The sequence below is a fragment of the Schistocerca piceifrons genome, chromosome 2, assembly GCF_021461385.2.
Source record: "Schistocerca piceifrons isolate TAMUIC-IGC-003096 chromosome 2, iqSchPice1.1, whole genome shotgun sequence".
In the NCBI taxonomy this organism is placed as follows: Eukaryota; Metazoa; Arthropoda; class Insecta; order Orthoptera; family Acrididae; genus Schistocerca; species Schistocerca piceifrons.
This window is the reverse complement of record NC_060139.1, coordinates 1,092,372,381-1,092,516,559: the sequence shown is the minus strand read 5'-3', so window position 1 is coordinate 1,092,516,559 and position 144,179 is coordinate 1,092,372,381. Positions and strand designations below refer to the sequence as shown.

The following is a 144,179-nucleotide window of genomic DNA, read 5'->3' as shown; positions in this document are numbered from 1 at the left end:
GCCGTACACCACTGGTGATCGTCGAGGGGACACTGAATAGTGCACGGTACATCCAAACCGTCATCGAACCCATCGTTCTACCATTCCTAGACCGGCAAGGGAACTTGCTGTTCCAACAGGACAATGCACGTCCGCATGTATCCCGTGCCACCCAACGTGCTCTAGAAGGTGTAAGTCAACTACCCTGGCCAGCAAGATCTCCGGATCTGTCCCCCATTGAGCATGTTTGGGACTGGATGAAGCGTCGTCTCACGCGGTCTGCACGTCCAGCACGAACGCTGGTCCAACTGAGGCGCCAGGTGGAAATGGCATGGCAAGCCGTTCCACAGGACTACATCCAGCATCTCTGCGATCGTCTCCATGGGAGAATAGCAGCCTGCATTGCTGCGAAAGGTGGATATACACTGTACTAGTGCCGACATTGTGCATGCTCTGTTGCCTGTGTCTATGTGCCTGTGGTTCTGTCAGTGTGACCATGTGATGTATCTGACCCCAGGAATGTGTCAATAAAGTTTCCCCTTCTGGGACAATGAATTCACGGTGTTCTTATTTCAATTTCCAGGAGTGTATATATATATCTCTTTCAACCTCATAGAGGATTCAATGGTTACATTTTTGTAACTTGTACATTAGCTAATGTGTTGTATCACGTAGGTATGCGGAGCGAGGTTTGCGTGAATAAGGTGCACAATATCACCTTGATACGTTTATTAAAGCCAAGATATCTGAAATGCACATTACGTGACTGACCACAAGCAACATTACACTCTGTTTCTCTTGATCAAAGCTTGTTAATCTACAAAGGCAACTCATTGCAAATGATGAAAACGTTTTATGCATTTTCTCAGCATACAGTAGCCGCAGTACAGTCACATCTATACGGACCGATCTAAATATGAAGCGGGTGTGTGATACGTCTTCTTTTGCCCTTGTAGCGGCTCCTACCAAATATTTGCGCTTCCACCTGAATATCCTATCTACACGGCGAAGCTACTGGCAGTCAGGGAAGCTATTCATTATGGTATCCGGACATTCAACTTCGTCCTGATACTTAGAGACTCTCAAAGTGTGCTTCAGAAATTGTAACATCCCGCGTTTGATAAACAGACCAACAGGTATGTTCTGGACGTCTTGGCCGCCTAAGAGACGCGCAGACCTTGGGCACTGCCGTTCAACTACTCTGGATTAAAGGACATCAGGGCCGTTTTCCTAAAGAAACTTTCGATCGCCTTGCCAAGAGGAGTATGACACCCAACGCCTGTCCCTTATACGGATCTCAAAATGACGATACGGAAGGCTGCTTATCACGCTTGGAACTGTGGATGGCATGTCTCTCAGCACTGCAAGGGCGGCCACCTGGCGGCCAAACAACCGAACGTCTCCTCCCGACCGTGGTTCGCCTCGGAGCAGCTTCATAGATGTTACGGGACTTCTGTCATTCGCAAGATGCTGGGACACGGGTGTTACCGCGCACGTATATCGGTTGAAGATGATCACGTTTGGATGCTGCAAAAGAACGGCAGTGCCCGATGTTAACCACATCATATTGGTATGTTCCAAGTACACGACTGCACAGTCAGATTAGTGTAAAAAATTGGTTGTGAGAAGTTACCCCCTACTCACCAATCTCACCAATTTTGTGTTTTAATTTTACAGACCTCTATTTGTACATTACCTTTTCACTGTCGCTCTCTTGTGCATTTTATGTCACCATTCTAACGCCACTATAGTGCATACCGGAGATTGTATTGTGTTTGTCATTTGGGGTTTTTCTTTTATTGTAAGTATGTCTATCTGTATGCTATAATTCTCGCATTGTCAGATGATTTTGTTTGCAGTTTTGTTCTTCTGCTATTGTTGTATTTCATGTGTGTGTACGGTGTTTGCCCTTTCATGTCTTGTCTTTTCTATAAGAGCATACGCACGTTTGTGGTGGTAAGTTCCTATGGGACTAAACTGATGAGGTAATCGGTCCCTAGGCTTACACACTAAATCTAACTTAAACTAACTTACGCTAAGGACAACGCTGACGCACATGCCAGAGGGAGGACTCGAACCTCCGACCGGAGGAGCCACGCGGACCAACGAAGGCGCCCTAGACCGCGCGGCTGCCCTGTGCGGCAAGAATGGGAGATCAAGAACCAAATGCTGGGAATAAAAAGGGCCTGATGCAGAGATATAGTGTTACGCCACTATTGTTCAGACTATACATCGAAGAAAGAGTGGAGAAAATTGAAAAAAGTGCGATTAAAAAAGAGTGCTATTAAAATTCCGTATGAAAGAATACTAGTCATAAGATTGTTAACTTACGTTAAGGACAACACTCACACATGGATGCCCGAGGGAGTACTCGAACGTCCGACGGGGTGAGCCGCGCGAACCGTGGCAAGACGCCCAAGACCGCTCGGCTACCCCGCGCGGCTTGTATGTTTGTCGTAATGTTGCTTTATCATACTGTTTGTAATTCTGCTGCAATATTATTGTCGTCACTTCCGTCAGCTCTCTGGTGCTTGTCTAATTGTGCGTTTATTTGATTTTAACAGTTTGTTTATATGCCAAACTTCTCCACTTTGTGCTATTCTGAGTTTTTTGGGATTAAGTTTCCTTGACACTTTATAACCGTTGTTGCCTGTTTGGTCTTTTGTAACACAAAGCCAAAATAAAGAAATCAAAAAAGAAACCTTTTATCACTAAATCTTAACAGCCCCGCAAAAGAACTGATTTAAATGGAGGGGCAGTGCAGCTGAAGGCTTTACTGAATTTTAAGAAAAGGTGAACAAATTTACAACAGATTAATAATAATAAACCATAAATGATGGAAGTTAGTTCAAGATTTGGCCACTTAACGGCCACCGAATTTAATGAGCTGTAATTTAGCTGGTACTTCACTGAATACCCAAAACAAATCGTTAACAATTGCACATCGCGAGACTGTGGTTAGATGAGGATGTGAGTATAGATTCAGGGCCAAAAAAAGCGTCGCGTCTGCCGCAGTTCAGTCACAGGTCTCTTAAGGTTAGCAGTTGTAAGCTCATCTCGCATTTCCAGCATACCTCGCGGCGGCCTCTTCCAACATTGCTCCGCGTTACGAGTTAACAGCATTTGTGAAGTGACCCACCGAGTTTCTGTGTCGCCCATAACATAGCGGTAGCCGGCAGCAGATTTGGCAACATTATAGCATCAAGTGACAGACTTCGACTATAAAGTAATTCTAGTCAGACTATAGTGGCCGTTACTGGACGGCGCAATATGCAACTGAACTACGTCACTGTTAGACCATTTACAATCCAAATAGGCACAGACACTTTAATGTACACAACAAGGCCTCAGACAGTCTGTAAAGAAATTATTTTAGCTCTGGAAATTGTTGCACAGTAACCTTCCTATTGTGAATGGGTCTAACTGACCAAGTTCGTTTATTAAAATTAGCATAAATCCGCGATTAATATTTATTTTGTGTCAGGACATTATGTAATTCTAAAGTACTTAATAATTTATGTTATCCTTAGTTTTTGCTTCAAAACGTCAAATAATTTTCGAGAGAGCTTTGACACACTTTTTGTGAATGGGTCTTATAGACCCAAGCGGATATTCATTTGAATTTTTCCAACAAATTGTTCGTAATACGCGCGATTGTTGTCGTATGGCCTACAAAGGCTCAGAGGTACTTCATATTGTTGTAAGAATCGGTATAACAACTGCACCGTCAGTCTGATTTAGTGTGCCAGCGTGGCTAGTCATTTTATAAGCGATGAACAATTAGAAAGGCTTCTGAATGAATCATATGACAAAACAATATATAATCCTTTCAATGATTCAGATTTTCAAGATTCTGTTGATAGTTCAAGTGCTGTCGATAAAGTATCAGCTGGAGATGAGGAGAGTGATGTTATTGAAGTAGATGAAGAGGCAGCTATGTTGTCTAACGAAACTAATGTAGTTGGAAATGTTTATAAATCGCGTAATGGTACAGAGTGGTCTAAGAATCCTCCAGCCGCGTGAAAGGCAAGGTGAGCATAATAAATACAGAGTTATTACAAATAATTGAAGCGATTTCACAGCTCTACAATAACTTTATTATTTGACATATTTTCACAATGCTTTGCACACACATGCAAAAACTCAAAAAGTTTTTTTAGGCATTCACAAATGTTCGATATGTGACCCTTTAGTGATTCGGCAGACATCAAGCCGATAATCAAGTTCCTCCCACACTCGGCGCAGCATGTCCCCATCAATGAGTTCGAAAGCATTGTTGATGCGAGCTCGCAGTTCTGGCACGTTTCTTGGTAGAGGAGGTTTAAACACTTCACCATAAAGAAAAGATGTAGCTTCATCACTGAAAACAAGTTTCGCACTGAACGCATCCTCTTCCATGAGCTGTTGCAACCGCGCCGAAATTTCAAAGCGTTTGACTTTGTCATCGGGTGTTAGGGCTTGTAGCAATTGTAAACGGTAAGGCTTCTGCTTTAGCCTTTTCCGTAATATTTTCCAAACCGTCGACTGTGGTACGTTTAGCTCCCTGCTTGCTTTATTCGTCGACTTCGCGGGCTACGCGTGAAACTTGCCCGCACGCGTTCAACCGTTTCTTCGCTCACTGCAGGCCGACCCGTTGATTTCGCCTTACAGAGGCATCCAGAAACTTTAAACTGCGCATACCATCGCCGAATGGAGTTAGCAGTTGGTGGATCTTTGTTGAACTTCGTCCTGAAGTGTCGTTGCACTGTTATGACTGACTGATGTGAGTGCATTCAAGCACGACATACGCTTTCTCGGCTCCTGTCGCCATTTTGTCTCACTGCACTCTCGAGCGCTCTGGCAGCAGAAACCTGAAGTGCGGCTTTATGAGTTTTTCTACGCATCTGTAGTGTGTCGTGACCATATGACAATGAATGGAGCTACAGTGAATTTATGAAATCGCTTCAATCATTTGTAATAGCCCTGTATATTATATGCAACTGAATTTTACGAGTATATCATTATTATTATAGGTCTGCATCGTAAGGGAGTGTCTAACACGGTAGGTTGTCACCGCTGTGGTCCTGGATTCGAAACTCGGTTCGGCAAAATCTGATTTTTGTGGTAGGAAAGGCAACGTACTGATTGTCTAGAAAGATGAAAAACTTTATGTTCCATAATCTTTTAGGCCTCGTGTGCAATATATCTTTACTTTTTACCTAATGCCACATTGACTTTTCTTGTGTTTCTTTGCAGTTTATCTTATTGATTTGTGGTTAATTTTCGGCTAGTTTATTTTTTTTACGTTTCTTTAGGGCTGGAAACATTTTTCGTTCTGCTCCAGGCCCTACCTGGTTTGCTCTTCAGTGAATTAACGAAACGAAAGTATCCTCATTTTCACTGTTTATAAGTGAAGAAATGTTTGCTTTGATTTTGAATGAAATCAACAGAGAAATGACTCGAGTATCACAAGCCAAAGAAGCGACATTCACATCTATTACAAATCAAGAACTGAAGGCTTATTTGGGACTTCTTATATTGGCTGGTGTGTACAAATTTGCTGGAGAATCTCTGGAAGGGCTATGGGACAACATGAATGGTCGACCAGTTTTTCGTGCAGCGATGTCACTTCAGCGTTTCCATACAATCAGCAGATTTCTCAGATTTGACAACAAAGAAGATCGACCAGCTAGGTGACGCCATGATAAACTGGCTGCTAGCAGGACTGTCTCTGAAACGTTTGTGGAACAATTTCCTAAAATGTTCGTTCCTTACGAAAATGTTACAGTGGACGAGCAATTGGTTCCTTTTAGAAGGTGTCCCTTCCATCAGTACATGCCTTCAAAACCGAGAGAAAAATATGTGAAAACAGCACATGTTTGTGCTGCAGAAATGTATACAGGAAAGCCGGATAACGGTCCACGAGAAACAAATCAAGGCAGAAATGTTGTATTGAGGCTTGTGGAAAGTATTGAGAAAACCGGACGAAACATTACCATCGATAAGTCCTTTACGGATTACACCCTTCTAAAGAAAAATCTAGCATTAATTGGAACTCTCAGAAAGAACAAAGCTGAGATTAAGAAGGAAATGCTGGCAAACAAAAGCAGACCAGTGTTTTCAACCATCTTTGGATTTCAGAGGGCTGTAACGCTGGTTTCGTACGTGCCAAAATAGAATAAAGTAGTAGTATTACTCTCTACGATGTCGCATGACTGTAGCTTGTCTTCAGAAGAGCATATGAAGCCTTAAGTAATACTGCATTACACAAAACCAAGTGATAAGTTAACATAACAGATAAACTTGTAAACTTGCCAGCACCTATTTCTGTAAGAGGTGTACTAAGAGATGGCCTGTTTGTTTGTTCTATGACATGCTAGACATTTATGCAATAAATGCTTATGTGTTGTATGTACACACTAATCCTGGCTACAATCAATTCTACAAAAGACGGTTATTTCTAAGAGAACTTGGATATGAGCTAACAAAACCAATGCGAGAGGAAAGAACGACAAAATATATTCCTAACAAAATCAATGTTGGTTTGGAAAATATTGGTGCATTGAGTTCAGGAGCAAGAGAACAGAGGAGGGGCCGGTGCAAAAAGTGTGGACCGAAGAAAGATCGAAAGAGTAACAAAAAGTGTGACAGTTGTCAGTCATCCCTCTGCCAAGAGCATGCAAATATTTACTGCAATAACTTCGTACGCTAATACCATACCCATAGAAACTTATTTAAATATAGTTCCTCAAAATCAAATATCGTAATTAAATTTAAATTTTAAGATAATTATTGCGTATAGCAAAAGTTAAAATTTAAGCTATAACATGCGCGTACATGCAAAAATCCTGATACAAACACTATTTTGAAGTACCAAGTGTGAATATTTGTTTGTCAAACTAAAATTTTATAAAACATTTTTTTACATTAAATATGTTCAATAAATGTTGAAAAGTTCAAACTTCAGTTTTTCTACATAAAAAGTAAATAAGAAATATATTTTGAAGAATCATCTAAGAATATATAACCTTTTTTAAGTTGCGGGTATAACAGATCCATCCACAATATGTGTGTTTCTGTTTGAAACAGAATAGGAAAGTTAATGAATCCCACTGTGATGTTATTTCGCAGTTACAAGAGCCTCAGACAATGTAAGATTAATTAGTCGTAGGCCCTTGCATAAAATGCCGGCAAAATACAAGTGGCAAACAGCTATTGTCTAATGACTATTTACACACGCAACGGAGGCGTCGCCCGCGAGCACCGTTACTAAGTTATTTGAAATAACGGTCGGGTATCCACAATAAACACCGACGCTTTCGACGGAAACACAACGAGCGAATAACATCTAGCTTAATTTAACCATTCAACACTTCAACACTGCAGAACGTACAGTAAAACTCAGTTGCAGATCCAGACGTAACGAGAGAGAAATACCGCCCCCCTTGCAGGAGTTCCAGCTGCGGAATTCCTGCCCTACCGCCTGGCAGTCGTTTCCTATTCCGCCCACATTAATGGGGCCAAGCCGACGCCCTTCGAGCAGGGTTTTGCCTCCAGACAGCAGTGCTGTAGCTCGCGCCGAACACGCCGCCTTCCGTTACCACGCGGGCGACAGATGTATCGCGCGGCAACCGAACCTTGCTGGCTCTCCCGAATCCTGCGTATCCCGCCCGCCAACTCGGTGGTGCCGCTGCCGCAAGCAAAGGATCTAGGGCATCTGGCATCCGGCACAGCTTTATAATTTGTGAACTCCTACAGAACGTAGTCCACTCTCTCCTCAAGATCTGAGTGCTTAATATTTGTTTTTTGTTGTTTTGTAAATATTGAATGCAGAATATATCGCATTGAAGAAGTCTGTCTTCCCATTGTTATGATCGTTGTGCTGCCCTCCTGTTCACAAAAATCTCTACAATGAGCTTCGATTAATCAGTGTCCAAAGTGATTGCTTGAATCACGCCTGCAAGTAGGATCGCGTCAGATGCTTCGAAAGCTACGCGGTATGTTGCTACTTTCACTGAGTTCCATTTGTTAGCTAAACCGATTGGAAAATGCGGTATAACACCGAAAAGTAAAATATTAACAAAAGCAAGTCAATATAAGACGCGAAATTTCACAAGTTGTTAAGAGTCCATCCTTTTTATCAGACTCATACAGCCACAAAATATTCAAAATGGAAAATTGTACTGGTACAAGAAATAGGAAACGAAATTTTACCAACTATAATGTGTCTCTATTTTTTTCTTTTATTTTGAGACATCGGTCTTCTGACTGCCGACCGCCACGAACTCCTCTCCTGCCCCAAACTTTTCATCTCAGAGCAGCACTTGCAACTTGTGTCCCAAGCTATCTGCTGGATGTACTCCAATCTCAGTCTTCCCCTGCAATTTGTACGCTCCACAGCCCCCTCTGGTACTACGCACGTTATTCCCTGATGTCATAACACACGTCCTGTCATCCTGCCTTTTTTCTTGTCAGTTTTTTTCTACATATTTCTTTCCTCGCCTATCCTGCAGAAATTCTTCTCATTCCTTATCAGTATACCTAATTGTCAACATTCTTCTGTAGCACCCCATCTCAAACGTTTTGATTCTCTTCCTCTCCGGTTTTGTGACAGGTCCTGTTTCACTTCCACACGTTTCTGTGCTTCGGTCGTACATTCTCAGAAACTTCCTCCTCAAATTAAGTCATATGTTTGATACTAGTAGACTTCTCTCGCCTACGAATACCTTTTTCGCCAGTGCTACTATGCTTCTTGTGTCCTCCTTGTCCCGCCCATCATGAGTTATTTTGCTGCCTAGGTAGCAGAGTTCCTGAACTTCTTCTGCTACATGATCACCAATTCTCGCTATACTCATTTCTACCGCTTCTCATTACTTACGTCTTTCTTTGGTGTACTCTCAGTCCGTCATCTGTACTCATTAAACTATCTATTTCTCTGAATTGTTCCTGAAGTTCTCCTTTACTTGCACTGAGGATAATAATGTCATCAACGAATTTTGTAATTGATGTCTTTTTACCTCGAGTTTTAATCCCACTCTTGAAACTTTCTTTTATTTTCAGCATAGATTGAACAATAGGGGCGAAAGACTACATCCCTGTCTTACAAGCCGCGCGGGGTGGCCGCGCTGCCTGGGGCTCCTTGCCACAGTTCGCGCGGCTCATCCGTCGGATGTTTGAGTCCTTTCTCGGGCACAGGTGTGTGTGTGTGTGTGTGTGTGTGTGTGTGTGTGTGTTGTCCTTAGAGTAAGTTTAAGTTAGATTTAGCTGTGTGTAAGCCTAGGGACATATGACCTCAGTCGTTTGGTCCGATAGGAAATTACCACAAATTTCCCCCTCTTACACACTTCTTAATCCGAACACGTCGTTCTTGGTCTTCCACACTTACTGGCTCCTCTTGGTCGTTGTACATATTGCATGTTAACCGTCTTTCCCAATAGCTAGCCCTGTGTTTCTCAGAATTTCGAACATCTTGCACCATTTCACATTGTAGAAAGCTTCCTCCAGGTCAACAAATCCTACTAACGTCTCTCGATTTATCTTTAGCCTTGCTTGCATTATGAACCGCAACGTCAGAACAGCGTCTCTGGTATTTTCACATTTCCTAAAGTCAAACCGTTCGACATCTAACAGATACTCAACTTCCTTTACCATTCTTCGGTGTATTATTCCTGTCAGCAACTTGGAAGCATGAGCTGTTTAGATGATTGTGTGACAAATCTACCAAATCTCGGCTCTTACGAAATTCACAATCTTTTCAAGACACCAAGCTTCGTATCAGATTCGTTTCCCCACACAATTCCAAGCAGAGGGGGTTAATCAGCCACGAATCGGGGTCGGTTGTGCCCCGGCTATTGTTGGCTACATGTATCTTGTATGTTGAAAATGTTCAAATGTATGTGAAATCTTATGGGACTTGACTGCTAAGGTCATCAGTCCCTAAGCTTACACACTATTTAACCTAAATTATCCTAAGAACAAACACACACACACACACACACACACACACACACACACACACACACACCTATGACCGAGGGAGGACTGGAACCTCCGCCGGGACCAGCCGCACTGCAGCGCCTCAGACCGCTCGGCTAATACCTTGTATGCGTGTCGAGAGTGAGAGTGTACTGGGCCTGGTCGAACAGCACAAAGATACTGCCTAGTAGAAGGAGCCCTTCGGAAACAGAGCAGCAGAAACCACGAAGCCTGGTTAGAGTATCCTTTTCGTGATAGTTCGTAACCGAGTCACGTATCGGCACTCGCTTGCTTTCCGCAGTGAGAGATACCGTTTTATTGTTAACAGGTGAATCGAGTGGAATTCCAAATGAGACCTGGTGCGCGGGTTGCCAGCTGCCGTGATTTTCCCGGGATGTCCCGACTTTTAGGGGTGTCATGAGACGTACAGCGTAAGCCTCAGACTTAGCGAGAAATGTTTCGGCCGTAAGACACAGATGTCATTTCGAAATATAATGCGTACTCGCTTAGAACATAGTCGAGCACGTTAGAATTCGAAAGCTAGTTTCTGAACGGGTCGATGGCGAAACCTGGAAAGAACACGGTGCAGCAGGAGGTCGCGATCAGGTTGCGAACTGGAAGGACGCCTCAGGGTCAGCTCAGGCAGGAGCTGTACGTTTCGAAAACAGTCAGCCGCGCCACTTCCACCGTTGTGTTACTGCCGCCACTCCAACGTTTTCTGAACACTGTGTCAAGTCTTCCCGTCACACGCTCACGGGCCTGCCACGACTTATCTCGGCGCACTAATCGCTACCTTGCTCCCGATCGCTGATGGTGACCGCCCTTCGTGCCTGCACACTTGCTCGTTCCGCGATTTAGTGTTTGGTGAGGAACAACACACCGGAGGTACGTGACCTTCAGGTGTGTGCACAACGTCCAGCGACATTGTTAATTAACTCCGTCACTGCAAATTTATGGAATATATTTATATTTCGAAACACAATAAACACAAAATTTACATGAAGCTTCATGCTAGATGGGTGTATTAAGTATACTAACAAGCCTCAACATTTGCCTACCTTATGAGAAAATTCTTGAGACGCAAAGCATACATTTCCTAAATATGTTATCTTTCTTCATCTTTAATCCACTTAATACGTTTTTTTGTACTACTGACTTTTTTCAGTCGAATTTATGAGTGTGAGCCAATTTCATTTTTCACAATTTTTTTCCAGCCTAAGGTGCTACTTTTGATGAACACAATAGAACTTTTAAGTACAGTTGAACCAGTGTACCTGATTTGTTTATAATATAAGAAAAGAGACGAGAACGTAACAGGAGATCCATACTGCATTTGTAGATTATGAAAAAGCTTTCGGTATAGTGCACAGGTATATGCTATGGAATACAATGGAAAGACGAGATTATCTGAAATATTTAAACAAGAAAATTTTAGTTAATTCCGGAAATGTGAGAACAGGTCCAACAGCATTTAACAGAGGATTACGGCACGGTAGCAGTCTGTCACCCACTTAATTTAATATTTATAGTAGCTTCATTGTTAGACGGTTGGAACAAGACCTTAATCCAGGGATAAAATTAATTCCTAGAAACACATTTAAATACTGTACTCTTTGGTGATGACGAAAAACTTTTGCAAGAAACGGAGGATGATTTTCCTCTACATCACTTTGATGAAAGAGACTAAATCTATGACTTGAAAATATCAGAAAAAATCAACAGAGTTATGGATTGTAAGGGAATATACCGAGTACATTCTAAAATAATGCTAAATGGAAAATCAGTTGAACAGATGTTTTACTTTCAGTTATTAGTATGTGACATACATTACGATAATGACATCTGCATTAATTCAAGTTTCAAATGACATGTGACACTATGCTTAGAACGTTAGAAAATACACAAAGACAAAATTCTACGAAGTATTCGCAACACCTATGTTCACAGGCGGAAGTGAGAACCGGTCAATAGCGTAGAAAGACTAAAACATGATACAATCAGCTGAAATGAATGTCTTAAGGAAAGTAAAAGGATGTACTCTGAGATATCAAATAAAGAATTCTGAAATATGGAAAGGATTAAATATATTTTTCATTAATGAAAGAGTAGAGCACGGAATAACAAAATGGAAGAAGAGTATTTAAAAAGTGGGGGCAGATAGAATAGTCAGACATGTGATAGACTACAGACCTAAAGTAAAGAGAGATACAAGAAGACCACAGAAAACGAAAATGTGGCTTATGTGAAGACGAAACAGGTTATAAGCTTACCCCTTAAAGTGAGTAATTGGTAATGGCCTTGCTGCAGTGGTTACACCGGTTCCCGTGAAATCACCGAAGTTAAGCGCTGTCGGGCGGGGTCGGCACTTGGATGGGTGACCATCCAGGCCGCCATGCGCTGTTGCCATTTTTCGAGGTGCACTCAGCCCCGTGATGCCAATTGAGGAGCTACTCGACCGAACAGTAGCGGCTTCGGTCAAGAATACCATCTTACGACTGGGAGAGCGGTGTGTTGACCCCACGCCCCTCCTATCCGCATCCTTCATGAGGATGACACGGCGGTCGGATGGTCCCGGTAGGCCACTTGTGGCCTGAAGACGGAGTGCTTTTTAAAGTGAGTAATACAACATAATACTTCACAAGATGGTTGACAACTGTCTTTTTTTTATGTCTCAACTTTTATGTCGTTGTCGCTCCGATTTTTTAAATCATCAACTTCTGTGTCCCTATGTTCTGCACATTGCATCTGACGCTCCCAGGACGAATGTAAAGATGACTCACCGTTGCAGCTACTGCCAGCTTCGCGAGTGTCATGATTATTCTCATTGCTTTCTTAGCTCATCCAGCTACTAATTATTGGAAACCTTCATAAGGATTCAATTACTTATTACATTAACTTAAAAACTGAACCAAAAATTCAGTGACTAACCAGAACACAAGACACAGAACATTATGAGCGCGTTTTGTGGATTTAACAACAGATAGGCGACTACCAGCGCAGCAAATCGAGCGTAATTTCAGTTCTTTACAGGAACAATCATTGAGCGGACAAACCGTCAACAGCCACCTTTTCTCTAGGACACAAAAGAAACTTCTCCAGTCACATATATTTACTCACGGCGCATCAGTAGGTACGCTATCATCTCATCTAACAAGTCTATGTGAGCTCAGGAATATTTCTTCATGCTTGATATTGGATGGATGGACTGCCTCATGCTCATACTATATATCTGTGGTTACACTTCATATCGATTCTGGAATTTTGTGACAAAGCGAGGATGTTAGACTCGCAGTGGGGAAGTCGGCGGTTCAAACCTCGTCCAGTCAAACGGATTTTAACTTTTGCGTGATTTCTCTAAATTACTCTAGTATAATGCTGGGATGGTTCCTTGAAAGGAGCACAACCGATTTCCTTCGCCGTCCTTCTCCAAACTCTAGGTTGTCCTGTGTCTCTAATGACCTTTTATACACGTGAAGGTAAACTTTGATATTCTTTGCTTCCTTTCTGCTTTGTATAGCTGAATGTGGAACCTTGTGCCTTCGAAATCAATCGCATTTAAAGTGAGACAGTAACTACAGTTAACAAAAATGAAGTTAATAATATTTAATAGATGGTGCCAAACTGATAGCTGATCACGTCCCACCTCTTTCACCGCAACAGAAGTTACAAAACCACAAGCACTTGTGAAACATACCGACATGGTACTCTTACTTTACCTCTGTGGAATGAAAGTGATTCACGATGTACTCTAGATGAAACAGAACTTCTGGTTATATTGTCGAACGCCCAGTATCATCCAGTCTGTTACGCAGCCATTAGTTCCGAATACGAACGTTTTCTTATAGATCTCCGGATTTACAGAGGGCAAATTTTAGCTTCCTCCCTGAGACTGTGTAGCGCTTCTAGAGAATACAGTAGAAGAAGCGAAGTTTTACAGGACAAGTAAAGGAAATAATCCGAAAATTATTAACTTGTAATTATTTCACACGAAAATAATTTTTTGTCATTTGTTATACGTCTGTCCGTCTCTCTGTGGAACAGTTTGGCGTATGAAGTTGAAATTTATGTAACATACTAAGGCCTATAGTCTGCTGGCGATGTACAAGAGTTAGGCTTCCAAGTAAATGCAATCAAAAGATGCGGCCTTTTATGTCACATATTTTGATACTTGCAAACTCACCTGTCAGTAGCTATAGGGTTCTTCCCGTTGATCTAGAGTCATGAGGTTTGGCAAGAAGCGACGTTTTATAGCACAAGTGAAAGGAAAAATCATAAAATTGCTAATCTGTTATTGAATTACAAGAAAAAAAAAGACGCATGATGTTGAAATGTCACATAATAAAGTCTATGGTGCAGTACAAAATTTAACCTTCTACATAAATTCACTCGAAAGATACGAAGATCTGGTTCACAGATTTTGACATTTTTCCATTATCTTATTGATAATAGGAAAAAAATTGTCGAAATAATTCTTGATTCCCCGGCGAGATGAACTGCCTATGTACACGGTTAAGCTTTTGTGGAATCCTCGGTGCGTGAGTCCTTCTCGCACTTAAGTGGACTTTTAAAGAGCTCTCGGCAGGATATTCCGTTGAGGTTCTCGGAAAAGTGATTGGCGAGAGAAAAAATGCAGAATAAAGTAATTGCTTTTGAAATTACCTACAGCTGTAGGGCAGGTGCACATAATTATGGACATATGTGTTGTGCAATTGTGGAATATGTTTTATCCTCACTTATTATCACATTTCTGGAGAACAGCAATATCCGTATGATAATCAACATGCATTCCGGAAACAGAGATCTCACGAAACTCAGCATGCTCTGTTCCTCTATGAGATTCACAGCGGCCGTCCGGTGTGGCCGTGCGGTTCTAGGCGCTTCAGTCTGGAACCGCGTGACCGCTACGGTCGCAGGTTCGAATCCTGCCTCGGGCATGGATGTGTGTGATGTCCTTAGGTTAGTTAGGTTTAAGTAGTTCTAAGTTCTAGGGGACTGATGACCACAGATGTTAAGTCCCATAGTGCTCAGAGCCATTTGAACCATTTTTTTAGATTCACAGCGCCTGTACACCGGTGTCCAGGTGACTCCAGGAAGGCGTTTCATACAGTTCCACAGTGTCGGTCAGTGAAAAAATAAAATTCGAGCATACCGCGTATCGCACCAGATTTGCCACTGGATTCAAGACTGTCTCGTAGAGAGAACTCAACAGCGCTCTATTAATGGAACAAAATCAACAAACGTGAAGGTAATTTCCAGAGCACCCGAGGAAGTGTAATAGGACTGTTGCCGTGTACAGTAAATAGAAATAAAGTAGTGGGCAACGTCGGAAGCTTCCTCCGGGTAACCTCCTTCAAAGGTTTGATGATTAGTACAGGGTCTGGCAGTTCATCCTGAACGTACAAAACGTGCACTAATAACCACCGGGACCGACTTTGAGTCGAGTGACCACCTAAAATGAACTGTAGGAAAAGTAAATACCAGGTTGAGAATCATACGGATAATCTTAATGTCGCGAAAGAAGTGGCTTACAAATCATTTCCTCTGTTGTCTCCTGAATATTGCTCCTCAGTCTGGGATCCTTACCAGGTTGGATTAGTAGAAGAGACAGACAAAACCCAACGAAGAGCAACGCATTTCGTCGTGGGATCGTTTACAACAGAAGCGTCGTGCATCGCGGGCAGGTTTACTGCCAAACTTTGTAGGCTGTACGTACCGCGAAGAGTCGGACAACATATTACCTCCGTCTACATACGTACTGCGAAATGACCACAGCGAGAATATTCGAGAAATAAGAGGCAATACAGTTTACCGACACTCATTCATCCCAAGCTCAATTCGTGAATGGAACAGGGAATGGGGGAATAGACAGTGGTAACAGAAGTACCCTCTACCATACACTGAAAGGTGGACTCCACACTATAGATGAAGGCGTAGATTTTTGAGACTTCCTTATTAAAACTCGTGCGGCCCATACTGCAATATTGCGCAAGTGTAGAAGTGCTTGGGACGCATACCAAGTAGAGGTAACAGGGATATCGAAACCATACAGAGAAGAGCAGCACGAATGTTCACGGGTTTGTTTGACTTACGGAATTATAGAAATTCTGAAAAACCTAAACTGTGCACATCCTTGTAGACAGACCTCAACTAACTACTTACAAAATTTCAGGAACTAGTATCAAACGTGAGCTCCAGCGATATAATTTACAAATGGACTGCGAAGGCAAGATTAGATCCATTATAGCGCGCATGAAGGCTTTTGAGTAGTCAGTCGTTCTTCTTGCACGCCATATGCTGATGGAACTGTAAGAAACCCCAATTAAAACGCGATAAAATGAGAACTGATCTCTGCTATACACTTCAAAGCGATTTGCAGTGTCGACGTAGCTGAAGAGAATCTTTCGTCGCACTACAAAATATGAAGAAGGGTTGTACGTTTCTTCACTGTGGGATTTTTTCAGTGGAAGAAAGAACTATTCCATTGTTTGCAGCAAAACGCGAAATATGGTGTATCAAGTACAGACACTTTTTTTTTTTTTAATTCAGTGAGTCAAATTTTTAAGACAAGAAAATTTTTGTTTCCACTCAACTACTTGTCGAGTAATGACTAACAGGATAAAATGAGAGACAATAGTTTTTGTCAGAAGGCGTAGGGACGGCCAAGCAAAGGATTGTAATGGCATCAGGTTTGATAAAAGATTACATGCGTAAACAGAATAAAGCAGCTAAGTTGGTTGCAATACTTTGAAGATTTTACTACAATACTGATTAAAAGGCTGCCGCACTTCAAATATGGAGAAGTTGTTTGAATAGACAGTCATTTCTATCTTTCACCGTGCGGGTGTCGGGTAAGAAACGGTACAGTAGTGTTGTTTCCCCGTTTATTCTCTACCACACGGGCTGCAGCGACCATCGGGACGCAGATGTCGGAAATCGTGATGCGTTTTGACGGGAAGTTCTGAGAACCAAGCGGAAATATGTTCTTCGAATTCGCTGAACGATGCCTTCTCTCAAGATAAGACGCATCGTCTGAAATCATATTGGATACATTTATTCTGGGCCTTCTCCCATTCAGGTTCTCAGGACATCTCTATATTGCTCAGGCAATGGGCAGAAGAGCCTCATACGAATCTTTCGTTCTTTCTACAAATTGTTTCAGCTTCTTCGGTGTCCTTGTGCGATTCGGATGCGATGATTGGCATATAATCTAAGGCTGCGCGAGGGTATCATAACCTAATGCGTTTATAAACTAAAAATGTTCGAATTCTCCACCGAGAACTATATATTCTATGATAACAATTTTATTTACAGAAAACTTATATCACATTTCTCATTTTGGTATCAATTTGTGAGTGTACATTGGGTTTTCTTTCTCATCTATACATCTGAAGGTGGTCGTATAGTGCTGAATTTGTCAATACTAAGAATATTTGTATTTTATTATCATTGGCTGCAAATAAAGTGTTGACTAATAATATGTTTGAGAACACGGCTCGTTTCACGGGCATAACGTCCCATTCTTTCTGTTTTAGTTCATCGGCAGACTATCGGCGTGATACTTAACTCGTATGTCACTTTAACAATTCACCCCAAAGTATGTATCTGATATTAGTAAGTCGAGGGGTATGTATGTGATACTCTGTTCACATGGTACAGAGAATTTTGCTCAGACTCTTTCGTTTACCTTTGTGACTATAATGGATCCAGCAGCGAACACCCCCCCCCTTCCTCCCCCCCTCCCCCCACTCCCCATACACACACACGCAACAGCCAATTTCCCTAAATTTATTCCATCATAGAAGTACTGCATAGCTCTGTTCCCAACTGATGCTAGATATAGTCGTTGCGTACATCCTATGTGATTGAATACTGAGGTATCTATACGTATGGCTGCAATGCTCAGATCTGGTGGTTCTTTCATATCGTTCTCAATTGCTGTCTAGATGGTACTTGCATACCTACACATATATTCAGTTTTGTACCCGCAGCTTTTCAAACTATTCTTACAGGATACACAAAATAACATTTTATTGCTTATGGAGATACATAGTCATTTATATGGACTGAACTGGGATTATCCCAAATGTTTACAAATGGCGATTTGTCCTGTCTAATTGTGTTACCAGCAGAATTTTTATAGCATACTACCTCTGTGTATCCTGCGTTACATTTCCTTTTGTTATTCGTTTCACTGTACTGTGGATCTAAAATTTGTTTTATGTTGAAACCTTTCCTTCGTTAAGGAAACGACTTAAACTAGTATATACCTTGAATTGTTGAAACAAACTATATTACAACAAGTCCGGTGTTGAAATGGCTCTATGAGTACATTTCGAAAGCCAATAAATTAAAAAAACAAAACAGCAGCTAGATTTATGGCTATGCGGTATTCCACAATTCACATAAAAAAACGAGGCAGAAATGCACATACAATTTTGGTGGTTTTAGCATCGGGTGTAAACCAAAATCGTGCACGTAGATTGCTTACAGTTATGTATTGTAGCAATCAGAAATCTCAGAGGGAAAGTGGAAAACTACTTAATGTCAGTCGACTGTATTGTAACATCAGACTCCGACGACACGCATCTCGGAAGCGTTTTGCCTATGAACGTTGTGCCCAGTGACGTTAGGACGAACAGTTCGGTGATTAAGCTACCTGACTGAAAATTATGAGCACGGGAGTGTGTTCACTATGAGAATAGAGTACCTAGGAACATGTGGGGTTTCCTTGTCGGTGTGGCCATCTGACCACCAGTTTTAAAATTACATGAGTGAATGCTTGTTACACAGCACCACAAGCAGTTTCTGCCGTTTTCTGTTTATGTTATTGTGGAAGACGTGGTTGTGTTTTCTGTAGAGATTGTAAATACTTTCCAATGTACACATTTAAGTGCTGTATAATATATGTAAAAGGTATCTGGAAGATATTGCTAAGTCTTCAGCTACAGTATTTTACGGTATGTACAATTTTCCACTTACGGAAAAAGGAATCACAACATCAAGAAGAGTTGTGTGACATAAAAGGAAGTTAGTAGGCCTGTTCCTACGTCTACTCAAATTTCGCGCTAGTCGTGTAAGAGTGACGTTAGTATCGCCTTTACGAGGATGCAAATGATTTAAATACACGCTGTAATAATCGTAAGCGTTATTTAACTTTGAGACTGGACGCGGTGAGATGACGTCAGTGAAGAATGCTTTTAAGGCGACATAGAGGTTATTATCAGCACCTAACTGAGTTTAAACGAGGTCGTGTATCAGGGCTACGATATTACAGGAAGATATGGCAGGAATAGCCACTGAACGTGATTGCTAGCAGCGACGGTCACGAGAAGGCACGGTTCCAAGAAGACCGGCCTCCGGACGGTCACGTGGCTAGGGAAGGCTGTGTTCGGCGTATGGCTCTGGCGTGGCGTACAGCACCTGCAGCAGCAATCTGAGCAGCAAAAAATTGGTTCAAATGGCTCTGAGCACTATGGGACTTCAGATCTGAGGTCACCAGTCCCCTAGAACTTAGAACTACTTAAACCTAACTAACCTAAGGACATCGCACAGATCCGTGCCCGAGGCAGGATTCGAACCTGCGATCGTAGCGGTCGCGTGATTCCAGACTGAAGGGCCTAGAACCGCTCGGCCACCCCGGCCGGCTTTGAGCAGCAGTTGGCACCACAGTGACACAAACAACTTTACAAATTGGTTACTTCAAGGAGAGCTCTGAGCCAGGTACTCTGTAACTTGCATTCCACTGATCCCAGACCGCCGCAATCTGCGACTTCAGTTGTGTCAAGTGAGAGCTGATTCGAGAATCGGGTGGAGGCCTGCCACGTTTTCTGATGAAAGCTGGTTCCAGCTCTGTGCCAACGGTGGCCGTGTCCGTGTGTCGGTTAGAAGGAGGCCAGCAGAGAACGTGCAACCAACCTGTGTTCGTGCTAGACACTCTCGACCTACACTTGGAGTTGTGGTCTGGAGTGGAATTTCGTACGATAACAGTAGCACTCTCGTGGTTTTCCCACGCACCCTGACTCCAAATCTGTACATTGGTCTGGTGATTCTACCAGTTGTACTGCCATTCATGAATAACATTCCAGGGGGTTTTTCCCAAAAGGATAACGCACTTCCACATATCGCTGTAGTAAGTCAACATGCTCTACGGAGTTCGACATGTTGCCTTGGCCATCTCTGTTTCCAGTCGAAGACATATGAAACATCATCTGACGTTAACTCCAGCGTCATAGACAAACAGCATTTAGGGTCCCTGTATTGTCTGACCAATGACAACAGGCATGGAACTCGATCCCACAGTATAACATACTGCAACTGTACAAAACACTGCACACAATTTGCGTGCTTGCATTCAACATTCAACAACGACAACAACTAGCACTTCACGTTTGCAACGTCTTATCTCGCGCTTACATTATATATGTTACCCAGAAAAATGTATTCCAAAATTTCATTACCCTGAGTTTCTTTAATGTCATAACAATTCTTCATGTTTTTAAAGTAGAAGCACGTGTTTGTTATCAATAGCTTCTGTTTGAAAGTGTCTGTAAGTTGTAAACAGTTTTTGGTCTTACGTCTGCTTAATTTAAGTTGCCTTACTTATTATTGGTGTTTAGTAGACTCATAATGTAACAGATAGAATGTTAGATACACTAATGACAAGATTTTCTCGGAGTAGAATAGAGGAACAGATTAATACAGTAGAACAGAGGAACAGATTCATAAACAAAATGTTTTAGAATTCTATGATACATATGTATGAATTACTTTAGTATCTCCAAAAACATCGATAGCGAAAGCAAATACGTTACAACAAGACATGTGCATGGAAGCGAAAACTGTATTAAGTAATTTAATAATCCATGGTTACAAAATGATGACACGAATTATTTGCAGCAGACTAGAAACACCAGTAGAATTTGACCTAAGGGAGTATTATTTTCGGTTCCGGAGAGCTGCAAGAACATGCGAGACAACACTTGTCTTAGAACATAGATGCAAAAGAGACACACGTAACTTTGTAGCATTTCTTGATTTAAAGACAGCTTTCAGCAGTGTTCTCCTTCAGATTTTGAGGGCAGTGAGGACAAGGAAGGAGGAGGAGAAGATTAGTATTTAACGTCCACTCGACGAGGTCATTAGAGACTGAGCACAAGCTCGTAATAGGGAAGGATGTGGAAGGAAAGCGGCGTGCCCTTTCAAAGTAACCATCGCGGCATTTGACTTAAGACATTTAGGGAAATCACAGAAACCATAAATCAGGATGGCCGTACGCGGGTTTCAACCGTCGAAGACAAGTCCAGCGTACTAACAACTGCGCTGCCTCATTCGGTAGAAAAAATAAAATAACTTGTAGAATAAATATACTCCATTTATAAAAGTGGAAGGACACGAGACGCAAGCAGTGGTCGAGAGAGGAGTGAGATGGGCTTGTAGGCTATCCTCGGCGTTGTTTTAATACGTAGAGTGAACCGACGGTAAACGAATACAAACAAATTTGGAAGAGAACTTAAGTTCAGCTTGAGGTAATAAAAGTTTGAGGTTTGCCAGATTCCTAGATAGCAATCCTGCCAGAATAGGGCAGGACTTGGGAGAACAGTTGAATGAATAGTGTCTTGAAAAGAGATTGCAAGGTGAAAAGAAAAGCAAGGGCAATGAATGAAGTCGCATTAAATCAGGAGATGCTGAAGGAATCAGATTAGGAAATTAGACATTAAAAGCAGTAGATGAGTTTTGCTGTTTGGGCAACAGAATAATTGATAATGACCAAATCAGAGAGGATATGAAATGCAGACTGTTAACAGCAAGAGAAACAAGTATGAAAAACATGAAGTTGTTAACATCAAATATAATTTTAACTTTTTATAAGTTTAAATTTGTGGATATATTCGTCTGGAGTGTAGCTTCGTGCGGAAGTGAAACTTGTACGGTAAGCAGTTCAGAAGAAGAGAATAAAAACTTCATAAATGTGGTTCTACAGAATAATGCTGAAGATAAAAGGCTTAGACCGAATAACTAATGAGAAGGGAATTGGGTTAATGTGTGGCACAACTGCACTAGAGAAAGGGTTCGGTTGATGGGACACATCTCAAGGCCTCAAGGACTTGTCACTGTCGTAATTTAAGGGAGACAGGAAGTAAAAATTGTAGTTGAAGACTAAGGCTTGAGAACAGTAAGCAGCCTCAAATGGATATAGGCTGAAGAAGTTGTACAAAAATGAGGGTGTGCGCATAGGATCGAGTAGCGTGGAGAGCTGCATCGAACCATTTTTGGAATAGAAGACTAGAACAACAATAGCAATGACAACAACAACGTATGGAAGCCAATAATTTGTCCTCCACAGCGAGTGTTTGTGAGAAATAAGGGTATCCTCAGGATTTCCCCTGGGAACTGTGATAGGACCGCTGTTTTCCATATACATAAATGGCTCTAGATGTAGAGAAATGTAAGTTAGTGCAAATGTGTGGGAAAAAAAACCATAATGTCTGAATACAGTATCAGTAGTGTGCGCTGCATGTTACATTCGTGTCGATTAAATATCTGGGCGTAACATGGCAAAGTAATATGAAACGGAATGAGCATGTAACGACTGTAGTACGGAGACCGAACAGTCGACTTCGCTTTATTGGAAGAATTTTCGGAAAGTGTTGTTCGTCTGTAAAGAAGACCGCATACAGTGACCCATTGTTGACTAATGTTCGACGGAGTGCTAGATTTGTTACCGGCAGGTTCGATCAACACGCGAGTATTGCGGAGATGCTTCGGGTACTCAGTTGGGAATCATTGGAGTGAAGGGGACTTTTCTTTCGACGAGCACTATCGAGAAAATTTAGAGAACCGGCGTTTGAGGCTGACTGCTAAACGATTCTCCTGCTGTCAAAGTACATTTCGCGTGCAGATCATGAAGATAAGATAAGAGAGATAATGGCTCGAATGGAGCCGTATAGATGTTTTCCCTCGTTAGTTTGCGAGTGGAACAGAAAAGGAGATGTCCAGGAGCTGTACAAGGTACCCTCCGCCACGCACCGTGCTGTGGACTTGCGGAGTATGTTTATAGATGTATAGCAACAGCAGATACCATAATATTCAGAAAATATCCCTGAATAACCTCCGAAATTTTGTCGGTACGGTTCGGCTTCACACTGCGAGTAGATACAGAAGAATGTTGTATCGAGCTTTGGAGCGAAGGCCGAGACACTTTCCGGATGAAACACACAAAGCAGTGTGCTCTTCCGAGTTTGTAAATTCCTGGCGCGAGGAAGAGGATTAAACGGAGACGGGACAATAGGGCGGTACTCCGTTAGCGATGCGGACGTGAGACAATGTAGACGCCTGCCGATGTGTAATCCGTGGGACGCGACGCGCCGCGCCGGCAAGTCGACAAAAGTTCTCGCCGTCGCCGGCCCTTGTTTCGGGGAATTCCCTGGCGGGGTGGCGGCTCGGCTCGGCGCGTGGCTTTCTTTAATAACGCAGCGAGAGATAGCCGTGAGTGCGGCATGGGGGTGGGGGTGGGGGCTGAGAAGGGGCGCCGGTAACGGCCGCGCGCTCGCAGCTGCTCCCTTTATGGCGGCCGCGGCCCCCGGCAGCCACCGTCGCAGGCGCTTCTTCTGGCCGCCCCGCCTACAATTCCGCATTCATGTTCCGCCCAAGAATACGGCTATTTCCTCCGAAAGCGCTTCCGCGCCTGACGTACTGCACCTCCTCCTTCCGCTGCAGTGTTCTGCACTGTCGTCTCAACCGGTGACTTTTACTGCCGTGGCTTCTCATTAGGGACGGCTGTTGTTGTTGAAACAACCGGTTTTCCGTTATACCGGCTTTTCCAACGCCAGTTTTACGCCCACAAGAAACCTGTTTCTGAAATAACCGATTTTAAATCTTTTTATTACCAGTATTTCCGGTAATAAATATAGAAATCGAACAAAGACTGATAAATTTTGCTCCCTTGGATTCACGTCACACACAATCAGAATACTTGCTAAACAGAAAGAAAACTTTTTCCATCCACTTTTCACTGCTTTTCTCGAAATGTGATAGGTGTTTGAATAAAACAAAAAATCATCAGTAGTCTTCCATTGATTCTTTTATTGAGACTCTTCTAAAAAAATATGTAGCAATGAGGGATTATACCACTATTTGGGCATTTGAAATAGTCACTGCTAAATGGTGAAAACTGATGTTGAGGATCTCTATAATCCGTGTTAATTTGTCCCTTTTCAAGGGCTAGAAGCAGAAAAAGGCATACTTCATAGACACAGGCAACAGATCAGGCACTTTCAGTTTTTATAGTAAAATATGAATGAGTTGTTAAGTTACAAGCTTTCTCCTTGTATAGTGTCGCAATTTTTGCGGCTCCTTCCATTGCTGATGTTTTGAAGGAAACTGAGCATTGTACCTCACTGGTACTGCGGTCTGTTAAAGACTTCCGCACAAGGGATGTTATTTTGTAACACAACTAACGTCCGACGACGACATCGTAAAACGATCACACAGACCAGATGGGGCAAGTTTCACACACTGCATGCACACGCCGCATGGTAACACGTACATTATTGTCTAAGCAATGCTGTACCAGTAGTTGCCAACATCATTGTCTAAGCAATGCTGTACCAGTAGTTGCCAACATCATTGTCTAAGCAATGCTGTACCAGTAGTTGCCCATACGTTTGTTGTTCGTTTCTGTTGGCATTGTTCTTAAAATATTACCTATCGCTTTTCCCTTTTCGTGTAGTAACGTAATATTTCGAAGCAATAGAAACTTCGTGCGAGTAAACATTACTCGTTTTTTAAAAAGGGTTCTTCAAAAACCAATAAAATTAGCACTGCAGCTACCGCTGATTGATATTTAGATTTTTAGTAAAAAATAGGAAGCACGTGCTATAAAAAAATGTGTGAGAAATCTTATGGGACTTAACTGCTAAGGTCATCAGTCGCTAAGCTTACACACTACCTAACCTAAATTATCCTAAGGACAAACACAAACACACACACACATGTCCAAGGGAGGACTCGAACCTCCGCCGGGACCAGCTGCACAGTCCATGACTGCAGCGCCCAGACCGCTCGGCTAATCCCTTGCGGCGCACGTGCTACAACTGAAATCAAAACAAATACCTAAAAATGCCGGTTTTTCAGAACTAAAATACCGAAATCAGTTTTGGCTCTGGCTCTGAGCACTATGGGACTTAACATCTATGGTCATCAGTCCCCTAGAACTTAGAACTACTTAAACCTAACTAACCTAAGGACATCACACAACACCCAGTCATCACGAGGCAGCGAAAATCCCTGACCCTGCCGGGAATCGAACCCGGAGACCCGATATCAGTTTTAATCGGTCGGTTTTTCCCATCTCTACTTCTCACTGACGTAGCCTGTAAATAATACTACTATACGTCATTAGTCAAAACATTATATACGTGTAGCATGTCCGGTGCTTAGCTGAGTGGTAAAGTGCTTACCTACCACGTAGGGACCCCGCGTTCGATTCCCGGCCGGGTTGGAGATTCTCTCCGCTCGTGATTGCCGACACCCCAAGTCGCCCAGTGTGGCGTCACCTGAAATAAGACTTGCAACCTGGCCGCCGAACTCTCCACAGAAAGGGCCTCCTGGCTAACAATGCCACACCAACAGGTATTACATGCACTGACCAAAAATGATAGTGGTATGTAATATACAAACCATATGAGTTAAGCCATTATTGCAACAACTTTTTTATGATATCATCTAACTATGTACCTATTGTATTCTTAGCATTGAGAATGGCTAGTTTCTAGCTGAAATCTAGATCTGCCAATATAATTTGAAAAGGACGACTGAAAGCTGAAATATATTATTTACAATTCAATGTAACAGTCGCTGCGTGCAATAGCCTTCTGAATGGAAGGTAACCTGAATAGCTGTGTGTATTTTGTCGCTATTTTTAGCCTCGCCTCGTAGCAACAAGGGGAAGTGGAAGCCGTAGGGAGGAGCCGAGCATGTTTAATTTAAGCGTGTTATGTTTTCCTTGCACGCCGTGTGGTTCTTTAGTGGATACAGGAGAACGGAACAGATGCCGTTCATGAACACAGAATTCAGATATTAATTTATTCTAGATTTAATATCAAACTGTAAAAATAATGCATAACTTTGTTGGTGTAGGTTCCAGCGTCAGTTGCTAACATTAGATCTGAATTTAGAAATATATACAGATACACAAGATTCATAAATATGTCACTCTTCAATTCTTCAATACAGTGTATATTCAGAAAAATCGAACCATGGCCACTATGAAAGTCTTAAGTGTTATTCAACTGGCAAAAGGTGACGCTTGCATCTCTTTGGCAGTGGCGTAATCGTTCGTGGCAGCGCCCTCGGCTGCATAACAGTCTGCGAGCGTATCTGCTAGTGCGGAAACCTGGCTAGTGGACGATACCGCAAAGCGCAGTTTCAGTCGTTACGAGATGTCTTCCGTTCGTATACTGGAAGAACTTGTTACTCAAGTGCAGTTAGTCCATGTGGTCATTCTAGTTCCTGTGATTCAGTGTGCCTCGCAAATGTGTAAGGTCCTGACAATTTTTGCTACATATGCGGACAGGTTTCCATCGCCAAGATGGGCAATAAAGTCATCTTTTTGGTCATTAGTCTTCTGACTGGTTTGATGCAGCCCACCACGAATTCCTTTCCACTACTAACCTCTTCATCTCAGAGTAGCACTTGCAACTTACGTCCTCAATTATTTGCTGGATGTGTTCCAATCTCTGTCTTCCTCTACAGTTTTTGCCCTCTACAGCTCCCTGCAGTACCATGGAAGTCATTCCCTCATTTCTTAACAGATGTCCTATCATCCTGTCCCTTATGTTAGGAAGGCGTATAGTTTGTAGTTCGGTTGCGAAACTGGGGCCTTCATTCGCGGCTGAATCGTAAAACATCTTCCACGGGCTTTGTTATACCCATGATCCAGCCAGAAGCATCAAACCATGTCAATGATTTTTACTCTATTCGCACAAGGTGTTTCCAGGAGAAAAAGTCTTCCTTGATATACCCCAACATTCCGTCGGCCGTGCTGTAACTTCATTAACACGCGGTATTTCCAAGAAGAAAAAGTCTCCCTTGGCATATCCTAACGTACCATCGGCCGTGCGACCCTTGCCTCGCGGAGACGGCCTGGCAGTTCGTGTCCCACCTCACTGTGATAGTGACGAGGGCGGTAGTGAAACTTGTGCTGCACCATCACCTTCAACCTCCAGTTCTTCGAAAGATCCTAGTTTTCTGTGTAACGATGAGTGTACAGAGATTTACAAAATAAGACGGGGTAAACTTAATGACCTAGCGAGAGATCTGGAATTGCCGAAAGCTAAGTTGTTGGCGTCAAGTCTACAACAAAGTAATTGTCTTGACAGGACGGTAAATATGACCGTTTCGTAACCGCCATATTTTGCAGTAATGTACAGGGACTAAAGACAGCTATACATTGACTATAAAAGTGATCAGTGGTAGTTGTTCGTCGACTCTTCCAAATTAAGTTCAAGTGTGTGCCACTGCATAATGGCGATGTGTTACTATCGATTTCGACTGGATATGCGCCTTACATGAAATAAACATAACATGAAACCGTTGTTATTGCTATTGAACTACGGCAAGTTTAAACGGCAGATTTCCGGGGACCTGAAAGTCATAGACGTATCACTTGGGCTACAACAGTGCTACACCAAATTGTGTTGCTTCTTGTGCCGCTAGGACAACCGCAACAAAGCACTTCATTATAAAAAAAAAGATTGGCCTAAACGTCAATCACTAGAACTAGGACCACACAATGTTATGCAAGAAGCACTTGTCGAATCCAAGAACATAATTTACCCTGCTCCTCATATAAAGTTGGTGAACAGTGAATTTAGTTTCAAAATCTTTTCTTAAACAATTTATTTTATTTACTAGCAATTCATCAAGAACATAAACACATTTAATCACACTAGGTGAGCGTGGAAGTAGTTGCCTGGGAGTAACTGATGAAAATGAAATTACTGTTAACAAATGGGAATTTTATTCACAAAAGCCTTTTCATAACAGATTTTAAAATTTATAAGCAGAAAAGCACCCTCGAAATATCAAGTTACAATTTTAATTAGAGACAGAAAAAACAGTACTGACATTATGAGCCTTCGGGCTGAGAAGCTTGCCGCTCCCTTTCAACACGGCCGTAGTCACGACCGCTCACAACCTCTGAAAGACTACACTGGTGCAATCTGGAACACTCCAGATTACTTTAAACTAAAAATTTTAACAACTCACACAAACACATTAACTATGCACCCTGTAAGAGGGATGGAAATGGTACAAACACCGACACTAAGAAATTACTTGCTACCGAAAGTGCAATTTGTTTTTAAAAGGACTCTTATGGTGGAAGGGTGCCAACTTTATAAAAATGACTATTTAAATAAAACCCATGAAATTCAGACTTACATAAAATGTATAACATGCTCTACATTACACATATACCACCTCGCAAGATAATAGGCAAAATAAAAACATATTTCAGGAATTCGGCCTTTACACCTTAATTCTATAAATTCGTTAACACCGAATACGACAAACATGACAGAGGCAGCTATTAACGTATGGAAGATTGACAGGGGGATTACTGAACAACCCGAACCACAGATTGCTGTAACCCTCCCCAACTCCACAAGGGAAAAACGGACTACCCACTTCACAAATAACCACCTTCCCGCGGGTGGGCAAACGGAGAAGAATGGTGGGACGACCCCAAAACAAAGCGGCTGGTGACCTCACCAAGAAAACAAGTAGAATTTAACAAGTAAACGAAACAACATACCTCCAGTCACTTAACTTCTAATAACCTGCGATTTCTGGCGAAGACCTGGCGCAGCACCCCCAACGCTCTCCCGAACCGTCCGCTGCCAGCCGCTTCAACGGACGCAGGAAGGCGCGCCGGCCTCCCGTCTCAAGGCGTCGCAGCTCGCCCCGGCCAGCCCGATGTCGTGGGTCGACTCCCGTTGCTCTCGTGTCAATACCCCTTTCCATACGGCGCGGCCCACTGGCCTCATGTGGGGACCTAACATGCGCCGACGCTCAAGGCGGGCCAGTCATCCCGTGTCTCATGCGCGACCGACCAACCGACCGACCCAACCGCCAATGCCCATTGCCTGAGAAACTCGAGCAGACTGGCGGTCTAACGCGCAGACTCAGATGCAGGAACTCATCCCCGACCGGGCGACCACTAGCTGAGTTCTATTACTGGCGGAGTGGCAAGACACTCAATTTCTGGCTTAAACTTTTATCCAAACGACGGACATACTAGCACTCTGGCGACAGACAGACACTAACTGTCGCACAAATGCGAACGAGGGACAGACCAGTAACTGGAGACGCGAGACTGACCTAACCTCACTCCGACTGACCCACTGCCGAGATTTTTTTTTTCTTTATTGTCATTTTGAAACCTGTGTACAGGTATGCCTGCAGCAGCATACTACGCCGCTCTTGGGCCGCAGAGAAACACAAAGATACAATGAAGACAATTAGAGAAAAAAGATGGTGGACATATAAACGGAGACAAACACTTTTTAAAATACAAGGCGCCGTTCACGGTCGTAGAGTCCAAGATAAAATTGTTCAGACAATTGGACACAGACAGAAACGAAAATTGTCACATGTGAACGTAGGTGCACAAAACGAATAACACTGAACCACTTACGCACAAAACGGCGTTACACACAGAACACGAGGCGTTGATCTCCGGCGCGCCAATGTTCACTAACCGTGTACGAGGAAGGGAGGGAGGGCGTCTAAAGGAAAGGACACAGGAAGTGGGGGGGGGGAGGATCAAAGTTGATAGGAGGGGTAGATGGAGGGGAGGAGGACATCATCAGGGAGGGTGAGCAGGCGGGAGCCACCTTGGGAGAGGGTAAGGAGGGTGGAGAGATTGGGTGGGATGCGGGAATACAGGCGCAGCAGTGGGCGAGGGTGGGAGAGGATGGGTGAGACAAGCGGATGAGGAGTATCGAGTTTGCAGGAGGTGTACAGGATCCGTATCCTTTCAAGGAAAAGGAGGAGGTGGGGGAAGGGGATGAGATCGTACAGGATCCACTTGGGGGAGGGGAGACACATGCAATAGGTGAGGCAGAGAGCATGGCGTCCAAGGATTTGGAGGGATTTATAAAATGTAGGGGGGGGGCGGAGATCCAGGCCGGTTGGGCGTAACAAAGGATAGGGCGGATGAGGGATTTATAGGTGTGGAGGATGGTGGAGGGGTCCAGACCCCATGTACGGCCGGAAAGGAGCTTGAGGAGATGGAGTTGGGAGCGTGCCTTGGATTGTCCGGAGATGGGGAGTCCAGGAGAGGCGACGGTCGAGGATGACGCCAAGGTACTTAAGGGTGGGAGTGAGGCCAATAGGACGGCCATAGATGGTGAGATAGAAATCAAGGAGGCGGAAGGAAGGGGTGGTTTTGCCTACAATGATCGCCTGGGTTTTGGAGGGATTGACCTTGAGCAACCACTGGTTGCACCAAGCAGTGAACCGGTCAATATGGGATTGGAGAAGGTGTTGGGAGCGCTGCAGGGTGGGGGCAAGGGCAAGGTAGGCGGTGTCATCGGCAAACTGGAGAAGGTGGACGGGGGGGTGACGGCGGCGGCATGTCCGCCATGTATAAAAGGTACAGAAGGGGAGAAACGGCCGGAGCCTTGTGGCACACCGGCTGAGGGGAAAAAGGTGTAGGAATCTGTGTTATGGATGGTAACATAGGAAGGACGGCGGGAGAGAAAGGAGCCGATCAGACGGACGTAGTTAATGGGAGGGAGAAGGTTTGGAGCTTGAAGGGGTAACACCAAGGTAGAAACAGGCATAAGCTCTTAGAGGCAATAACGTAAACTTATAGCTTGTAACTTCAAAACGAAAGCTAAACTTGCATTTTCGTTAACATTTTCGCTATCGGCACACTCGAGAACATAAAGTTAGCTATTATCATGCCAATTACGGAAAAAGTAAAATTTTGTTGGTTAGTATTTTTCAACACTTGCAACCGTTATATGTCAATTGCTTCTCACTGCAGTACCGATTAAGAAATAATCACATTAATCAAAGGTCAGGCAGAGTAAAACATTACCGACCACATGCTGCCCGAATGAAATCTCATAAACCAAAAAAGGAGATAACAATGTAGCGTAGCAGGCAAAGTTGCTTAATACGATGCAGAAAATCGTAGGCATGTGCAAAGGGTGTGAGAAACAAGACGAGACATTTGCCTCCTCTTGGAATGTGAAACACATGCTTTTTATACAGTACAGAGCTATTCTGAACTTCTGGAAACGTCTGTCTGTGATTCTACTTAACTGCAGACTTCCATTGCTGAGCAGAAAGGGAAATAATGTGGCCTGATCACCGTTACGTAACATGGGTATATTTGTCTGTCTGGGCGTTCACGAAAGATTGTACCATTTCGTTGGCACACGTTCATTTGCGGTACTGTGCTCAGGCCCAGGTGGATCCAACTCTTTGCACAGCATTGCCGAAACGCACTCCACGAAGTTTTGTCTATCGGTATGTCGTATAGCTTACTGGTCTACAGAAAAAGACATCTAAAACGCAGGCACAAGGTTTTCATCCCTAGTTCGTGATACTAAATAAACATGTTTACAATACGTTGCCAGAAATCCATCCCCCTCCTCCTGTTGCATGACGTACTCATTACAGTATCTCACCTTTTGTTTAGGAGAGACGGGAAAAAAATTTTATAATTTATAGCCTGAAGGCAATTTCCTCAATGTTGTAGATAATATCACAACTGAATAAACCTTTTTCTTAATTTATTTTCTGTTTTCCAATTTGAAGAATATTACGACAGCATTTTTATTGATATATTTGTTGTTTGTCCAATAGAATTTTCTCAATCGGCCTGAATTTTTTTGGGATTCTTAGTGTTCAGAGTGAAGCCAACGTTTTTGGTGTATAAAAAACTCCTTAGATTGCCTAGCTTTGCGAGGTGCCAGGGCAAGCAGTGTATTTAACACTAAATTCTTTTAGAATCTACATATGTAAACGATGCTCTAAGCCCCCCCTATTCTAAGTCCGACTTTTGCTGTTGCACATGGATTAAAAAATATATGCGAACTGACTGTAATCAACCCTGCAAGTGGAGTAGAAAAGAGTTTGGCACCTGCAATAATTTAATTTGATAAATAAGTTAAATAAAGGAAGGTTTCATTAACATAGTGAGAAATGATAGGTTGCTCTACCGATTAACAGAATGAAAGTTCTGTCCAAAATAACAATATGATTTATTAAGACTAAACACAAAATAATAAACAAAAACACATGAACATCAAATTGGCTCAAATTGGATACTCAAACAAACGCTGTGAAGGTGAAGTTGTCCCTAAACTAGATTGTGAGGTTTATGACGAAGTGGTATGTGGAGCCAATTCCTTGCCACTCAAATCTTAAGAGGGACACACAGCTAACCCAACATTAATTGCTGCTACTCAGGACAGAACAAAGTTAGAAAAAGACAAACAGGTGCGCCCTGCTGAGCTCTGATTATCACCTAGGAAAATCCCTATCTGCCGGTGCTGCGGACACACATTACCAAACTGTCTTCTTAACTGCCAGAACACGATCTGGCGTACTGGAGGCGATGGCTGGTTGCTTCGACGTCCTCGACCGAAAGGCGAGTGCTGACTACCTAGAGCACCCGTACAGGCCGAACACACAACATTCCCGCCTCCATGACAGTGGCCGTGGTTAAACGTTCCAATCAGCAACTTGAAAACCGGCGGAAAATTCCACTCCATTGCCGGAGCACTACCATTCCATCAATGGAGATTCTTGGCGCCAATTTCTGCGCTGATTTTGCTACGTGACGGAGCTATGCCCTGACCAAGCTAATCACAGTTACTATTTTGCAGAAATCGCGGGAATTTTCCCGCCACAACTGCCTGGGTACACAAGTCATTCCCACGCCTCGCTGGTAGCCCGCCAGAAAGTGTTTTCGCTAAGATTCTGCGAAGTAACGGAACCTCTAGCCCAGCCAATACTTCAGACCCCTCCGGGCGTGTCTTTTGACAATGTCGGCGTCTGCAAAGCATTCACTTGACTTCCTCACACCCGACGGCTTAACCCTTTCCAGATCAGGGTAGCCCGCCTGTCACCGGACCACCCGGGTGACGAGAGACGCTGCGTGGGAAGTCCGCATGTGAAGGAATAGCGACTTTTCACTGCATGCAATTAGAGAGGAAAATTGTAAGATAGAAATATGAGAGGGGGCTCATGCCACCTCTCAGCTTTATTTCGCTATTCGTTCCAGAAGCTGAATTTAATAACATGAAGAGGTCATTTCAGATTGTTAAGTCAAAAAGGTGGAAATAATCTAATAGTATGAAGCTATTCTTTGCTTGTAATGATGAAATACTTTATCAGTTGATAACTAGAAACCGTTTCATACACAATGAAATTTCTGTATACGCTATCAAACTTTTATTCTTGCGGCATTAAATATTCTAAAATTGACAGAATGAGTTTATAAAACAATGGCTGCATTCTAACTTTGACCCTTCCTGGATATACAGAGTGTTACAAAAAGGTACGGCCAAACTTTCAGGAAACATTCCTCACACACAAAGAAAGAAAATATGTTATGTGGACATGTGTCCGGAAACGCTTACTTTCCATGTCAGAGCTCATTTTATTACTTCTCTTCAAATCACATTAATCATGGAATGGAAACACACAGCAACAGAACGTACCAGCGTGACTTCAAACACTTTGTTACAGGAAATGTTCAAAATGTCTTCCGTTAGCGAAGATACATGCATCCACCCTCCGTCGCATGGAATCCCTGATGCGCTGATGCAGCCCTGGAGAATGGCGTATTGTATCACAGCCGCCCACAATACGAGCACGAAGAGTCTCTACATTTGGTACCGGGGTTGCGTAGACAAGAGCTTTCAAATGCCCCCATAAATGAAAGTCAATAGGGTTGAGGTCAGGAGAGCGTGGAGGCCATGGAATTGGTCCGCCTCTACCAAACCATCGGTCACCGAATCTGTTGTTGAGAAGCGTACGAACACGTCGACTGAAACGTGCAGGATCCATCGGTCACCGAATCTGTTGTTGAGAACCGTACGAACACTTCGACTGAAATGTGCAAGAGCTCCATCGCGCATGAACCATATGTTGTGTCGTACTTGTAGAGGCACATGTTCTAGCTGCACAGGTAGAGTATCCCGTATGAAATCATGATAACGTGCTCCATTGAGCGTAGGTGGAAGAACACATCACCAACAATGCCTGCCCAAACGTTCACAGAAAATCTTTGTTGATGACGTGATTGCACAGTTGCGTCAGCCCATATATGTTGATTGTAAATATTTACAATTTGATCACGTTGGAATGAAGCCTCATCCGTAAAGAGAACATTTGCACTGAAATGAGGATTGACACATTATTGGATGAACCATTCGCAGACGTGTACCCGTGTAGGCCAATCAGCTGCTGATAGTGCCTGCACACGCTGTACATGGTACGGAAACAACTGGTTCTCCCGTAGCACTCTCCCTACAGTGACGTGGTCAACGTTAGCTTGTACAGCATCAACTTCTCTGACGCTGACATTAGGGTTATCGTCAACTACACGAAGAATTGCCTCATCCATTGCAGGTGACCTCGTCGTTCTAGGTCTTCCCCAGTCGCGAGTCATAGGCTGCAATGTTCCGTGCTCCCTAAGACACCGATAAATTGCTTCGAACGTCTTCCTGTCGGGACACCTTCGTTCTGGAAATCTGTTTCGATACAAACGTACCGCGCCACGGCTATTGCCCCTTGCTAATCCATACATCAAATGGACATCTGCCAACTCCGCATTTGTAAACATTGCACTGACTGCAAAACCACGTCCGTGATGAACACTATCCTATTGATGCTACGTACTGATGTGTTTGATGCTAGTACTGTAGAGCAATGAGTCGCATGTCAACACAAGCACCGAAGTCAACATTACCTTCCTTCAATTGGGCCAACTGGCGGTGAATCGAGGAAGTACAGTACATACTGACGAAACTAAAATGAGCTCTAACATGGAAATTAAGCGTTTCCGGACACATGTCCACATAACATCTTTTCTTTATTTGTGTGTGAGGAATGTTTCCTGAAAGTTTGGCCGTACCTTTTTGTAACACCCTCTATATATGTCAACAATGAAAATTATCGACTTGTAGTATGTGTAAAAATTATGACCAGTAATCGTAAGGTTTTTTGAGTAGTTATCACCTTAGAGGCTCAGATTGCCTTGGCCCACACCTGTGCATCTGGCGCTGTAGGGGAAGGGACAGCAGTAGTGGTGGGGGGGCTCCGTTGCTGAAGGCCACTGCACGGTAGTGGAGCTGTTTGACAGCTGAAGCATGCAGACAAATGTGTATCTTGCGTAACTTGTAAATTGCAGCTACGGACTCGTTGGAGTACGGAAGTTTAATCAACCAATTAAATGCAGTAACAGAAAATTTTTGGAACAGGTGTCACCTCACAATACTGCTCACCGCACCTCCCAACACCAACCCTTCACTTTTCTCCCATTAAGTGCGACATCGATAACACACTTATTTAATTCAGCATGATTGTTGCGAAAGTTAGCCTTAACGCTGCTAAGAGATTGTTGGTGAGAGCAGAAGAGCGCCAGGTATGACCGTTTTGCTTAGGGACATTCCCTACAGCCCGGCTCCAAGAGCACAGCACAAAATGTGCGTCGGCTGTTTTCGGCGCTGTGTGGCCGCGTCTTACCCGCTGTGGGAGGCGCTCTTTCCCTAGGCCCACTGTTTCCGATGTGATAGTGAAGTGGAAACGTCAAGGGACACATACAGCACAAAACCGTACAGACCGAACTCGTCTGTTGACTGACAGAGACCGCTGACAGTTGAACAGGGTCGTAATGTGAGATACGCAGACATCGATCCAGACTATCACACAGTAATTCCAAACTGCATCAGGATCAACTGCAAGCACTATGAAAGTTAGGCGAAAGGTGAGAAAACTTGGATTTCAGGGTCGAGCGGCTGCTCATAAGCCACACATCATGCCGGTAAATGCCAAACTACGCCTCGCTTGGTGTAATGATCGTAAACATTGGACGATTGAACAGTGAAAAAACGTTGTGTGGAGTGACGAATCACGGTACACAATGTGGCGATCCGATGGCAGGGTGTGGGTATGGCGAATGCCCGGTGTATGTCATCTGCCAGCGTGTATAGTGCCAACAGTAAAATTCGGAGGCGGTGGTGTTATGTTGTGGTCGAGTTTTTCATGGAGGGATCTTGCACCCATCGTTTTTCTGCGTGGCACTATCACAGCACAGGCCTACATTGATGTTTTAAGCAGCTTTTTGCATCCCACTGTTGAAGAGCGATTCGAGGATGGTGATTGCATTTTTCAACACTATCGAGCACTTGTTCATAATGCACAGCCTGTGGCGGAGTGGTTACACGACAATAACATCCCTGTAATCGACTGACCTGCACAGACTCGTTACCTACACCCTACAGACCACCGGGATGTTTTGGAACGCCGACTTCGTGCGTGGCCTCACTGACCGACATCGATACCTCTCCTCATTGCAGCACTCCGTGAAGAATGGGCTGCCATTCCCCAAGAAACGTTCCAGCACCTGATTCAACGTATGCCTGAGAGAGTGGAAGCTGTTATCACGGCTGTGGGTGTGCCAACACCATATTGAATTCCAGCGTTACCTATGGAGGGCGCCAACAACTTGTAAGTCATTTTCAGCCGGGTGTTCGGATACTTTTCATCAATTAGTCTATGCGGTTGGAGAACCATACAATGGACCGATTTGAAAACAGAAGCTATAAGGCCGCCATTGTCTTGTAACTAGTGAATTATTTACGCCGACACTCTCAGTTTGTTTCGATGAACACTGCCATGTCATCGTGTCTTTTCCCATCAGATGAACCCATCTGTCCTTGCTGCATACTCCAACCTTCTAACACTGGTTACGCTCTTGATAAAATGCATCTTGAGGTCAGTAGCTGGAGAAGAACAATGTTTTCTTCCCAGGTTTCATGCAAAATGTATGAGGGTGCCTCAGAAAGTATTATTCCAGTTAATTTCATGGCATCCTTTACCCACAGCTAGGTTTCAGCTATAATGTAATGATCACGGTTCATTTTCAGATATGCTGTCGCTTCTGAAGGCGCCCACAAACTCCTATTATGTGGTTTACTCTTATAACTATCAGTTTTTATTCTGATGAATAACGGCGGCAGGAAGGAGTTAGCGGTAGGAAGAAGTTACCTTATCGCTCATAAGTCACGATAAACAAGAAACCTATTATTACCAGAATTACAGAAAACAAACAAATAAGTGCGCAAGACTTGTGCAATGGATAAATTGTATAATAATTCTCGTTGCGTAAGAAATAATTTCCCACTCACAGCATCCCCAGAAGACTATTCCATCCCCTCATCTTTCATCATCTGCTCACTTTCACACTCCCGTGCTACCGTAGTATGTTACAAGCTGGTCCGGAACAAAGTTTAGATGATAAACAGACGTGTGGTGAAGAAAGGATGTCCAGCAAGAGAATAATGCTAATATCAAAAGCGTGGATGTGCGAATGTGTATCCTTAACGTCATTGCCACAATCAGATTACAAAGGACCATACAAAAATAAAGTTTTGCGTCTGTAGTGGTGGAATACTGTGGACATCAGCATTCAAACCTCTTATCATGGAGAATAAAAGCTATTTATTCTCTTTTGTTAATACTATCCTCAGGCCTGTAGCCTGATAATTAGTATATTACACATCTTAAGTGTGTCAGGTACCATTTTGAGGTGGACTTGTCGGTTCTGGTGATGTCATACTTGGAGAGGTTATCTGATAAACTTTCTGATGTATGATTTGATTATGAGTAATGCTAGGAGGAACCTGTTGGGCTTTTCATTGACTGCAGTTAGTGGAATACGGTGAAATGTACAGGGTGTCCCGCCTAACTCTGCAACCTCATCTATTCCCGAAACAAAAAATATTTGACAAATGTCATTGGCCATGGGTGCACATATGTCAGGGGCTCGCAAAACTGACAGGAATGCACAATCCATAAATTTAAAGAAACATCATTTCCAGTCTTGCATGTCCGGAGATACAGGCACTGCTGCGACTGCATGCATGTCCGAAGATCATTGCAGTGCATTTCTCAACAAAGCAGGCAGTGCAATGACGTATTTATCCGCCGACACCGGGCAAGCAACTTTCAAGTAAAATTGTAAGAAAATCATACACCCACAGCCGTCCTTATGATGTCACTTATTGTCAAGCTACCAGTTTCGGCTCTTCTGTGCACCATTTTCAGGCCTTAGTTGATGCTGAAGGGGTTAACACCATCGGTATAACGATGCATCAGTGGCCAATATAACTAATTTACGCAAGCTACCTGTAACTGTGATGTCGTCTCTCCGACCATCGACTTTCTCAACAGTTGACAGCTGATAGTTGGAGAGACGGCAGCACAGTTATAGTAAGGCTGCGTAAACCAGTTACTTTGGCGACTGGTGCATCACGTATACGGATGTTATTAACCCCTTCGGCATCAACTAAGGTCTGAAGATGGGGCACTGAAGCGCCAAAACTGGTAGCTACACAATAAGTGATACCATAAGGAACGCTGTTGGCATTTTATTTTCTTACAGTAGTGAACGACTTTAGTCCTCCAGACCTCCAGTCACAAGGATGGACATACAAAAACTTCAAGTAAAATGTCTCCCCTGTACGGGAATGTACGTAACGAATGTACGAGTACAGGTTGTTGACACATGGTTAACGACATATGAAAGTTTGAATCTGGCCGTGAGTTGTGTTGGGGTAGCCAAATGTTAAGGCGACCGCTCCGAATAATCGGGAAATCCGGGTTGTAGCCACGGTCCGGAAAAAATTTTCGGTATCGTCACTCCATTATACAGCTGATGGTGGTCCACATTCACGACTGCGACTACATTTCATGCTGTTGTAACTCGTCCTTGAAACCCTGTGTACTGGCCCTGCGGCGGAGTTGACGTCCACGCTGGCCCCGCACGTGTTCTATCGCGGACAGATTTGGGAAGCCTCCTAGCCAACATCACGCAGACAGTTCGTAGACACACGTGCTCTGTGTGTACAAGCACTGTCCTTGTTGAAAAGTCGACTACGCTAGTCGCATGAGAGGTAACAAGCAGGATTTCCGTGACGCACCACTTTGCCGTCAGAGTTCCCGCAGTTGCTGCGATCCGTGACCTGAAGTCATAGCCTACGGTTTCTCACACCGTGACACAAAGAGTATAACCACTCTGTCCGTGCAATACATCTGTGGGATATGAACTCTCCACAGATCGTCATCGTACTTACCGACCGTGGTCATCCAGGGTAGTGCAGAACCGCTGTTCAACACCCAGGGCCGGCCGGACTGGCCTTGCGGTTCTAGGCGCTACAGTCTGGAGCCGCGTGACCGCTACGGTCGCAGGTTCGAATCCTGCCTCCGGCATGGATGTGTGTGATGTCCTTAGGTTAGTTAGGTTTAAGTAGTTCTAAGTTCTAGGGGACTTATGACCACAGCAGTTAAGTCCCATAGTGCTCAGAGCCATTTGAACCGTCAACACCCAGCATAATGGGTCGCCATTCATGAACAGTCAATGCTTGCCGGTCGCGACAGCACTCCAGATTCTGCTGTTTGTGTTGTGGTTTTAACGGCAGCCTGTACAAGGGATGGTAACTGCCTAGTGCAGTTGCTGCTAGTCCCAGACCAAAGATGCTGGATGACAGAGGGTGTTTCATGAAGTCAGTAAATTGTTTTCAGATGGCAGGAGCAATGTGAAAGAGTGACAATGTGATTGGTGTGCCATGTGGCGATCATCCCTCGTGGTGGTCGGATGTGGTCAACCAGAGCCTTGACGACGAATATATCTATCCTCACGTTCCAGTGTAACGTCGTTGCATTAATTTCATCTGCAAGTGGTGCTGCTATTCAAGACCATAAAAGTGGGTTAAAAGCTGTGAGCTGTCTGGGGAAGTTAACCTTGCATTACTGAGCAACAGTTTCACCAAGCATCCAGTCTAGCTTACCAAATTCCCAACCAGACTAACATTAATTATAAATCTTTTAATAGTCATACGACAACCGGTGATATAAGAGAATTTAAATAAAAAGAAATAAATCAGTTTACATTTGGAAATTTATTTTAACATTGATCATTGAAATTTTAGCATATTAAACTTGAATCATAACTAAGTTGGTGCCTTATTTAGGACTGTGAAAATGTGAGTTTGTAATCTTACGGAACACATTAAATATGGAGTCAAGATTGGGAGACTGCATACAACACTGTATTCATAAAATAACACACGAAGAACGTTGAAACATATGCAAGAGGAAATTAACCACAACCAATCGATTCAATTTTCACCCAAAGAAGTTATGTTCGTAGCGGAATCCTGTCCGTCATGTAATTACCACACACTGGTATACTAAATTCATACTAACTCTCTGTGGAATCTTCCCGAAAAGAATAGCTGAGGGCAACTTTGATGATTACACCACATGCTTCAAGTGGTCAACTTGGTTTACACAAAGAGTGTAACTCCACAATAATTTTGGTAATTAAAATAAATTAGATCGAAAAGCAATTTACAAAAGAGAAACCTCGAACTGGTTACTATCGTCTTACTATTAACCTGATGGGTCAAACAATTGTATAAGCACGTGGTACTGGTCTCACAAAGGACACCCCACGTGAGTTGAACATAAAGAAAAGTTGCTATATTGAAAAATATTGTCAAGACGAGACGTTATAATCTCACGCACATTCGCCTTTAAGATTGATGATCTTAGTTAGAGTTACTGATCAACACGTGGTTCCACTTTACTCACAAAGTAGTGACAAAGTAACTACTGGAAGATATTCTGAACTTCACACTCGAAATACACTGCGTTGCAATTTAAGATAACGTTAGATATTTTAGAGCTAAACCTGAAATTTTCAGTTAGGCTGAACTTAAGAAATCCAGTGTCCTACGGACTTAGCAGACATGCGCTTAGCCGGAGATCTTACCACTTCAGATGCTCGCCGCAGACAAACTGCCGTGGTCCCTTCCTGAGGGTGGCTCACAAATACAAACGGAAGTGGCCAGAGGGGCAGCTTCCTATTCCAACATGAAAAGGGACGGACAGGACCATACTAAGAGTAGAAACCTCTCTGCTTTTAGAAAGCGTAGCTACCTGTTCCGACAGGCTTGTCTGCTACCCTCAAGCATGTAACTAGAAATACATTTGCTCATTCATTCTTTCACACAGAAGGGAAGGGGGATGACAGTATCTTATCATATACAGTATATAAAAGAAAGCGGATGTAGGTTCCGTATGAGACTGTGTGACATGAATTACATATACACTGTGTTTTAAAGTGTAGTAGTGTGACAGATCGTTCTTGTTTATGTGTAAAAGTAACACGTTTCATTGCTCAGTCTCCTCCCAGATAGAAGCACCACAGTAAATTTAGAAGAGTACTTTATGCCGTAAATGACAACAGAGTTCAGAAATTAACATGAAAGGAGTCCAACAGAGACCTTTCACCAGTACAGTCCAAAATCGGACAAGTGTCACGTCCAACGCTCTACGAATCTGGATTTTGTAGAATTTGACCCACAACGGGGGTCCTTTGAAACTCCGCCAGGTGCTGGCACCACTGTCTGACACAAGTACGCGGCGCTTAACATCTGACGCTGTTCACACCCGATCCACTGAGGATAGCGGTATTCTCATATGCAGACGGCGGTAGTATCGTCTGGGCAAGGAACAGAAGTGCAGCGCGTTACGTAGTTGTAATTCGTGCTACGGTGATCCATGTGGAAAGGTTTCCGACGTGACTGTGGCCACACGATGGGAATTAAGAGACTTTGACCGCGGAACGGCAGTTGCAGCTAGACGCGTGGGACATTCCATGTCGGAAATCGTTAGGGAATTCAATATTGCGACATCCACAGTGTCAAGAATGTGTGTATCGAGAAAACCAGATTTCAGAGATTACCTCTCACCGTGTCGCCGCAGTGGCCGACGGCCTTCGCTGAGAGCAGCGGTGTCTGTGTAGAGTTGTCAGTGCTAATAGACAAGCAACACTACGTAAAACAACAGCAAAATTCACTGTGGGACGTACGACGACCGTACCCGTTAGCATAGTGCGGTGAAATTTGGCGATACTGGGTTGTAGCAGTAGACGACCCACGCTTTTGCGCGACATCGCCTGCACCGCCTCTTCTGGGCTCATGAGGAAACTGGTTGGACCCTAGACGACTGGAAAATCGCTCGCCTTTCAGATGAGTCCCGATTTCAGTTGGTAAGAGCTGATAGTAGGGTTCGAGTGTGGTGCTGACACCACGAATCAATGGACCCAAGTTGTCATCAAGTCACTGTGCGAGTTCGTGGCGGCTCCATTATGGTGTATGGTGTCTGTACATGCTGTAGGTTGGGTCCTCTGATCCAACTGAACCAATCATTGAATGGAAATGTTTTGGCTACTTTGAGATCATTTGCAGCGATTCATGAACTTTATGTTCCCAAACAACGAGGCACCTTGTCACCAGGCCACAACTGTCCCCGATTGGTTTGAACACCCTGGACAATTCGAGCGATTGATTTGGCCACCCAGATCGCCCTACATGTAGCTCAGCGAACATTATCGGACATAAGCGAGAGGTTAGTTTGTGCTAAATCGGGCACTGGCAACGCTTTCGCAATTACGGGCGGTTGTAGAGTCAGCTTGGCTCAATATTTCTGCAGGGAACCTGCAACGACATGTTGAGTCTACGTCTCGTGTAGCTGCTGCACTATGTCGTGCAAAAGGAGATCCGACACCATGTTAGGCGATATCCGATTACCTTTGTCACTTCAGTGCCATTTTATCTGTTAGTGCCAATAAACACGAACTACACTAATGCTCTCTGCTGGCCATTCTGCCAGTCACAGAAAGCTGCAAATGCAATCTTTTACACTACGGCCATTAAAATTGGTACACCAAGAAGAAATGCAGATGATAAACGGGTGTTCATTGGACAAATATATTAAACTAGAACTGACATGTGATTACATTTTCACGCATTTGGGTGCATAGATCTTCAGAAAGCAGTACCCAGAACAACCACCTCTGGCCGTAATAACGGCCTCGAAACACCTGGACATTGAGTCAAGCAGAGCTTTGATGGCGTGTACAGGTGTAGCTGCCCATGCAGCTTCAACTCGATACCACAGTTCATCAAGAGTAGTGACTGACGTATTGTGACGAGCCAGTTGCTCGGCCACCATTGACCAGACGTTTTCAATTGGTGAAAGATCTGGAGAATGTGCTGGACAGGGCAGCAGTCGAACATTTTCTGTATCCGAAAAGGTCTGTACAGGATCTGCAACATGCGGTTGTGCATTATCCTGCTGAAATGTAGGGTTTCGCAGGGATCGAATGAAGGGTAGAGCCACTGGTCGTAACACATCTGAAATGTAACGTCCACTGTTCAAAGTGCCGTCAATGCGAACAAGAGGTGACCGAGACGAGTAACCAATTGCACCCCATACCATCCCGCCGGGTGATACGCCAGTATGGCGATGACGAATACACGCTTCCAATGTGCGTTCACCGCGACGTCGCCAAACACGGATGCGACCATCATGATGCTGTAAACAGAACCTGGATTCATCCGAAAAAATGACGTTTTGCCATTCGAGCACCCAGCTTCGTCGTTGAGTACACCATCACAGGCGCTCCTGTCTGTGATGCAGCGTCAAGGGTAACCGCAGCCACGGTATCCGAGCTGATAGTCCATGCTGGTGGTGACGTCGTCGAACTGTTCGTGCAGATGGTTGTTGTCTTGAAAACGTCCCCATATGTTTACTCAGGGATCGAGACGCGGCTGCACGATCCGTTACAGCCATGCGGATAAGATGCCTGTCATCTCGACTGCTAGTGATACGAGGCCTTGGGATTCACCACGGCGTTCCGTATTACCCTCCTGAACCCACCGATTCCATATTCTGCTAACAGTCATTGGATCTCGAACAACGCGAGCAGCAATGTCGCGATACGGTAAACCGCAATCGCGATAGGCTACAATCCGACCTTTATCAAAGTCGGAAACGTGATGGTACGCATTTCTCCTCCTTACACGAGGCATCACAACAACGTTTCACCACGCAACGCCGGTCAACTGCTGTTTTTGTATGAGAAATCGGTTGGAAACTTTCCTCATGTCAGCACGTTGTAGGTGTTGCCACCGGCGCCAACAGTGTATGAATTCTCTGGAAAGCTAATCATTTGCATATCACAGCATCTTCTTCCTGTCGGTTAAATTTCGCGTCCGTAGCACGTCATCTTCGAGGTGTAGCAATTTTAATGTCCAGTAGTGTATATTCTCACCGGAGTTACACGCAGTTACATTGACAGCTGTCCGCGTCTTCAGGATGGTTCGCTTTCTGGTCAGGCAGTGCGGCAGCGCCACCGGCCGGCACCAGCCCGTATGTGGGGCGACCCCGGGTTCCACCGCCAGTGGGAGGGGAGAAGTATGCGGCGATTCATCAGCGGGCCTCGCCCTGACACTGTAGCCGCGTCGGCCGATCCGGGCACTGGTCCAGCCGGCGCTGCTCGCTGCTGCCCACCACCCCCTCTCACCCCCTCCCCTACAGCCCCCTTTAATTAAATGCACGAACTTGGCGCCATAATTCAGATCGCGCCTTTCCCTCGGTGCTCTGGTCCCCGAAAAGTGAATGTTCGCACCGAAGATGCGAACTGTAATGGAGTGCTGAAGTATGCAGTGCACGTTACGTATGGGATCTCACTATTTCACTGCTGATTGGGGAGAGGCTGGATGTACGATCTCCATAATCAGATTGGATAATAGTTGGTCTACCATGTAAGTGTACTGCGTGTGATAATTCATGAACAACTATTGTAACATTTCTGACTCTTAATTTATTATAGTCGTTCAGAGCATCTGCATTTCTAAACGACTCAAACAGTCACCAATTTCAGTGACGTGCGGTCCAATGGCCAACGAGTATAGTATGTAAAGAACGTTATTTTATTCGATCTGGAGGCTTACTTGATCGATTGTTTTGAAAATAATTTCTTGTCCGACACAACCCTACTAACTTCAGAGGAAATTACTAGTTTCGTCTGCCACCAGACATCTTTCCGCGCTCTATACGAGACTGAAATAAGAGAATTGTGAAGGTGGTACAGTGACCCCTCTGTCAGCCACTTAAATGTGGTTTGGAGAGTATCCATGTAGAAGTAGATCCTCAGATCTAAAAGATAAATAATTCTAATTTGTCATGTTCATCTGACAATGCTTGACACTGGCGAAACAGGGCACTCCGATTGAAATTAGTGTGACTGAGTCAAGCTGTAATTTATTGTCGGACAGCTTTTGAAGGAGAACTGACGTACTGAAAACGAAATAGCCACTATGTTGGATGTAGTGTTCATTTAGCACACCATAACGTACACGTTGAGCTTCGATTCAATAAAGTGCGCACAAGACGGGTGCACTGCCAATTTACTGTTGGATTTATTCTTAGCGGCGTCGCATCGACGCCTGCGAGGAACCGCTGAGTTGCTTCAAGGTCGAAGGTAACGGATTTATGGACAGAATTCTCACAGGAGATGGAAACTACGTCGCCTATCGCCAACCCGAAACGAAAAGGTCGAGAACCGAATGCCATCATATCTTTTCATCAAAATTTTAACGTTCGCTTTCAAACGTAGGTTGGAAAGTCATCCTCATTCTGTTTTGGGACCAAACGGATAATTTCGCAGATCTGCATGGAACTGATGAATAATGATCACTAAGTCATCCAATATGGTAGAAATCATTTTCGCCCTGAAATCAGTAAAGACTAGGACTTCTGACTAGAGGTGACTTGTTCTGCATGACAATATTCGTCCGCATGCTGTCTGTACAATCGTAGCAGCAACGAAGGATATAAAATTTGAATGTCTCGAACACCTGCGTTACTGGCTAGGCTTCACCCCGGATTACGCTGGAGTGTTCTGACGGTTCAAAGAAGCGCTGGGAGACAAGCACTTCAGGAGCGATGGAGAGGTAGGAAACAGCGGGTCACGGTTGGCTGCAGTCGCAACCAAAAGAATTCTTCGTAAGAAGTCCGCCTGCACTTCCGAAGAGGTGGAGTACGTGCCTTCCTTACATATCGTGTGGATCACATGTAAAAATGATGTATCTCTCGCCTTTCTGTATTTTTTCATTCACATAATAGTAAAGAATTGAGATTTTGATTCGAATCATCCTCATAAATAATCAGTGGTTAGGTAAGGCAGTCTGAATGCTCAAACCAGACAATAAATTAATATGCATTAAATTTATTCGTAATTGAAAATATGGACAATCATCAGCTGTGGAATGGAATGACGACAATGAAAGTTCGTGCCGGGCCGGGACCGAACCAGGGTTTCCCTCTCATCGCGAGCGGTCGCCTTACCGTTCGGCTATCCGTGCACGACTCACCGTCAGAACCAAACCTCTGTATGTCGTCAACCATGCCTCCACGACATGTACTCGTACATCCATTCCATAGATGATGGTTGTGCTTATCCGAAATTGCTCATTCCTTTAATGTATTTCATAATAGTTGCAGTCGCGGCAGTGGCAGTTCCTTGGGACACACATGCAATTTTAAAAATTGGATTCCAATTTTTATCTAGCTGAAAGTCATTATCACGATTCATCAAGATGTATTTCCACAAATTCCTTAATAACAGAGTCCCAGAAGCTGGAAACCGCTGGTAAAATTTTGGTATTATTGCATTTCATTGAATGCCCCATGGAAATGCAATGTTCTGCTGCTGCTGATTTAAGCGTTGCCGCAGACGATTGTGTCTTTGGTGTTCTACACAGCGTTCTTGAACTCCTCGTGTCGTCTGATCTATATATGCAGACACACAGTCACAGTGGATTTTATAAACACCCGACTTCCCCAATTGTAAATCGTCTTTAACGGATCCGACTAAAGCCCTGCTCTTCGCTGGCGCAACCTCCTCATTCCTTACCTTCTCAGTCCACCTAATTTTCAACATTAGTCTGTAGCATCACATCTTAAACGCTTCGATTCTCCTCTGTTCCGGTTTTCCCACAGTCCATGTATCACTATCATGCTGTATTCAAGACGTACATTCTCAGAAATTTCTTTCTCAAATTGAGGCCGATATTTGATATTAGTAGACTTCTCTTGGCCAGGATTTCCCTTTTTTGCCATTGCTGGTCTGCTCCTGATGTCCTCCTTGCTCCGTCCGTCATTGGTCATTTTATTGCCTAGGGAGCAAAATTCCTTAACTTCATCTACTTCGTGATCATCAATCCAGATGTTAACATTCTCACTGTTCTCGTTTACCTTCGTCTTTCTTCGATTTACTCTCAATTCATACTCTGTACGGATTAGCCTGTGCATTCTATTCAGCAGATCATGTAATTCTTCTTCACTTTCACTCAGCAATGCCATCAGCGAATCGTATCATTGATATCCTTTCACCTTGAATTTTAATTCCACTTCTGAACCTTTCTTTTATTTCCATCGTTGCTTCCTCGATGTACAGATTGAACAGTAGGGGCGAAAGGCTACATCCTTGTCTTACACCCTTTTTAATTCGAGCACTTCGTTCTTGGTCGTCCACTTTTATTATTCCCTTTTGCCTCTTGTACATATTGTATAAGACCCATCTCTCCCTATAGCTTACCTCTACATTTTCAGATTTTCGAACATCTTGCACCATTTTCCATTGCCGAACGCTTTTTCCAGGTCGATAAATCCTATGAACGTCCCTTGATTTTTCTTTATCCTTCTTCTATCATTAACCGCAACGTCAGAATTGCCTCTCTCGTGCCTTTACGTTTCCTAAAGCCAAAATGATCGTCATCCAGCACATTCACAATTTTCTTTTTCTTTCTTCTGTATATTATTCTTGTAAGGAACTTGGATGCATGAGCTGTTAAGCTGACTGAGCCATAATTCTCGCACTTGTTAGCTCTTGCCGTCCTCGGAACTGTGTAGATGATGCTTTTCCGAAATTCAGATGGTATGTCGCCAGACTCATACATTCTACAAACCAACGTGAATAGCCGTTTTGTTGACACTTCCACCCAATGGCTTTGGAAATTGTGATGGAATGTTATCTATCCCGTCTGCATTATTTGATCTTAAGTCCTCCAAAGCTCTTTTAAATTCTGGTTCTAATACTGGATCCCCTATCTCTTCTAACTCCTGTTTCTTCTTGTATCACATCAGACAAATCTTCCCAATCATAGAGGCTTTCAATGTATTCTTTCCACCTGTCCGCTCTCTCCTCTGCATTTAACAGTGGAATTACCAACGCACCCTTGCTTTTATTGTCACCGGAGTTTGTTTTGACTTTCCTGTATGCTGAGTCTGTTCTTCCGACAATCATTTCTTTTTCGATGTCTTCACATTTTTCCTGGGGCCATTTCGTCTTAGCTTCCCTGCACTTCCTATTTATTTCATTCCTCAACGGCTTGTATTTCTGTATTACTGAGTTTTCCGGAACATTTTTGTACTTCCTCCTTTCATCTATCAGCTGTATTTCTTCTGTTATCCATGATTTCTTCGCAGTTACCTTCTTTGTGCATATGTTTTCCTTCCTAACTTCTGTGATGGCCCTTTGTAGAGATATCCATTCCTCTTTAACTGTACCGCGTACTGAGCTATTCCTTATTGCTGTAGCTATAGCCTTAGAGAACTTCAACCGTATCTCGTTATTCCTCAACACTTCCGTATCCCACCTCTTTGCGGATTGATTCTTCCTGACTAATGTTCAGCCTACTCTTCATCACTGCTATATTGTGATCTGAGTCTATATCTGCTCCTGGTCATTCCTTAGTACTTCCGTATCCCACTTCTTTGCGTATTGATTCTTCCTGACTAATGTTCAGCCTACTCTTCATCACTACTATATTGTGATCTGAGTCTATATCTGCTCCTGGTCATTCCTTAGTACTTCCGTATCCCACTTCTTTGCGTATTGATTCTTCCTGACTAATGTTCAGCCTACTCTTCATCACTACTATATTGTGATCTGAGTCTATATCTGCTCCTGGGTACACCTAGGAAGAAGTATTCGGAAGACATCGAGAAGAGGATAGGACGTGACAGTTACATGGAAATGAAAGGAATAGCTAATGACAGGAGAGTGGTTGCATCGATACGACACTAGCCTCTAGAATATATATCTGAGTGAGTCCACCGATATTCCGTGTAACGCACATTTTCTCAGCGTGTCCTCGCCGTGGTAGATGTGATGGTCGGCATTGATATTAATAAACTGAGGCGCCGACGGAAACCTTTGTTTAAATTGAAACCTCCATCCCTGTTTATTAGATTTCCCGACACCTTCATTTCGCTAGACTACTTAATTACGCTGCCCTGAAACTTGGTGTGTGCATCACGATCCTAGTTTCATTATATTTCACTTGGTTATTAAATTCGATGCACTGCTCGGTGAATGGACTTTATCTTCCACTTTGCAGTGAGAGTGCACTGCTTTGCAACTTTTTAGCGGGTTAAAATTGCTTACCCGACCTGCACTCACACCTGGAACTTTCGCCCTCCTGCGAGAGAGGTACTGGCCAGAGTAAAGCTGTGAGCGCGAGCCCTGACTATGCACGAATTGGCTTAGGAAGTCATTCCGCACGCACTTTATTCATCTGATCTTGCGCCCACATACTTTCACGTTTTCCCCTCTCTATCGAATAACCTCCAAGGAGCTCCCGTTCCGGATAAAAATGTGCTCCGAACGTGGCTCAATGAGTTCTTGGCCTCAAGCCACGTGATTTCTACAGCCTGGAATCCAAACGTCACCCCAGCGTTGGCTCACTGTTGTAAAAAGTGGAGGAGGATACATTATTGATGAATGAAATCACAGTTATGCGTATTGTTTGTTTTATTAAACTTACGGAATAACGCTACGAACTAACGGATCAACCTTATATCTTGTCACCACTTTAACGTAAAGTTATACCCCTTAATCAGTCATTTCTGACAGCATTTTTAATTTTTAAACTCTGTCAGTAATTTTATGGACTTTTCGTTGCCCTGGTAAGCCGTTGGATAGGCAACATGCGACTGGGGTCGGTGACCAGGTGAACATTTTAACTCTTTAGTAATGTGGCTTTATCGGGACTGGAAAACAAAACGCCGTTACACAAAATCTTGGAGATGCAGAATAAGCAGAAACAGGGCGCAACGAACCAAAAATATTTTTTTACTGACTGAAAGCGTTTTAAATCCAACTGCGTTGGTAACACAAAGCAGGGCAGACAACTGTCTCCAAAACAAGGATCACCCGTTCCGGTTTGTGTGCCCAGCTTCATTACCTGCACATTAGTCCAGGCGAACCCGATGTGGCTTCTTCCGGCTGTACTGCCGTTACTTCCCTGCCTCGCGCTTAAACTGACTCAGCGCAGCGAACGGCTTCTAAGGACTCGAGTACAACTGAAACACATCCGCGTCCAGTTATAAGTGCGCTCAAAAAATCGGTTTAGCGACGACGACGGCAAAAATAGAAAGGGAATTATTATCTGATAAGAAAGTAAATAGCACTGGCAGGACTACAAAAGAAACACTAAAAAAACAAAAATACAACACAACAAAAACGAACTCTGTCTCTTAACCTGTTCACATTCTGGTGTGACTATCGGTTCATCAAGATCAACCCATGCAAAAAAGTCAGACAACTGTTATAGGACGAACTAACCGTAGCTTCGGTCGTCACGATTTCCACCAAATCGTTTACGATCGTCTCATTCTACTAACCAACGCACCAAAGTACTTCGGAGTGGGACTCATCGGCAACTAACTTCGAAATTGCACCACCTAACCATCCAACAAAAATGCACAATAAACTAAAGCCACTAAAACAACTAAGCGGCTGAACAGGGAATCTGCATTCGTCCATTACCCTCCGCCCCTTTAAAATCATGATTTGTCCTATCATCCCATACGCCAGTGTTCATTGTATATCCGCTGTAATGTTCTGTCAAATCCTTGAACTCCACGCTCTCCGCACTGCTTGCCGCTTTTTGTGTGTGTGTGTGTGTGTGTGTGTGTGTGTGTGTGTGTGTGTGTGTTCATCTCATAATCTTTTCGTTCCGTTCATATGCTCTTCCAGGTTCATTCCCGACTTGGAAACCTCAAAGTTTCTATTTCTTCAAAATTTCGCCTTCTTTTCTTTACTTGCTCAATGTGTAGATTGAATAACAAAACCTCGTTTCATCGTTTCTCAACCTCAACTTTTGTTCGCGTCCTTTGGCTATTATAACTGCAGTCTGTGTCCTGTAGTAATTGTAAATAACCTTTCACTCCCTGTATTTTATCTCTGCTGCCTTAAGAATTTCAAAGATTGTACTCTTGTCAACATTGTCAAAAAGTTTCGCTAAATATGCAAATACTATAAAAGTATGTTTCACTTCCTTCAGTGTATGCCGGCCGTGGTGGCCGTGCGGTTCTAGGCGTTCAGTCCGGAACCGCGTGACTGCTACGGTCGCAGGTTCGAATCCTGCCTCGGGCATGGATGTATGTGATGTCCTTAGGTTAGTTAGGTTTAAGTAGTTCCAAGTTCTAGGGGACTTATGACCACAGCTGTTGGGTCCCATAGTGCTCAGAGCCATTTGAACCATTTTGAACCTTCAGTGTATGCTCTAAGATAAGTCGGAGGGTCAGTATCGTCTCACATGTTCCTAAATTTCAACGGACTCCAAACTGATGTTCTCCATCGTCGGCTCCCACCACTTTTTCTATGCTTATGTAATAACTCGTGTCAGTATTTTTCAACGATGACTTATTAAACATGGCTCTGTAATATTCATACCTGTCAGCCCCTTCCTTCTTTAGAATTTGAGTTATTACAATCTTCTTGAAATCTGGGGGTATTTCGCCTGTGTCACATATCTTGCACAGCAGCTGGAGGAATTTTTTCAGCCGCGTGGGTTTAGCCGAGTGGTTTAAGGCGCTGCAGTCATGGACTGTGCTGCTGGTCCCGGTGGAGGTTCGAGTCCTCCCTCGGGCATGGGTGTGTGTGTTTGTCCTTAGGATAATTTAGGTTAAGTAGTGTGTAAGCTTAGGGACTGATGACCTTAGCAGTCCCATAAGATTTCACACACTTCTTTTTTTTTAATTTTTTCAGGACGTGCTCTCTCAAGGATCTCAGTAAATTTGAGGGAATAAAGCCTACAGCATATGCAGTGTTTCATCTTAGGTCTTTCAGTGCTCTGTCAAATTCTTCTCGCAGTATCATCAGTATAATACCGAAAGACCGCAAATGGCACTCGATTTGGTCTATGGAGTAAATCACATCCTTCTGTGACATAAAATTTGTTTTTGATTAATGTGACTCATGCTAGTGGCTTTTGGTACGCTGAATGCTAATACGCTAAAAAATCCATATAAAATTGTTTTTGATCATTAGTCTATATTAAAAGAAAAACATTTTATACAAACTTTAATGCCGTGCTTCTCATATTCTGTTTCAGTTACTCATATGAAGTTCAAATTTCGAAAGCAGTAGTTGCTCTGGCTGATATGCATCGTAACTGGATTGGGAACTTCTTTTCTGTAGTTTTTTGTTTTATAATAACGTCATCTCATTTTTGTACCTGCTAGTGCATCTATTAATAAGAGTGGTTGTTACATTGGTAACGAGCTCACGATCAAGAAACGTCAGAGGAATGTTACACATTACCCAAGAAAGTATAGTTCTTATTTCGAAAATAAAGTCGATGATCGAAGTAAAGCATGAGTGCCCCATAACGTATGCCCTGTACGTGTTTACTTTGTCAAAAAAATCCTCAGAAAAGAAAATCAGTCATTCATGTGTACTATTTCAGCGATATGGAGAGGGCCTATAAACCATTCTAGTTATTGTTACGTACGCAACATTGATGCTGTTAGTTGCATGTGATACCCAGACCTCCCGTGCATCATCTAGACAATGGACGTTGATTGTTTTATGGGCATAACGTTATAAAATGATAGCTGCTAGTTTCCAGAAAAAAGAACTTAATGGCATCAGAAACAAACATTTTCCCGGTGTTTTAAAAAAGAACGCGATTTAGTGAATTGTCCGGATTTTGCCATTTTTATTTATTTGGAACTGAATATAAGAAAGAGGAATGGAAATCGCTTAGAGATTCTAAAAGTAGTTTAAAGGCTGCTTGTTAACACGGTGGTAACAACCTACGGATTAATGGATGTTGTCCTTTCTGCACAAATGATGGAAGTTACGAAAACCTTGATACTGTTTTAAATGTAATGAAATTTTTCTGCACGTGGTTAAAACCACGTGGCGATTTAAAAGTGTCATGTATACTATTTCGCAAGAAGTATGAGTTTTCTATATACCCTTCTTTCACATGTAAGTAGGATAGTAGGGCAAGGGAATAACAGAGAGCAAAAATGACGTGACCGGTAATAAAATTTTGGCTCCAGGACAGGAGGACGTTTTGCGCAAGAAACTGGAAAATTGGAAAACAAGAGTTCTGTTACCACCTCTACACACAGATTTGGCCCCAGTGAAACAGTCTGTCAAAGTCTTAGCCAAATATGGAGACTGCCTCAAGTATCTTTTCGCGAAGTAATCAGATCTATCAGAAGACAAATTGGAAGATGTCGTGCCCGACCTGTAGACCGCGAAATGATGTCCGATTGCAACTATGGATTAAAACTGATTGTGGAAAGGAGGCTTAGGTATAATTCAAGGAGGATTTTACCAGGTGCTTAGGCAACAAAAGGACTCACATTGTTTTTCTGTTGAAGGACTCACATTATGTTTCTGTTGTAGCCAACATCCCGGAAACGCTCAAGAACTTAGGCTGTTTTGCGAGCGTCAAGATTCAATTTTTGAACAGTCACCTTCATCGTTTCGCTTAGAATTTGGGCTATCACTTTCATCACGACACGTGGGTAGTGAAAAGACTGTGACAGTGCGGCTGCAATACTAGTATGATAAGAGACTACGGTCGAATTTTTCACCAAAACGCAAAACTGGCACGTCATCGGAGAAAAAGCAAAATGAGGTAGTTTAAAGAGAAGAGAGAAAGTTAACCTAATTCCCATGTAAGAAAAATGGGTTTTCATTTTCATACCCCAATAAAAGATTTATTCATACTGACAAATCAAATTACTTTTCTCTTCAATTACACGTGTTTCGATTATTACCTAGTTTATAACGAAATCGCAGTGTGACGAACTGAACACGATGGCAAAAGAAACAGAGCCCATGTATGGATTTACTGCCCAGTACATCATGTTTAAGTCATTACAATAACAAAAAGTAATCAAAATTTATTTTTTCGTTGGCCTGGAAAGGAAAGAAAAAAAATTACAGAAGACCAGTGACTACATGGAGGAGAATAATCAAGAACAAAAGCATTAGCAAAGCAAACAATTGGTCAGAAGTAAGGTCTTTGCACAAGATCAGCCTGACTGGAAAATACTTTTAATAGGCTAATGTTCCACTGTGGAATAAGAGGAAACGTTAATTCTTAAGTGTGTGTGTGTGAAATCTTATGGGACTTAACTACTAAGGGCATCAGTCCCTAAGTTTACACACTACTTAACCTAAATTATCCTAAGGACAAAGACACACACACCCATGCCCGAGGGAGGACTCTAACCTTCACCGGGACCAGCCACACAGTTAATTCCTAAGTGTCTAGCGCATTCACTAGGGATCGACTTCAGGATCATTCGGTATTACGGGAACCTTACGAAATCGTCTTGGCGATGGATTGGCATATTTCATTTCTTTTATTTCCTTAAACGTTTTATTTTTATAAGTTTTTAATGACTTCTGTTTCAGCTCTTTACATGGTGAACGTGGCCTGTTTTAAGATTTATTGTTTAGCCTTTATGGTAGACTGTCCTTCCTGTGTTAACAATAACTTTTTATAAGTTTGTTAACAATATTGTTGACAAAAATAGGTCAGTACATTTAACATGTATTTATTACATACTCAAGGAGTTGCGAAATTACATGCTGCAGAGGATCAAAGGTAGACCCACAGATTATCGAGGCAAGTACAGGAAGATGAGCAATACAAAATGAAATTAAGTAAGCTTGTGACCATCACCACAATGATCTATTATTCACGCGACTTCTCTGAATGGAACCTTAGACATCACGCCTTCATCACGGACGCTGATCACGAACTTCGAGTTTCCAGACTCCATTCCAGATCTAATCGCCAGCACGCCATCCTCATGCTCCCAGTGACAATATCTACCTCGGAATGGAATTTTAAGAACTGAGCCTCTCAAATGGTTAGCCTTCGGTTAATTTACGCCACTGAAACCGGCGTCTTCTTAGCCCCCTTCATGCATCAGCGAGGTACCGGCGATGACATTGTCTCCACGTAATAGAGCTCGCAGGTAATAAGGCCTGCGCTCGTTGTAAGTGATCTCGACCATGACAGTCGTCGTGATGAATGTTTCAGGCGGTAGACTGGCTTACGCTACAGTAGCGGCACATCTGCCTGTTCCTGATTACAGAGGTCACTGTCAATGGTGTTACATCCACAGCTTCAAATGTGTGTACCTCCCGTGGGAAGCATTGGTGGCCATGTCCACATGATCTTCTTTGCTCTTTTTGGGACCAGGCGAAACTTCTTTCATCCGGCCACAGTTTTTGGTTCTTTGATCACATTCGGGGGAAGGCTGATGCTAATAGAATGCATGAAATGTTAGTTCACTTCGTCACATAATTGAATAAAAGATTTACTTTGACTCCCTTGTTTGCCACAGGAGTACTGCATAATTTACTACTCTCATGGACTGGGTAAGCATCACTTGATGCTCTAGTCAACAAACTCTTCTCATGAAGTACAAATGCAACATTTATGAAGTACATTCATCAGAAACTAACAGTCACTGTCCCACAAGGTGATGCTGATTACTGCAGCTGAGGTCTGGAACTGGGGCTGACCTCTCGCTAGCTTGACACTATATTGACCTCAGCGTGAGGGCGCAGTCAAGTCTAGAGGGGAGGTTTGGTCTTCGGGAGCGGCTCCCACAAGTCGTTGCCGACTGCAGAGAGTCCTCGCTAATATCTTTGGTATCGATTCGTGTTGCCAACTGTGGTGTGGCAACGCCATATCTGTATGGTACCACAACTCATTATTCTCTCAGGGATCATTCCCTGCAGTTTGTCGCCATTTAGAGGAATAATCCTGTATAACGAGAAATACATGCTGGAACATAAGTGCAGGTGCTAGCCAAGTGTGCAACTGTCCCTGCTGTATTTGACCATGTACAGCATCTATACAATGACCTCAATATGTTGCGAGTGTCAGCCATGGTCAGAAGAGTGTTGTGCGTAGTTTTCTGTGCTTTATGTCAGAACCACGTGAAACTGAACGTAGGAAAATTGTTGGTGCTCGTATGGTGGGTACTTACGTAACGGAGGGTGCAGGGACGTTAGGCGTTTCAAGAGCCATCCTATCGATGATGTATGCCTCATACAGGGCAAGTGGTAAAACGTCATCCTACAAGTCACGACGCGGAAGAAATTATGTGTTGAGTGATCGTGTCAGGCAGATTGTGACGAGAAATGAGAGGACGACAGCTGCTAAAGTCATTGCAGAACAATACGAAGGGAGTTTCATCAGCAGGAAATAACAACACAAGCTGGGATTCCAAAACCACTCATCGGTGGTGCCAATGACCGTAAATGGAAAACGTGGACTATAAAGCAATGGAAGAAAGCCACTTGGCCGAATGAGTCTTGTTTCACAGTGTTTCCAACTTCTGACAGAGTTCGCTTCCCAAGAATGAAACACGACGGGGCACCGGTGATGATTTGGGCAGCCATATCCGTGGTTACTGTCCAAGATCACGCTACTAACAACGATTATGTGACAATTTTGGGTGATTCTGGTACAGTTTTCGATACCCAACGGTGATGCTGTGTTCCGAAACCGCAGGGACCACGTCTACGCGGCTCGCGTCGTTCAGGCCTGGATTCTGAGCACTTTGAGCAATTGTCGTACTTCCCCTGGCCGCCACAGTCAACAGATTTCAACATTATTGAGCCTTTTTTGTCTATTTTGCAAACGAGGATTCGTGTTAGCTGTGCGCCTCCATCATCTTTACCTCAGCTTTCTTTACAGGAAGAATGGTATAACATTCTCTAGAGAACCGTGAACGACAAGTATTTATCCATTCAGAGAGGACTCGAAGCTGTTTTGAACGCCAGCCTACAACGTGTTCTCTGTAAGGTACCAACCCTTTATATAATATAACAGAATGAATATATATATATATATATATATATATATATATATATATATACGAACGCTACCCAGAAAGTAATGCATCGCATTTTTTTTCTCAGCCGAAACCAATGCTATGAGTGCGGAAAGCAACGTATGTATTATCCCAAGTCTCCTGAGTGATAGTGCCAAGTTTCCGTCACTGCCGACAGATAGCGCAGCTGCAGGACAGTTTCAGAATGGCGTCTGTAGGTGATATACGCTACAAGAAACGTGCCGTCATTGAATTTCTCAGTGCAGAGAAAGAAACTGTGGGGAATATCCACAAGCGCTTCTGCAAAGTCTATGGAGCATCTGCTGTCGACGGAAGTACAGTTAGGCGCTGGGCACAGAGAGTGAGGTCAACAGAAGGCGGTTCGGCGGAGCTCCACGATTTGCACCTGAGATGTTGCAGCGAGCTGATGACGTCATTCGCGAGGACGTACGCATTACGACTCGGCAGTTGGCGCTGCATCTGTCAATCAGCAAAGGAAGTGTGGATGCAATTAGTCGTACTCTTGGATATTCAATAGTGTGTGCAAGATGGGTCCCGCCGTGTCTAACGGTGGATCACAAATGGCACAGAAAAAAAACATTTGTCTTGATTTGTTGCAACGTCTTCATGTCCTGGTTTGCGACAGGTGATGAAACCTAGGTTCACAATTTTCAGCCATAAACAAAACGACAGTCGGTGGAATGGCACCATTCCCACTCCACACAGAAGAAAAAATTCAAAGCAACTGCTTCCGCCGTAAGGTCATGATCACCTTGTTCTGGGACTGTGAAGGTGTGATTCTCATTGATTTGATGTCAAGAAGCGGTACCAATAATTCAGAACCATATGTCAAAACATTAACAAAACTTAAGACGCACTTCCGGTGACTTCGGCGCCACAGTAACACGATAACGTTCGGCCCCACACAAGTCTGAGGACTGCTGAACACATCGCAAAACAACTTTGGACGGTGTTACCGCATCAACCCTACAACCTTGACCTAGAGTCCTCAGACCTGTAATTGTTTGGGCCATTAAAGGATGCTATTCGTAGAAGACATTTTGAGGGTCATGGGAAGGTGATTTACACAGTGAAGCACTGGCTCCGCCACCAGTATAAGGATTGATACCGACAGGGCACACGCCTTTTTTCGCGCTGTAGGAATTCTATAGAACGGGATGAAGATTACGTGGAAAAATAGTATGTGTAGAGAAAACACCATTCTTTCGCGTGTGTAGTTGTCATTATGTTCAATAAAGAATAACTGAAGCAAAAAAATTCGGTGCATTACTTTCTGGGCAACCCTCGTATAATCGTGTATAGGAGCCGTTCGGAGCAGCAGGTGAATCGTAGCAACCAATGCCCCCGCAGTTTACTACATCTACGTTGTCTGATCATTATTGAGTGGCTACAGCTCGATATGACGCACCTGAAGAACTTGTGTGCCCTTTTCCTCGCCATATGGAGCTAGCTATCAAGCCTGGAGACGTTGTCACGTGGTATCAGCACGATGACTGTGGCAGCCGAGTGCGCTTAAGCCTTGTGCAATTTTCGAGTTTCGAAAATAGCCTCCAGCCAGTGGGCGATCGCAAAAATATACATAAATTCTTGCTTAGGCGACGACGCCTCGGGCAGAGGTCCGCCGGCGAAGAAAACTGCCTCGTCCGGCCTCCGCCTACAGCTTTCTTTAATTAATGCGAAAACTTTGCCCCATTACTCAGAGCAAACAGCTCACCTGGCGTGGGAGGCGGGGAAACTGAACGGTCCGGGCAGGGGATTAGGGGCGCGCGCTAAACGCGGCGATGCGTCTTGTCGGCGTGGCGCGGCAGCCGATCCATTTTGCAAGTTGTGCCCGCCACACCGGCGCACCGGCCGCTGCAGGCAACAAGAGGTCCGCCCAAACGGGTAAACAAGCGGAGCCGAAAGGATCCTGTCCCCAATCTCTCCAACACCTCACCCGGCTACTTGCAATATCAAAACTCCATTCTATTCCCTCAGTAAAAGATTCCTATCCTGACAGGTGACGCCAAATGAACTGCTCGTAAGAGAACACAGCATTACATGCTCAGTCAACGGAAACGAAAACGCCCGCATCTCGTGGTCGTGTGGTAGCGTTCTCGCTTCCCACGCCCGGGTTCCCGGGTTCGATTCCCGACGGGGTTAGGGATTTTCTCTGCCTCGTGATGGCTGGGTGTTGTGTGCTGTCCTTAGGTTAGTTAGGTTTAAGTAGTTCTAAGTTCTAGGGGACTGATGACCATAGATGTTAAGTCCCATAGTGCTCAGAGCCATTTGAACCATTTTTTTGAAACGAAAACAACACGTTTGCACCTCAAGTAGACCCAATAGAACGACGTTCTAATTTCCGTGATGATGAGGCAAGTAATAAAATATCGCCAGTCGGCAATTTTCGTGGTCTCTCAAAAGTATCTGAATAGGTCATATAACTCTCTCGGGAAAACTTTGGTATTGTGAAATTAATCCCTTACAAACAACCTATTTGAATCATAGTTAACAAGCACAATGCAAACTATTGTGTTAAATAATTATGTGCTTGAAGGAGATAACATTTTTGTGATAGGATAGATATCACGAATAGAGTGCCACAGGGTTCATTTATAGTTCCACTCCTACTCATGGTATAAGTGAATGACCATCCACTTAACATTAGTCACAATAATTCCTCCTTTTTGCAGAAGATACTAGTATTATAACAAATCTTATTACAGAGAAGGTAACAGAAGACATTTTAATGATGTCTTTCAAAGAGTGAAGTAGTTTTTATGGAATATTCCGTCGACTGTTGGAGGAAAATAGACATATTAATAACTTGAAAACACATTATTGTGAAACATTAAGACTGTGTCCTCAACTTATTAATTAAGTAGTTCTCTGAAACTGTACTGTCCCTTAACTCTGAGAAAACACGATATATTCTGCTCTGCACATCAGAATCATATCAAAACTGTAACACATTGTTAGGAGTCAAGAAAGGTCCAAGTATTTTGGTGTGCATACCGATGAAGACTTGAACTGGAAGAAGTATATTACCGCAGTACGGAAGCAGTGAAGTAAAGTTACGTTAAGGTGCAACGTGAAATTGCGCAGGAGACCTATGACAATGACGTAAACTTGAGAGGATTTATGCCACTGCTGAATAGGTCACTATAATTGCTAGACAGTTGAATCTTTAACAGCAAGTGACCAGCTATACAGGGGACCTATTCACCAGTGGCAAAAATCTCCTAAAGTTACTTTTGCTCTTCATTTAACTGTTAGTCTTGGAAACAAATAAATCAACCTCGTAACATATTTTGCATATTTTCACTCAATAATATCTTATATAATAACGTTCTGGGGTAATTCATCACAAAGAAGGAAAATATTGATCGCACAGAAGCGAGCATTTCATTACAATTTGAGAAGAATAATGAGGTCTCTACCTACAACATCTGAAGGAAACGACCCACATTCTTAATGCTGTCACGAGCTCAGGAGGGATTCATTATGCACCACTAAAATTTTTTTGATCATTTACCGAATAACATAAAATTTGTGACAGGTAACAAATCAAGTGTTAGATCCAACCTAAAATAACTTCTTTTGGACAACTACTCAATTTCCATGGTAAATTTTGAATTTAAAAACTGGTAGTCTGAAAAATAAATACGCGTTTGTTTTAAGTGTTTTTGCATGGGTAGGGAAAATATGTTCATTAATGTTAAAACTAACCAGACATACATGCTGTGTAAACTGCACTGTTCCACATCTTTTCGATAAAAAAAGGTCGTTCATATGGGCAGTGGAACATTTAGCTAATGAACCGCAAAGGAGACGTAAAAGGGTAAATCTGTCAATTGCACACAAGTGATCTGCATATCACGTGACAAACTAGGTGTGAAGACCTCCTACAGTGGAATAAGAAAAACCTACGAATCATTGTTCGTACCATGCGATAAATTAATTTTTTATGTATATTTTTACTAATACTGTAAGGTTGCCTAAACTGTAGGGCAACTCCATGAGACATGGAGAAGTGGAAGGGAAACTGTAATACTCTACAAATGCGTCCATTCTACATTTATACTCCGCAATAGCCAGCGTTGGGCACAGCGGAGAGGATTTTGTATCAAAATTATCGATTTCTTTTGCCTAGCTCGTTCCAGTGAGGGCAAATTGGCAGCTTAGCTATACACTGAGCTATACACACACACACACACACACACACACACACACGCACGCACACACACACAACTAGCGGTAGTATCTCGTTTTTTTTTTTTTTTTTTTTTTTTTTTTTTTTTTTTTTTTTTTTTTTTTTTTTGTCATCAGCCCACTGACTGGTTTGATGCGGCCCGCCACGAATTCCTTTCCTGTGCTAACCTCTTCACCTCAGAGTAGGACTTGCAACCTACGTCCTCAATTATTTGCTTGACGTATTCCAATCTCTGTCTTCCTCTACAGTTTTTGCCCTCTACAGCTTCCTCTAGTACCATGGAAGTCATTCCCTCATGTCTTAGCAGATGTCCTATCATCCTATCCCTTCTCCTTATCAGTGTTTTCCACATATTCCCTTCCTTTCCGATTCTGCGTAGAACCTCCTCATTCCTTACCTTATCAGTCCACCTAATTTTCAACATTCGTCTATAGCACCACATCTCAAATGCTTCGATTCTCTTCTGTTCCGGTTTCCCCACAGTCCATGTTTCACTACCATACAATGCTGTACTCCAGACGTACATCCTCAGAAATTTCTTCCTCAAATTAAGGCCGGTATTTGATATTAGTAGACTTCTCTTGGCCAGAAATGCCTTTTTTGCCATAGCGAATCTGCTTTTGATGTCCTCCTTGCTCCGTCCGTCATTGGTTATTTTACTGCCTAGGCAGCAGAATTCCTTAACTTCAATGACTTCGTGACCATCAATCCTGATGTTAAGTTTCTCGCTGTTCTCATTTCTACTACTTCTCATTACCTTCGTCTTTCTCCGATTTACTCTCAAACCATCGTACTGAAGGTACAAAAGGGCAGTGCACTGGCAGAGCTGTCATTTGTACTCAGGTGACTCAGGCGAAAAGGTTTCCGACGTGATTGTGGCTTCACGACGAGAATTAACAGACTTCGAGCGCGTGATGGTAGCTGGACCTAGACCCATGGAACATTCCATTTCGGAAATCGTTAGAGAATTCAATATTTCGATCCGCAGTGTCAAGAGTGTGCTGAGAATACCACCATTCAGGCACTACCTCTCACCACAGAAAACGCAGTGGCCAACGACCGTGGCTTAACGAGCGAGAGCAGCAGCTTTTGCGTAGAGATGTAAGTGCTAGTAGACAAGCAACACTGCATTAAATAGCCGCAAATATCAATGTGGCACGTACGACGGAGGTACCGGTTAGGACAGTGCGGCGAAATTTGGGCTTAAGAGAGTATGGCAGCAAACGACGGACGGGAGTGCCTCTGCTAAGAGTGCGCCATCGACTGCAGCGCCCCTCCTGGGCTAATGACCCTATCAGTTGGACCCTAGGCTGCTGGAAAAACGTGCCTGGTCAGACGAGTCTCGCTTTCTGGTGGTAAGGGCTGATGGTAGGTTTCGAATGTGGCTCAGGCCCGACGAAACGACGGACGCAAGTTGCCAGCATGGCGCAGTGCAAGCTGGTGGTGACTCCATAATGGTGTGGTCTGTGTTTAAACGGGCTGGACTGTGTCCTCTGATCCGACTGAACCGATCGTTGACTGGAAATGCTTATGTTCGGATATTTGAGACTATTTGTAGCCATTCATGGACGTCATGTTCCCAAACAATGATGGAATTGTTATGGATAACAATGCGCCAAATCGAAACACGCTGGAAAAGTCAAGCGATTAATTTGGGCACCCAGCTCGACCGACATGCATCCCATAAACCATTTATGGGGTGTAACTGAATGGTTACTTTGTGCCCAAAATCCTGTACTGGCAATTGTTTCGCAGTTATGGACGGCTATAGAGGCAGCTTGTCTCAATATTTCTACAGGGGACTTCCAGCGATTTGTTTCTCCATTGCGCTGGAAATGTTACTGTATCTAACTTGCAACGGTTTGTTGAGTCCACGCCACGTCGAGTTACTGCACTACAAGCAGCAAATGGAGGTTCGACACGGCATAAGAACGTCTCTCACAACGTTTGTCACTTTATTCTGTTGTAACTCGTTCTCTCTGGCATCCACAGGGCTCATCCACTGACTTCAATGCATAACTTCCCCTCTATTTGGATATCAGCATCACTTTCTTTGGTTTTATATGTATATCCTTCCCAAAAGCTTTCCACGTTACTGGATGTTTGTGGACAGTAAACATTCGTAATGAGCTTCAATACTCGATACTAGCAAATTGAGGTGGAATGTGAAATGGTTCAAATGGCACTGAGCACTATGGGACTTAACATTTGAGGTCATCAGTCCCCTATAACTTAGAACTACTTAAACCTAACTAACCTAACGACATCACACACATCCATGCCCGAGGCAGAATTCGAACCTGCGACCGTAGTGGTCGTGCGATTCCACACTGAAGTGCCTAGAACCTCTCGGCCACACCAGCTGGTGAAATAGAATAAGAAGTTGGGCTCTATTTGTGCAAATTTATGCTATTGCCAAATGGTCCAATAATGACAAGCTCTGCTTTGATGGTTTCGCTGTGTGTTGCAGTTCTGCTATTAGAGCTTCCTGTGCCATTCGTCGGCCATTTAGGCATTGTCCCAGAGGTAGCAGTGCAGGACCTAACTGCTCATGTACCGCATGTTGAATTGCCTCCTGTAATACCGTTACATCCACTCTGTAACAGCTGTATTCCTATTTTGCACTTGTTCACTCACCCCAACATGGAATTCCATTCCAAAATATCATATCTGCTTTCCCACAGATAGACTTTAAAAATTTCCCACTTGCATCCAGTCATCACCTTTCCTGACGCAGTAATGTGTGTGGCATCAGATCTGCTACTTGGCTTATCTGTTCCCATAGCCTTTCACAAGAGGGACACAAGCTTTGTTACCTTCCTCTCAGCAACATCATGCGAGTTGGGGAATGTCTCCACAAGCCTTCGTACCTCATTTTTTCCTTCCCACACAATGTAAGCTAATCTCAGTGTCCAGTGGTGACTGGCTGGTACGATGTCCTCTGGGAAACTGCACCCCACCTTCGAGCTGCTGATCCCGCTGCTGATCACTCTCCCTCCTCCTATTGAAACGTGGGGTCCACTTAAAACGAAACAATTCATTCTATTACGTTGGCATGTCTTCACTCTTACTAGAAATGTACCAAGTCGAAACACAAATCTCTCCATTCCAACAAAAGATAACAGCCCTAATAAAATAAGAAAACAATGTGAACACAACATAACTTAGAGCAATGCTTCGCCAAATATTAAGCGTCCATTACATAATCAATCACGTACAATAAATGTTCTCGAACTATACACATAATCCTTGACACTTATTTGTTCAAGCTGAGTGTGCGAGTTATCTCACATGCAGCCTGTGTGTGAGCTACCAGTTGCTCTCTTCCACTCTGCCCCTATCTTCTCTAGAGGCAGTGGCGCTAACACGTGTGGTATGGGGTCAAAGACCACCATTAAAATGTGTAATGCACCCCATGTCAACAATGGTTATCCACAATGGCAATTGTAGCTTAATGTTTACTGGTGATATCAGTTTTACAACTTGATGTCTCTTAATGAATTCTTCATTTTACTCTTGCCATACAGGGGATAGTCAACATTACACATTGACAACTGTGTATTCTAGCAACAGTATATTGTCTCATTTTTTTTCTTGTCAGTTCCTATCAAACGTCTTTCAAAGCTTCAACTAAATTCTGTATCTATTCCCCATTTTCTCTTGTCCTAGATTTAATAACCGCAAAAGATGATGGCATCTTCCTTGTATACACCACCTCATATAGCGAGATGCCAATGTTGTCATGTACTTTGAATTATTTGAAAATATAACATCGTGCAGGAAACCTTTCACTTAAGTGAACACATTCAGTTCTACCATTAGCTTGCACAGTCAAGGGATAGTTATTTTCCACATTGGTAATAACTGACACAGCTCTTTTATTATGTTTGACATGAAATTAGGGCCCTGATCAGTAACTACCATGTTGGGGATGCCAAACTTCAATAACCACTTATTTACCGTTGCTTCTACTACTGTGCCTTCTTATTGATTTGAAATGGCAATCATCACAATGTAATACGAAACATTGGTCTATGATAGTTGACATGGAATGGTTGTCCACCTTCTTTTGCTTAAATGGACCCAAGATATCCATCCCATCCTTTACAAATGGCTTGACTGACTCTGGTAATCTTTGAAGCATAATTTTTTGTGGGCTTAAATCAGCATACTGTGCACATAATAAGAAATTTCTCAGGTACTAATCAATATGTTGTCTTTTCTTTATCCACTAATCTCATTCTGTTGCCCTGCAATATGGTTCTCTGTCTCCTTTTAAATTTTTGGTAATTTTTTTCCAATAATAAGTGATCATGAGCATCCTCTAATACTTACTGCCGTACTACTGCAGACGCACTGTGCATGTCTTAACTTCAGTGTCCTACAGAGCAGTCCATATAAATGGTCTGCACCTTCTGTCATTTCATCAGGCTTCGTCCAAGTACTCGTATGACACCATACGTTCTGCTTAGTGTATATGCATCACCATGTCTTCTGCCTGATTTGTGAATCGCCTCAAAGTCGAATTTCCTCTATATTTGTGCCCACTGACTCAGCCCACTCAGTTAAATCCAGTTACCGTTTTAACAGTTTATGGTCAGTTAAGACTTAGAGTTTCCTGCCATGTGGGTAACACCTGAGGTATGTGAAGTCATATATAAAACTCAATATTTCCTTTTCTATGGTTGAGTAATTTTTTTGGGTTAATTTGTTTTGATTTGTACACTACTGGGTGCTCTTTTCCATCCATTTCCTGGGTTTGAAGGCTACCTATCTCCTGGTTTCTTGCATCCCATGACAGTGCACATTCTTTTCATAATTTTGAATTATTAGTACAGGGCTTGTTGTTAGTGCCTCCTTTAATTTCTAGATGGCATGATGGTTTTTTTTATTTTTTAGTGACATGGTGTGTATGTCTTTTAAAGGTACTTCAATGTATGGGTAATTGTTGGAACTGCTCATTTATCTGTTTTTATATAATGAAAGGTCTATGATAGAAAGTATAAATTTATGTGCCATACAAGCACTGAAATGTTTTGATATTTATCTCTAATAATTAAATGTTTCTTAAATGACAAGGTGCGGATTCCTGTACTGAATCTCTACAAAACTGCAAATCTAAGCTTGTTTTTGCATACTTCCTCCTTTGTCTTGCTTGCATCTCCATATTCTTCTCACAGTTCTCCTCTTCCTCTCATTGTCGTTGATAACATCTGTCTGATATGAAGTTTTCTAAGAAGTGTATTCTCACTGTACACAATCAGAATGAAACTTATAACAATGAAATTTGAATCATGATACTATTCCTCTAGCCTTCTTTGTACTGCATGTCTGAATTGATGTCTCCTCACACGTTTGTGTATCGTCCAGGTTCATTAAGATGCCCTGCCCTCCATAGCTCTCAACCATACATGAGGACCTTTCCTCAAATTGGTAACATGGTCCAAGAAATGCACAATAATCCTTACCGAGCACTGAACTTGCGGTACAAGAAAAAAAGAAAGTATTCACGTAGTTCCTTTGTCCGTCCTTACTTGATTTTACAGATCAAAATCTATAATCGTCTCCAAAGCCACCCATACATGTTTGCTGACTTTTGAAAGATCTATTTAATCATTTAACTAACGTTGTTTTGCAGTGAGGGAACTAGATTAGAAAATCGGTCCGCAAATTTAATAGATGAGTTTTGTTATTTGAATTTTGAAATGACTGTAGCATTGGAGAGGATGTAAAATATAGTTTGATATAGTCTGAGAAAAAAGTGACTGGGAAATTGGTCAGGAAGGCTTTTCTGAAAATATTTGATGTGTGGCGTGACGGCAGTGAAACAGAGACGGTAAGCAGTACCAAATAAGCAGTACAGGACACAAGCCTTTGTAGCATGCTGTGCCAGAAGAATGCTGAAGATTCGATGGGTGTATCGATTAACTAATGAAGTCATACGGAGACGACACATCCTCGGTCTTTGAGTGATAGTCGGCAATGAGGCAATGATAGGAAATGTGGGGAGCAAAAACAATAAGAAAGACTAACTACAGCAAGCATGTTCAAATGGATGTGGGTCGTTGTATTTAATCGGAGACGGAGAAACTTACGTCGGATAGGCTACGCTCCCTAATTGCATGAAAGCAATCTTCACTCTGAAGACTAAAACAATGACAGCATATTTGCTTGCTGTCCATTCGAAGTCGATAAGCTCATATTTTCCTTGAATAACTGTTCCTTGTAAAGCAAATGACTATTTGTGATATAACAAGTGATACGTATACCCGTTCACTTAAAAAAAATCAACAGTTAGGATATATTCTAAACGTATCTCCTACTGAATTACTAATCTTCATAAAATAACTCGAACGGAGGTAAACATTTCCCGATTAAAATCCTACAAAGGCTTTGAGAATAGCAGAGAAAACTGTTGTATATCCGCATCCATACTCCGCAAGCTAACTTATGGTCTAGGGCGCCTTACTTACCACTGTCCTGGCCTGTTTCAGTGGCAAGTGGCTGCCTCCACTCGAATCCCTGTGATCCTGCCTTCATGATATCTTCGTGAGACATTCACAGGAGGAAGCAACATATTAGAGAGGAACATTCACTCTTCGAATTTTAACGGCAAAGCACTCCGAGACAAACGATGCCTCGCTTGTACCTCGGTCAGCATCTCCGTGATATTTTGAAGTTGACTTAACGAAATAGTGACGAAATGGGCTATTCTCCATTGGATCTTTTCTATATCTCTATCAGTCAGGATGTAATTAAAACGTTCCTCCTCTTTCATCCCGTAAGATAACACCCTTACAACGATTTTTTCAACTATAGAATATTATTCGAAACTTGCATGTAAGAAATACATAATCGGCTTCATTACACAAGATTAATATACCTGGAGTGCATCTAAAGAGCCATGAATCCGTTGCTTGTCGTTATGTTATAAATGTCACAAAAATTCATTACAAATTTCACTAGTGCAACTAGACTGTTCTGTTCGGAAGGAACAGGAATTTACTGGCGCCGTGACACTGTTGTAGTATTGCATTTCCCGATCTCGTAGGCAATTTATTGGCTACATTCTCGATCTGGAAATATCTTTTCTCCGGAGGCATCGCGTCTTTGTACCGTTCCCGGAAATGCCGATTCCTTGCGTTCCACGAGCAGGATGCGTCTGCTACGAAGAAAGAGGGCGTCTTGTTCTGCTTGCTACACGAGGAACCTATCAGGAAATAACCTTCGAGGTCTTTGAGATGTGCTGCCTAGGAGCTGTAATAGAAAATAAAACCATTGCTGTTCCAGTGATGGAGTTTACAGAGAACGCAGAGTTATCACTGAAGTGGCGTCTCCACTAGTGCTCCTGTATGGAAAATTTCAATTCTAAAATAAAGCTAACCAACAGATTCTCCTTTAGATTCTCCATCTCTGAAGGCACACTCCTTAGTGCGTGCATTAAGTAATGAAAAGCTAATAAGAAGCTAAAATCGACTAAAATTCCTTCCTCCGATACAGCTGCCACCACGAAAAATCGTTGAGTGAGGAAAACTAGTAGTGATATATGGATGGAAAAACCGGAACAAAAGAGAACAGAAGCGTTTGAGATGTGGTGCTACAGAAGAATGTTGAAAATTAGGTGAGCTGAAAAAATGAGGAAATTCTCCATAGGATTGGCGAGATATATGGAAAACACTGACAAGAAGAAGGGACAGGACATGTGTGGAGGAAAAAAAAGAAAGAAAATGACTGATCAATACGTGTCGTAATATTTCATCTATTTGTCTTCATATTCTTTCTCTCTTTACGTATCAGTAATAGATCAGTAACACGGCTTTCTTAAGTTTCCATGAAGGTATACGTGAAGCATTCCACCAGTATGTGTAGCAGTAATACGTGAGATGGTAAAATAGTGCTTCTCTGCCATAAATAATGTCGAACATTTAGTTAAAATAGCTGTTACTCATTTCTAGGCCTTTATGGAAATTAAATAAACCATAAAGTTGCACCTAAGAATTTCTCAGTCTGACAGATCCTAGTGTGTGACACGACGGATTTGTGAGCCTAGAATCATATCGCTTCGACCAATAGTATTCTTGTTCCTTTTGTAAAATTTTGAAACCTAGATAATTGGTAACATAAAACTAGAAAAAATAATGGACAGTATAGGTCTTTCTTCATGTACAATTTTTCTGCCTTCTAACTCACTTGATTTCATGATCTACTCAAAGCGCAGCCATTCATTCCAGAAATATATACATTAAGAAACGAAGGAATAGAAGCAAATAAGAGCATTTTATAGGCTATCCATTTTTTTATAATTACCCTGCGGCCGTTGACGACGTACAATAACACAGTCTGAAAGGATACGGAATGAGAAATTTGTTTGGCTGCATCTAGCTGGAATAGTATTCCCCCGCTTGAATTCCGTGTAATATCATATGAGCTTTCCGACGTATGCCCTTTAACCGAAACGGTAATGGAGATATCTTCTCCATAGGTCCCGTGAGCGTAAAAATCTCGTTTCCCGGCACAAATGGAAATTCAAGATGGCCTTTAGATACTTCACATGGGAAACCGATATTTCTGTAATACTCACTGTCTGTCCTTCGCCTTGTTTTTCCTATTCCCGACCGTACAAGAGATATGTCCTTAAAGGCATAACACTACCTTCAGTATAGTAATTTTATCGTGTCCTAGATGCTAATTTTCCTCTATTATGGTTTACGAAATGCTGCTTCAATATTCCTTGCGTGGGCAGTTACTTTTGTTCTATGTCCTAGTTAATTCGGTTAGCACAGCACATAAAAGTTTTGTTCTCATTTTGTCTGTCGCACTCAGATCTCATCACTTTGAAATAACTGTCCCTCGTTTCCCTTTGCTGCAAGACGTGTGCGATACCCACTGATGCTAGTGGCATCTGTGGTCTTCTATTCAACAAAAATCGAGTCACGTAGTATTTTACACAGTATTATACCTCAAATTACATGTGCTTTCCAAGAAATCTGCTTTCCGAAGCGACTCTTTTTACTCTCTGTAGCTCTCTCTAGTACTATGGACGTTATTCGATGAAGTCTTAAGAGATGTAGTATGATCCCGTCCTTTCCTGTCCTCGGTGTTTCTCTCTTCGCCGATTCCGAGGAGAAACATTTATTACCTATCGGTCCACCTGAATTTCAACATTTTTATGTAGCATTACATCTCAAATGCTTCGATTCTATTTTGCTCTGTAGTTTTCCCACAGTCCATGTTTCACTACCATACAGTGCTGTGCTCCAAACTTACAGTCACAGATATTTCGTCCTCACAGCCCTTCTTTGCCAGTGTTGGTCTGCTTTTATGTCCTCCTTGTCCTACTTGATCCGTTCGTCATGGGTTATTTTACTGCCGAGAAAATAGAAATTCTTGACATTCTCTACTTCGTAATTCCCAATTCTGATAAGTTTCTAGCTGTTCTCATTTCTGCTGCTCCTTCGACTTCTTCTAAATCCATATTCTGTACTCATTAGACTGTTTACTCCATTCAACAGATACTATAATTCTTCTTCGATTTCTCTGAGGAAAGCAATGTCATCAGCGTGTCTCATCGCTGATATCCTTTCACTCTGAATTTTAACCGCGCTCTTGAACATTTTTTCTTTATTTCCGTCATTACTTCTTCAGTTTATAGACTGAACAGTAGCGGCGTGAAAGGCTACTACATCCCTGTCTTACAACCTTTTTAATCTGTGCAATTCGTTCTTGGTCTTGTGCCCTCTTGTTTATTGTACATATTGTATATTACCCGTCTTTCCCTATAGTTTTCCTATTATTCTCAGAATTTCGAACAATTTAGACCATTTTACATTGTCAAATGCTTTTTCCAGGTGGACAAAACTGTCTCTCTGGTGGATTTACCCATCCTAAAGCCAAATTGATAGTCATCTAGCAGATACGCAATTTCCTTTCATTCTCCTGTATATTATTCTTGTCTGCAACGTTAAGTACAGCATTTCTTGCTGATGATTTTGTCTTATCTCAGTGCCGCTTAGTAAAGCAAATAGCCGGTAAACCTGAATGTGACTCAGATGTTTGTCGACGAGGATATTTGACGGGAAACTCCCATAAATAACAGAGGGTCTAAGGTAAATGACACGTGGAATTTAGTAAAAAATGCCGGCGATCACTTTTCTTTGCACAACTTACTTAGCTCGCGTCTTGTGAAAGTGTCTCGTAGCTGATTTCCCAATCACTTTCTTCCTCGCTGGTTGCAGGCTTCGACGTGCAAGCAGTAAACAGTGCTTAACGATATGGCAAAAGGGAAAGACTTCAGTGCTATTTAAATTGCGAAGTAGAGGGAAGTCACTTGATTTTACTCCTGTTCAGGAAACTGAAAATCAAGAAATCGTTCTGAGAGCCAGGTCACCATCGTTAACGCAGGAAAGTTTGCGAATGCTAATTAAATTTAGAGCACCTTAAAACTATTACAAATCCCACTATTCAGAAGAGATCACACACAAATGATTTCCGGAGCAACTTTTTAACGATTTGATTAGTTTCACTTTAAATCGCACTCGGCACATTGAAGCTATTTGTTTCCTCCGCGGAAACAGATCAGTTGCGTGACCCAATGTGTTCACTACTCGCTACCGTACACTGAGATGAATCTTCCCGGACTGAGCGTTAAAACGTAGCAATAAAAATGCAATAAAATGTAGGCGGAGATGTGACATAAAATCCACAGTTCCTGTGACTGGTTAGATTATACACGAAAAGGTCATCGATTTCACTGCGTTAGTCACTCTTATTTTAAACGTCACTATGCATTTCGATAGTCATGTCAACACAATGAGATGAAGGAAGACGCTTTTACAATGTGCTGTTTATTCTGAGTGCAAAACTTAAGGACGAAAGTAACTTTTGCATGGTGTGTCGCTGCGAAGTAACATAGCTAGATGCGAATTGGACCGTCCATAGAAAGTTCTACTACATTACAGAAGGTAAATGAGAGAAATAGCCAATCAGACGAACAGGAATGGTACTTTCATTCAAAGACAAAAAACTCAAGATGATCCCCTCGATATTAAAAAGAAGTGGGACATGGCTCTCGATAGGGTGTGTGGTCGCATTGTCATTCTCAAAACTGAGGTCAGGACAGACGGCAATCCTGAGAATACGCTGTTGGGGAATGAGTACAGTGTCGCTGTTCAAACGTTTGGAGATTAATATGGTCACGCAACACTATAACGTACCATACCATAACACCTTCACCCCCCACCCCCCACCCCCCGCTACATTTGATGTATTTTTACACTATCACATTTCGTCATTTAAAGTTAATATTTCCTGGGCATCTACCAGACCGCATCTTCTTACTTATTTGATTCTCTGCTGATACTCTGCCATCTGTCAAAGCTACACATTATTCTTATATTGCGTTTATTTGCCCTGTTTCAGTCAAATGTTTCCTAACTCTCTGTCTGAAATTCTCAACAGCCTCTTGCTTCTTCAGTTTATCCAGGTCCCATCGCCTTCATTTCCTACTTTTTTGTAATTGTGTTTTAGTCTGTTGTTCATAATTAATAAATTGTGGACAGAGTCCACACCTGCGCCTGGAAATGTGTTATAATTTAAAGCTTGGCTTCGAAACCTCTATTATTTCAATATATAATTAAAGTGAAGCCTTGAAGGGAATCCAGGCTTACATGTTAATTGAATCAAGTGTTAACGTTGATTAAATTATGCTCTGTGCAAAATTGTACCAGATGGTTTCCTCTTTCATTCCTTTTCCTTAGTCGGTGGTTTCCTACTATTTTTGCTTCTCTTCCATTTTCTTATATTAATTCCAGTCCCACAACACAATTAAATTATCGTCTTCCTTAAGTATGTGATTAATTTCATCTCCTCATACCTTTTTCAACTTCTCCGTCTGCAGAGCTAGACGTCATACAAACTTTTACAATTGTAATGGTTGTTGGCTTCTTGTCGATCTTGGCTACAGTAATGAGTTCGCTATGTTATTCGTAGTAGCTTATTTCCGCACACATATTTTCTTAATCATTATTAGACCTGGTCCGGTATTACACATATTTGAGTTTCTATTTATAACCCGATACTTATCTGACCGAAAGTCCTATACTTCCTGCAGCTGAGCTTCACTAATTCCCACAAAGTGTAACTTCATTCTAACGTACCTACCAGATTAAGAGGTCGATGCGTAGAACACGTTTAGGTTTTCGTTATGACGACGTCTTCTGAGTAGTCCCCGCCCGGAGAACCGCATACCTCCGTAATATTTTATGCAAGAGGACCCCATAACAATTAACCCATGCGGTAGAGCTGCATGCGCGCGGGAAAAATTAGAGCTGTACTTTTCCACTTCACTTGTTTTCACCAGCACAGCAGTGCCGTATTGGCTGATGTTGCACGGCCGCATCAGTCAGGCATTCAGCCTGTTGCCTGTGCAACTACTGAAAAGGCTGCAGCGGCTCTTCGGGAACCGTGCTTTTTCTAGCCTCTCAGTAAATCAATAAAAATCCTCTGTATTGCGTTTTCAGATTTTTTTATTTGTTGGCAATCGGTTTCGGCCCTTTCCTCAGACCATCTACAGGCTCATACCGCCATTAGGGCTCCTGGCGGCAGCACACGGAACGAGATCCGTGGAAGTACGGTTGAGTGACAACCGTTCAATAAAACATGCCTGTAACTTGGTAAGATGCCGTTATTCTAGCCGATGTTTGATTATTCCTGTTGACAAATGGGGAATGACGTTGGGGACGATTAATTGGATATTCAGAAACGTTAGAGAAATGCGATAGAAATTCTTTTAGATACGTCACGTGAGATTAACAAAAGTTCAGGTAAATTTCTTTATCTTCTACCTCAATACATTCGTAACCTGATCTTACAGGTACGACCGCCAGCCTACTTGCAGTATCGGATTCTACAACTATTTCCAGCAGAGCAATTTTTAAAAAAAAATTTGATTTGGGATTTTTCTCTCGTAGCTCTACTCATAGCTAGATCGAAACATTCTTTTTATTTTGCGTGTAATATGTATCAGTGTACTGATCAAAGATTGTGAAAGCAAGTATTGTTATTGTAGAAATGTACCGTAATTATTTATCCGATGTTATTGATCCTTTTAGAACTAGGAGCCTGCAGTCGTATGAGGAAGAACTCTGTGTAGCTGAAAGAAAAAACCTAAGTAGACGCTCAAAGGCGGTAAAGCTATTGGACCTTAAAAACATTGCATTACGTCAGCCCCGCGGAGAGGGCCTGTGAGGTATGGAAAGAAGTGAAAGGTGTACATTTAATTAAATATGGTGCTACTTTGATATTTGCCAATGAGGTTGTAATTTGAAAGAAACAGAAATGCTGCTGGAAGAGCCAACTAACCGAATATATAGAGTCTTAAAACAAGATGAAAATCAGCAGAAATAAAACAAGGATAGTCGACTGTAGTTGAATTAAATCACGCGATGCTGAGACATTTAGGTTAGCAAATGAGAGACAAGAAGCAGTAGATGAGTTATAATATTTTGGCAGGAAAATATCTGATTAAGGCCAAAGTTGAGAAGATATAGCATGTAATCTAGCAAGAGCAAGAACAGTATCGCTGAAAAGAGAATTTGTTGACTCAGAATATAAAGAAAAATGCTACAAAGTATTTTCTGAAGTTATTCTTCTGGAGTGTAGTTTTGTATGAAAGTGAAACGTTGACGATGAGCAGTTTATACAAGAGGGGAATACAAGTTTTAGAAATGTGGTGATGTAGAAGAAGCTTGCAGATTAGATGGGTAGATCGGACAATCAGGAGGTACTGAATTGAATTCGGGACAAAGTAATTTATTACACAACTTGACTATTAAAAGGATCGGCTGAGAGGACACATCCTGAGACATCAAGGATTCGTCAGTTTAGTATTGTATCAACTGAAGGCATGAAGTCTGAAAATGAGTCCGTGATCATATTGTAGCATCTCATTTTAAAGGTCCGCCTCGATCACCCAAACTTTTACTCTTCACTGTTACTGCCATCTCCAGATCTGTTACAAACAAAAACAGTGGTGTAATGGACTAATCAGTTAGCTAAAGATAGATCTACTACGGTTGGAACTTAAATAGTGGCAACTACAACCGATACAAAAGAGTTACATGTTTGCATCTTTTACTGTTCTTCAAAGAAGTCACCAGCGTTGTGTAGAACCCGTTGCCACTGATGTGGAAGGCGTAGTATACCGTTAGCAGAGCCTGTTCTGTTGATGGAAACCTCCTTAGGAAAACTTAGTTCACTCACGAAAGAGGTAGCTTACAAAATCCCGGACGAATATTTCAGGCGTACCGTTAGGTCAGTTGAGGTTCCGTTTTGTTTGCCTTTGAGCTAGGATTACTAGATGACGTAGAAGAAGATACAAAGACGAGCACCGTGTTTCGTCACGGGGCATGATAGGTAGCTCCAGGAGGAGCGTGGCCTTCGCTGCGGCTGGATGGCGCCCGTGGGGAGAGCCCCTGGTCGGAGTGGGTGGCATCAGGGCGGATGACACGCGATGAAGCGTAGTGCATCATCTCTTGCTAGTGGTGAAACACCAGCTGCAGTGGAAGACTACTCAACAAAGATGTAGTGAATCACAGTGCGATTTATGGCTAAAATTCAAAGAGATTGGAGGAAGTTTAAAGGAAAATTAATCTATTTAGTCCCACAGTCGTATCTTGTTAAGACTAGGCGCTAATATCAGACTAGATCGAGTTTGTACGGTTTATCGCCGCTCTTCTAGTATATTATTTGTCGAATACTCTCCGTAACATACATAAGACTGACTGCAAAATACAGTCAACGTAGTCGTAACTTCCCTTACTCTAACTTGCAACTGTCTGTTGCTAAGGTTTGCCATTCCTCATTTCGTTCCTTTTCTGCTGGAGTTGTCTTAATTCACAGTATTTCTCAGTAATATTTACGTAGAAGCAATGTGCTTGAATCTTTCTACATGTCACATTTTGCAACTCTGAGCTCAAGTGGAGACTTAGAGAAAGTCGTTTCTCTGAATACCGTTTGCAACTGGAACAGTGAATGAGAAATTCAATACTGGTTTGCGAACTACCTTTATTCTTACACATTAAGAGGAGTATGTACTGTGGTGCGTCGTCATGTCGTAGTTTCTTATTTATTATACACACATCAAAATAGTTTTGCATTACGCCAGTTCACAGAACTCCTGAAGATGGACGTTGACTGTGGATATTGTACCACAGACACAGTTCCTGTGACTGTTTAGAGGGGTCACTACACCCACCCAAAGACATAAACAACCATGCATGAGCAGAGCCTATTGGAGAGGGTCCGACAGCAGATCAGTTCCAATCATTCCACCGGGAAGGAGGTACACGGTCCGTGTTGCCTGTAGTTTAACCATGCTATACCATTAACGGGATTCCCGATGCCCCAGGGGGATGGGCATCTACCGCTTGGCATACGCGGGGAGCTAACTGCGCAGGCATCAGCAGAGCGATCCCTGTGTGGTCAGGGGGCAACAACCAACAGGGTACATGGCGCCCCCACTCTAACGGAGTTGCTACCGTGCTGGATATCAGGAACAAAGAAGTCTATGTCATCATCGACGCAGAAATCAACACTGCATAGTGCATGTTGGAAAACGCACCCAGGAAGGCGTCCTTGCCCAAGAGATGGAGAATGGGCGGGACTCCAATGCGACGACGAGAAAGTGGGCTAAAGATCTCAATGCACGATGGACACGATGCACCTTGTAAGGCGCCCTTCCCAAATCGGCTCGCTCTTCGGGAAAATTTTGAAGAATGGCGGTCAAACCCTACAGGGGATCATCACATAAAGGCTGAAACGTGTGAAACTCCTTTTAGTCGCCTCGCACGACAGGCAGGAATACTTCGGGCCTATTCTAACCCCATGACCCGCAGAGGGGTCTCTGCAATTGAGCGACTGCACAATACAACGAGCCAATAAATATGCAGCTCGGGCACAGATGGCCTCCGCGTACAGCAAACGTGACACAGGTGGTGTGCGCAGTCGTGAGGTCGATCCTGCTGCAGACATTTTACTGCATCTATCGTGTCATGTACGGCCAGTCGAATGCAAGTATACCTCCGCCATACAAGTATTTAGAACCACGCCATCCCCGATCCAGGAGGAGCGTGGCCTTCGCTGCGGCTGGATGGCGCCCGTGGGGAGAGCCCCTGGTCGGAGTGGGTGGCATCAGGGCGGATGACACGCGATGAAGCGTAGTGCATCATCTCTTGCTAGTGGTGAAACACCAGCAATCTCTAAACGTTCACGAGCTCAACTCAACGCACAGAAGTATGACCCCAAATCGTTCCCCTCCCTGGCCACACCATGGGAGGAACTTCAGGCTAAGGATGGCAGCGGATCTTATTCGCCCCAGTACTATGTATGTTCGAGAGCTTATGGGGAATCTTTCATGACGATGAAGCCTCAGTTTTTTGTTGAGCATTTAGAGGACAAATTCGTGCAGGTGGGAGGGCTTGTCCAAAATGAGATCTGGGTCAGTCTTGATCAAAACAGCATCCTCTGTCCACTCACGGGAGTTACTCCCTTGTGACAAGCTGGGGGATGTTTCTGTAATCATCATGCCCCATAAGTGCTTAAATATGGTCCAGGTTATCATATTTCACAGAGACCTTTTCTGGTCCGACGATGAGCTGCTCGCCAATTTAGAGTGGCGGGGTGTACATTTCGTCTGGCGTGTCCACAAGGGTCCGAAGGATAATCAGATTGCCACAGGTGCCTTCATCTTGGCCATTCAGGGTGATACATTGCCCGAGAAGGTCAAGCTGATGGTCCACCGGTGTGTTGAAAAGCCCTATATCCCTCCCCCGATGCAGTGCTTTAAGTGCTTGATGTTCAACTATGTCTTCCCGCGCCACATGCCGAGATTGCGGACGCCTATCACATCCCAATACTGCATGTGCCCCGCCTCCCATCTTGTTGAGAGCACCATTCGCCTTGCTCTCCAGACTGCAGGATTCTCCAGAAAGAAAGGAAAATCATGGAGTGCAAGACCCTGGACCGATTGATTTGAACGCCTGCATCCTGTGCGTATGACATCGTCTTACGCCGCCGCTATAACAGTTTTGGCACCATCACCTCCGGCAATCCTGGTCACCTCTCAGAAGACTATAGCTGCCCGCCCCCCTTGATGGTGGGGGGGCATTTCTCTCCCTGTTGCTCCTGCACCACCTACTTCGGGAGCAACATACCCCAACCATCATGGACGTCCATACCCACTTCCAAGCTGGAGAAGCATAAGTCTTCTTCGGCTTCTTTCGCTAGGAAGGGGTCTCTTGGGTCATTCCCATCCCAGGTTTCTTCTAGTGGGAAAGACGACACCAGCAAGTGGCTGAAGAGCCCAAAAGCAGCTAGTCGTAGGCCTTCACACTCATCCTCAGTTCCGGAGACTGAGCCAGTAAAGTCCTCCCAGCCAGGGAAACCCAAGGAGCAGCGAGAGAAATCCAAAAAGAAAACCCCCCTAAGACCAAGGAAATTGCTGTGGCACCCACACCACCGCTACCTACAAGCTCTGTGGCTGAGGATGGCGGTGGAGATTTTCGCGTCCGCTGAGGACCTAGATCCCGCCAGACCCTCAGACACAATGGATATAGATTACTCAGGCAATAAATCGGTGCCAGCAGGTGACTCTGAGGCTTAAACTGCCTCAGTGAATGTTCCATGCCTTCCCAGTCTCACGATGTCATCCTCCAGTCGAACTGCAGCGGTTTTTTCCACCGCCTGGCTGAGCTACGGCAACTGTTAAGCTTTATACCTGATATCTACATTGCCCTCCAGGAAACCTGGTTCCAAGCAATGCAGAACCCTGCCCTCCGCGGCTATAAGGGATATTACAGGAACCGTAGTGACTATAATCGAGTGTCAGGTGGAGTTTGCGTTTATGTCCTAAACTCGGTCTGTAGTGAACATGTGCCCCTTCAACCCCCCACCCTGAAGCTGTTGCTGTCAGAATAAGGACGACGCAGGAAATAACTGTCTGCAATGTATATCTCCCTCCTGATGGTGCAGTACCCCTGAATGTATTAGCTGCACTGATAGATCAAGTCCCTAAACCTTTCCTACTTCTGGGAGATTTTAATTTCCATAACACCTTGTGGAATGGTACCATGTTTACTGGCCGAGGCAGAGATGTCGAAACTTTACTGTCGCAGTTCGACCTCTGCCTCATAAATACTGGGGCCGCCACACATTTCAGTGTGGCTCGGACTTCTCCCATCTGTCCACTGGAGAGCACATGACGACCTGTGTGGTAGTGAGCACTTCCCCATCTCCCTGTCACTGCCACAGCGTCAGGCGCACGGACGCCTGCTGAGATGGGCATTGAACGAGGCGGACTGGGGAACTTTCACCTCTGCTGTCACCGCTGACTCTCCCCCCACACGGTAACATCGATGTGATGGTTGAGCAGGTGACTAGCACAATCGTTTCTGCGGCAGAAAACGCGATCCGTCGCTCTTTAGGGTGCCCGAGGCGTAAGGCAGCCCTTGCTTGTCGCCGGAAGTCGCTGAAGCAATTAAGGAGCGTCGGCGAGCTTTACAGCGGCATAAGCGGCACCCTTCCCTGGAGCACCCGATAGGCTTTAAACGGCTTCGTGCCCGTGTTCGCTACCTGATCAAACAACGGAAGAAGGAGTGTTGGGAGAAATACGGCTCCACCATTGGGTGCCACACGTCCCTTCCCAAATCTGGGCAAAGATCAAACGTCTTTTCGAGTACCAGGCCCCAACAGTTGTTCCGGTGTTGCCATAAATGGCGAGTTATGTACCGACGCAAACGCTATTGCCGAGCACTTTTCTGAGCACTTTGCTCGAGACTATGCGTCGGAGAATCACCACCCAGCCTTTCGCACACTCAAACGGCGGCTGGAAGGGAACGTCCTCCCATTCACTACACGCTGCAGTGAATCCTATAACGCCCCATTTACAGCATGGGAGCTGCTCAGTGCCCTTGCACATTGTCCCGACACAGTTCCTGGGCGTGATCGCATCCACAGCCAGATGATGCAACATCTCTCATCTGAAACTTCCTGGCGGATTAAAACTGTGTGTCAGACTGAGACTCGAACTTGCCCGCGAAAGGCACAGGTCCCGAGTTCAAGTTTCGGTCCAGCACACAGTTTTAATCCGGCAGGAAGTTTCATAACAGCGCACACTCCGATGCAGAGTGAAAATCTCATCTATCATCTGACTACAAGCGACATCTTCTCGTCATCTCCAACCGGCTCTGGTGCAATGGCGTCTTTCCATCGCAGTGCCGGGAGAGTACCAAGATTCCTGTGCTCAAACCCTTTAAAAACCCGCTTGATGTGGATAGCTATCGGCCCATCAGCCCCACCAACGTTCTTTGTAAGCTGCTGGAACGTACCGTGTGTCGGCGGTTGGGTTGGGTCCTGGAGTCACGTGGCTTGTTGGCTCCATGACAGGGCGGCTTCCGCCAGGGTCGCTCTACCACTGATAATCTGGTGTCCATCGAGTCTGCCATTCGGACAGCCATTACCAGACGGAAACACCTGATTGCCGTTTTTTTTTTTTTTTACGTACGGCAAACGACACTACTTGGCGACATCATATCCTTGCCACATTGTATGAGTGGGGTCTGAACCGTAAAATTACTGCTGGTTCACCAAAGTTTATTAATCTCAATCAATGCACAAAATGTAAAGTGGAAGTATGTGGCAAGGAATAACTGGTGAAATTACAATTTTCAGTGACAATTTTTATTCAAATCTGGTGGAAGACTTTACGATATTTTTTTTTAAAAAAAAAACAACAATCATTTAACAAATAAGTCACAATTTATGATAGGAAAGGACTTTTAAATTATTACATTCTTATAAAAAATTTCACGCCAGTAAAAGGCGAGAACAATCAAGTAATTTAACGTATACAACGCGACGCTGTATAATATTTCAAGCTTAGCTAAATTACAGGTGAATTCATTAAATGGCGCGGAATCTAACTTGTCTGCAACATATTAAGACAATCCTGTTTACAAACGTTCTCAAAATAGAAAAACCAAAACGCATGAGTCACGCACACGGGGGGACACTCACAGTTAATAACGTTAATATTTCCAAAATATATAAAAACAAATTTTACAAATTTCTGCCAGTTAACTTACGGCAAACACACACGCTCGCCAGGTAGGACTTATGAACCTTTACAACATTCTCCTTTCAAGGCAACAATTTCTACCCGTAATGAAATGGCAAACTTTTGCATGGCAACTAAACACACTAATAACCAACTACCTGTATAAAACACATAAGCACGTTGAGTAAAAGCCTTAAAAGGTACTGAATTGGAAAAAACCACACAACAATTTTTGATGAATAGAAACAGTATAAAATATCCGGCGTACATTAACAACCTTGCTTGATTATAGCCAAATATACATAAACACAAATTTACGTATGTTACAGCTTCCAGACGAGCAGGAATTCGTTATGCAATTGACTAGTTCTTACCGCGAGGCAAAAGAAATTATTATTCTTTCTTAGAGTACCTTTTACACGTGAGTCTAGTAATACTAGTTATGGCAGGCGAGAGAATGGATCAGGTCTTAGTACCTTGCATTTTAAACAGTACTGCCACTGGTGCCTTAGACTTTCACAGACATGGCAGAGGCTAACAGTCGAATGAGCCGGTAGGTAAGCTGGGAGGGGAATGAAGCAATCCGAACCACAGATTTACTCTGACTCGACCCCCTCCTTTCGTCCTCAAATGGGGACAAACGGACCACCCTTTCTAAGATTACCACCTTACCGCGGGTGAGCAGACGAGAATGAATGGCAGGAAATACCCCCAAAAATACGGCTGGTATAATTAACTAGAATAAGTAAATTGAATTCAATTAAATTCATAAAATCTGTTAACAATCAGTAATCAGCTTCTGGTGCGTTACGACTCCCAGAACTGAACCAACGCATCTCCAAATGCTCTGCCGAGCCGCCCGCTGCCAGCCGTTTCAATTGACGCAGGAAGGCGCGCCGATTTTCAGAACCTCCTCCTCCTCGCCGGTCGACAGCATACGGCCGAACTGCAGATTAGGCCCCTCGCGGACTCACGCTCAGGAAGATTCCTTTCGCGACGAGCAGTTAACGCCCCAAACCACGGAGCCGCTGCTCGCGTCGATTACGCTGATGCCGCGGTCTGCGTGGTGTCCCTCTAGCACCGGCAGAGAAGTCGCTTCTTGATGACCCGACTGCCAACTCTCTACGAGAGCCCATACAGCCACACCTTAAAACCGCTCACTTTTCCTCTTTCCCGCTAGAGGGAGACACAGAAGCCTTCAACTGCGACAAAGGCGCCACCGCCAGAAAACTGAGGGAGACTGCTTCACGCTACGCGCTGCGGCGCGCTTTTCAAAGTTAACTTTACTACGGCTCAGGGTCTCCGTGGACCACTTCCGATTTTAATCCAAAATTTTCTGTCGCTCCGTACTTTCCGTGTCCAAGTTGGTGACTCCCATAGTTCCATCCATATCCAGGAGAATGGAGCCCCACAGGGCTCTGTATTGAGTGTCTCTCTATTTTTAGTGGCCATTAACGGTCTAGCAGCAGCTGTCGGGCCCTCCGTCCCACCTTCCCTGTATGCAGACGACTTGTGCTCCAGTACTGTTGTCGAGGAGCGGCACACCCAGGGAGACATCCACAAGGCGCAGTCATGGGCTCTAGCCCACGGCTTCCAGTTTTCAGCCGCAAAGTCGTGTGTCGTGCACTTATGTCGGCGTCGTACCGTTCATACGGGACACCACTTTAGCTTAATGACAAGCCATTCACTGTAATGGAGACATATCAGTTCTAAGACTGGTTTTCGACGCTCGATTGACTTGGCTCCCTCATCTTCGTCAGCTTAAGCAGATGTGCTGGCAGCACCTCAGTGCCCTCCGTTGCCTGAGCAAGACCAGTTGGGGTGCAGATCGCTGTGCGCTGCCTCACCTCTACAGAGTCCTTTTCCAATCCCGAATTGACTATGGGAGTGTGGTTTATAGTTCGGCAGCGCCTTCAGCTTTGTATTTACTCGACCCTGTGCACAACTGTGGGTTTCGATTAGCGACAGGGCCTTTCAGGACAAGTCCGGTGACCAGCGTGCTGGTGGAGGCTGGTGTCCCTCCACGGCAGATCAGACGTGCGCAACTGCTCGCCAGTTACGCATAGCTCTCCTGAGCATCCGAATTACCGTCTCCTTTTCCTGCCCGCGGCAATCCATCTCCCACATCGGCGGCCCACAGCGAGGCTAACGATTGCGGTTCGCGTGCGGTCCCTTCTCTCCGAACTGGAGTCCTTCCCTTTACCACTTCTGCTTGCGGTCCGTTCACGTACCCCTCCATGGTGCACGCCTCGGCCGCAGTTTCGCCTGGACGTTTTGCGTGCCCCTAAGGAGTCCGTTAACCCCGCCCATCTCCGCTGTCACTTCCTCTCGGTTCTTGACGTGTTCCGGGGCTCTGAAGCGGTTTACACTGACTACTCAATGGCTGATGGTCACGTAGGCTTCGCATACGTTCATGGAGGACATGTTGAGCAGCACTCCTTGCCAGCAGCTTTAGTTTTACGTTTTATCCGTGAGAGTGCGTTTTATGCTTCTATGGTCCTTTGTCCCCTTGTGCTTTTAGGGTGGAGGTCTTAATGTGTTGCAGAGTGGCTGGCTTTCCTTTTTTATTCTCGTGGTGGGCCAGTCGCTGTAATCTTCTTCCGTGTTTTACTCTCTTCTGTTTCTAGCGTCTTCGTTTCCTTGTCCTCTTTTGTTTCTTTTAGTGTTGGTTGCCTTCCCTTCGTTCTTGTGGCTTTTCCTTTCTTTCCGTTTTGTGTTATATGTTTAGTCCGTTTTCTCACACTTGCGGCATTGTTTTATTAGGAACAAGAGACCGATGACCTCGTAGTTTGGTTCCTTCTCCCGCCTTTAAACAAACCAACCAACTAATTGCAGAGGCTGTGCTTGCTGCAGCACGCCTGGCAGAGGTGTGTTGCAGGGCGGCTTCCGCGACACGTCACACTGATGAGCCAAAACGTTACAACTACCTGTTCAATAGCCTGTTAGTCCACGTTTGGAACGCAATACAGTAACGATTCCTCGTGGAATGGATTCGGTAAGTTCTTCAGTTTCCGGACATTTGTGGCAGGAGATGTATATGCACAGGTCATGCAGTACCTGTAAAATGCGGACTGGTTGTATGTTGGGACAGAGTAATGCCTCTGATAGGGGTTCACATCAGGCGAATCTGGTAGAAAAGATATAAACACGAGTTCACTATACTGCTCCTCATACCTTTGCACTACTATTCTGGCCTATCAATGTTAGTTTTCGCGCTGGAAAATGCAATCAGGGAAGACAACAAGCACTAAGGGAGGCAGAAAATCCACTGCGGAGTTCACACAGTCCACATCTGTTATGGTGACTTGAATCACTATTACAGCTCTCATGAAGGCGCAGGTGAATATTCTCCTATAACCTGGTACCGCCCCTGCCATCCTACGTCGATGATGCTCTGAGTATTTCGAGCAGCCACTCGCCTCGATGGCCACTGTGACTGGTCGCGACCATCGACATGGTGTAACAATAAACTCGATTCACCGAACCAGGAGACAAGTTCCACTGCCCAGTTACAATAGTCTTGTGCACACTACGCTCATAATTGGCGATGATATTGGGTCAGCATGGAAACACTGGGATACGTCTGCTGCAGAGCCCCGCCTCCAACAGTGTGCGCTGAACTGTGGGATCTGTAACCAGCGCTGTACTATCACTAGATCTGTCATAGATGGCCACTTATCCTGCCTCTGACTTCCACACTCCGTGATAAGGCGTGGCCTCTGACACTGTTCCGTGATCAGGCCAGGTATGCACCTCCAGCTTGTAGTCGCTTACTCGTGGTTGCACGTACCATCAGACACTATCCTCGGATCTCACGGCGGTAGCACGTGAGCACCCAGTGAACTTGGTTGCTTTCAAAATGCTCCTTACAAGGCACAAGACCGTCAGTCTTTGTCAGTAATTCTCTCCATTTGCGGCCTGTATCAGTGTTAGTGACCCCCAATAGCTCAGGCTACGGCGGCTCCTGGTTCTTTCTACAAGCCTTAGTACCGTGCCGATGACGTAACACATCGCACTTGCCTATGGACACGGCAGGGATACGACAAAGAGAGCAGCTAGATAGTTGGCGGGACACAAGCACGCGAGCGCGCGCGCCCACACACACACACACACACATATATATATATATATATATATATATATATATATATATATATATATATATATAAAATACTGGGTTGGGATTAAGAGAAAGGAATGAACAGTATATATATATATATATATATATATATATATATATATATATATATATATATATATATATTTAAATACTGTTCATTCCTTTCTCTTAATCCCAACCCAGTATTTTACGGCCGTGAAAAAATTCTGCTTCGCCATCTTTGTTCTCGAAGTTCATTCCACGCACCCCACCGTCACAGTCTTATTCTGCCTTATTCTGCTACTTCGATCTCTAATGTAATGCTCCGCCCCGTTTGTTCTCATTGTTCAATATCTGACCACAGCTCCGTCTCCTTTGTTCTCAAACGGTAGTATAATCGCTGATCACATGCTCCATCACATTGGTTCTTGTAGTTCGATATCGAAGCCCCAAAAATTGTTACAACAGAATTTCAATCTCTGAACCTCTGCTACATCAGCTTCGTTACCATCGTTCATTCTGTGTAAATTAGTGAGTGGCTGTCGTCTGGCTTTTGAGACTCACTCTTTCTGCCATTGCTTCATAAACACACGAAGTACAAAAATGGATTCTTTTCAGTATGGAACTACCTACAGCTTTAAACCTTTTTTTTCACAAAACGTTAAAACATGAAACAAAGCTACCATGTGTTCACAACGTCAGCTTACGTACTAGTGTTCATAGTAACTATATCTAATACGGAAATCAACAAAATAAGAAACTAATACCTTTCTGACCTCCTGCTCCGCCAGGTTTATTATCATAGCACAGTCTGACTCCTGGTCCGTCACTTTTGTTCTCATCCTTTGATCTTTGCACCCTGTTCCACCATATTCGTTCTTGTAAGTCGGTCTCCAAGCTACCAAAGGTTGCACCATGTCAGGTCTCAGAGTATGAAAAAAATGGTTTAAATGGCTCTGAGCACTATGGGACTTAACATCTGTGGTCATTAGTCCCCTAGAACTTAGAATTACTTAAACCTAACTAACCTAAGGACACCACACACATCCATGCCCGAGGCAGGATTCGAACCTGCGACCGTAGCAGTCGCGCGGCTTCTCAGAGTATGACTCAAGGATGTTCGACTTTACCTGCAAACTGTATTTCAATAAATATTTCTTAATTTAATAGACGAGAACTTTCGTGTGTTCTTGGGATGGTGACATTCAAAAGTAGCCGAAAGCGAGTAGCTGAAGACAAGCCGGGCTCCTCTTCATACCTGTATGGGACAGTGGGAGCCAGTGTGAGCTTCGAAAGCTAGACTATAACTGTCACCTATTTACACAGTGTACATTCATGAGAAACACAGACCGAAGTACAAGAATGAAGATAGCAGGGCAGGGGGCAGACGTCGAGTTTCGGTTGTAACGTTTTTAATTTTAACTGTCCAGAGATCAATAGGCAGGAACAAAAATGATGAAGCAAGGGTCGAAAAGTCGAACTGTGACAGTAAAGGTAATGGAGCAAAGTTCAGAGAGTGAACCTGGAGGGGGAGGGTGTTGCAGGGATTAAACTAGCAGAGCAAGACAGGGGTTCCGGGGTGCACGGAACGAAATACGCGAGAGAACATGGCGGAGCATTAATGAGAGAGATGGAACGTCTGCAGTTCTGGTGCCAAGTGGAGCACATAGAAGGAAGGACGAGGGGTCTGAGATTGAACTGGGAGAGCATGACTGCGCTGTGTTACACATTAATTGGCTGTTTCATTGTTTATGATGGTAAAGTAATGAGTCGCGCCTGGAAAATATATATATATATATATATATATATATATATATATATATATATATATATATATATATATATATACAGGGTGTTTCAAAAATGACCCGTATATTTGAAACGGCAATACAAACTAAACGAGCAGCGATAGAAATACACCGTTTGTTGCAATATGCTTGAGACAACAGTACATTTTCAGGCAGACAAACTTTCGAAATTACAGTAGTTACAATTGTCAACAACAGATGGCGCTGCGGTCTGGGAAACTCTATAGTACGATATCTTCCACATATCCACCATGCGTAGCAATAATATGGCATAGTCTCTGAATGAAATTACCCGAAACCTTTGACAACGTGTCTGGCGGAATGGCTTCACATGCAGATGAGATGTACTGCTTCAGCTGTTCAATTGTTTCTGGATTCTGGCGGTACACCTGGTCTTTCAAGTGTCCCCACAGAAAGAAGTCACAGGGGTTCATGTCTGGCGAATAGGGAGGCCAATCCACGCCACCTCCTGTATGTTTCGGATAGCCCAAAGCAATCACACGATCATCGAAATATTCATTCAGGAAATTAAAGACGTCGGCCGTGCGATGTGGCCGGGCACCATCTTGCATAAACCACGAGGTGTTCGCAGTGTTCAAAAATGGTTCAAATGGCTCTGAGCACTATGGGACTCAACTGCTGAGGTCATTAGTCCCCTAGAACTTAGAACTAGTTAAACCTAACTAACCTACGGACATCACACTCATCCATGCCCGAGGCAGGATTCGAACCTGCGACCGTAGCGGTCTCGCGGTTCCAGACTGCAGCGCCAGAACCGCGCGGCCACTTCGGCCGGCTGTTCGCAGTGTCATCTAAGGCAGTTTGTACCGCCACAAATTCACGAAGAATGTCCAGATAGCGTGATGCAGTAATCGTTTCGGATCTGAAAAATGGGCCAATGATTCCTTTGGAAGAAATGGCGGCCCAGACCAGTACTTTTTGAGGATGCAGGGACGATGGGACTGCAACATGAGGCTTTTCGGTTCCCCATATGCGCCAGTTCTGTTTATTGACGAAGCCGTCCAGGTAAATATAAGCTTCGTCAGTAAACCAAATGCTGCCCACATGCATATCGCCGTCATAAATCCTGTGCACTATATCGTTAGCGAATGTCTCTCGTGCAGCAATGGTAGCGGCGCTGAGGGGTTGCCGCGTTTGAATTTTGTATGGATAGAGGTGTAAACTCTGGCGCATGAGACGATACGTGGACGCTGGCGTCATTTGGACCGCAGCTGCAACACGGCGAACGGAAACCCGAGGCCGCTGTTGGATCACCTGCTGCACTAGTTGCGCGTTGCCCTCTGTGGTTGCCGTACGCGGTCGCCCTACCTTTCCAGCACGTTCATCCGTCACGTTCCCAGTCCGTTGAAATTTTTCAAACAGATCCTTTATTGTATCGCTTTTCGGTCATTTGGTTACATTAAACCTCCGCTGAAAACTTCGTCTTGTTGCAACAACACTGTGTTTTAGGCGGTGGAATTCCAACACCAGAAAAATCCTCTGTTCTAAGGAATAAACCATGTTGTCCACAGCACACTTGCACGTTGTGAACAGCACACGCTTACAGCAGAAAGACGACGTACAGAATGGCGCACCCACAGACTGCGTTGTCTTCTATATCTTTCACATCACTTGCAGCGCCATCTGTTGTTGAAAATTGTAACTACTGTAATTTCGAAAGTTTGTCCGCCTGAAAATGTACTGTTGTCCCAAGCATATTGCAACAAACGGTGTATTTCTATCGCTGCTCGTTTAGTTTTTATTGCCGTTTCAAATATACCGGTCATTTTTGAAACACCCTTTATATATATAGTGTGTGTGGGCGCGCGCCGTCCCAACTCTGCGGAATAAACAACCCTCCGCTCCACGTTGGTAACTCGGATCTGTAATGTCACAGGACGGTAGGGCACTAAGGTTATAAACTGTCGTCACTGCGCCGCTGAGGTGCTTCCCTTACCGCGTCCCATGACGCGACTCCACCAAGTGTTACCAGTGTCGTGGCGGTCATTGGCCATAATGTACAGGCCCACCGGTGCTTATTGCATTGGTGACGTAATCACGACGTCTAGTTAGATGTTAGAGAAGGCTGAGGGACTTCCAGATGAAAGAAAAGCGAAAACAAATAAACGTTTAACTACTTTTATAAGCGATGTCGAGTGCCCGCCACAGTGCTGCTCTCGGTAAGCCAGCCTGGAGCGCAAAGTACCTGGAGAACAGTTGGCGGCTACCTGGTGGCCGCCTTTCTGTTTGCTCGCAAACATACTGTACAGCGGCTCTCTTCGGAGTGGAAACTCTCCTCGTGGGAGGGGCCGGAGTGGACTATTTCTCAGCGCAAGTTGCGGATAGTTGGCGCGGCGCGCGGTGGCTGCGCCGAAGCGCTCCCCGCGGAGCGCCTGGATGAAGCGAGCCGACGTCTGCAGCGGCGGCGGCGGCGGCGGCGGCGGCGGCGGCGGCGGCCCCTGCCGACAACTTGCTCTCGGCTGCTGCTGGCTGCTGCTGGCTGCTGCCGCCAGAGTTTGCAGCTCTCTCGTGACTCCCCCTGTGAGCAGGATAGGGGTCACCGCCGAGCGCAAGCAGAGTGTCGTCCTCTGCCCTGTCTACTAGTTTCCTATTTCTCAGGTTGTTACGTTACTGTGCACTAGAAGAATAAAAGATATAACATGTTTCTTTGCAGTTTGGATCACAAATATTTGGTTATCCGGTGGTTATTCGTAAATTTTTATCACTCCAACATAATAAAGGTACGAAATTAATACTTGGTTTTTTTGTTTCAGGTACTGACGTCGCGCTTGATTTTCAAGGACTTATTTAAGGACAAAATATTAATCTGAATTTTCAATAAATACTGAAAAATAAAATTCAAATCTCCATAAGAATAACACAGACAGGAAGTGAATTATTCTGCAACAAGTAGACAAGTAATATAGTAGACAGAGAAACCCACCCGCCATCCCCTCGCCTAAACAAAATATACCACCCATAGTACACTATATATATACCTATTTTATTCATCCTGATAAGGAGACCTCACTTAGCGTGAGGCTACTGCATTTGTAGAATACGTTATTCGTTGGTGTACGCGTGTTAAAGCGCGTGACCTTGATTCGGACTTAGTGTGTGGCGCTGTACGTGTCTCTCCTCGACAAACGCTCGTAGTATTTGTCGACCTATAAAAGGCGTTAGACAATGTAAAACAGTGCAAGGTGTTTAAAATTCTGAGAAAAAATTGGTGCGAGCTACACTGAAACACGGGCAATCGATACTACTGTACGAATACGTGTCGTTGTTTAACGTTGTTACAAAAAATTTCGAAAAATAGTAGACCGATTTACATCAATATTTTGCGTGATATCCAACAACTTCGCCGATTATCAGTGTAGCGTGCACGAGACTGACATAGACATATATATTTTTAAATACAGGGTGAGTCACCTAACGTTACCGCTGGGTATATTTCTTAAACCACATCAAATACTGACGAACCAATTCCACAGACAGAACGTGAGGAGAGGGGCTAGTGTAATTGTTTAATACAAACCATAGAAAAATGCACGGAAGTATGTTTTTTAACACAAACCTACGTTCTTTTAAATGGAACCACGTTAGTTTTGTTAGCACATCTGAACATATAAACAAATACGTAATCAGTGCCGTTTGTTGCATTGTAAAATGTTAATTACATCCGGAGATATTGTAACCTAAAGTTGACGCTTGAAACCTCCGACGTTCAGTTGCGTGTTGTAACAAACACGGGCCACGGTCGGCGAGCAGCATCTGCAGGGACATGTTTACGATGACGACCGTGTTTACGAGTGTGGCTGTAGTGCACTGTTGTGGTTTGGTCTAGCTGTCGCAGTGTCCGCATGTAGCGCTTGCTGCTATTGTTATTCTGCATTCGTCTCCGCACGCAGACCAACTGTAGTACACCGTGTTACCAGACGTCTGTGATAGTATAGTGTTGTAGGAACTGTGACCATGATGTATTCGAACTCTGAAAAGGCGGAGATGATACCCATCTATGGCGAGTGTCGACGAAATGCAGCTGAAGCCTGCAGGGTGTATGCAGAACGGTAGCCGGACAGAGAGCATCCAACGTGCCGCACATTGCAAAACATCTACCGCCAACTGTATGCAACAGGTATGGTCGTAGCAGGCAAACGGGTCCGTAACAGGCCCGTCACAGGAGAAGCGGGTGCAGTTGGTGTGTTAGCTGCTGTTGCCATGAACCCACACATGAGTACACGGGACATTACGAGAGCCGGTGGACTGAGTCAAAGTAGTGTCATGCGCATACTGCATCGTCACCGCTTTCACCCGTTTCATGTGTCGCTACATCAGCAATTACATGGTGATGACTTTAATCATCCAATGCAATTCTGTCAATGGGCATTAACAGAGAATGCGTTGCAGTTCTACCTGTTTACCGATGAAGCGGGTTTCACAAACCACGGGGCAGTGAATCTACGGAACATGCTTACTGGTGCGTGGACAACCTCGCTGGCTCAGACAGGTAGAGCGACAGCGACCGTGGGCTGTAAATGCATGGTGCGGAGTCATTGGCGACTACCTCATTGGTCCTCACTTCATTGCAGGGGCCCAAACAGCTGCAACATACATCGCGTCTCTACAGAATGATCTGCCAACGTTGCTCGAAAATGTCGCACTGGAAACGCGTCGACGTATGTGGTATCAGCATGATGGTGCACCTGCACATTCCGCAATTACCGCTAGGCTGATCCTTGACAGGATGTTCGAAGGGCGTTTCATAGGACGTGGAGGACGCATAAATTGGCCAGCCCGTTCTCCTGATTTTACACCTCTGGACTTCTTTCTGTGGGGTACGTAAAAGGAGAATGTGTACCGTGATGTGCCTACAACCCCAGAGGATATGAAACAACGTATTGTGGCAGCCTGCGGCGACATTACACCAGATGTACTGCGGCGTGTACGACATTCATTACGCCAGAGATTGCAATTGTGTGCAGCAAATGATGGCCACCACATTGAACATCTATTGGCCTGACATGTCGGGACATACTCTATTCCACTCCGTAATTGAAAATGGAAAGCACGTGTGTACGTGTACCTCACCCCTCATGGTAATGTACATGTGCGTCAGTGAAAATGATCAATAAAAAGGTGTTAGCACGTGGACGTAATGTGTTGTTCCAGTCTCTTCTGTACCTAAGGTCCATCGCCGTTCCCTTTGGATCCCTGCGTAATTCGGTGCTCTCCGATACTAACGATCGAACAGCGTCAACTTTAGGTTACAATAACTCCGGATCTAATTAACATTTTACAATGCAACAAACGGCACTGATTACGTATTTGTTTATATGTCCAGATGTGCTAATAAAACTAAGGGGTTTCGATTTTAAAAAAACGTAGGTTTGTGTTAAAAAACATACTTCCGTGCATTTTTTTATGGTTTGTATTAAGCAATTACACTAGCCCCTCTCCTCACGTTCGGTCTGTGGAATCGATTCGTCAGCATTTGATGTGGTTTACGAAATATATCCAGCGGTAATGTTAGGTGACTCACCGTGTATACGTAGTATATGAACATATGTGTAACATGTAAAGGAAAAATGTTGCTAGTAGAAAATCTTTAAAAGCTCCTGTGTACCAGTCGTGTACTAGGGGGTGACAGCAGCTGCTGACGACGGCAGCCGACAGCGACCAGCTGCGCTCGGGTATTCAAACCATAGCCGGCCGGAGTGGCCGTGCGGTTCTAGGCGCTACAGTGTGGAGCCGAGCGACCGCTACGGTCGCACGTTCGAATCCTGCCTCCGGCATGGATGTGTGTGATGTCCTTAGGTTAATTAGGTTTAAGTAGTTCTAAGTTCTAGGCGACTGATGACCTCTGAAGTTAAGTCGCATAGTGCTCAGAGCCATTTGAACCATTTTTTTATTCAAACCGTATGACATCACGCCACGGTGCGGGAGCACGGGTAAACGGAATTCCACTGCAGTCAGTGGTGGGTCAGGGTGTGAATCGGATACTCAAAGAAGCTACGATCCTCCTCCGAAATGTCCTCCGCAGATCGGGAATAAATATTGGGTTTTAATGTGAAATCCGTTCCACCACAGTATAATAGCCCGGGATATTTAGTCAGATACTACACTAACACGACAGTTTTTTCACATTCTGATCACGAAGTTCTTTTACAGAGAGGCTAGTCATGAACTTCTAATTATCACTACGAAACAAAATTAAGGAATTTGTATATGCCTGCAGCCTTGGTACACACTCAAATACCCGCGACACAGTACCGTACCACACCGCTAGGGGAATGAAGCATAACGGCACAGCAGCCACATGATGAAGTGCACTGTTCTGCTGTGATTAGTTTTCTTTATTTGTAGTGGAACACAAGTGGGACGATCCGTGCCGATCCGGTGGGAGTGCACGGCGACGGTGCACCACCACATCGCACTGTGGCCACGTGTCTCACAGACTCCTCCAGTGCGGTCAGACGCGTGTGACCGACGAGGGAGGAAGTGGTAGACGATGTCTGTCAAGGACCAGGACTTGCAAATGAAGAAAGGCTGCCGTAACACAATGGAAGCGATAACTCACAGATAAGTTTTTAACACATTGTACGACAATTTGAACATGACGAAGTTTGCCGGCCGACCGTCTCAGCGATTTCTCACGCCCTTCTAAATACTCCGTTGACTAAAGAGGCCTCGATCAGACCAAGCTACGTGGCGTCTGTAATCACTTAATCGTCATGGAAGAGCACTGAATACATCACTATGATCCCGAGACAAAGGTACAAACCAGGAAATGGAAACATCTGGATTCACCACGACCGAGAACGGGAGAGGTTCGGCCTTACCGACCAATTTGTCGCTGTTTTCTTTTTGGTTGCCGTGGTGTGATGCTAACAGATCACGCTCGTAAGGGTCATACTGAAGTGTTGGCAGACGAGCCAATACCGTGTTGCTAGAGGAGGCCGAAATGCACGCTTTTAAGCTCACGTAGATTGACGTGAGGTCTGGAACAAGATAAAGTAATTATCCTACAAAGAAAAGAACGTAGTTCTTGGAATACTTAACTTTAATCCACAATTGGTGTACATCGCTCTTGACGGTACATGTTATAACCTCAATATAAACTGCTAATGGCGCCTTGCTAGGTCGTAGCAAATGACGTAGCTGAAGGCTATGCTAACTATCGTCTCGGCAAATGAGAGCGTATTTGTCAGTGAACCTTTCCTAGCAAAGTCGGCTGTACAACTGAGGCGAGTGCTAGGACGTCTCTCTATACCTGCCGTGTGGCGGCGCTCGGTCTGCAATCACTGACAGTGGCGACACGCGGGTCCGACGTATACTACCGGACCGCGGCCTATTTAAAGGCTACCACCTAGCAAGTGTCGTGTCTGGCGGTGACACCACACATACTGTGAAAGGAGCGTACTACAGAGCCAATACATTTAAGGGCGTGAATCATACATGGTACTGCGTAGGTGTCCCTAGTACAACGACTATTCACGAATGTACCATCGAGAAAAGACAAGAAAAAGTATATAACAGGCATCTGTTGCTGATGTGACCATCAATACGAAGACTGGTTTCTTGCAGCTGTCTGCGTTAGCTCATAACGTGCAGGCCTATCCTTACGTAACTATTGCAACCAAAATTCACTTCCACATGATTACCATGTCACCATACACAAACCTAAGCCTCAATTTACAGTCCTCTAAATCCACGCCCATTCCCACCGCTGTTCCTTTCATTACCAAAATAAGTGTTCCATGATACCTCAGAATATATCCTAACAACCAATCCCGTCTTTTTGCCAAGTTATGTCAGAGCTCTGCATCTAATTTGTATCTTCCATAACATCATTTAAATTCGTCTACACTCAAAAACCCTTAATTTCCTTCGTTTTCTGTTAATAATTTCAAGATATAACCTATTCCGTTTTACTGATCTTCCGTCTCGAGCAGAACTGCGTGACCGATTGACTTTAAACTGTATTCTTCTTTAATTCTTTACCAATTTCAGCTTGGTTCCCTTTAATGCTTCATCAATTTACAAATATCACTCCCTGTATTTTATGCCTACCACCTCCACAATTTGAAGCATAGAGGGAAAATGATACTTTCGAATCCTTTATCCATTGCTAAATGCACATTCTGTATTACTGCGCGTATATGTTGTAACATAAAGTGATGTTTTCTTCTGTTCCAGAAGTACTGCTACTTTTTCCGCCATGAAGGTGATAACATCGCTGCTGGCGGTCTTCTGCTTCCTGGGGGGTGAGTACCGTATTGTCCACACTAACAACGGCTGCACAGCACTGTGCGAGAATGTTCAGTGCAGAGCTAGCGTTGAAACGCCGGACGTTAAAATTACCTGTGGAACTAGGTGAAGAATTCTAAAGACTCCAGTACAAAGAACACGCCAATCTATCCTTGAAACAGCTCTTTTATTCACACCACGTACTTAGAAGAAATATCTACCATTCTTGTTAGTAAATTAACGCATTCAGGTTACAAACAGCGTTACAGCATTATGCATACGCAATTGAAGACTAAACTTAACAACAAGGAGTATTAAACACTACTAATTTAATCACATTGCAATTTTTTAAAAATGAGAGGAGTTACAGTACTGAAAATTAGGTAGTTCTATAAAAGTAAGGTCATCCTGCAACCAAATAAGAACGTCTTTGACAAAAAAAATTTAGTGAAGTGAAGCTATCGTTTGAAGATAAAGAGGACAAGATAAAATTAGAACAAATGGAAATCTACATACACATACAAACATCCAGACAAAATTCTTGACGCACCAACTGGCGGAAAACTTAAAAATTATATGGACACCTTTGTTTAAATTATAGAACACTATAACGGATAAAACAAGTTTACAGTCGGAGACAACACGATTGAACATTAGGAAAGAATTGACCTCTACCACACACAACTCCGTAGAGAAGGAAAAATGTAACATCGGTGACCTCGCTGTCAATTGAAGCATTCAGATTTACGGAAAATATTAATTCAGTCTTAGCGAATATTGCTCAGCAACAATTTCCACTGCTGAAACATCTAGAGAATAAAAATTTCGTTTGCGCTACCACCTATGATAAGCAGCAATACACGGTACTACACAACGACTGCTTTAACGATATTTTATGAAAGTAAGGTCTGCGGCAGATATATGAAAAACAGTAAGATAGATATATGCTCTAACAGCTCCATATACTTGCACATAGCGTTATAATGGCCATAAAGTCGAAATAAGCGGATATCACCAGAAAATAAAACCTTAACAAAAAGCTTTTGAATAGAGCAGCGCTTTGACTTACTAAACATGTAACGTCCTGATAAAGGATAACCGCAGATAACCGTAAGCTGCAGGCACATTTAAGAATTTCCTTCTATGGTCAGTTAAATTTCAACAGTCAAGAGGAGGAGGATGCCAAAATATTTTATAAAACTCGCCCTATTTCTACAAATGATGTAGATGCAAATGTGAGATAGATAAAGACAACTTGTCAGTCGATTTCCTCACCCACATACTTCATGTTCATGGCCATGTCTACGGCAGGGATATGTTCTGTTCCTTCTCATAACATATGAAACCTGTTTCTATGGTAACGTGCAATACCTCTTTCTGTGTGTTGCTCTTCGATTAACCACATCCCAGTCACTATCTTTCTGTCCCAGAGAAAAGACGGGAATTAGATTTCCGTCCCTCGAATGAATCGTTGTTTCTTAGTGAATGATCGTCGTCTTCAATTTGACACTGTGTAAGCATTACCAGCTAGAACTATCTCAACTGTTTGAACTTCATACACGCTAAACATCCTTGCCATTATTCTTTCTATATCAGAAGGAAGAGTTATATTTCTTATGGAGCTGTACTTTCTGGCTCCCTGCTCCTTCTCTTCATCATTTATAGTCACTTCAACATGGACAGTGAAGGGATTATGTTGACAGAAGAAACCTAGATATAAAAAGAGCTACATGGTTCAGTAAAGTATTCTTGTTTATACTAATAAAATTTTACGACTGTCATTTCGGTTTTTTAATGATTTCATTGAAATTAAAGTTTTTGTTTCAATGAATCGCACAAACTGTATTATGTACTCGTTAGAAGTCAAGAATTGCAGAAGTAATAAGCGTGAAACTAATTAGCTCTCATTTGAGTTTGAACAATAAGCTTAAGTGTGGAATACTACACCATGATTCTTTTAACAGTTGCTATAGAGTACTTGGCTCTGCAAATGAGCGGAACAGATGTAAAAATACCCTCTGAAACCCAATCCTTCCGAAGAATGAATGCTGCTTGCCACAAAACAACTAATATCATGACTTCTTTTGGCTGCAAATTTTTCCCTGCAACCGATATCTAGTCTGGTATTTCAAAAGAGATTCGTATGCGATACTGACTAGTGTCAATCATCGGAAAGAGAGCAAGAAGCACTGCGGATGAAATATCATACACAATAGTGAGGATGATACCTGGGTTTGATGAGAGAAAAATTTAGCAGATGATCTCATGCTTAAATATAAGTGATCTATTGTAAGTCCAGACCCCATCGAATGTAGACAGGACAGAATGCTTAACGGCATGGTCTAAGCCCTAAGGAGATGCGGAAGGGGAGGTGGGGATGACGACGACGACGATAATAGATATATAGGTGAGGAAGTGTAGGTGAGGATAATAATGATTATCATGAACATGAGTATGAAGAAGATGTAAACGAAGATTATGACATATCCCTGAGGCTCAATGACGTGGAATCCTAAGTGCATGTCATTCCGAGCAGCTCTCCATATCATTGAGAAGTGAAGGCTAGATTACAGGCAGACGAAAATTTCCGTAGTCCGACCGGCATTTGATGCCGCCAGTTTCGAAACATCCACTTTACCTCTGGACCACCCGGCCCCACACAATGAAGACAGAAGTGGATATTTAATAAATACAGTGTGCCAGTACAATGACAGACAAGTGAACGTAGAGCTACGAAGATAAAATTTATATTTACGTTTGCGTTTGCTTAGTCATGATCTACATGGCGACCAGATTATTAATAATCACCCGTTGTATTATGTATGTTTGACAGCACAAATATGATTAGTGAAAGCATACCATAGCCTTAACAATTAACAATCGTTCTTCCCCTTGGAAAGCGCGAGCCCTCTATATTACAATATGACTAGGTGGTAAAATATTTTAGTAAATTTTACCCCTGATATTTTAATTAGTAACTGTGAAGTAATGTACAGAGGGTGAGCATTGGCGTAATAAAGTATCCTCGGCAACAGAGATAATGGAATAGGCACTGAACTGTCCAATAGGAGATAACTTTAAAACAATATCACAGCAGCTGCCTACGAAAAGAAAACGAAATTTAACCATATGGATACGCAGGGGCAAAAGAGTCCACACGAGACAGAGATCCCAATCTAGTGTGTTTCCTACCTGGTGCGGTAGCCTTGCTTCCTCAGCTGCGAGCTTTTATGGTTGAAGAATCAAGCGTGTTCTGTTAATGATTTCCGTATTGATGCTTTCGACACATGAGGTGAGTTTCTTTTTTGGAGCTTTCGATGTAAGTATTTACGATATAATTGATGGCGATCTGTCTGCTATAACAAAATCCCAAGGAATTACCAATAATTCGTATTTAAAGTACGTACCTAACTCTCGCTTTAAGCTTAATTATTATAAAACTTTGAACAAAGCTGCTAAGGTTCAGTGACCGTGTCAGAATTATATTAGAACAAATAAGCCCTCGGCGTATATTCATTATTGACTGCTACGGTTTTCAGTAAATTGATCTCCTCATTAAGCTTTTCTGTTGAAAGTGGTATAGAGGTGGCTCGGTGGACGGCAGAGTGAAAAAAAAAAAAACATTTTTTGAGATTGTGGATGAAAAGAGGAAGCAGGTACGATTTGGTCAGTATACATTTCTTTTCGAAAAATATTGAAAGTGGTGTTATTGTCTTCTATTGTAAGCGTCAAGACTAAATAATGTAATTGGCGGTTTTCCTTTTCGAGTTCAATAGTGAAAGAAATTTTCTCGTGGAGGTCGTTGAAAAGTTTAAATATATGATCAATGCTATCGGCGGGTCCGTTATAGATGACTAGAATATCATCAACGTATCTTGTGTAAGAAAGGATACTTAGTGAAGCGGCTGAGAAACAGTCAAACAGCTTCTTTTCCAAGGAATTGATAAAGATGTCGGCAAGGATGCCGGCTAAAGGGTTGCCCATAGCGAGCCCATCAGATTGCTGGTACAGTTGTCCGTTGAATTCAAAGCAGTTGTACTTGACAACAACATTAATGAGATTCATAAAATCGGTAATCTGTTCATCTGATAGATCTTTTTTAAATTGACGTAAATTTTCTTCCACAATGATGAGCGTCTCATGTACCGGGACATTGGTATAAAGATGTTTAATATCTAAGGAAAAGAGCTTGGTGTCTGAACTGCATACTAAGTTTTTTAGAATGTGACTTGTAAGTACTGCATCTCTTTCCAGTCAGTGCAAACTTTAGTTTATTAATGTCTCATATACCTATTATGTTTTAGATCAGTTAGCTTAATTCTGAAGACGACGCTCATAGTAGCGTCGAAACCTGGTCAATTTTTACTTAATATTTGTGACCGAGGGCTTATTTGTTCTAATATAGCTTATTTATTACTTTGACAAGGAACCATATAAGGCAACTGTTACCAGACGTTCAGAAATCTGCGCCAGGGGGCAAAGATCCCATGACCTAGCAGAAGCACGTGTGCGCATGCGTACCTTTCCCCCAAAACGCTTGTCTTTTCTTTTTCGGTTTTATCTGAGCGCATAACTTTAACGTATTCAGTGGGCTTTAATTTATGGGTCACTATTTCATGTCGAGTAAATCAGTACAAAGTCTAATTCAATTTCATGTTACAGAAACTACGAGAGAAAAACCTTCTCCAGGCCATTGTATTTTAAAACGTTCGAGGAGGGTAAGAAGCCAACGAAAAGTGGATATTCCATTAGAAATGTACCTAAAGGGCTTGGATGTAGTGAATTCACATTACGTAAAACACTTAAAGCAGGCTATGTGGTGGCATCATTGGGAAGATTCAGATGAGTATTTTCTGAGACAGAGGAAACTGGATTGGCAGAGCACTGTATCAAGCTTGATTCTAAGTCTGGCCTTACATTTTAAAATTTCCGACATTTAGCATGTCGCTTTGCGGAAAGTGATGCCGTAAACCACTCGTTTAATGTAGAAATCCAAGTCTGAGGCCTTAGAAAACGATCATCGGGACGATAACTGCGTTGAATAAAACAACTTCGAAACTTCTGAATATATACATAATTTTCCACCCCAGCGAGTCTATAATGAAGACGGAGCAGGAATAAAGACTGTATAGGAAAACTAGAGAAAAGTGTTCTAAGAAAAGGGCAAATAGTAATATTAATAATACGTGCAAATAATAATAATACGTGCTTCCTTCTGTTAAAATGTTTTCTATGTAAATTAGTAACATGCTAGTGTTACAATTACATATTTAATACGATCTCGATGATGGATAAAATGACGATAACGTTTGCCATGATTTCAATTTAGTAATACATTATACTAGTTAACAATGGCAGTAACTGACAAATATTGTAATTATCTTTTAGTCTGTCGTAATTATAATAATTTATTTTGTGTGGAATGTTGCCCCATAACAATAGGATGTTTACACCAGGCTTGAGGGCCTTCTGCCCTTTGTTAAATATAACGTTAACACATTATATTGAGCTTATGGTGTTGTATAAAGGATGATCCTAGGTGTTCACAAAATTTGGGAAAACGGCCGAATGTCTGTAACTTCCTGACACAATATTTCGGCGCAGAGTCTTCCGGTCATTCGTCCCAGCAAGTGGAGAGAGCACTTGAAGCAGGAAAAAATCGTTTCCATTTATTTGTTAACGAAATATTGCATTAAGTACTGTTTGAATTTAATCAAGTAAAATTTGCTCGTTTGACCTTTCGTTATCTTCCATTTGTCTAATGTAATGTGCTCCATTGTAGGTCACACTTCAGTAATGAGGTTTGCTAGACCTCAGCAGTTGATAGACATAAAGGGACTATAATAGTTCTGCCAACGTTGCCACCATTAATACAACTACGAAGTGAACGTTCAGAGTCAGTTCACACCATTTATTCCAGTATCAATTATATGCAATGTTTACTGTCGTTTGGAAGAGATAGTACGTTAGGTACAATATATGCCAACATGAGCATGACTCGAAGTCGTAGTAGGGTTGACAGCCACTTCCAAGAAATTATTCTAAGTCGATTCAGTAAGCGATGAACTGATGGGTGATCTGCAGCCGACGAAGACTGTTTACGGTCTGCTCATGTCCGCTGACGCTCGCCGTAACTTGGAGGCCTATCGTCTGCTCCGGAAGAAGACCCGCCGATTGTCTCCTCAGTCGACTCTGCTTGTCGGAACGTGCGGCCCACGTAAATACCCGATTTTAATACGGACCTCCACGAATCTTACTCTCTGAGAAAAACTCTTACAATCACCATTTACAATTATTTCTTGGATGTTTTCCAGTCTCTGACTTTTCCTACACATTCCAGGATCTACACCTCCCTGTGTACTATGGAAGGTATTCCCTGACGTCTTAACACGCTATTCCTTTCTTCTTGACAGTATTTTCAATAAATTTATTTGGCTATGACTTTTAAGCTTCGGAATCCTTGCCTATGAATATTTCTCTCCGATTCTATAACCGACCTTCTCTCTTCTTTTTAAACTGTTGCGCAGTCCGAGATTTACTTCCACACGTAAAATCTGATCAAATTACGGCCTATCTTTGATACAAGCAGTTGAGCAGAAAACGATCCTTATGCTAGTCTGCTAGTTATACCTCCTCACTTCGTCCATTATTCATTACTTGGCTTACGAGGCAGCAGAAACTCCCCTCTGAAGCTATTAGGAGTTTCATTACGCTCAACAGGTCCTGTAATTCCTCCTCACCGTCGCTGAGGACAGCCAACCCATCAGCGAATCTCATCACTCTGAATTTTAACCCCAGTCTTGAATATTTCTATATTTTCCGTCATTGGTTTACCGAAGTATAGACTGAACGGTAGATGGAAAGAACTTTAATCTTGACTTATACTCTTCATAATTCAAGCAAATCGTAGGTGGTCTTCGGTTCTTAAAAAAATGGTTCAAATGGCTCTGAGCACTATGCGACTTAACTTCTGAGGTCATCAGTCGCCTAGAACTTAGAACTAATTAAACCTAACTAACCTAAGGACATCACACACATCCATGCCCGAGGCACGATTCGAACCTGCGACCGTAGCGGTCGAGACTGTAGCGCCTAGAACCGCATGGCCACTCCGGCCGGCTTCGGTTCTTACTTTTCTCGGTTGGCCCTTGTGCATCCTGCATTTTACGCCCGTTTTTCTGAGAATTACGAACATGTTTCAACAACATAAAGTGGGGAACGCTTTTGCTAGGTTGAGAAATGGTGTATTTACAGTGTCTGACACTTGCAGGCAATTCATAGAAACACTTACCATGTGTGGACGGGCATTGTGCTGTTGAACAATGGCGCAACCATGCTGTCACGTGAGAGGTGACACAAGAGGAGACAGAATGTCCGTGGCGGACAATTATGCCGTCGGCTCATAACCGTGTCCTGAAATCATGCCAGATGTCTTTCGACACGATGACGTGAGAGCACCACTGTACCTCTCCAAAGCATTAGAAGAACGGAAGATGCCAGTCCGGTTTAGTACAGATCCTCTGTTCGTCGCTGAACACTATGCGGCGTCTTCCGTCAACGAGTCTTGCTTCCTGGTAGCGCTACTGCTTGACATGCAGCCGTCTATTTTGTTGTGGTAACGGAAGGCTGGTAACGGGAGCCTGTTCATGGGACGATAGTTCCCTAGTTCAGCTGCTCTTTTCCACTCACGTATGACGCACGTTGACACAGTATGTTGCACGGAGTCCAGTGGCAGGGGATACGATGTACTGGGTGCACAAAACGTCGACCCACCTTGTGGTGTGCGTACTGTAAGACCTTCGGTACACACACCATCAGATTATTTGACTTGTCGCTCTAACGAAGTAGGCGAGTGTCAGCAATATGTCTCGTGGTCTTATCGTGGCGTGTTTATCTTCTGCCGTTAGGTCGGACGATAGAAATGCCACTTGCACACTTAGAGTTTCAGATTGACGGTGACCAACTTTAAACAGAACTTGATTAATTTTCACACACATTTATTAAAATAATAGAAAGCATAGATATTACGTAACTTGATTCTGGATGCTGTTTACAATTAACAATCTGAAGTTTCTTTGGTCTTGGTACTCTTATTCTCACATATCTCTGATACTTGACAAAGTGTCTATACATTTCTCTTCATGGCTACGTACAGGAATGTGATAATCTTATTAGGCGCAGACTGAAACTTGACTACGGACTAATGCAGACTGACTAATCAGAGGTCTGTACACTCGTTATAATACCTCGCGCGTTCAGGTATCACTGCGCGAGTGTGGTCCGCGAGGAGAAAAGGTTCTACGTTAGCAGCAATCTGATTGGCTGCGTGACATATCAATACGCGGATCGGCGGAAGCAGAATTTCGTCCGTCTCTATGAAAGTGCCATCTCGTAGAGCGGAGACGGACGAGCGCTGCGCCTGCGCTGTTGTGCTCAGCGGGGCGCGCTCTAGTGGGAAAGTTGTGTACGCGCTGACTACGCGGAACTATGTACACAACAAGAGGTGATTGACTGGGACCTTAACTAAGAGTATGAGTACAGTCACGTTCCTATGCACTCTAACGGCGGACCGCTGTCAAATCCGAATGAGCCAAAAATACGAATTTTGCACAATTCAAAAAATGGTTCAAATGGCTCTGAGCACTATGGGACTCAACATCTTAGGTCATAAGTCCCCGAGAACTTAGAACTACTTAAACCTAGCTAACCTAAGGACATCACACGCACCCATGCCCGAGGCAGGATTCGAACCTGCGACCGGAGCAGTCCCGCGGTTCCGGACTGCAGCGCCAGAACCGCACGGCCACCGCGGCCGGCTTTGCACAATTCAACCAGTCGGCCAAATGGAGACCCACAGTGAGGCCCCATTCGACTGTCGGGTGTTGGTAATCCTTTTCTACACGAATATGTATGATCCCCGTACCCTATACAAAGGTCACTCAACATCCGACGCAGTTCACGCCTCTTCTATACTCTCCCATCCTGGGCCGCGCGGGGCGGGGTAGCTTCGCGGTCTGGGGCGCCTTGCCACGGTCCGCGCGGTTGACTCCGTCGGGAGTTCGAGTCCTCCCTCCGGTATTGGTGTGTGTGTCGTCCTTAGCGTAAGTTAGTTAGAGTTAGATTAAATAGTGTGTAAGCCTAGGGACCGATGACCTCAGCAGATTGGTCCCATAAGACCTTACCACAGGTTTCCAATTTTTCCCATCCTTTTCCGGGAGAGCAAAATGTCGAATGAACGTATAGTGAGGACGGTGCTGCTAACTCTCCCAACTCTGGTAACAACGGCAAACGCGAACAATGCTAGTGCAGTCTGGTGCCCGTTATACCTGTGACAGAGAATTGCAGCACAAATCATTTGCATACCCGCCAGTGGTGTGTACGTGTAGGGAGATACATAGACATCCAATCACGCCATCTGGGTGCTTCACTTTTTTGTCAGGAAGTCTGCACGAAGAACCGCAGCGGTCCTCTCAACCATCTCTGGAAGATGCTGAGTGGCCCCCGTTCAGGTCGGAGACTTCGCTACTAGTATTAGGGTGGATTACAGTCATACGTCGTTACCCGACTGCAAAACACACTACGGAGACACAGAAGCCGGATTTGCTGCCTCTGAATCGCGGGCTCCCGGTTCGATTCCCAGCCGGGATGGGGATTTTCTCTGCCCTGGGACTGGTTGTTCGTGTTGTCCTCATCAATTCATCATCATTCGTGAACGTGGTGAGATTCGACTGTGTAAAGTTTGGGACTTTGTACGGTCGCGCAGTTGAGCGCCCAACAAACCAATCATCATCAGCAGTCATCTCAATTGTGCTTGCCAGCTGAAGTGCTGCCGATGCAGATCATCTTGTTTCACGACCGAGATTCGAACTAGCTACTTCTGAGTCGGGCACCAGCTCACCGGCGACCGCCAGCGACCTCGAATGCAGATGCGCACGCGGTGCTGCTAATGCACTGTAAATTATCGCCCGCTGCCACAGCGACGGAGGACCAGAATGCCGACTCGATGACAGCGGGCGGCGCCATATCTCATTTTTTGCATCGCGGCGCCGCCGCCGCCGCAGAAATGTACGGCGCCGGCGTCTCGGTGCGCTGCCCCGGGCAGTAAATCTCCGCAGGAGCGCGCGGCGGCGGCAGCGGCGGCGCAGCGGCAGCTGACGATGGTGCGCGCCGGCCGCCACAAGTGTCCCGCCGCGCCGCCGCCGCCGCCATGATTCACGTCGCGAGGCGCCTGGACGGACACACTCGGCTCACCACAGCAAAACCTTTGCGGCTACCGAGGCCTCCCCCCGACAGTCTGGCACGACGATCCTCCACACAAGGCCGGCGCATTTCGTCGCCAGTACAGATGGGCAAACTCGTTCGTCCTTGGGAACTAGTTCACTGCTGATCGTTCTTTTTTGGGAACCGTTCATTTTTACTCGTTCACCGTTCATCTGTGCTTCGTATATGGTTCTTATGAAAAACCGAAAACAGCGTAGGTGACTGAAAGATGGAGGGCACCAGGAGTGGGCACTTGCCTTCCCCCCTGGAGTATAGAGTTTTTATTCATTACAGAATTCGTACACACTTTTAGAAGTAATTTCTGTGATTCTGCAGAACCTCTCGTTTATCCAACTGTAGCGCTGTGTGGCTGATCGCAAGGAAATAATATAGGGTGGCGCACGGAAAACCAGACCCGAGTACAGACTGCTCGCCAATTACGGATGATGTGTTGCCCGTTACGAGCAGATACAACAAACAGACAAACATGTAATAATTAGGCAGTGAAGAAATAACAAGCTAATGCAAGCAACAATCGCGAGACAATCGATGACGATGTGTAGAGAGCTGGAGAAGAGAACATGAAAATCTCACGCGACGCGCATGGGCTATAGCACATGTAGTCTTGTAAACCTGTTGGTGGCTGTTTCCCAACTTAACAGACCACAAGTGTCTCGTATAAAATTCTTCGTTTCTACTTCCACTACATAGCTATCGTTTACACCCCATATATACTTCTCGTTGTCTCTGAGTTCGTAGGCGAAGTACACTGTATGGAACCATAAAATAAAATGTAGTTTTCTCATCATACTTGCGTCACACGCTTAGCAAAAATTAGGCTTTTATGTTGCGTTATTAAAGTTAATGCAGCAATAACAATAATAATTAAGTTCGCAGTAATAAAGTTTTTGGTTTGAAAGCTCCTTCTGAACAAATGTTTTTGAGATAATAAGTAAATACGATTTTATGGCAATCTGTGTCTTTTCAAATGGAGAGGTCTACTGAGCCAAAATGACCCACAACTCACTTTTTTTTTCAAGGAAACCAAACTATCAGGTAATGCAAATTGGAGACAACCAAACTTAAAAGTAACTAGAGCCTTCCTAAATGTAATGTTTTGTATATGAAAGTTACACGAAAATCGTTTTATATGAATTTTCTTACACTAGAAATTAAGCAAATTATTGAAAGTTAGTTGCTAAATCAAGTCTATGAAACCAGAAAATATATGAATAAGAAAAAAAAACTTGCCTTCTTATAAGTATGTCTTCTGCTGTTCATCGATATAATGAAGTGAGCTGATATGCCCTTTTGTTACATGAAAATACGTACCTATTACATACAACGTAGTTTTTATGTAATTTACGTAACTATAAAATACTTTTTGATTACCGGTCGTGGACACTGAATAGCCAGACCCAAGTGCAAGAACAGTTTGGAACACATGTAAAATGGGCGAGAGCAGTGAACGAAACGAACAACTGGATACTGAACTAACTAGGAGCAGTCGGCAGTGGAACTGAGACAGGTGGTCATGCGAAGAACAACGAGTGCGGCCCAGGGAGACCGAGACTGAGACGAGCACGCGACCGAGGCTGGAACGAGAACTGCCGAAGTGACTGCCGCGACCGAAGTGAACTAGTGAAATATGAACCGATCGTTCCTCGTTTCCCGGGAACTATAAGTAGACCGCCGGGACCGGAGTGAACTATGAACCGATCGTTCCTTGGAATTCGTTCCTCGGTCCTTTCGTTCATCTTGTTGAACCGTTCCTTTGCACCCGTTCGTTCGCGAACTACCCATCTCTAGTCGCCAGCAGACGCCGTACTTTGATTTAGAGTCGGATCGCGTACTTCTCAAGAAGCACAGGACTGGCTCGCCTCAGTTAAGAGTGCTATTCTAACATGCTCTGCCTGCGTAACTTACGAAATGGAATATCCCTAGATAAGCCGCAGTTCTGTGGACTAACGTCAAGGCAAAGTAATGCAGTGGGAAACGTTAAGGACAATCTCCAAAAGGTTACGCTAGGGGCTCGCTTTATGGCCCCATTCTTTTAGGGATAACATACTCGAACCTAATTCAAGAGATCTTATCACTGATGATTTCATTTGACATATCTACATCCGCCTTTGCGCCCACAATCTTGCAAATCACAGTAAAATACATGGCTGAGGGTACTTCCCATTGCGACAATTATTATGGCTCCTTCCTGTTCCATTCAGGTATGGAGCACGGGAACATTGGTTGTTTCAACGCCTTTGCGTACGTTGTTATTGGTCTACTATAGTTAAAAAAACTAGAATTGTTAGAGAATCTTTGTTTGTTGTACAATGCTTAGCAGCTCTGAAAGGTTTTTTCCTTAATCCTTCGTTGCACCTTTAACTTACTGCGTGACAAAATGGTGACAGACCAGGAGAACGCACAATATGTTGTGAGGGATGAAGAATCCGAATCTATGACAAGGGAACTGAGCAAATACTGACGCCAGTATGGCAGAGTGCACCCGGCAAAATCGAGCGTCATGACGTGGTTCAAAACTTCAAAAAGTCAGGCAGCGCCAGAGATCTCCCTCCAAGTGGATGTCACACGTTGTCTCAAGCACGTGTTAACGGAATGCAGTCTGCATTTCAATGCTGCCGCCAGAAATTAATTCATCGTCCATCACGTGGCTTGCAGGATAGAAGATCAGCTGTCCATTAAGTTTATCTACGTGTGGTTTTTGTTCTTTTAGACAAGTCCAAAAGAACAGACACCATTCTTGAGCCCACAGCTGTACATATAGATGTCTCAACTGAAATAAATTCTGATATCGTCCACAACTGGGCACTGAAATGAATTCAATAGCGAAAGGTGAAAATTAGTGCTGGACAGGGACTCGAAAGCAGGTTTCTCCTTTACACGAGCGGTCACGTCGACCATTCGGCTAACCGAGCACGCTTTCCTTCTGACCGGAATTCCCTGCTTGTCGCACACAGTATACGTAGCGCCTCTGTCCAGCGTACTCATTGCTCGCCGCATCACGTTGGATTCCCGCAAGAGCTCAGGACACAGAGGGCATCCGCACTGAAGTGAATAATCCTCTGGCCGTACACATTCATGTATAGGGTGATTCAGCGGCCCTTACCGCTCGGTTTTGTGCAAGCCAAACGCCTTCAAATACCGAGCACAATATTTTCATATTCTCTCGCTCGCTACTCGCAAATTATTAATTATACGGAAAAAATGAGCAGAACCTTTTTGTAGGATATTTAATATAGTTAGATTTTGTACTGGATTAAGTTTTCGCTGAGGCTACAGTTTTCGAATGTTATTTAAGAAAAACATACAAAAGTGACCTTTAAACACGTTTTCGTGAATAACTCGAAAACCGCAGACTCCAGCAAAAATATATCCCAGCACAAAATTTAACTACATTACATTTCATACAAAAAGGTCCTATTTATTTTTTCTATAGGACTAATAGTTTGAAATGAATTCAACTGCAGCTTGCAATAGTTGAAGCGGTCAAGACGACCTCTCGCTTAAAGCTGGAAATCCGGGTTCGAGTCCCGCTCTGGCACAAGTTTTCACTTTTTACCATTGAATTTATTTCTATGCCCAGTTGCGGGTGATAACAGAATTTATTTCATTTCATCATGTCTATAAGGAATTTTTGCACAGAAAGGGCAGAAGCTCCAAGCACTGCAGCCAAACGATCGGTCTGTGCGGTATACTTTCCTGTGTTTAATGTTTCCATTCAAAGACTCTGACAGTGACTGCCTGAAAAACGGCCAGTTTTAGGATGGAGCAACGTTTCACGTTTCTGGACGTTTTAATCGCCATAACCTCAGGATTCGGTGCTCCGAAATCGTAGCCAACACACTCGAACACATCAGTGATCGCTGGTGTAACCTATTACTCGATATGGATATCGGTCAGTTTTTCTTCGCAAAGAAAACCATGACTGGAGATTTTTATGCGAACGTGCTCTAAGAGTTCGTCCTACCACAGATCGGAAAGTTGCCGGCGTCTATCAACGTCCATCAAGATGGCTTGAACGTTCGGAATGTGCTGGGTGGCACGTTTCCTTACAGTCGATTGGGTAGTGGTGATTCCATCGCAATGACCCTGCGCTTTCCCGATGTGACAGCCTTAGACTTCTTTTTCTGGGGTAATGAATAGCGTTGCGTGAACGGAATGACACTGATAGCGTTCGTTGATGAATTAACGAAACTGGATGAACTGTTGGTGCCGGGATGGTGACCCTCATATGGGGAGAGCTCGAATACATCTTCATGTTCTACGAGGGACGAGTGGGGCACACGTTGAAATTCTGGTATAACACAAAGAAGCTATGAGAACTGTAGACGTTTTATAACAAACCACGATACCCTAATAGTTTCCACGTTCCGACTTTTTTCGAATGACAGCAGCACCATATATATTCCTAGATTCATCGTTTAATTTCAAGAAATTTTATAAATAAGTACTTGGTGCCTATCTTAAATGGTCTACCGGTTGTGTTTCTATATTATCTCCGTGACAGTCTCTCATGGGTCGACAAACAGTCTGAGACCGTTCGTGCAGCCCTTCTGTGTATACAGTCAATACCCTGAAATCCGTCCCATGAGCGATATTCTATAATGACTCGTACCAGCTTGCATCTACCTTGGATTGCATTGTCCCTAAACGTCATTCATTTGGAAGGACGCACCGCCATTTGACTGTATATTGCTGTATTTTTCTTCCATACGGTATAAATTTCGGCTTTTAAGCCATTATCAAATACAGTGTTAAAACCATCAAAACGTTATATCTGGTAAAGTCAGAACAAGGAGTAAACAAGACTACCACATGACTTTAAGATGTAACTATTAAAGTGATAGTGGCGTAAAAACCGAAATCTAGATTGTACAGAACAGAGATACAGTACTATACAGTCAAATGACGGTGTACCCGTTCAAAAAACACTGTATGACGCTACTCGGCACCACCGAAAACTCTTATCATTCCCTTGGATTAACATGCGTTGAGTCGTCATATTCAAGCGATATAAACAGCAGATATTCCTAACCAGTGACACACCGCCAAGGCATCTTGGAACTATGTGTATTTATTACCATGGCGCAACAAGCCATGATACCCTGAGAGAAGATATTTTACATACTTGTTACAACTACACGACTCGAGAACTTAGTAAAATTTTAGTTCAGTAAAAAATAAAAACACAGTATGTTTGGACAAATAATATTGATGTAAACTCTTATCGTGCTTAGGTACAATGAATCAGTCACCAAAGATGTTAAATCATGTACAGTAAATCGCATTTTTCTGGCTCGTGCTGCCACTCAGCGCTAGTATGCCGCGAAACGGGTAGTTAGGTTTTATAACGACAAAAGTACCATGCCACTGCCAAATCAATATCTGTAAATCACGTTAAACTGAGTTGTTTTGGCGATGTGCTGGATATGGTTGTTAGGAAATTAGTGTATAATGTTCAGCTATCGAAAATTTTTACTAAAATTTCGTCCGTGTTTAGTGATTTTGCGTTGTTTGGACTTGAATGGACACTGTTGTGTGCTCGCTCTATTACTGATTCTTGTACATTCTTTAGGAAAAACTAAGATACACATTAGCTTAGTTATATGCAGGTCTAATAGAAGATCAGATGCATTATGTCAGAGGATTTTGATTTGAGCGTTGTTTTTCCGTGTTTAATGCACTTCGTAAATATATCAGTTGCACTGCTGATTTCTGTAGAAACACTGTCGTGTATAAGTAGACTGCTGGATAGAGCGTTGCGTATTATCTTAAGAATGTCTCTTTTTAAATGTCGTTTTGGTTTGCAACACAGAAAGAGGAGGGTAGAAGAATGTGACGCTTTGTTAGAAAATGATTCATCATCATCATCATCATCATTTAAGACTGATTATGCCTTTCAGCGTTCAGTTGGAGCATAGCCCCCTTATAAAATTCCTCCATGATCCCCTATTCAGTGCCTCTTCTGATGTTAAACCATCTTCTTCCTCTGTAGTGGTCAATCCAAGGATTGGTTTGCAACAGCTACAATGGCAGCTTGTCTCCATTCTGTGCGTCTTTCAGCTTTTCTCTTCATTTCTTTATAGGTGTTACATCCCACATCTTTCAGGATTTGATCCATGTACCTCAGTCGTGGTCTTCCTCTTGGTCTTTTTCCCTCGACATATCCCTCTATGATTGTGTTAAGGAGTCCTTTATGTCTTAATAGATGGCCTGTAAATTGCACTCTTCTTTTAACAATGAAACTCCAGAAGCTTCTCTTCTCACCTGCTCTTTCCAGAACCACTTCGTTTGTGACCTTGTCGATCCATTTTATTTTGAGCATGCGTCTATAGCACCACATTTCAAAAGAATTTAGCTTCTGCTGTTCCTCTGTCCCGAGAGTCCATGTTTCACACCCATAGCATGCCACACTCCACACATATGATTTCAAAAATCTTTTCCTGGTTTCAAGGCTGATGCTCTTAGATGTTAATATGTTTTTCTTCTTGTTAAAAGCAGCCTTTGCTTGAGCTATTCTACTTCTCACTTCTGCCTTGCTCCTTCCATCCCTGGTAATATTAGTGCCCAGATAAGTAAATTTATCAACTTGTTCAAGCAGTTCATTGCCTACATGAACTTGGACTTTCACTTGATCTTCGTTGTCGCATGCCATTACTTTTGTTTTTGCTTTATTAATTCTCATATTATATTCTTCACCCATAACTTTATCCATTCTGTTCAGTAGGACTACAAGACCTTCTTCACTTTCAGCCAGGACAGCTATATCTTCGGCATATCTTATCATATCTATTCGTTGGCCATGAATTACTACTCCTGTCTGTGAATTTTCCCTTACTTTTTTCAGCGCCTCTTCAATGTATACATTAAAGATAACAGGGGATAGTGCGCAACCTTGCCGGACACCTTTCCGTATCTGCACCTCTTCTTGTTTTGTCCGTCCACGGATAACTGCTGTCTCGTTTTTGTACAGGTTCCATATCATTTTTCTATCTTTATGGTCTATTCCTACTTTTTTGAGTACCTCAAACATCTTATCCCATTTAACATTATCAAAGACTTTCTCTACATCTACGAAAGCTATGTATGTTTTCAGGTTCTTATCTAGTCGTTTCTCTATTATTAGTTTTAGAGCAAATATTGCTTCTCTGGTTCCTCTATCTTTCCGGAATCCAAACTGGTCTTCGGAGAGTGTAGCTTCGACTTTTTGTTCTATGATAATTGAGGTTAATATTTTAGAGGCGTGAGTAACTAGGTTGAGTGTCCTATAATTTTCACATCTTGTAGCATTTGCCTTCTTTGGAATGGGGACCATAATGTTTTTCTCAAAGTCTGTAGGAATTTTACCCTGCTCGTACATGTTGAAAACAAGACTCCTGATTCAGTTTTGCTCCTCCAGATTTCAGAAGTTCGGCTGGGATATTGTCTATACCAGGCGATTTGTTGTTTTTCAATTTTTTTCAGAGCTAGTTCAAACTCTACCTTTAATATAGGTTCACCTATGTTGTGTGCATCTACTTCTGTTTCTTCTTCCATGATGTTTTCAGACAGGTCTGGTCCGCTGTACAGTTTTCCTATATATTGTTTCAATCTTCTTGCAACTTCATCATCGTCATCCAACATATTGCCATTTTCATCCATCACAGCCCTACATTTGTTTCTTCTGTCTCCAAAGCAATGTCTCACACATTTATAGGCCTTGTCGATATTTCCCTTGCTCATGTTGGCCTCAACTGAAATACAGAGATCATCAAGGTATTTTTCTCTTGCTTGTTTTGCCTCTCTGTTGATTCTGTTTTTCAGACTCTTGTATTTCTCTTGGTCTTCCTTCTTCACAGAATTTTTTAATTTCCTTCTTTCTTCCATCATATTTAGTAGGTCATTAGTGATCCATTCCTTCCTTTTCTCTGTCCTTTCTTTTCCTATTACTTATTCTGCTGCTTCTAAAATACCAGTTTTTATTTTTTCCCAGCTGCTTTGGATGTCATTGCAGCCCTGTGTATTTGTTTTCTTGTCTGTTTCTAGTTGATAGTGCTTCAGTGTATTTTCGTTTTTCAGGTTTGTCAAATCCCATTTACATGTACTTCTTCTTTTAATGTTCTTGAATTTTAGTTCAGTAGTCATCATAACGAGTATGTGGTCACTTTCCACATCACAGCCTGGATATGATCTGCTGTCCATAACTTGGTTTTTAAATCTTTGCTTCACTAATATGAAGTCAATTTGGTACCTGTTAATGTCACCAGGCATTTTCCAAGTATATCTTCTTCTTGGATGATGATTAAAGAAGGTATTTGTAATGCAAAGTTTATTTCTTTGGCAGAATTCTACAAGTTTATCCCCTCTTTCATTTCTTAATCCTAATCCAAAATTCCCTGCCACATCCTCTTCTTTATCTTCCCCAACAATGGCATTCATATCTCCCATGATGACAAGGTTTTCAGCTCCTTTAATTCTGTCAATTACTTCTTCAAGGTGATCATACATCATGTCGATTTCATCATCCTCGTGCCTCGTAGTTGGCATGTATACTTGGATTATGATTGTGTCTCTTGGTTTAGTTTCCAATCGGACACAAATTATCTTCTCACTATGTTGAACAAATCCTTTTACTCTTAACCCCATCTCTTTATTGAGGATAATTCCCACTCCTGCAATCCCGGGACTGTCTTGTGCTGTTCCAGTGTTTATGATTCTGTAATCCCCTGACCAAAAGTCGCCAGCGTTTGGCCATCTCATTTCTGAGACTCCCAGTACATCAATATCCATTCGTTTCATTTCCATTTTCAAGTTTTCCAGTTTACCACATTTAAGAAGTGAGTTGGCGTTCCATGTTGCTATCCTTCTTACATTAATGCTTTTGGATTTTGGTATCTCTTTAGTTGTCCCCGCCCGGAGATCCGAATGGGGGACTATTTTACCTCCGGAGAATTTAACCAAAGAGCTTTCCATCATAAGCTGTTGATACTTGGGATACCCGCCCGGGTCTTTAATGGAGTGGTTTCCCGTTGCCTTCTCCGTTCTATGCCGTTGGCCACCTTGTGGCTCCTCCGCCTTTAGGAGCAGCTTCCCACCCCTAGGGCAAGAGAGTGCCCTTCCTTCTAGCCGCTCATCCGCCCTCCTAGAAGGCCGTTGGCACTTGACAGAAGGTAATCTCCTTATCCCGGGAGATATTCGGCTCAGTAGAAGTATAGGTTGGAAATGGAAGACCCCTAGCCCTCGAAACCTAATAGCGTCAGGGTCGGAAAAGAACAAGAGTTGGCCGAGGGTGGCCAAATAGGAAAGATAAAAGTGAGGAGCCTGGCATAAGTAAGTGGAAGCAATGCCAGGACTCAGCTCGGGACCCCATGGTCGCCAGCCACGTACTCACTAGGTGTGAGTCCCTGAAGGGGATGTTAAACCTATTACTTCAAAATCATTCTTAACCGAATCCAGGTACCTTCTCCTTGGTCTGCCCCGACTCCTCCTACCCTCTAATGCTGAACCCATGAGTCTTTTGGGTAACCTTGCTTCTCCCATGCGTGTAACATGACCCCACCATCTAAGCCTGCTCGCCCTGACTGCTACATCTATAGAGTTCATTCCCAGTTTTTCTTTGATTTCCTCCGTGTGGACACCCTCCTGCCATTGTTCCCATCTACTAGTACCTGCAATCATCCTAGCTACCTTCATATCCGTAGCCTCAACCTTGTTGATAAGGTAACCTGAATCCACCCAGCTTTCGCTCCCATACAACAAAGTTGGTCGAAAGATTGAACGGTGCACAGATAACTTAGTCTTGGTACTGACTTCTTTCTAGCAGAAGAGAGTAGATCGTAGCTGAGCGCTCACTGCATTAGCTTTGCTACACCTCGCTTCCAGTTCTTTCATTATGTTACCATCCTGTGAGAATATGCATCCTAAGTACTTGAAACCGTCCACCTGTTCTTACTTTGTTCCTCCTATTTGGTACTCAATCCGTTTATATTTCTTTCCCACTGACATTACTTTCGTTTTGGAGATGCTAATCTTCATACCATAGTTCTTACATTTCTGATCTAGCTCTGAAATATTACTTTGCAAACTTTCAATCGAATCTGCCATCACAACTAAGTCATCCGCATATGCAAGACTGCTTATTTTGTGTTCACATATCTTAATCTCACCCAGCCAGTCTATTGTTTCCACCATATGATCCATAAATAATATGAAAAACAGTGGAGACAGGTTGCAGCCTTGTCTTACCCCTGAAACTACTCTGAACCATGAACTCAATTTACCGTCAACTCTAACTGCTGCCTGACTATCGATGTAAAGACCTTTACTTGCTTGCAAAAGTTTGCCTCCTATTCCATAATCTCGCAGAACAGACAATAACTTCCTCCTAGGAACCCGGTCATATGCCTTTTCTAGATCTATAAAGCATAGATACAATACCCTGTTCCACTCATAACATTTCTCCATTATTTGCCGTAAGCTAAAGATCTGGTCCTGACAACCTCTAAGAGGCCTAAACCCACACTGATTTTCATCCAATTGGTCCTCAACTAATACTCGCACTTTCCTTTCAACAATACCTGAGAAGATTTTACCAACAACGCTGATTAAAGAGTAGTTGTTACAATCTTTTCTGTTTCCGTGTTTAAAGATTGGTGTGATTACTGCTTTTGTCCAGTCTGATGGAACCTGTCCCGACTCCCAGGCCATTTCAGTTATCCTGTGTAGCCATTTAAGACCTGACATTCCACTGTATTTGATGAGTTCCGACTTAATTTCATCAACCCCAGCTGCTTTATTGCACTGCAATCTATTGACCATTTTCTCCACTTCCTCAAATGTGATCCTCTTTCCATCATCATTCCTATCCCATTCTACCTCGAAATCTGAAACATTACTGATCGTATTTTCACCTACATTGAGCGACTCTTCAAAATATTCCCTCCATCTGCCCCAGGCATCCACAGGATTCACCAGCAATTTTCTTGACCTGTCCAAAATACTTGTCATTTCATTCTTACCTCCCTTTCGAAGACTGCTAATTACACTCCAGAATGGTTTTCCAGCAGCTTGACCCATAGGTTTGATACGCCTTCTTTTTCCTTTTACAGGCTGCCTTGACTGTGTCATTCCACCAAGCTGTTTGCTTCATCCTACTTTTACACACCACTGTTCCAAGGCATTCTTTAGCCACTTCTAGCACTGTGTCCCTGTATCTTGTCCATTCCTTTTCCAATGACTGTAATTGACTACATTCAACTAACTGGTACCTTTCTGAGATCGCTGTTATGTGCTTGTGCCTGATTTCCTTATCCTGAAGTTTCTCCACTCTTATCCTCCTACATGTGGACCTGACCTCCTGCACTTTCGGCCTCACAATCCCATTTTCACTGCAGATTAAATAATGATCAGTGTCATCAAAGAATCCCCTGAATACACGTGTGTCCCTCACAGCCTTCCTGAATTCCTGATCTGTTATTATATAGTCAATGACAGATCTGGTTCCACTGCCTTCCCAAGTATACCGGTGAATGTTCGTATGTTTAAAAAAGGAGTTTGTGATTACTAAGCCCATACTGGCACAGAAATCCAAGAGTTGTTTCCCGTTCCTGTTGGCCTCCGTATCCTCTCCAAATTTACCCATAACCTTTTCATACCATTCTGTTCGATTTCCAATCCTGGCATTAAAATCACCCATGAGCAGAGCACTGTCCTTGTCCTTTACTCTAACAACTACATCACTGAGTGCCTCATAAAAACTATCCATCTTATCTTGATCTGTCCCTTCACAATGCGAATATACTGACACAATCCTAATTTTCTTGCTAGACACTGTCAAATCTATCCACATCAGTCGTTCGTTTACATACCTTATTGCAACTACGCTGGGTTCCATTTCTTTCCTGATGTAAAGCCCTACACCCCACTGTGCTATTCCTGCTTTGACTCCTGACAGGTAGACCTTGTACTCTCCCACTTCCTCTTCTTTCTCACCTCTTACCCGAATGTCACTAACAGCTAAAACGTCCAGCCCCATCTTACTTGCAGCCTCTGTCAGCTCTACCTTCCTCCCAGAGTAACCCCCATTGATATTAATAGCTCCCCATCTCATTACCATTTGTTTGCCAAGTCGTATCTTAGGAGTCCCTGGTTTGTCAGTTAGAGGTGGGACTCCATCACCTCCAAAGGTCCGAGGTATTTTGCGCTGATTGTTGCCAGCATCATATTTAAAGTACCAGGGAAGCAGGTTGCTAGCCTTACTTGTCCCGAGTCCCATTGGGTTTTACCCCTAAGGGTTGAGGGACTAACCGGTGGATTTGGTAGTCTTTGCCGTATGAGCACAAAGGTGACCACGACTCAGAATATGTCCGAGATGCCCAGCCTTCTTCCAAAGCAACTGGTATCCCGACTGTCGGGACCACTTACTTGGCCACTCATACGTTGCCTGTGGTTCATGAACTAGGACATGACTACAGGAACCCACACCATGAACCACTGATTTAGGTACTTTAATAAACATACTCCTAAACTACGTCAGAGGAATCTATTCGGTGTGCATGGTGATTGGCCCAGTGGCTGACATTTTGTCACCACGAACAATTCAATATGAGCCCTGCAAAAGGAAAAGTAGAAATTCATAACATGCAACCACAGCTTCTGTCTTACGAAGGGAAAGAACTGTTTTAAACTTTTTTTACAAAAAATGAAGCAATTTTCATCACGTCTCTGAGTTACAGAATTTATGTTGGTGGCGATTTTTTATATTTCTGTGCCATAATATGTGTTGTAAGCTGTGTGATGTTATGCTAACATTTCTGCCAAGTTAAAGTAAAACAAGAACAAGCTCTTATTGAAACTTCCTGGAAGATTAAAACTGTTTGCCGGAACGTGACTCGAACTCGGGATCTTTGCCTTTCTGCCATGGTAGAGCATTTGCCCACGAAAGGCAAAGCTCCCGAGTTCGAGTCTCGGTCCGGCAGAAAATTTTAATCTGCCGGGAAGTTTCATTTCAGCGCGCACTCCGCTGCAGAGTGAAAATCTCATTCTGCAAGCTCTTATTCATTACTGTTTCTCGTGGTAGCAGGTAAGTTGCAATACGTCAGAGGACAACTAAACTGAAATAAAATCTGACGATCACGATCGTGTTAATGCATCAAATTTTTAATGCATTAATTTGTAGTATGCGTTTCATTCAGGGAACTCAACTTATTTTATCATTTCTTGAAACAACTTTCAGTGTGGAAAGGACTAATCCCAAATCAGGCATGTCTGTGCATGTCATAAGAGCCATTTAATGTGCTCAATCTGACTGGATACAAAAACAAGGACAGGACTGATCACTAATGCTTGTATAGGGTGAACAAAACAAAACTAGCACGGAAACTATTTCATGCGTATTAAGATAGGCAACACAGTTTACGTCATGATTATCTGTTGGTAACATAAGTGGGGTGGCCGACCTTAAGGGGCATGAAATATTTTTCGTTTTGCTTTTTGCTCTCCCAGTTTGTGAAAGGATGCATAAAAAGGACTAAGTTGGCTTATTGTTTAACCAGAACCATATAGGAATTTTAAAAATTCCGCTGTTTCCCTTCATTTCGAGCCGTCACTGGAGCTGCCCAGTTTGGCAAGGCGAGAGAAAACAGCGGTAATTGCGTTCGATGGCCGCGGTAATGCGTTCACCTACGCGCCGTCGCGTTCGTTACCCGAACAAACATTTCCTCCATTTAGTTCATTTGTGAACGGCAGCCGGAAGAGGATGGAGCGCCCCTTCGCAAAGTGGATTATCGCGAATCGACGGCTCAGAGGATTGATTCATTCACCTGCCGTGGCAATCAAAGTCTCTGCTGATTACCGTACGGGGGACAGGCGAATAGATCCGACGAACTCTCTGCTTTTTACAGCCGAGACTTTCAGAATTTCACATCTCCCATGTGTGGCGGCTCCCTTCATTAAAGTGAGGGTTGAATTTAATTAACTGTTATTCAATCACCAGCGCTAAATGAAGAAACAATTTAGTTCTGAACCACCGCAGTAGGTTGCGTGTAACGAAAATGTCCTCGAAAATTTATTTTCCAGTATAAAACTCGTAATTAGGGCCGTAGATTTACATCTGACTGCATTAGTAATGTTCCGCCCCTAAGGGCGCCGCTAAGAAAAAACACAACTGAAAACAAAATCATAAAACAAAGAGAAAATGTTCACCTTCGCTGCACGCAGCGATTAAAAAGTGCGCATTGTGCAGTATTACTGAAAATGAGTAACTGCACTGTCACATAAATTCACTCTATAAATTAAACAACTTTTCAGTGAATTAAAAATACAATACATTCTTCCAGTAATATTACAGGCACTGCTCCTCGTAAAAACAGGTTCAAAATGGCTCTGAGCACTATGGGACTTAACATCTGTGGCCATCAGTCCCTTAGAACTTAGAACTACTTAAACCTAACTAACCTAAGGACATCACACACATCCTTGCCCGAGGCAGGATTCGAACCTGCGACCGTAGCAGTCGCGCGGTTCCGGACTGTGCGCCTTAACCGCGAGACCACCGCGGCCGGCCGTAGAAACAGCTTCGCTGTCAGTTTGAATAATAATTATAAATGCAATAGCAAAAGCTTAAATACACCAGTCCACAGTGAATACAGTACAAACACTGTTCATTACAATCTTCTATTTTGATTACTTCTTTCGCAAGAAACCCCTAGTCGTGGATGCCGTGCCTCTTTCGTCACTGTGTCTTGGCTGCAGCTCATTCGCACAAACTTCCCGAGTACTGCACTCCCCGGAACTTGAAGATGGGTGGAGGTTCGATGTTCTTAGCGGTAACCAAGAAACGATTTTTTCCGGAATTATCAATGAAAGAATTTTTTCTCGTGCCTGTCGACCTTTTCCCGTCACTCAATTACAGTTTATTATTCATCACCCACACTTCATATTTTACACCAATATTCTTTACATTTCAGATCAATATTTTTAGCTGAAATAAAAGAAATCGTATGGAACGGCACCGTCACACATGCAGCACATTACTCGAGTGTAATTCCAATTTTCAATCGGACACTTGTGAAAAAATAATTACATGTTCAACATTTTCACGGTAAATGTTTTCTGCTATTCCAACCAGCGACTGAATACATTAGACAACACTTTCAATCGGCGTGTTGGATTAATTTGTGACAAATTAAGACTGACACAATCTTTTCCGTAGGCTTGTCAGTTTTCTACTTATACACAGAGCCCTGCAGTACCTTGTATCAGCAAAGTAACAGCTGTAACATGACTATTTTTTGATGATGTTATTGGATGTGTTAATATTTGTAAATGTTGTTGTTGTGGTCTTCAGTCCTGAGACTGGTTTGATGCAGCTCTCCATGCTACTCTATCCTGTGCAAGCTTTTTCATCTCCCAGTACCTACTGCAACCTACATCTTTCTGAATCTGCTTAGTGTATTCATCTCTTGGTCTCCCTCTACGATTTTTACCCTCCACGCTGCCCTCCAATACTAATTTGGTGATCCCTTGATGCCTCAGAACATGTCCTACCAACCGATCCCTTCTTCTGGTCAAGTTGTGCCACAAACTTCTCTTCTCCCCAATCCTATTCAATACTTCCTCATTAGTTATGTGATCTACCCATCTAATCTTCAGCATTCTTCTGTAGCACCACATTTCGAAAGCTTCTATTCTCTTCTTGTCCAAACTATTTATCGTCCATGTTTCACTTCCATACATGGCTACACTCCATACGAATACTTTCCGAAATGACTTCCTGACGCTTAAATCAATACTGGATGTTAACAAATTTCTCTTCTTCACAAACGCTTTCCTTGCGATTGCCAGCCTACATTTTATATCCTCTCTACTTCGACCATCATCAGTTATTTTGCTCCCCAAATAGCAAAACTCCTTTACTACTTTAAGTGCCTCATTTCCTAATCTAATTCCCTCAGCATCACCCGACATAATTAGACTACATTCCATTATCCTTGTTTTGCTTTTGTTGATGTTCATATTATCCTCCTTTCAAGACACTGTCCATTCCATTCAACTGCTCTTCCAAGTCCTTTGCTGTCTCTGACAGAATTACAATGTCATCGGCAAACCTCAAAGTTTTTATTTCTTCTCCATGAATTTTAATACCTACTCCGAATTTTTCTTTTGTTTCCTTTACTGCTTGCTCAATATACAGATTGAACAACATCGGGGAGAGGCTACAACCCTGTCTTACTCCCTTCCAAACCACTGCTTCCCTTTCATGTCCTTCGACTCTTATAACTGCCATCTGGTTTCTGTACAAATTGTAAATAGCCTTTCGCTCCCTGTATTTTACCCCTGCCACCTTTAGAATTTGAAAGAGAGTATTCCAGTCAACATTGTCAAAAGCTTTCTCTAAGTCTACAAATGCTAGAAACGTAGGTTTGCCTTTCCTTAATCTTTCTTCTAAGATAAGTCGTAAGGTCAGTATTGCCTCACGTGTTCCAGTGTTTCTACGGAATCAAAACTGATCTTCCCCGAGGTTGGCTTCTACTAGTTTTTCCATTCGTTTGTAAAGAATTCGTGTTAGTATTTTGCAGCTGTGACTTATTAAGCTGATAATTCGGTAATTTTCACATCTGTCAACACCTGCTTTCTTTGGGATTGGAATTATTATATCCTTCTTGAAGTCTGAGGGTATTTCGCCTGTTTCATACATCTTGCTCACCAGATGGTAGAGTTTTGTCAGGACTGGCTCTCCCACGGCCGTCAGTAGTTCCAATGGAATATTGTCTACTCCGGGGGCCTTGTTTCGACTCAGGTCTTTCAGTGCTCTGTCAAACTCTTCACGCAGTATCGTATCTCCCATTTCATCTTCATCTACATCCTCTTCCATTTCCATAATATTGTCCTAAAGTACATCGCCCTTCTATAGACCCTCTATATACTCCTTCCACCTTTCTGCTTGCCCTTCTTTGCTTAGAACTGGGTTTCCATCTGAGCTCTTGATATTCATACAAGTCGTTCTCTTCTCTCCAAAGGTCTCTTTAATTTTCCTGTAGGCGGTATCTTTCTTACCCCTAGTGAGATAGGCCTCTACATCCTTACATTTGTCCTCTAGCCATCCCTGCTTAGCCATTTTGCACTTCCTGTCGATCTCATTTTTGAGACGTTTGTATTCCTTTTTGCCTGTTTCACTTACTGCATTTTTATATTTTCTCCTTTCATCAATTAAATTCAATATTTCTTCTGTTACCCAAGGATTTCTACTAGCCCTCGTCTTTTTACCTACTTGATCCTCTGCTGCCTTCACTACTTCATCCCTCAAAGCTACCCATTCTTCTTCTACTGTATTTATTTCCCCCATTCCTGTCAATTGCTCCCTTATGCTCTCCCTCAATCTCTGTACAACCTCGGGTTCTTTTAGTTTATCCAGGTCCCATCTCCTTAAATTCCCACCTTTTTGCAGTTTCTTCAGTTTTAATCTACAGGTCATAACCAATAGATTGTGGTCAGAGGCCACATCTGCCCTTGGAAATGTCTTACAATTTAAAACCTAGTTCCTAAATCTCTGTCTTACCATTATATAATCTATCTGATACCTTTTAGTATCTCCAGGGTTCTTCCATGTATACAACCTTCTTTCATGATTCTTAAACCAAGTGTTAATTATGAGTATGTTGTGCTCTGTGCAAAATTCGACCAGGCGGCTTCCTCTTTCATTTCTGTCCCCCAATCCATATTCACCTACTATGTTTCCTTCTCTCCCTTTTCCTATACTCGAATTCCAGTCGCCCATGACTATTAAATTTTCGTCTCCCTTCACAATCTGAATAATTTCTTTTATTTCAACATACATTTCTTCAATTTCTTCGTCATCTGCAGAGCTAGTTGGCATATAAACTTGTACTACTGTAGTAGGCGTGGGCTTCGTATCTATCTTGGCCACAATAATGCGTTCATTATGCTGTTTGTAGTAGCTTACCCGCATTCCTATTTTCCTATTCATTATTAAACCTACTCCTGCATTACCCCTATTTGATTTTGTGTTTATAACCCTGTAGTCACCTGACCAGAAGTCTTGTTCCTCCTGCCACCGAACTTCACTAATTCCCACTATATCTAACTTCAACCTATCCATTTCCCTTTTTAAATTTTCTAACCTACCTGCCCGATTAAGGGATCTGACATTCCACGCTCCGATCCGTAGAACGCCAGTTTTCTTTCTCCTGATAACGACATCCTCTTGAGTAGTCCCCGCCCTGAGATCCGAATGGGGAACTATTTTACCTCCGGAATATTTTACCCAAGAGGACGCCATCATCATGTAATCATACAGTAAAGCTGCATGCCCTCGGGAAAAATTACGGCTGTAGTTTCCCCTTGCTTTCAGCCGTTCGCAGTACCAGCACAGCAAGGCCGTTTTGGTTATTGTTACAAGGCCAGATCAGTCAATCATCCAGACTGTTGCCCTTGCAACTACTGAAAAAGCTGCTGCCCCTCTTCAGGAACCACACGTTTGTCTGGCCTCTCAACAGATACCCCTCCGTTGTGGTTGCACCTACGGTACGGCTATCTGTATCGCTGAGGCACGCAAGCCTCCCCACCAACGGGAAGGTCCATGGTTCATGGGGGGGGGGGGGGGGGGATATTTGTAAAGGAAAAGATGTATTTGAAGAATAGTGGCTAGAAAAACAGTTGTTAGTCTGAAATTGTTTCCTTTGATAAGTGCCTCCCTAACTGAAATTTCAGTACTTAAATGTAGAGCTGCGTGTTTCATTGGCATTCTGTGTCAAGATTATGAACCCAATTTCCCGGTCCAACTGTAGTTGGTTTTGAGCAGTATTTTTTAAGGTATTGTGGAGTCATGCTGTGTTGCTGTTCCTGCCAGTACTTCATTTTGCAGGTGAGATTCGTAATATGTTGCGCAATGTAGGTTGTCAGTTTCTTTAATTTACGAGGGACATACTTATGTGCAGAAAGTTTTGTGTTTCGGGTTATATTCTTATACTGGTCGACATAAGTTTGATTTGTTTTTTATACGGTTAAGTTCTTTTTTCAAGCAGTTCGCACTGACAGTCTACTGAGCGTGAAATTATTGATTTACATATTTATTTGCTTATTAATGGGATCGGTTTTCACGCAAACACACAGGATTATTTTCAGTTTCATGAAAGTGATGTGGCTTTGAGCTCAGTAGCACATTCAGGTTTTTAGTTCACACAGCCAAATAGCAAAAATGCTTTGGGGAAACGGAGCGAAACGAACGGCGTTCCATACAAAGACTCGTACTGAGAAGGGCGGTTCAACTCCTCGTCTGACTACCTAGATTACGTACATCACTGAATAAAAACATCGGGGCATTTCATTTACAAAATCACAAGGTCGATTTCTTCTCCAGCTATCTGAGCCGCTGATTATCCCATCGCCGGATCATTAAAGACTTCGACGCAGTTTTATTTGCAGCATAAAACAATATTCTTCCGACGTCCTACTCCCGAATCAGTTTCCCCACACCGTTAGAAATGACGAGGTGATGTATGCTTGTGCAACAGCATACGTTGTTGAAATTGATTACCATTTTTGTACGATTACAGCGTGTAGAAGAACGTGGATGAAGTGCAGACAAAAAATGTAGTGTAGTGGAAGAACTCACTGTGGCAAATGACAGATTTTGACGTGTTGCTAGTGGCAGATGAAGGCAGATTTTTCACAAGGAAAGGGAAATAGGTCTTACGAATGTGGAGATATAACCTTAATGCTTCGAGCACATGTTCTGAATTAAAGGCTCTTAAACAACATGTTTTTATGGTGCACACGGTCGTGTACTCATCAATTAACCAGACCTCCAGTCGGCGGTGGTTCCAGTGAGCACCATCTGGCACCAGAGTACCCTGTCCAGTCGCGTTATTTACATGCGATACTGATACGACATCTGTATAAGCAATGCAGGAGATTACCACATTGCTCAATCGTAAGTCCGCTTTGATACATATTGCACACTGCCGAAGCAGAAAAACTACTCGCACCTGCGATAAAGATTCTGCAGTGTCTTCATCGACAAATCGTGGAAAAGTTTCAGGGAGATACCAGAGCTCGCGGCGTTAGCTATCTCGAGAAGCCCAAGAAGATGGATTTCAGCTTTTTAGACATGAAATCGTCAGCTGTCATTGTCTCACGAAGGTACCAGATTTATAGTTCACCAATACCTTACCTGAGATGTACCATTCTAGTGACTAGATCAGCCCCTTGACTAAGTGAATACTTCCCCAGCAGAATGAATGGATCAAACAGTTGTTACCCGTACTTAGACGCTTCTGCATGCGGAATGCTACGATATTCCAGTACTCAACTAATGAGGCTGGAATGGAGCGAGGGTCTGCTCCACACCGCAGTGCAACCAGTGCAAGTAGTGTGTTCAGTTGTGACACTGATTAATAGTGGGTTATGGTGGACGTTGTTTTTCACTCCCCCTGTTTTGCGGTTTGTATCAGTTCACCAGTGTAATCTTCTGATTGAAATTTTTGTGCAGCTGTTAGTACTATGACGTTGATTTTGTTACTCTTTATCTCGTTGCATATATGGGTGGTATCTTTTGTTTTCTGACGCTTGTACGCTTCCCACGCCGCGCTCTGGCTTGAGCAGCTTCATTCACAGAAAATCCGATTACTCATACACACACTTATTAGGCAGTCGCCTCGTCATCACAGCGGCGAATGTGAGAGTCGATCATCGAGCTTACCAGCAGTGGCTGCTTTACGTTTTGGCAAATCCGGATTTCGTGACGTGTCGCTTAATCTGCCTCTCTCCATGTTCTCCGTATATGTATGCTAGTTTTGAACCTGGGATTACCGTGTGTATCACGCATAAATACTGGAATAACACAGCAAGCAATGAGCTCAGTGTGGTGATGTACCATGTCACAAAAACGTAACAGTGTAACCAGAGAACACAATTTTATTGGACTGGTGGAGAAATTCTTAGCGTTTTCGCCAAAGTTTTATAAAGACAGCAGATACGACAACAGAGACCTTAACCATCAATAATATACGCTCCTTCACTATTCTCAACAGCCCGCCAACTCAGGGGTAACTTTAAGATAATACCTTGATTAGAAGGCGAAGAACTAGTCGAGCTATGTTCGCAACATATTTTCATCCGGGAATGAAGTTCCTCGAGGGTTATTTGGTGAAGCGCGCAAATTTTGAAAATCTAAGGGCGCAAGGTGAGGTGAATAAGGCAGGTGCGGAATGACTTCCCAACCCGTCTCCTGTATACTGTGTTTTGTCAGTCTAACAGAATGCGGGCAGGCGTTATTGTGAAGGAACATCACTTCACGCAGTCTTGCTGGTCTTGTTCTTGGATTACATCTGCAAGACGTCTCAGTTGTTGACAATAAATGTCAGCAGAGATGGTTACACGCCGGTGAAGTAATTCCTAGCGCACCACAACGTCAGTGTGCCACCAGTGGCATAACATTAACTCTTGTGGATGCTCGCAGGTCTTTGTACGGGCAGTTGCTCCTTTTTCACCTTACGTTAGCATGAAGACAACACACCTCTTCGCTAGTAACGATAAGGGACAGGAAGGGTTTGTGTCTTCCACGAGCGTGTGGTAAGGAGCAAGCAGAGACGCACATGTGGCCACCCGTTGGTTTTTGTGATTTGGGATCAGAGCAGGCGGAACCATCAACCACGCTTTGGACTTTCCCCATTGCACGCAAACGTTGCACGACGGTGGAATGGTCACAGTTCATCACATCACATATGCCAGTTCTTCAGTACACTGATGTGGATCATTATGGAATAATGAATTTAAACGATCTCTGTAAAACGACGAAGGTCTTATTGACGGTCACTAATGTCAGAAAGATCGTCCTTGAAACGAGAACACCATTTTCTTGCAATGCTGTGTCCAGTAACATTATCACCCCCATACACGGCGTAAACGCTTCTGGCTGCCTCCGCTGATGCTACCCCTCTACTGACATCCAACAGAAGAAAATGTCGGAAATGTTTCGATTTCTCCACTTAGTACTCATTTCCTATCTTCATGCAACAAAATAACAGTATGTAAACTCAAATAACACTACTGAACTACAAATAAAAAATGAAAATCGATAAATAAACCCAAAGCGACCGGAATACCCACATGTATAACAAACACGCTACGACCTTATGCGCCAACCTAATATTTTTAAAATTTTATTCCTAATAGTCAGTCTTTAACATGTTAAGTCTGAGAATCTCAAATGAATGCGAGAAAATGCTCAATGGAAGTTTAAAATTAGAAATTGAGCTGTTTTACTCTTGGTATCAGACCGTTGAATGTCACTGTATTCACATGGCTCTGTTTCAGGGCAGAATAAATAAAGCAACGAAAAAAGCATGCCAAATTTTAAAGAACACAAAATCCCCAAGATTGGCAAAGTTTTACAGAAGTTCGAAATATGGCGCGTACTTTAATGCGAGATGCTTTTAATAATTTCCACAACGAAATTCTGTAGAAAATCTGGTAGAAAACCGAAAGAGATTCTGGTCATACATAAAGTACACCAGTCGCAAGACACAATCAATACCTTCACTGATGACAGTGCCACTAAAGCAGAATTATTAAACACTGTTTTCCGAAACTCGTTCACCAAAGAAGACGAAGTAAATATTCCTGAATCCCAATCAAGAACAACTGCCACGATGACAAACATAGTAGATATCTTCGGTGTAACAAAGCAGCTTAAATCACTTAATAAAGGCAAGGCCTCCGGTCCAGATTGTGTACCAGTCAAGTTCCTCTCAGAGTATGCTGATAAAATAGCTCCATCTTTAGCAATTATATACAACTACTCGCTCACAGAAAGATACGTACCTAAAGACTGGAAGATTTCTCAAGTCACACCAATACCCAAAAAGGGAGTAGGGTTTTAGAACAATACTGTATTCGAACATTATGAAGTGCCTCGAAGAAAACGATTTATTGACATATAGTCAGAACGGATTCAGAAAATATCTTTCTTGTGAAACACAACTGGCTCTTTATACTAATGAAGTAATAAGTGCTATCGATAGGGGATGTCAAATTGATTCCATATTTTTGGATTTCCAGAAGGCTTTCGACACCGTTCCTCACAAGCGTCTTCTAATCAAACTGCGTGCTTTCGGAGTATCGCCTCAGTTGTGCGACTGGATTCGTGATTTCCTGTCAAAAAGGTCATAGTTCGTAGTAATAGACGGAAAGTCATGGAGTAAAACAGAAGTAATATCCGGCGTTCCCAAAGGAAGTGTTATAGGTCCTCTATCGTTCCTGATCTATATTAACGACACAGAAGGCAATCTGAGTAGCCATCTTAGATTGTTTGCAGATGATGCTGTCATTTACCGTCTTGTAAAGTCATAAGATGAACAAAACGACTTGCAAAATGATTTAGACATCTGTATCGTGCGAAAAGTGGCAATTGACCCTGAATAAAGAAAAGTGCGAAGTTATTCACATGAGTACTAAAAGAAATCAGCTAAATTTCGATTACGCTATGAGTCCCACAAATATGAGGGCTGTTAATTCAACTAAATACTTAGGGATTACAATTACAAATAACCTAAATTGAAACGATCAGATAGATAATGTTGCGGGTAGAGCAAAACAAAGACTGCGATTCATTGGCAGAACACTTAGAAGGTGCAACAGGTCTACCAAAGAGACAGCTTACACTACGCTTGTACGCCCAATTCTGGAATACTGCTGTGCGGTGTGGGGGCCGCATCAAGTGGAACTGACGCATGACATCGAAAAAGTACAAAGAAGGGCAGCTCGTTTTGTATTATCGCGAAATAGGGGACATAGTGTCACAGACATGATACGTGAATTGGTGTGGCAATCATTAAAACAAAGGCGTTTTTCGTTGCGACGGGATCTTCTCATGAAATTTCAATCACCAGTTTTCTCCTCAGATTGTGAAAACATTCTGTTGGCACCCACCTACAGAGGGAGAAATGATCATCACGATAAAATAAGAGAAATCAGGGCTCGCATGGAAAAATTTAAGTGGTCGTTTAGCAGATGTAGATGAACATGAACTGAAACAGACAAAAAAATGGCTCTGAGCACAATGGGACTTAACTGCTGAGGTCATCAGCCCCCTAGAACTTAGAACTACTTAAACCTAACTAACCTAAGGACAACACCACACTCATGAAACAGACAGAAAAACCCCTCGAGTAACAAGCGTTACGTAGTAATAAATCAAATATGAAATAAACATTTAGGGATCAAACCAAATCAGGCAACGAGGAGCTATAAACAAATTCTGTGAAACAAATGGGCAACAATAAAAGACGTATAACTAAACTCTGAAGAAAAATTTCAAATTGGCAATAACAAAAAATAGTAAAGTTAACCATAAGTAACAAAGCCAGCACAAATAATACTGACAAATTACGAGTACAAACAGAGCTCAAAGCCCACAGACAGAAATGTAACATGGAGAGACAAACCTTAAGCAATGTACATACCTAGATTTTAAATTGAGATTACGCAGGCTGCTTCCATTAAAAAAGCGTATGAATAAAATTAGAACGAGAATACCCATATGGCTTCAACTAACACAGGAAAACTGAACTTGAAGTTTCGCCTAGTATCTAATAGATTACAGAAGTAACTCATATAATATTCATGACTCATCTACAGGGCTCAGAACCAATATATAGAAATAAGTGACACAGAAAAATGTCACCGATCTAAGTTACCGCAATCGGTTAACTCCCTTTAAATAACACTGGGATTAACTGAAACCGAAAACACACGGTGTAAAGAAACCTCCGGCACAGCAGATGCTCCGAAAAGCAGCTCGTACACTCAGCGCATTGCTCACCAAACAATTCCATACGATTTAACCGAACTACTGTGGGCATGATTTCTGTAGATACAAAATAGTAGAAGAAATACTAAAGCCGTCTTCCACCAAATCCGAGTGAACTGTTTCTCAGGCACGTAAATTGGCAGATTAGCAAAACACACAAACTCTCTCTCTCTCTCTGATACTGAATTTCAGCAGTTGCTTATAGCGTCCATGTCCCACATAACTGACCACACTTGCCTGCGGACGGCCATCTTCGAATAATCACTGGTCTCAGCGGCTGAGAGTGAGCTGACGACAGAACACCGTCAAGTCGACGCAGTTAGTGCTTCCTGCCGAAGTTATATCGCGCTTTCAGTTACATTTCGAATCAATGAATGGATGAAATAAAGAACTTGAATTGTACAATTTGAAAACCTGAAATAATAAGCTAATAAAAACATTAAGTTTGACGGTATAATGAAAAGATGATTCTGATTTCAATATTGTGCAGTGGGTACCTTGTCGTAGCTGCTTGGATCGCAATAATCACACAGAGACAAAAGTTGAGACATAAGGAACACCTGTAAGGAAAGCAGAGGATCAATGTTCATAATTCCATTCAATATCATTTATTAATACCAGGACATAATCCAAAAGGAGTAGAAAAAATGACGATTCTACATAGAAGAGAGGGCGGAAGCTACGTGCCTTGGAAGAACTTCAGATCTTTAGACATGTGATCAGTAAACATTCTCATTTTAAAGGAACAACTACAGTTAAGAAAAAAGTTTCTTTAAGCCTTTAAATCGTTACTCGCAACCGCATGACGTTTCGGTTCACCATATCTTTCAGTTACATTTCGGGAATTTTGCTTTTTCCCTTTACTTAGCGGACTCCTGTATTTTATTAGTGATAGGACGCCAGATGGCAGTTTACCCTTGTTACGCAGGTTTTACGAAAATAATATTTTTCTTTGCGCACACTGAAATATCCTGTAAAGTCTTGCCCTTGTTTTTACGCTGTGTACAATTCGTTCTATTTAAAAAACAGAAATGTGTCACTGCTTCAGTTAACGTATTTAATACGGCTGAGCGTTTATCGCTCCGACCGCTGTGACCGATAGGTTCTAGGTGCTTCAGTCCGGAACCACGGTGCTGCTACGGTCGGAGGTTCGAATCCTGCCTCGGACATGGATGTGTGTGACGTCCTTAGTTTAGTTAGGTATAATTAGTTCTAAGTCTAGGGGACTGATGACCTCAGATGTTAAGTCCCATAGTGCTCAGAGCCATTTGAATCATTTTTGGAGCATTTATCGCGCTACTAGCTCCCAGGAGGGGGGGGGGGGGGGGGCACTCTACGCTCGTTTTACCTGCCGTCGTAACTAGTTGCGACACATTTAATCCCATCTCTCTCTTTTAATAAACTGTTGCTGTGGCATAATTCCTGATGTTTTCCATGGAGGGCTTAACCTATGATTCCTGCTATTTGAGTTCAGCGTTTTAGCTCATAATGCACGCAATTATCTTTAACGCAAGTTACGTTTATTCCATGTACTACAATTCACCGTTGTTATGTGTAGGTTATTTTAGATGTTTATTTTACAACACGTTTAAAACATTACAGGTGACTTTATTCCTTCTGAAGGACATATCCATGATATTGAAATCAGAATAAGCGTTATCACCATGAACTCTATGCAAACGATTGGATTTATACATCATATATTGAAACTTTACTATAATTTATGGTTGCTGGTGTCAACCATGTTTAAAACAGTGCTCTGTAAAATAAATGTCCTGGTGTATGACTTGTTCTGTGCAGACAGAAGGGAATACTTTGCAGTATCTCCCGTCTTGTCGCCGCCCCCTTACAACTCCAGTTGTTCTCTCCGTGCCAGCTGGTAAAGCTGAGATATTATGATTTGTGGACGCCGTGTCCGCTGCTGATTCTCTCTTCACAGAAAGAGTCATGGTATTGTTAGCATGAAGACCCTGACAGCTTGGTTCAACTGTCTGATTTCTTCATCCACCCGCAGTGTCCCTTTCAAGCGGTTCTTGAGGTTTGTGTCGCAGCGGTTAAACTTATTTGACAGTTGTGGACTTTTAGTATGGTGTCGTATTTATGTCCTATGAAGATGAGAATAGGGAGCAGGTAATAGCCGTTGCCAGCTCCTCTCTAACAGCACCAAGAGAGCTTGACATCAGTATCCGATGGATGGATCACCATGAACAGTATCACTTGCCCTCACTTCAAGAGACTTTGAAGAAAGGTTTTGAAATTTAATGCACAAAGTCTGGTGAATCAACAACTTCATATCACCACCTGTCTTTCTCTTGCCTGTCATATACAGAGGGGAAAGTTTCCCCACTGCCAAGATTCGAACCAATTACCACCGAATCTAAGGCCACCACAAAAACTTACGCTAGCGACCACGCATAAGAAGGTGGGTTGTTTTTTGAATAATTTATTTATTCGGATACTAATGGCTTTGAAGAGTAATACTTGTTTTCTTCGTCTCCTGCTACTAATACTACAATGGTCAAATGGCTTCACCGTACTTGAACTGACAGGAAAATCAGTGTGCTAAATCTATACGTACGGGGAAGTGTATGTTGCAGAAAGATTCCGCAGAATAATATTATTAGTTGATGCATCATGGGCTACCCGGAGCTCTGCCGTTGTTACTGTGTGTTTCCCCAGCACCCGCTTTCATTTAACTTTATCGCTTTGAGGGGAAACAGTCAAAGGGAGCACCTGCCGCCTCAGCAATTTAATCAGACCTGTAAACACTTGCAGGGCTGAGCCTCAGTAGACGGACGTTGCTCTAAGTTCTCGCAAGACAGAAGCGGCGCTGACACTGAAATTGGAGTGACCGTTTAAATGGCTGAGAATTGAGTTCCCTGATAAATAAGCCAGTTATAATTAAAAGATAACAGTAAGGAAACAATGCCCCATTTACAAAACATGTTCTTCGTCATGAAGAAAGTGTAAACTTTTTTACAAATCTCTCACATCCAAAAAGGTCTCGAATGGATAACCGTTAAAGTGGAATCCGTTATAAGACAGCACAATCCATCTCTGCGAGAGTTGTAAAACTTCCGTAGGCTACTGTAGATCGTCGTAACTACGTGTAAACTGCGGTAGTCTTCCTAGTAGCTTCGGTCAGTTAAGGTCATACCAGCATTACCTGTACATTAGGTGTGTTGCATACCTATATGGCGTTATAACGAACGCTTTCTTTGTGCATGCAGCCATTGTCTTAGTAGACTCCTCTAAAAACTGGAAGTGCTGAACTGTCGAGAAATAGAGTGAGGATATATAAAGGGACAGGTAACCCGCAGAACATGTGATTACCGTCCTGTCTGTCGCTTACAAAGTAAATTATTTATAGCAAAATGGAAAGCGTCAATGTTTAATTCATGTTTTATTCAAAAATTGTTGATCTGTATTGTGAAACAGAGGGATGCTATTGTAAAAATAAGCAAAACAATACAGATGATTTTATCATATAGCCCTAGAAACATTATTTCCTCAACAAAGAGGTACAATAAAAATAACAGATAACTTTCTGTTGACTACAAAATAACAATAACTACACATATTTTTAATCTTTGTGCATGTAATCTGTACTTGAATTAAAATTAATTGCTTTGGTTGCATAAAAGCTAGAAGTTAAGCAATCGACCAATTTTTATTAGTTATCAAATGTAATTTATATTCTGCGAAGACGTAAAATACACGATGAACTAACACTGAGTGGGCCGGCCGTGGTGTACGAGCGGTTTAGTTAGTAGTTCTAAGTTCTAGGGGAATGATGACCTCAGAAGTTAAGTCCCATAGTGCTCAGAGCCATTTGAACCATTTTTTGGCTCTAATTATGTGACAAACAAACAAAAATACGTTCTTGGCTGAGAGATTCTCTCTTACACACTCATTTGTTTCTTTCCCCACCAGTTCTACCAGTAATCCTACCATTCACTACATCATTTATGTAGAGTACCAAAACTACCGAACTGTAATGTCCCCTGACTGAGGGGCTGTAGAATGTCAGATAACCACGTAGACTGCGGGGAGTGTGCTCGGCGAAGAACCGCGAGTATGAAAACATTATGCTTCACTTGGTGCCTTCTCCACAAATGTACAAAAGAGTCGCAGTAATGTTACAGTCCTGAGAACATCTCCTAGCCAAACTTGCACGTACGTACACTGAGTATTTCCATTTTGAATCTCAAAAACAATGATTCTTGTGGCATCTTCCAGTTCACAGAAATGCCCCATACCTGAACGAGAACAAGTCGGTTCTGGGTGTCTGATTCCTGCTGCGGACATGTTGGACGTCCACATCTTATCACAGAACGTAGGGACCGGAAATTTGCCTGCTAACACAGATCTGAGGATAGAGCGCAATACTGGTGATGGCGACGGTTCAGTTCACATTGTGAAACATGGGGATTGCACGTTCCCACTTTTCTCGTCTTTTACGCCTAAAGTGGATAAGGCAACATCTATATTGGATGTGGATCAATGGAAGCCTGTTGTACACCAGGTTGATAATTTTGCCCGGATAGGCAGTCATCTAGGCGAACGGGTACTTGAAACATGCACCTCTCCGAGGAGACACGTCTTTCGGGCAGAATTAAGCTATGATACCACAGCGGACATTAACCTGGACTTCCACGTCACCTGTGGAGATAAATGAGGACACTATGACAGCTGTGGACTAGGTGAGAGTTACTGCAGAACACTGGATCCCTTCGTGCTTGTTGTGTTCCATAACGGGAATGGCGTCTTCCAACGGTGTAACTGTCCGTGTAACAAGGTCAGCATCGTGCTAAAGTGGTTTGAGGGGCATGAGAGTGAACTAACTTAGATATGAACGCGATGGGAAAAACCTGGACCCTGTCGGCCACTAGGTCATCGTCCACAAACCACCGCCCGTAAATTACGGGAACTGTTAGACATGTGCATGGACATCTGATGCGACACATCTCCGGAAATATTCCAAGACGTTGTCGATCCGAACAGCTGTACTTCAATTTCTCTTCATTAGAGCCAGCAGCGTAATATACTTGATCTGCTTGTGAGAAACATGCACCGGAACAGCTGCTTATAATAATTAATCTTTATTGAAGACAGATTATTTCGGAATTTATCGCCATTATCAAGTACCTGTGAATACGGCTTTGGTGACACCGTGTATGAATGTGATTGTCAAATGGTTCAAATGGCTCTGGGCACTATGGGACTTAACTTCTGAGGTCATCAGTCCCCTAGAACTCAGAACTACTTAAACCTAACTAACCTAAGGACATCACACACATCCATGCCCGAGGCAGGATTCGAACCTGCGACCGTAGCGGTCGCGTGGTTCCAGACTGTAGCGCCTAGAACCGATCGGCCACTCCGGCCGGCAATGTGATTGTCATTTGCATTAAAGTGACTGTGCTATAATGACGTCTCAAATGATCTAACGTCCATATTAAGTCATCAGTGAACTATAACTGTCAGTGTTTCGATTAGATGATCAGTAACGTAAATATATTGAAAATAACGCGTAAATTATATTTTGACAGTAGTTTTCGAGATCTACCCTTACGACGTTCTATATTTACAAGTATTATACTGATGAACAGCGATATTATTAACCAAATTTTGTCACGATTATCTTAGGTTGTCCCATATGTTATTTCCGATTTATCCTTTTTCGTATTCTAAAAGTTCAAAAAAGTTCACTAATTTATTTTAACAGCAAAAGCCAAAGGCAAAACGCTGAGAATCTTGGACGAAGGTCGTAAGAGTGTGTCGGTAACTGTAACATCGGAGTACTCCAAAGATTTCAGATGCGCTTGTGACATATAGTCTATACATTATCGATGTTACAGCTACAGACACTCTCTTACGATCTTTGTCCAAGATTGGTAACAATTTGCCTTTGATCTTCTGATGTTTTTCAATCTATATGGAAGTTGCTCACTTTAGATGTTGTAGTGACATGCTGGTTGCGTTTTGTAAATAATTTCTACGTTATTTAACATCATAATTATTTTTTGTTTAGTTCACATATTGTGACCTATCCACATTAATGGTTTTGTCTCTCCCTTGGTTTCGGATTGATGATGGTCTGCTGCTCGAAACCGGTAATGCTGAGCATAAAAAAAAGGGCTGATGGTCATCTTCAGTGAAGTTTCAAAAAACACTGGAAGTAATGACACAGTTCACAAACGAAGTAATATGGACAATACGTAATTCTAGACGAGAGTACAATATAATCACTGTAATATGACCTTCGCATTTATATACAGTCTCAGGAAAAAATGTATTCGTAGGTCCTTTCCAATGGCAATAAATGCCGAGACAGTCTGTCTTTAATAAAAATTGTTATGAGCAGCTATTCTGCTGCATCTTTCTAACAAGTCCTGTATTTTATTCCGAACGAGGACCAGCACGCCTTTAAGCGGGTTGTGATAATGTTTCGGCTACGTGTTAGGTTTAATGGGGATGTCGTATCTTCTAGATCGATTTCTTTGCTTTTCATTAAAAGTTTATATACGTTACTCCCTTAAAAGGAGCACATGATCGTTAATAAATGCGTTAAAGTAAGGTGTTTCGCCTAAGAATCTTACCCAGGAACAAAAGTATGACCAGACACTGCACATAAATATGGCTAGTTGGTTCATTAAATTATCTCTTTTGATTCATGAACTGAGTAAAACTTTCCCTGGACGGATTAATTTGCAGTCAGAGATATAAATTTTCAATTAGCATTATTTCTCATTTCGAGGACAGATCTTACATCACTCGTTGGCCGGCGTAATTTCTCGCGCTTTGCAGTGCGTGATTTGGTCGTTCACGTTATGTTTAGTGCCAATAATTTTTGAAATGGTTAGTGGACAAAAATGAAATCGTCTCCGACGCTACAGGTGCTAAGACGCCTTACCATGAAGCAACTAATACAACTCAAGTTGATAGAGCACAAAAATGATTAATATTCTGGTTTATAAATCAGACTAGGAAAAGTTAATGACGATAGCTACTCTAACCATAATCGTTTATTCCATTTTCTCCACGTATATTGATAACTGGCAGTTTTGACTCTTGTTACCGCACTAGAATGAGAGGGATATTGTGTTTTTGTGATTTTTAATCTCTTGATTTAGTAGCTAGTAATACACATTCTTTCCCATTCGTTGTAGGTTATGAAGTAGCTGTTGCATAACGGAAATAGGTAGTTTTATTAAAAAACATTGCGATCAAGATATATTAAAAATAATACTTCATTAATATTCGTGTAGATACATAGAATACAGTTAGATCAAAGACAATACGCAATGACGAAAAAGAAATCACAACACTAACGAGTAAATATGCGACGTAATGGAAAGTTGGTAAACGTATCTCTACGTCTGAAAGATGATATCCACTCAAATTTCGCACGAATCACATAAGAGTGGCACTATTAACGTTACTATGAGGATCCAAATCAGGTTTGTTTAAAAATATATGTAGTGAGCGTTAGTTACCTTCGAAATTGGACGTAGCGAGGTGATGTTAGTCAAGAATGCCTTTAAGGGGACAAAGACGCTATCACCACGTTACTGGGTTTGAACAAGATCATGTAATAGGGCTACAAAAAGTTGGAAGTTCCTGGGATATTGCAGCAATATTTGGCAGGAATGTAGCCACTGTGCATTATCCTTGACAGCTGTGGTCAGGAGAATGTACGGTCGCAAGAAGACCAGGCTCCAGACGGTACCGCGAGGAAAGTGTGTTGGGCGTGTAGCTCTGTCGCATCCTACTGCACCTGCAGCAGCCGTCTGGACAGCAGGTGAGAGCACAGTGACGCAGCGAACTGTCACTAGTCGGGTATTTCAAGGACTGCTCCGAGCCAGATGCCCCTTTGCGACTTAAGTGATGTCAAGCGAGAGCTCATTGGAGGGCAGGGTGGAAGTTTATTGCGTTTCCTGGTAGAAGCTAGTTAGAAGAAGGGCAATTGGAGACATGCAGGCAACATATTTGCATGCTAGACATTCTGGACCTACACCTGGAGTCACGTTCTGGTGTGTAATTTCGTATGACAGGAAGAGCAGGCTCATGGTTATTCCACGCGTCCTGATTACGAAATTGCACGTCGGTCTGATGTTTCGACCTGTTGTGCTGCCATTCCAGAGGGTGTTTTCCGTCAGCATGAGGCTCGCCCACATACCGCTGTTGTAACTGAAGACGCCCTGCAGACAGTCGACATGTTGCCTCGGCCTGCTCGATCACACGAACTGCCTCCAGCCGAGCACACGTGGGACAGCATCGGACGGCAGCTGCAGCGTCATGCACCAACAGCATTAACCGTCCCTGTATTTTCAGACCAAGTGCAAAGGGCATGGCACTCGCCCCACAGACCGACATCCGGCACTTGTATTAAGTACTGCGTGCACGCTTAAATGCTTGTATTCAAAATTCTGGCGTTTACACGGTTATTAATGTACCATCATTTCACATTTTCAGTGGCTCATCTCGCCCTTACATTAATCCGCGATCTTCCAACGTTAATCACAAATACCTCAACTAGACAAATGTAGTCCGGAAATTTCATTAGCCTACAGTAATTGATTTTTGACGTTGCGATTCTTTTCCGTCAGTAACGCCTCTGCCGTCAGAGCTAGAGAGATGATTTAACGTTATTAGCAGCAATAACAATACGCACTCAGAGCTCTGTACTGAAAGCATTCACACAGTACCAATACAAATGACGTACTGACCTTGAGGTGCACGACAGCGGCCTCTGACTATTCCCTGCACGTTCCGACAGGGGGCGCCGTGTGTAACCTGGCGGCAAACGTTGGCCGGCATCTGAAAACTCGGTCTCAACCCGAGGTGATGCCACTGTCGCGGATTTGAGCGGTACCTTTGCATTTCCTGCGGGGCGCCGCTTAGGCCGGAACCCTCCAATTTACATGGAAAACGAAAACAGCGGTAATTGTGTCTACCGGCCGCAATATGCGCCTGTTTACGCTGCGCTGCGCTCATTACCCGAGTAAACATTTCCGGCAGGCGGTTCGTTTGCAGACGCCGAACTGCCGGGCGAAACACGCCGCTAATGGAGGGCCGCCGATTTGTTCATTAGCGCCAAACCCCGCGAAAAACAAAGGACCGGCAAAGGCATGTCTCCCGCTGAAAAAACTGTGGCGTCCCGCGCAGGTGCTGATGCTGCGACAGGTACTGTGCGCCTCTCTTCCGGACACTGATACCCTTAGGTACTCGAATGGCTCAATGAAACAGTCGTACGCTCGGTGAAACATCCCATGCAATGTATACATACAATGACGCAAAAGTTGCAACACCGAAAAATAATTAATGTAGAGTAACGAAATTTCTGGAACACATTTTTGTAGGTAACATATTTAAGTGATTAACATTGCAAGATCAGAAGTTATGTGTGCGCGAGGTAAACCACTGCAAATATGAAGTGTCGCTGTAGCCGCTAGAATATTGAGTGCTTGCATGAAAACGTGCATGTATTGTGTTATACAGGTTGTGGCATGGGCTTCCACGCCTGTTGCTCTTGGTCGGTCAATACAGGGTTTTGTTGTTGTTTGTTGTTGTTGTCTTCAGTCCTGAGACTGGTTTGATGCAGCTCTCCATGCTACTCTATCCTGTGCAAGCTTCTTCATCTCCCAGTACCTACTGCAGCCTACATCATTCTGAATCTGCTTAGTGTATTCATCTCTTGGTCTCCCTCTACGATTTTTACCCTCCACGCTGCCCTCCAGTACTAAATTAGTGATCCCTTGATGCCTCAGAACATGTCCTACCAATCGATCCCTTCTTCTGGTCAAGTTGTGCCACAAATTCCTCTTCTCCACAATTCTGTTCAGTACCTCCTCATTAGTTATGTGATCTACCCATCTAATCTTCAGCATTCATCTGTAGCACCACATTTCGAAAGCTTCTATTCCCTTCTTGTCTAAACTATTTATCGTCCATGTTTCACTTCCATACATGGCTACACTCCATACAAGGGTGGTTGACGCATTTTGTGGATGTTCCTGGAGTTGTCCGATGATGTCGATTGGGAACATACCTGGTGACATAGGGCAAGGAAACGTGTTGACACTCTGTAGAGCATGTAGGGATATAACAGCGGTATGTGGGCGAGCGTTATCCTGCTGGAAAACGCTCCTTGAATTGCTGTTCACGAATGGCAGCATAACAGCGCGAATCACCAAACTGACGTACAAATTTGCTGTCAGGGTGCGTGGCATAGCCCTGAGAGCTCTGCTGCTTCATACAGAATTGCAACCCAGAACATAACGTCTGGTCCAGTGTGTGTAGAACGCAAACAGGTTGGATGCAGGCCCTCAATTGGCCTGTCCTTGACCAGCACACGGCCGGCCATCACTGGCACCGATGCAGCTTCCGTCAGGAAACACAACAGACCTCCACCCTGCCCTCCAGTGGACTTTCGCTTGACACTACTGAAGTTGCAAATGGCGGTGGTTTGGGGTCAGTGGAATGCGTGGTACACGGCGTCTGGCTCAGAACTATACTCGAGGTAATCGTCTTGTAAAAGTTAGTTGTGTTACTGTGGCGCCAACTGACGCTCAAATTGCTGCTGCCGATGCAGTACGATACGCCAGAGATACGTGCGCAACGCGTTTGTCTTCCCTCTCGGCAGTGTCACGTGGCCGTTTGGAGCCCGGTCTTATTGCTGACTTATGTTCTCATGACAACAGCTGCCAACAATCGTGCACAGTAGCTACATTCCTGCCAGGTCTTTCTGCGGTATCGCAGAAGGGATCCAGTTTCTCGTAGCATTATTGCACGACCTTGTTGGAATTCTGTGAGGTGCTGACAATGGCTCGTTTGTCACCTTAAATTCATTCTTCACTAACGCCAACTCACCACGTCCAATATCAAAAGTAACTAACGTTCACGACCGTTATAGGGCGTATTCAAAGCAAACCTGACTGGCGTCGTCATAGCAGTGCTGCCAGTGCCGCTCTTATGCGACTAGACTTCATCTAGCAGATGTAGAAAAGCGCGTACAAACTTTCGTTTATATCGCACTACTTCTTAGTGCAGCGTTTTTTTTCTGTTAGTGTACAGTAACTGAGTGGCTATGCTCTCTGTATATCAAATAATTAATTTAAAATATTACAGTAAAATAATGTTGCACGTCTGAGGTGAAGAAGATGAATAATGCAGCGTGTATCATACTTAATGGCGTGAAATCATATAGCTGTAAGTACACGACACTAGACGCGATGAAGTCTCAGAAAAAGTAGATCCACAAACGAACCGTTTGCAAGATAACTGCCACTTTGTGGTAACTAGTCATTAATGACGTGGTTGTGTGTGAACACAGCATGCCGGTCCGTGTAGTGGCCTTTGTTTACATTTTCGTGTCGTGGAGCTGTAAACAGAATGGATACGACAGTACTGTACGCGGAATGGCACTGGTCAGTTGTGTTGTAGGTGTGTTGATGGTAACATGGAACATTACTGTAACGAGGAATACGCGGATACACATTTCATAAATGGTACGGCTGACGGCAGTTGCGGGAAATGTGCGCTTGTACCGAGAAGCATGCCCAGTCCGAAGGCGTCCCGAGAGTCGAACGTTCACAAGATTGCATCAACGCCTTCGTGAAGCTGGGAGCTTTGCACATGCTGCGAGAGCGCGCAGGCTTGCTCGAATGACGTCAGTGCTTGAAGATGGGGTGCTGGGAACAGTCAAATCTCTTCACAAATCTCGACAAAGGGACTTGCCAGATATATTCCTGAAATGACCCACAGTAGTGTACGTAGAATAATACATCGCAGTGCAATGTACCCATACAACCTCCAATGATTTCAGTGTAGTACTGAGGCGAATTTGGTCGTAGAGTAGTGGTCGGTCAATGGACGCAATAGCAAACGAACCAAGCCTATTTTTGACACCATTTTTTACAGATAAAGCGGGGTTCGCTAGTCAATGTGTGTGTGGTTATCATAATTCTCACGCTTGGAGTCTCCACATCAATGCTGTTCTTCACTGAATGTGGTGTTAGCGGTATTAGGTAACTGTCTTATTGGCCCCTACATGTCACCAAACTAACACAGTGGACATAATTACCGTCGGTTCGGTGTCATCCTGCAAGATTGAGGATTTTCTATTACAGCAACGTCAATGAATGAGCAACGTGCTTGTAGGAACACTGGCATATCATTCTGGTGCTACCGTTGGACGACATCTAACGTGCGCGCCGAAGATGGACGAGGAGATCCTAAACCTTGGACTCAAAGATCACCTGATCTGAACCCCATGGATTTCCGTGTTTCAGGCCACCTGAAAGTTCTAGTGTACGCCTTTCCAAGTAATACATTTGAAGAACTGGAGCAGAGACTTGTCAGTGATTGTCAATAATCTCGAAATGATCCAAGTCTACCTGAAAGGATTTTGAACTCATTGCGGCGATGCGTACAGGTTTGCTTCTGGGTAGAAAGACTATGAGTACAGTCATGTAAACTGTCATGTTCATTCAAAACACGTGCACTTCTAACAAAGTATCTCCAATAACATTCCTTAACGTTGGTCAGCACTGCTACATGCTGCCAACTGGTATGACGTTGACACAGAATAAAGTCAGTGATGGCCGGTAACCACAGAGTGGAGTTATCTCGTAAACGGTTCGTTTAAGGATCTACGAAACCCTGAAAAATAATGCCTCCACCTTCGTAACTCTTCAATAGTTGGCAGCATTGATATGCGGCAGATACTGGCTTGTTCCGTAGCCTCTTATCTACAGCTCCAGTTGGCGGGAAGCCTTAGCATTGAACGGTTGTGTTGTTGCAGTGTAAAGTATGGGACACTTCCCAGACGGTCGGTCAATGCGATTTAAGCAACATGCAGTCATTGAATTCCTGTCAACAGAAGTTGTCACCCTAAAGGAAATTCATCAGAGAACGAAAGCAGTTTATCGTGATTGTGTTGATGTGAGTACTGTGCGTCGTTGGGCAAGTAAGTTTAAAGATGTTGAGGTGGAACATCTGACCTGCGTGACAAACAAACAGTTGGATGTCCTGTGACAGAAGCCACCGAGTTTCAGATGCAAAATGTTGATTCATTGATTCAGGACGATCGTCGTATCACTCAGAGAAATTGCAAGCACAATCGGCATTTCACAAGAACGTGTGGGTCAAATTATTACTTTACTTGGCTATCGGAAGATCTGTGCCACCATAGCTGAGCTTCAGAGTCTGAATCTCATCACCGTACGGCATCCTCCATACATTCCAGATTTAGCACCGTTTGACTTCCATCTGCTCCCGATAGTGAAAGACGATCTGCGGGGACATCATCATGCTTCCGATGAAGACGTTGAGAGAACTGTGAG

At 43.2% G+C, this 144,179-nt stretch overlaps 1 protein-coding gene across 1 annotated transcript; it reads right to left on the bottom strand.

Annotated features, from left to right (window-relative positions):
• Positions 1-23,394: 23,394 nt before the first annotated feature.
• LOC124776151 (sterile alpha motif domain-containing protein 1-like) lies at positions 23,395-105,953 on the bottom strand. The gene is made up of 4 exons (XM_047250988.1): positions 105,782-105,953; positions 89,701-90,033; positions 86,463-86,584; positions 23,395-23,553 (listed from the first exon to the last, which is right to left on the bottom strand). The coding sequence occupies exons 1-4, from the start codon at positions 105,951-105,953 to the stop codon at positions 23,395-23,397; spliced, it is 786 nt and encodes a 261-aa protein (XP_047106944.1).
• Between the last annotated feature and the right edge of the window lie 38,226 nt (positions 105,954-144,179).

What these genes read in the sequence shown, in the direction of transcription:
- LOC124776151 (XM_047250988.1), bottom strand. Translation starts at nt 105,953, where the DNA reads ATGGCGGCGGCGGCGGCGCGGCGGGACACTTGTGGCGGCCGGCGCGCA. An exon ending in AGCCGCCAACTGTTCTCCAG is followed by an intron (nt 86,585 to 89,700) that starts GTACTTTGCGCT and finishes AACCTTTGGTAG; the next exon opens with CTTGGAGACCGACTTACAAG. An exon ending in TAAACCTGGCGGAGCAGGAG is followed by an intron (nt 23,554 to 86,462) that starts GTCAGAAAGGTA and finishes GCGGAATTGTAG; the next exon opens with GCGGGGCGGCCAGAAGAAGC.